Below are 144,179 nucleotides of genomic sequence, written 5' to 3'. Positions count from 1 at the left end.
TTCTTTACATAATTTAAAAATAGTTTTTAATTATAATGACTATATGTTGACTGTGGATAATTTGTTAAATATAGAAAGGAAAACCATGAAAAACTAAATGTCATTCTCACATGTCTTCAAGAATGTGCCTGGTATGTCAAGTTCCTCTAGATGGGAACCCTGTAGGCTCCTGGGTGGTGACAGGGATGAAGAAATACATCCTGAGTTGGGGAACATGGTATCTTGGGGTCATGATGCTTCTGACATCTTCTCAAGCAATCCCGTCCCCAGGTACACGACAGTCATCTTTTTCCGTGTGTTTTTGTGTTAATGCTTGTTTGATTTTAACCTGCTAAAATTTTTCGTTTTGTTTTTTGATACTGAGTCTCATGTAGTCCAGACTGGTTTTGAATTCCTGATCCCCCTGCCCATCTCCTGAGTGCCTAGTCTCTGTGGTGCCTGTGATCAAGTCACATGCTAGACAAGCACTCTATACCCTGAGCCCCGACTTCTAAACTTTGGACATTGTCCTCTTTCCTGTTCCATAAGCCTGTGGGTTGGCCTGTTTTGATTCCTGCTCATAGACTCTTACAGGATTTTCCAAATGGATAAAGGTTTGTGTGTTCAACTTGACATCTTTAACTAGGAGCTGCCCATAGACAGCTTGAAATATTTAAATCTTTTAATGACTACAATAATCATTGTTGCATAAAGTGGGCCATGATGTGTTTAATCTCATCTTACAGGTATGTTTCTGTCTATATTATTTATATTATTAAGGCAAAATACTAAAAACAGACTGTATCTAAAGATATGGACAATTTAAAGGCTCTCGGCAGGTACATCTACAAACTGGAAGGGTGTCCATTGTGTGTCCCAGGACTAGGGAGTGTCCTTCCCACTCCCTTTGAGTCTGCCCTGTCTCTCCATGCTCCACTTTCTGAGATTGCTACTCCTTGAGAAATGGGCTTCAATTCTGCTTGGCTTCTTCTCTTCTCTTTGGCTTTTGTTCTCCACACAGCTCCTCTGGGCCTCAGGGGATCATCTGCTTGCTCTCCCTGTACTCACATAACCAGTCACATCCTTTAGGGCTCTTTTCCAATCCTAACTCCAATTTTGCCTGAATTTCCATTTTGGATCTTCCCAGTAGGAACCTTCAGCAGAATTCTGGGTCTTTTATTGTTTTGTTTTTTTAATGTTTTAAATTCTATTTTTATGTACAGGTGTTTTGTCTGCATGTATGAATGGTTACCCTGTACATGTAGTACCCACAGAGGCCAAAGGATGGCATTGGATCCCTGGAACTGGAGTTACAGATGATTGTGACCCATCATGTGGATGCTGGGAATTGAGCCTGGATCCTCCCGAAGAGTAGCCAGTGCTCTTAGCCATGAAGCCATCCATCCCGTTACTCCAGCCTTTACTCTTCAGCCTAGTTAAAACTAACATCTTAAGCTGCATTATTTCCTCTGTTCACCTGTTTACTGGGTTGAATGAAGATTCGTGCCTTAGCCTTATTAAGTCTGTATTTTAGAACTTATGAGCCCACTGTTATGATTAAACCTGACTGCGATTTTGTTGGTCTGAGTGGGGAGAGAGCTTGACAAATTAAAAAAACTAGACAAGTGTTGGGTATTTTTTGCAGGTAAAATGCTCTTATGTGTGAAGAGACTGACTTTTTACTGTCTAAATGTATTTGCTTGAGTGTGTCTAGGGGACAGAGGAGAGGTCCTAAGGCAGAGCATGGTCCCATTTGACTGCCTTCTCACAAGTCCAGGGAAGAAACCCTATTGACTTTCTACCATATTCCTAATCACTAACCAAAAATAAAGGCCCAAGATTTCCCATGGGGTCCAGAGCCCCTTGGGTTCCTAATTCCACTTATTTTTCTGTGATAGATAATTACTCTTCATTGTTACCTCGGCAGGGTTAGCATCACCCAGGAAAAACACCTCTGGGAGGCCAATTCTAGAGAGATAACTAAGGGGGAAAGACCCATCCTAGCTATGGGTGATTCATCGCATAGACAGACTGAATGAGAGTGAGCTCATTTGTCTCTCTGCTCACTGACTTAGGAAGCAACGTGACCAACTACCTCACAGCTCCTGCTGCCCTGTCTTCCCTGCCGTGATGGACTGTATCACCTCTTAAACGATGAGTCAAATGGAACCCCTCCTTTTGTGGAATATTTGTTTACACTGTGTGAAGATGCGCCACTGTGATTGGCTTAATAAAGAGCTAAACAGTCAGTAGCTAGATAGGAAGAGACTAGGTGGGATTTCTAGGGAGAAAGAGAACTCTGAGAAGAAGAAAGATGAGATTAGCTAGTGAGTCGGAGAGGCAACAGGAAGTACAGGATGGAAGGAGGGTAATACCATGTGGCAGATGGTAGATTACTATAAATGAGTTAATTTAAGTTATAAGAGCTAGTTGAGAACTAGCCTAAGCTAAGGCCAAGTTTTCATAATTAAAAAGTGTCATTGTTTGAGGGCTGGTGTTCCTTCTCCTCCCCTTTTCTCCCCTTCCCTTCCCAAGTGGCTCTGTCAAATATTTGATACTGCAACAAGTAGAGTAATGAGCATTCTCTTCCGATAAAGAAGCATGCCCAGTGCTGCTTGCCCAGTGCCCGAGACTACCAAATGCTGCAGGAGTTTTAGTTTTTCATGGCGTTACAAAAGGCAGAGGATGGGAGTGACAGTCTCTCTGAGCTTTGCTCTATTCTTTGTTCTTGCTGGATCTTTTCTATGTCATCGTTTTGTGTTTTATCTTTGTCTGTTTCTATTATTCACTCTTTAATCTCCTTCCTTCCCTTTATTTTAGTGCCTCTCCTTGGTCTTTCTAACCTCTTTCCCTCTTCAACAGCTGAGATGTCACATTTCTCCCACATGTTAGACAGCTGTCCATTGCTGCTTGGTTCAATGTGTTCAACTGTTTTCTGTTCCCAATTTTAGAGATGACTAGGTTTTTTGTTTTAAATGTGATTTTTTTCCTTTAACGTAAAATTTACTTTTGTGTTATTTGTTTCATGGCTCAACCTTTATCCTCTGGGGTCAGTAACATCTGGTGGTAAAGTTTTTTCATGCACAGAAGCACTTGCGGCCAATTCTTCCAAAATACTATCAAGATTATGATTTTTTTCTACCTATTTCTTTCTTATTTTTATGTGTATGGACGTTTTCCTTGGACATAAGTCAATGCACCATGTACATGCTTGGTGCCCACAGAAACAGTTATGAGCCACCATGTGGGTGCTAGGAATTGAACCTGGGTCCTCTAGAAGAGTAATCAGTGCTCTTAACTGCTAAGCCATCTCCCCAGCCCTGTTTTTTTTTAAAGATTTATTTATTTATTACATATACACCAGATTGAATTGTAGATGGTTGTGAGCCACCATGTGGTTGCTGGGAATTGAACTCAAGACCTCTGGAAGAGCAGTCAGTGCTCTTAACCTCTGAGCCATCTCTCCAGCCCCCCAGCCCTGTTTTATACTCATTCCAATGCATCCATATACCTTCTTTCTTGGTCATTTAAGAAGTGTTATTAGTATTAGAAATAAGATAGATATCAAATATAGATGATGAACGGTGCCAGCCAGGATTCTTCTTAGAACTTACCAGCATTCACCTGATAGGAGCAGCGACTTTCTTAACCCTTGATTCTCCAGTGTTTGTTATCTGTGAGGAATGGTCTCACTAGGTAAGCCAAGCGAACTTCAAGCTGGGGGTAACTCCTTCCTTGGAGTGCTGGGATTTGCAGCTGTGTACCACACCGTACCCCGACACCCCACATTCCCCATCCCACACCCCCATGGCCCCACACCCTCATACCCCCACACCCCACACTCTGCTGGCTTGCTATATGGAACTGTCTTCCTGTGGCTGCTGAGCCAGAGTGGGGACTGAGTCTACACAGTTAAAACTCCCAGATCCGCCCAAGGCGAGTAGCAACTCTGATTTCTTTCACTTTCCTGGTGTTGGAGTGATTTTTTCCCTCTCTTTTCTAATCACAGACACTCATTTTTCTAGCTGAAAATAGAAAGTCTTATCAGATTGGAAAAACAGTCCTTTTTGCTGTAGGTTTTTTCCCCAAAGACAGGATGAATTTGGGCTTCGTCAGAAAGCCATCTGCTGTGTACGCACAGACCTATTCGGAGCCAGAAAAAGAAAATGAGGGAGGAGAAAACCCTGGCATCTCATCTTAACGCAAAGAGCTGTAGCCTGTCAAGTTCAACTCCTCAAAAGGAAGCTGACCACTGCCAGTGTGTGTACTGGGGGCCTAGTTTCAGGGAGTTCTTATTGAGCACAGCGACCTTACAGCCAATGACGAAAAGACTGACGGAAGGAAGGTGGGATTCCAAGCCAGTTTTCCACAGATACATATGGTTTATGGCTAGCCGCCTATTTCATCCAGACTACCTGCTTTTCTGGTTGTTATGGTGGAAATTCCAACCCAACACCCCTCTCCTATCTTTCTCCAAACCCTGCTGCATCTCAGAAAGCCAGCCAAATGATGACCTCTCCCCCAGAGGTGCTCAAGACCACTCCCACAGGGTATTTAAACTGCCTCTCAGAAAATAGACTCATGGTTTTCCAGTCTTTCTTTCCCATCTCTTCTCTGTGGGGCTGGAAGGCCATCCAGGAGCACTGTATCCACTAAACATAGGCTTTTTCTAATTCAGTTTGACTTGGTCTGATTTGGATTGCTGCATTGGCAGAGAAGCTTATCAGGGTATAGAAATAGCTCATAATTGACTGCTTGTCATTCCTGCTGTGTCAGACCTCATAAGTCTCAGGTCAGGACAATCTCAGAAAGACTATCATTAAGTACCCTTGCCCCCAAGGGAGCATTCACATTTGCTGCTACAGAAAGGCAGAGCAACACTCACGTTCACTGTTGTCAAGGGGCAGTGGGAACAGTCACATTTGCTACGATAGATGAAATGATGGAACACTTACATTTGCTCAAGACTGGGTGGTGGTTTGCAATGCCTTTAATCACAGCATTCAGGAGGCAGTGGCAAGTGGATACCTGTGAGTTCAAGGCCAGCCCGGTCTACAAAGCAAGTTCCAGAACAGCCAGAACTCTAACACAGAGAAACCCTGTCTTGAAAAAAAAAAATCAGTAAGTAAATACAATAAAAAGATACTTAATACTTTTTAAAAATCAATTTAATTTTCAAAATTTATTTATTTATTTACTTATTTTGCATTGGTGTTTTGCTGCCTGCATGTCCTTTTAAGGGTGTCAAATTGGAGTTACAGTGTGAGCTGCCATGTAGGTGCTGGGAATTGAAGTCAGTGCTCTTAACCACTGAGCCATCTCTCCAGCCCTCAACTTGATTTTTAAGCTCTACATTTTCATAAGTACAAAAGTAATGTAACCTGGTTATGAAACATTTAAGCAGTGCATTGTGCCTTTGAAAGTTTAAGACCTTTGTTACCTGGCTGCAGGAGTGGTTGTTATGACTTTTCACCATTTGCATACTCGGGACTTATGTAAATCTGTGCACTTGGCTGCACCTTGTCCTTTCCAAAGCATGACCCTCCCCTCTCATGTCCGATTGCTATTTAGTATCTGTCTTTCCTTCTAGACTGCCACATCTACAAGAAATTAGACCCCAGTCTTTTGAGAGCAAATAGGGAACGCTGTCATCTAAGCACAACTTCCTCTTAGAAACTGGGGGGAGTCATGACCTTGTTCCTAACTAGAATACCCCGTAGAGGAGCCTCCCCATTCCACCGTGAGAGAAGTCACATTCCATTTGACATTTTTAGTTAATGACTTACAGGGGAGAGATTATCATTCATTATTTTGGAGCACAGAGCAGTGTTCAGGGACTGACTTGTGAGGTCTCTGGTTGAGTGAATGATTCAGTCATGAAGGGTGGTTCTACTTGGCCGCCATGCTGACAGAGTGTGGGCCTCTCAGATCTTGGCTGGTTTCCACTGCCCTGGGCTCAGAGTCCTACAGTTTGTTCAGCTCTAGGAACTGCAGCAGACCAGAGGTTCCATAGTTTCCCTGTGGAAGTGAGGAGGCTCTGGACAAGCCTTGCTGTGGAGTAGCAAGGCTCCTCCTAGCTAGCTGTGTACAGAACATGTCCGTCCACACAATCAAGGCTGGGCAAGGATCCATGCAATTCCCATCCATCCAGAACTCTCAGGGGCACAACTGCCAGGGATGACCAGCCTCCCAGATGGCTTTCTTACGGTGTGATCTTTTTTATGTATTCATTATCCAGTCTTACATAAACTCAGCTCCTTCATTTCAGAGGAGACAGTTTTCTTCAGAGAGAAATCATGCCAATTCTTCAACAATATATCTCCACTTAAAGGACATTCGTCTTATTCCCTTCAGTTTTGATTTTCTTTTAAGCTAGTTTCAGAAGGTAATTCTGATGTAGAAAAGTGTAATTTGGTCTTTTGAACGCTCGTTGCTTTAATCATATAAAGGGAAACATTCTTTCTGTTTTTTTTCTTCCCTCCTCCTCTCCCCTCCTCTCTTCCCTCCACGCACCCTCCGGACTTCCTTCTCTTCTTGCTTTCCCTTCCCTGTCTCATACTTCTTTTTCTCCTTCTCTTTTTTCCTTCTTAGGTACAACATCTGATTCTTGTTTTGTGTGGCATGGTTGTGCACACAGTTATGTAATCCCCCTGCCTCTGCCTCCTGGCTGCTAGAATTTCAGGCCTGTACCACCACACTTAGCCAGCATTTGATTTCTTATTAATATTTATATTTTTATTTTACGTGTGTGAGTGTTTTGCCTCACACGTGGATGTGTACTACATGTATGTCTGTTGCCCATGAAGACAAGAGAGGGCATAGGAGCCCCTGGAACTGTAGTTACAGGTGGTGGTGAGCTGCCATCTGGGTATTGGGAACCAAACTCAAGTCCTCTGCAAGAGCAAAAGTGCTCTTGACCACTGAGCCATCTCTCTAGCCCCCAGCATTTGACTTTTAAATATGGTTTTAAATATATAAAAAAACTCTATTCATAAAAGATGCTAGTTCTACTTTCCCCTGAAAATTACTATACAAAACTAACCTATCAAATATTAAAATCTTCCAGCATTCCAGTCACCAAATCTATGACTGTACACAGACAGAGCATAGACAAGACTATAAAATCACACATAGTTCTAGGCACATAGAGGAGTATATGGGATTAAACACATTATAAAAGTAACATTTCAAATTAATAAAGAGATGGATTATTCAAGAAATGGTGGTGGTAACAATACTGGATGGTCATTTGAAAAACTAAGCCTGGATCCAAACCTTATTTTTATAGCAGGCTAAATCCCAGCAATATCGCCAAAGGTCACATATAAAATGTAATCATAAAAATAATAAAAATAAGTTATTTTTAATAATTTTGGGACAGAGAGACCTTTAACAGTAAAAACATAAAAAATCCAAACAGAATGTTTTAGTAGCTTTTGCTACATAAAAATGAAAAGAAATATACCATTTAACATTTTGAATGACAGAACAAATCCTCAATTTACCTAAACACATACATACTTATATATAATAAATTTAGTATCAATATACAGAAAGCTTTTACAAATCAAAAATATCAGCTTTCATGGGAAATAGAATCCTTCACTTCCCTCTCTTCATAATTTGATTTTCTTACAGTAGGGTTTGTTTGGGAGGGGAAAACCAGGGCCTGGGGACTTATCCATGCAATTTAAGTGTTTTTAATGCTAAACCTATTGTTAATTAAAAAGGTTATACATAAATGGATGTTTTTTAGGAGTTACATCTGAAGCCCAGAATACATTTCCATAATCATCTTATGATTCTAGTCTCTACTACAAATCATTTATAGGCTTCAATAATCCCTGCTGTAAGATAGCACTGACCCAGACAGACAAGATGCTTGAGAAATAGTGGAGAAAATCATGAAACACAAATATGGAATGGTAGCCTCTAAATGGAGAATTTGTTCTAGAAAACCTAATTTCAATATATATCTTTGGATTACATTTGTCTTTAAAAAGCACACACAAAAACCCTCCAAGGATAACAGTCCATTTAGCAAAAGCTCTTTCACCCTAAGATACTCATTTTTAATGCCAAGGTCTTTTTGTCTTAATACAGGTGTCGCCTTGCCACCTCTCTCCTTTCTCCTGACATCTAAGTTGTTCCATTAAATAAAATGCATGATTTAAATTTCAATTTTACTGAAGCTGTGGGTAGAATTAAAGGGATCATTCAGATGAGCGATTTCATTGAATGCCATTTCATATAAATTTACATAAAGGTTCAAAAAGAAACTGCACGGCCTCTAAAAATTCTTCTGAAGGAGAAGGGAGGAAAATGTATATTTATTGGGCACCTATGGGAGTCAAGCACTAGACTGGATTACTTTATGTCATCTCATTTAATCCTTGTGACCAGCAGGTGACATCAGCAGTCTCACAGGCACTTTCTAGGGGATAGAACAGCCCACAAAAGATGGTGTGATCAGCAGAGAGTCACACCCAGCTGACTGCAGGACACACTCTTGACCTTCCCTCGCCCCCACCATTCAAATGCTGCTATCCTTAAAGGGGAATTTACACAGCATCAGCATCCACGGGTCCTAGTAGCACTCTGCTAACATCTCAAACCACAGATGAGGCCTCTCCACGGCTGGGAAGTAACTGCCCACGCTTAGATGAACTGTGGGGGACCACACCATTACTGTTCCCAAGGCTTAGAGTCCAGGGTGGTCATCTTTTGCCTTGGCCAAGGCTGGAGTCCTGGCATGTTCTCCCTCCCCACCAGATACTGCTGGTGTCAAGAACACTGCTGGTTCATATTGCCACACTCGTGTCTGCACAAGTGACTTGACCTCTCAGTGCCCACATCTGACAGTGTCATAGATTTAATGTTCAAAACCATGAGAGTGCTTAGCACAGAGCCCAGTGTGACAAGTGCACCATTGCTCTGGCCACTGTGGCCCTAGCCTCATCACTGAGGTCCACTCAGAGTCACCCTTCCTGGATTTTCAGGTCATTATTACGCCACCAAACTGGTGTGCTGGGACACATTTTCCCACACCCCCACAGTGAGACCATGGCCATTTCCATTTTGGGCTTACCTGAATTCTAGGATGGCTCCAAGTTAGGCGCAGGCTTGATCTGGGGATAGAGCCAAGTCTTGCCTAGGATAACTACAACCCCAGCTGCTGTGCTAATGGAATCGACGTTAAATTAAATTTTTTCCTGCTGGCAGCCCATCTGTGGACTTCCGAGGGGAAACTGGACTGTGAGACCCGGAGGTGGTGGTGAGGAAGAGCATGCCTGGAATACAGGTGATCCTAAGGATCCTTTTTAGTATTAACTTTCCCTGCTGACAATCCTGCCAGAGACTTGTTCCAACAGAATAGCGGGAGCTGGCAAATGAAAGGGCATCTTCCCAAGGAGATGCAAGGCGCTGGATGGCTGCTTTTCCCTCTGCACTGAAATCCCAACACATTGTACTTGGACAACATGAGGTTGCTGGGGACACCTCAACCTGGGGTCTCTCTTGCCTCCTTTCTTCCTATCCATTTTCTTGACCTTCCTAAAAATTGTTGCCGACTGGATCCTTGTTGTCATCCTATGGCCGTGATCCCTCTTCAGGAAGTTCTTTGGGAGCTAGAGAGATGGTTCAGTGGTTAAGAGCAACTGTTGCTCTTGCAGAGCCTGGGTTCAGTTCCCATATGGTGGTTTACAACCATCTGTAATTCTAGTTCTAGGGGATCTGATGCCCTCTTCTGAACTCTAAGGACTCCTGACATCGTATACATATATACATGAATGCAAAGCACCCATATGCATAACATTAAATACATTTAAAAGAAAAAAAAGGAAGAAATGACTTTTTCCCATCTGTGTTTTGGGTGGGACATAGGATTCCTTAATGTCCTGTTTCTGGATACCTTATCACCATTTATGACTTGCCCAAATATCTCTCTCTCTCTCTCTCTCTCTCTCTCTCTCTCTCTCTCTCTCTTTCTCTCTCTCTCTCTCTCTCTCTCTCTCTCTCTCTCTCTCTCTCTCTCTCTCTCTCTCTCTCTCTCTCTCTCTCTCTCTCTCATCCTTCCCTAGTTCATTTAGGTGAACTGGGTCAGAGTGGAGGACAGTCCTCACACCAGTGCAGCAATGAACCCTCAAGTAACATGCCTTGCTCAGAAGGGTGTGATGTCCTGTGTGAAGGCCCAGGGTCATTCTGATGTTATGCATGCTGCTTTGCTGGCCAGGTCCTGGACTGGCTTTGGGGCTCCTGGGCTGCTGACCCAGCTGTCACTACACCAGGCTGGGATCCAGCCGCCAGCTTGTCTGTGGCTTCTCAAGGTCAAGGGAAGGCTCCATCTCTCAAGTCTGAAACACGGTCTCAGCAGAATTTGCGTTTGGCTAATTTGTCTTTTTTAGCATCCAAGGAGGGAAATCGGACTCATTGTTCTGCTCTTAATAAAATAAAGCGCAGTCTGCAGAAGCGCAAAGCTGGCGGTGTCGCTTGACCAAGCAGACCAGCTTTCTCTAAAATTGATTGATGGCTACACATAAAATGATGTAATTTTTATGTCTCTGGAAATCCCTCATTACACACTTTACCTCTCCTTGAAGGGTCTCAGTAATGAATGATTCTGGAACTCATTTTTATAGAAAAACCACCCCAAGGTGACAGAACCAGGCAGGGAGTTAGTGGGGGAGGTCATCACAACCATCTGAGCATCTGCTGTGTCCCAGAGCATGATACATAGCTGGTCACCTACTGTCTCTGCAACACTCTGGGTAAAGGGGGAGGATCCACACAAGAGTCAGCGATGGTGGGGAACTCATCCAGCATCAGAGCCAGGTTTGAGCTCATGCAGCACTGCCACAATCTTTCTTTCCCATGGAGGGATCCTCACCTTTCTACCTGAAATAACATGCATTTGGTCCTCTCACCTGGATCTGCCTGTGTGTCCCCGATCCCTGGTGCTTCCTGGCCTCATCAGAGTTTCTAAAATCCCCCAGTTCTTGGTTACCTTTGTTCCTTGGTGCTACAGTTCCCTTCTGGTCACCATCTCTGAACATCTTCACAGAGGTTTCTCTTTGTCTTTTCTTACAGAAGTCTGCTCCAGCCCAAAGCCTCATGTGAGAATGCTCTCTAAAGAGTCCAGAGCATCTGCTCATCAACACTTGGTTTTGCTCAGACACCTTAGAAATGGATTTGTGCTCATGGAGCTCTGCGAGTAACAGGCAATTTAAAAGAAGATGGAAAATGGAAGATGGATGGCCCATCCTTCTGTGAAGTCCTGAAGTTCCGTCTGGCACTCAGTTGCCAACAGCAAAGTCTGTCCTTTAAAAGGCAGCATCTGGTTCAGCAGTGAAGAGCATCTGTTCTTGCAGAAGACCCAGGTTCAATTCCCAGCACCCACATGGCAGCTCACAACCATTGTCTTGGTTACTTTTCTGTCACAGTGATGAAACACCATGACCCAAACAACTTGGGAAGGGAAAGGTTTATTTCACTCACTGTCCTAGTTAGGGTTTTTACTGCTGTGAAGAGACACCATGATCATGACAACTCTTACAAAGAAAACATTTGGTTGTGTGGCTTACTTGGCTCTCTTACAGTTAATAGAGGTTCAGTCCATTATCATCATGATGGGGACTGTGACAGCGTGCAGACAGATCCGTGGTGCTGGAGTAGTAGCTTAGAGTCCTACATCTTACAGGCAACAGAAAATGGTCTCAAAGTCACACTGAGGGAAGCTTAAACAAAAGAGACCTCAAAGCCCACCCCCCACAATGACACACTTCCTCCAACAAGGGTACACCTACTTCAACAAAGCCACACCTCCTAATAGTGCCACTCCCTATGGCGGCCATTTTCTTTCAAACCATCACACTCATAGTTCCATATAGCAGTTCATCATCAAAAGCAGTGAGGACAGGAACTAAATAAAGCAGGGCAGGAAACTGGATGCAGGGGCTAATGCAGAGGCCATGGAGTAGTGCGCACTGGCTTGTTCCCCATGGCTTGCTCAGCCTGCTCTTTATAGAACCCAGGACCAATTAATTAATTAAAGGCAGCATCTGGGTGGAGATACTAGACTTGGTTCAGTGACCTCTGGAGCACTCACCTGCTCCAGACCTGCCCTTGTATCCCTTTAAACGCCCTGGAGGGCAATGAGGAGTTTCCGCTTCCCACTTTGCCTCTGAGCTTTCTGCATGATGCTTGTTCCTTAGCTGCCCATTTGGCTGCTGTCTGAATATGATGGGCACCAAGGTGTAGGAGAGTGTCTGTGGGCCCATATAGGTCTCTTGACTTGGTCCTAGGGATGATGAACTGAGTCAGTGTGATGATGGTTATTCTAAGTTGTCAGCTTGACTATGTCTGAAATTAACTAAAACTCAAATAGCTAGGCACACCTGCGAGGGATTTTTTCTTAAATAAATCTTAAATAAAGACCCCACTTCTAATCCAGATCTAAAGTGTTAGTCCAGATCTCTTGAAGAGGGAGGATCCACCTTTAATGTGGACCACGCCTTCTGCTGACAGCCTGTATAAAGGACATAGAAGAAGGAAGCTTGCTTTCTCTTTGCCTGCTAGCTGTCCTTCTTGTTACCAAGGCCATTCCTTTGCTGGCATTAGAGCATACTTCTTCAGGATTCTGGCCTATACTGAAGGCCAACTGAGACATTCAGTCTCATGGACTAGATAACTACTGGATTCTTGGATATGTAAACAGTCATTTTTGAACTAGCTGGACCACAGCCTGTAAGCCATTCTAATAAATCATCCCATAGAGAGAGAAAGAGAGAGAGAGAGAGAGAGAGAGAGAGAGAGAGAGAGAGAGAGAGATTCTGTAAGTTCTGTTCCTCTAGAGATAGGGACATAGGATGACCTCACCATATGTCCCCCTATTTTTTGCTGCCTACAAGTGGGGTGCTACAAATAACACACACACACACAAACTAACATGTGAACAGCGTTGGAAGTAGGCCTGCTGAGTGGACGGATGTGCTCTATCTAAAAGTGATGTATTTAAGTGCAAGTTGGCAGGGAATGTATTTGTGATAATTAATCTTATTGTCAGTTCACTGGATTTAGGCTCTCCTAGAAGGCATGCCTCTGGCCAAGTGTATCTGTGAGGATGTTTCCAGAGAAAACTACAGATGGGGAGGTAAGACCTCCCGTGAGGTTGAATCCCCAGCACTGCAGAAGATGGATGTGAGTGAGTATGAAGGCCCAAGATGCTTCTGTATCTGCATTTCAGACCCATCCCACAGACTTTCTCACGCCTGTTAGATGCAGGTCCCGATACAGAGCTGGGAAGTCAGCTTTCCAGGAGCAGATCTGTTGTTCATCACCTGTATTAATTACTGTTTTAATTCTGTTGCTGTGACAACATGCCACAACTAAAGGCAACTTATGAAAGAGAAAGTTTATTTGGCTTACAGTTTCAGAGAGGAGGTGGAGGAGCAGAGCAACAAGTGGGAGGCATGGAGGAAGACAAAGGAGGCTGGGAGATGGCATACTCAACCACACGCATGGAGTAGAAAGAGTGAACTAGAAATAAGGAGCGGTTATACAATCTCAAAGCCTGCCCCTAGGCCTCACCACCTACACTTACCCACTCAACGCCACCAACTGGGAACCAACCATTGAAACACCCAGGGCTATGGGGAACATTCCCCATTGAACCACTATATCACTTCACCTCAGCCTAGATGCAGCCTGCATCTACACTGCACTCATTCCCCCATCTTCCAAGCCCCCTCTCAGTGGGTCTCAACTTTGTTCTGTATTAGCAAAGGGCATCTCTCTCCATGCTGAGACAGAAATGTGGTGCTGTGCCTCTCCAATCCGACTCTGTTTAGCGCACACTATCATCACAGCACTGGAAGCAGGGAGCGAAGCTTTCCAAGTCCATGTTACCCATCACTCTAGGTGCTTATCTTCTCTGTCATAGTGCCTGGCATCCAGAAACTCTACAAATGTTTGCTGAATGGAGGAAGGAATGCATTGTAATAAAGTGAACACAGGAAAAACGTGAATCCGCCAGACCTTGGGTTATTGTCAATAACCTCTCATCTCTCTCCTCCCTTCTCCCTCTTCTTCTCCCCTCCTCTTTCCTGTCTCCCTCCTCCTTCCTTCACTAAAACACTATCTATAGGTGGTTAATAATAGCTATTATATCATTTCAGCTATAATCTAGCAACACAAATCATATTAATATTCCTGCTCCCAAGTCATTGCGTCAGACTCCTGATAATCCATTCTGAACTCTGACTCAAACCTGAATTCCCTCTGTCCATGAAGCCTATCCGGCTCAGAACTCTGCCCACCTAAAGCCACCTTCCCCTACATAGCACCTATTCCCAACAAGGATTCGCTCATCCCAGGACCACCTGCTCCCCTCACGTGCAGAGACTAGCTCTAGCAGCTGACCTTAATTATTGACTTGATGGGATTTAGAGTCACCACGGAAACGTCTGGGCCTGTCTGGAGGAGTATATAGATTAAATTAAATGAGATGGGAAGGCCTATCCTAAATGTGGGCAGAGCCACTGTAACATATGGTTCTTTGTCTCAGCAGGGTCCCACGGCCCTTGAGAGCCCCAAATAAATACACAGACACTATATTAATTATGAAACTGTTGGCCAATATCTTGGGCTTCTTATTGGCTAGTTCTGTCTTAATTATTAACCAGTAACTACTAATCTATGTATTTTACCTGGTCTTATCTTACCAGAGAACACCTGACTCGTGTCCTCTCTTCCTGGGCTCACGTGTCCCGACTCCTCTCTGCCTACACTTCCCAGAACTCCCCTCTTCTGGTAGCCCCACCTGTCCTTCCTGCCTGACCACTCATTCATCAACCAATGAGACAAGCATATATACAGAAGGACATCCCCCATCATGCCACTGTATGGGCTGGAGTTCTGGACTGAGTAAAATGGAACAAGTGAGATGAACACAAGTGTTGCTCTCCCTCTGCCTGACAGTGGACCCAGTGTGATCAGCTGCCTCCCGTTTCCGCCACCATGATTTCCCCACTATGATGGAATATACCCTCAAACTGAACTAAAACAAATTCCTTCCTTTTAAAGTTGCTTTTATCAGATATTTTGTCATATCAACCAGAAAAATAACTAATTCAGAATATTGATACTGAGAAAGAGATTGTTGTTGTAATAAACCTGACCATGTGTTTCTTAGGTCTTTGAAAATGGCTTATGGCAGGAATGTATAAGAGCTTGGGACCTGGACTGTAAAGTCCCTAAAATACTGTAAGCAGAGCTTATCTAGAAAAAGCCTGGAAGAAAAGAATACTGAGAGAAGCACAGACAATGGAGACCTGGCTCATGCGGTTTCAGAGGGGAACCAGAACTCTGCCAAGACCTGGGCTAGAGGCCATTCCTGTGATGTTCTGGCAGGAACCTGGCTGCTTTCTCTCCATGTCCCAAGAATCTGAATGAGGTTGAATTTAAAGGTAGTGGATTAACTTATTTGGTAGGGAAATTTCAAAACAGATGTGTTTTGTACTGCAGGCTGTGCAGTACAGCTCTTACCCAGATCCACAGAGAACAAGAAAGAGGATGAGGAGAGGTGTGCGGGCAGCTGCACAGCTCAGACAGGGAGAGTGAAGATGACAAGCATCTCTCATTGTGAAAGTGACTAGTGTCACTCAAGAGAGACCTGTTCTCTGCAGTGGGACAATAAAAGTGACCAGAGGGGCAGGATTCCATCTATAAAAGGCTTCACCTCCTGAAAATGTAAATTCCTTTGAAAGGAGAAGCCTAAACCAAAAATGCCATGGAAGGGGTACCATGCTCGAAAAAAAAAAAAAAACTGGCTAAACCTTGCATTGGTGGTGCATACCTTTAATCTCAACACTCAGAAGGCAGAGGCAAGTAGATCTCTGAGTTCTACAGAGTGATTCCAGGACAGCCAGGGCTACATAGAGAAACCCTGTCTCAAAAAAAAATTAAAATAACTGGCTAGGATTGTCTTGCCTCAGGGTTAGCACACAGACTCTAGTTGCAGAACTTGGCAGCACTGTCCTTGTGGTGTTGGTACTATAGGCATGAAAGGTGAAAGACTGAAGAGGTCACAGAGTCTTGTTCCATAATTTAAGAGGGCTGTTGAAGCTGGGCAAGGAGGCCCCAAGCGGCTACTACACGAAGCTGTGAAAGTAAAGCTAAATTGCCATGGAGACTCAGGATGCTGGAGATGCCAAGATCATGGGACATCTGCTGAAGAGAGCAGCGGCATGAAAGAGCAGCTATGTTCACTGCAGCTAGAAGAGATGGAGGCATGGACCACTCAAGTCCTTTGCAGCCCAAATAGTTCTATCCATGTTCCCAGATGTCAGACATGGAGCTACAGGCTTGCTATTTGCCCTGCTGGGTTTCCATCTGACTTTGCTCCAGTCACTTCTTTCAGGTTGCCTGTCCTTCCCTCTTGGGATGGGGATATTTATTCTACACCACTGTAAACTGGAATAAATACAATGTGTCTTATTTTGTAAGAGCTCACAGTTACAAGAGTGCTGAAGTTTGAGAACAGGCACTTTGGTTTTGGACTTCTAAACAGTGTTGAACTTGTTAAGACTATGGGGACTTTTGAAGTTGGATTGGATGTATTTTACAGTATTAGATGGCCCTGAGTCTCAGGGCAGAAGGGTAGAAGATGATGGCTTAAAAGTGATATGTTTAGATGTCCAATTCACAGGGGTTAGGATAGTTCATCTTCATTATCAACTTGATGGGGTTTAGAAACAACGTGGAAATGAATCCAGGCATGTCTGGGAGGCTTGTCTAGATTAGGATACATGAGAAGGTGGAGTGTGCCATGGGCTGGGTCCCAGACTGATGAAAAGGGAGACAGTGAGCCGAGCACAGCAGTCATCTCTCTCTGCTCCCTGGCTGTGAATGCAGTGTCCTCTACCCTATGCAACTCTTCTGTTTGATGACTTACATCAAGTACTTCAGTACCAGCCACATTAAGATGCCCAACAAACGATAAGCATTGTTAATCTCAGGAGAAGCAAGAGGGTAGGCACAGGGATCACAGTTTAGGTCCTTCCCCTCTCTGACATTCCTTTTCAGAGTAGCCAGAATGTCAGAACACAGACAGAGGAGGGCTTCTCCTTACCATGTGACACACACTGCCCTCGGGCTACAGCCTGCATGTCAACACCGGCAATGAAGACTGCTTCGTATTCACATCACTGCAGAACTAGAGGCTGAACACGGCCTGGAAAGGCTCCCAGCTCCTGACCTGGATAAGCAGGTGACTGGTAGACACTGGAATAAGATATCTTCATCAATAATAAAGGGCATTTCACACAGGCAGGGAAGAAGACACACAGCCATTTTTTTTTCTCCAATCTGCTCTTGAGAGAGGACAGGAACGAACCTTTAAGAAGATGATATTTGACAGAAACACAAACAGAAACATTAAGGGAAGCATAATAGTCAGGCGCCTGTCCAAAGCCCCACACTGCGCCACAGCAGGAGAGAAACACAAGCTGCCAGGCTTGCAGAGCACAGGAGAGCCACGCCAAATATCTCATGCAAGTGGAAGCCAGGGACGCTGCAGATCGAGTATTCAGGGGTGGCTCTGTCATTACCTCTGAAAATTAAGTTAGAAAAGCTTCATTAAGACCTCTGAGTCAGAGTCGGCTCTCATTTTGCAAACCTAAACAAAAGCAAGCCTCGGAAGGGAAGGCTGTCTGCTCAGCAGACATGGAATCCCAGGCCCAAACCAAGCCCAGTGTGAACCGCTGTCCCCGATGGGGGGAGGGGATGTGCTCCAGCAGGTCCCCTCAGATCTGTGCAGTATTAGGGGAAAGGGACCGTCATGCTTCTGAGACTGGAGTGGTGTGCTAAAGAAACGGACTGAGCACCATAGCTCAGTGTGGAAATGGAACTAGGTTGATAATGACAAGTTGGCAGTTATAAAAACAAGTTACACAGCCCTGGGTCAAACTGCCTCATTCTTCTTGTCCCGCCAACCACCCTTTACGTCATAGTAACAGACACTTCAGATAATCAACTTTGTTTTTAAAGGATTTTTGATTGTACGCGTATGGGTGTTAACCCCGCATGTATATCTGTGCACCAAGAGTGTGTCTGGTGCCCAGGAGGCCAGAAGGCATTAGATCCCTGGAACTGGAGTCACCAACAGTTGTGAGCTGTTATGTGGGTGCTGGAAACTGGAGCTGGGCCCTCTGAGAGAGTGTTGTTAATACTCTTACCCTCTGAGTCATCTAGGCAGCCCCAAGTTAACTAACTTATTTTTAAAAACCAACAACAACCACAGGCTTGGGCTGGTAAGTGTGAGCACTGGAGTTCAGACACCCAGAACTCACATAAGTGCCAGGTCAGTGTGGCAACCTGTCAGTAATCCAGCCTCAGGAGATGGAGACAAGGAATCCTCAGAGCAAGCCAGCTGGCTCTTGGGACTAGAATTTGCTAGAGAAGAGCTATTGAGAATGATCCAGATAGTGATCCCAGGTTTCTACATGTACATATACCCACATGTGTCTACACACACACACACACACACACACACACACACACACACACACACACACACACGCACGCACGCACGCACGCACGCACGCACGCGCACCTACATGCATTTCATGAGCACACACACAAATGGAAAAAGAAAGCAAAAGAGTAGTGAGCAAAGGTTTGTTTTGGCTGACAGCTTTGGCGTTTCAGTCCAGATTTACTGGCCCAGGACTAGAGAGTGAAAAGCAGGGAAAGGAGGGGACTGGTCAGGCATTCCACTTTGAGACCACACCCTCCATGACCTGAAGACATGCTATTAGGCCCCATCTTATAAAAATGTCACCCTGCCAAAGAGGGCCCATTTTGGGGGATACTGAAGTGCCAAATCATAAACAATCCCTTTGAGCATAGTGCAGGATGCTTCTGCAGTCCAGGGAGTCCCAGAACCCCACAGAATGCTTGGCAAAAGTCTTTAGGGCAAAAAACAAAACATGGTGTCTGTGTTTGGTTTAGCACCTGGCGTGCTTGAGGCCCAGAGGGATGATTTCAATCATGAAGAGCACTTGCTGTTCTCTCAGAAGGCCCTGAGTTGGCTCCCAGCACCCACATGGCAATTCACAACCATTTGTAGCACCCATTCCAGGGGATCCCATGCTCTCCTCTGGCCTCCTTGGGCACCAGGCATACATTTGGTGCACATATACACATGCAGGCGAAATATCCATACATACAAATTTTTTGATAAAATGAAACACATACTCAGAAAGCAAAGAATAAAAAGCAGTGTTTAAAGCCCCAGAGCATAGACGGAAGGATTCAGGTGCTAAATGACTCCATTGTCTCGTTTGCTTTGAAGGGGAGAGGTCTTTACTTCTCATACTGTCCTTACTCAGTTACTCAGTTTTCTAAAACCAACCAGGTCTCTGGCCAAGTAGAAACACAATAGGCTGGGTATGAGAAAGGCTGTCTTTTAGAGATTTGGAAACCACTTTTGGGGGTCTCCCAGTCCAGATGACAGAAACCTGGGTCACAGCAGCAGCCACAAACACAGAAGAGGGTTCCAGAGACTTGAGACTCCTCTATTCCTCTCTCTCTCTCTCTCTCTCTCTCTCTCTCTCTCTCTCTCTCTCTCTCTCTCTCTCTCTCTCTCTCTCTCCCTCCCTCCCTCCCTCTCTCCCTCTAAACAGGGTCTTCCTAATTATCCTACCAAGTCCAGGCTGGTCTGAAATGCACCATCCTCCCACCTTAGCCCCCTGTGAGAGTTCAAGCATGGCCCACCACATCCCACCCTTTGAGCACCATGGTTAATCCATGGTTAATGAGAATTATCCCCCATAGGCTCAGTGTCTGGACACTTGACATCCGGGCCGGTGGTGCTGGTGTTGCTTAGGGCAGTGCCGCTGGTACTCACTGGAGGAAGTACCACATTGGAGGTGGGTTTTGAGAGTAAATGACCCTACTTCCAGTTCTCTCTCTCTCTCTCTCTCTCTCTCTCTCTCTCTCTCTCTCTCTCTCTCTCTCTCTCTCTCTCTCTCTGTGCTCAAATTTGAAGACAGAAGCTCTCAACTTCTTACCTACTGCTTGCTGCCATGCTTCCCTGCTCTGATGATGAACCTTTATCCCTCTGGAACAATAAACCAAAATAAACTCCTGTAAGTTGTTTTTAGTCATGGTGTTTTATCCCAGCAACAGGAAAGTAATTAATACAAGCTGCCTTTAGCTTCCATTTCTCAGTTGTTCACACTGACTTCATTTTCTTTGAACCATGGTTCCTTCCCCTAAGCCTCTGGGCTTGTGATGGTTAGCTCTAATTGTCAACTTGACAAGAATCACTTGGGAAAAGAGTCTCAGTGAAGGATTTCCTTCATGAGTTAATTGATGTAAAAAGACTCAGTGGTGCCCTCTGTGGGAGGCACCATCCCCTAGAAAGGAAGGGGTTCCTGACCTATATATCAGAAACTGAAACAAGCAAGAAGCTTGCATGAATGTGTTCTCTCTGCTGTGGGTGTGATGTGACTTGGCTCAAATTCCTATCTTGAGTTCCCCTCAGTGATTAATTGTAACCCGACACTGTAAGCAGAATAAACCTTTTCTCTCCTAATTGCTTTTAGTCAGGGCGTTTTCTTGCAACAGCAGAAGTGCAACTAGGACTGCACCACTGAAGATGACTGTAAGTAGCTTAGCCATCCCAGGACAGCTGCTCTCCAAGATGAAGAGCTCCTCTTTCCAGGAAACTATACCAGCCCCTGAAGCACACTTTGGTCTGTTTCCGTGTCATATGCCCAACTCTGCCAATCACTGTGGTAGAGGCTAATGAATCATTCTGATTGGGCAGATGAAGGACAGGTACCTCCCCTACGGTGGAGGGAGGTCAGCCCTACCTGAACCACCTGGAATGGGTTCTCCAAGGAAAAGTAGAGTTATTGCCAGGAGCAGGACAGCAAGCCTGTCAAGGAAACAGCAAATGGTTTCCTTTTGTGGGTAAGAGAACCCCACTTTGAAAGTGGCTAAACCGATGCTTGTTGGTAGCATAAATTCTAGATAATCAGAAAGAGGATGGATTTACTGACTAAGTTAGAATCCAATTTCCAGGAAGCAGGCTGAGCCCTTCATGACCACATTGAAAGCACTGGGAACAGAGCGCCGGCATGACTGGGCACTCCTTTTCCTCACATCACTCAAGAGCCAAAACAGCTTAACCAAGTAACCCCAGCCCCACTGAGAAGATTCCGCTCCGCTCTGGACCACAAGCACTGGCAAGAGGTCTCTCCTAGCCCTGAACCCCTCAGCTCCGTCTCTAGCTTGCAGGTCCAACGTCTGTGTTTACTTAACACACTCAGTGAAGCAAAAACAGTCCTTCAGTTCCAGCATAGCCCCAGACACCAAGGAGGGCTTTGACAAATGTTCACGGAGGCCCTTCCCCAGCAGGTGGAAGTAAATACCCACGGAAGAATATTAAGCAAATGCAGCCTGGCCTCCTTATCATCCATCCATCCTTCAGTTCAGGAGAGTGCTGTACAAAACCTTGATGGGCATTCCAGAAAACACAGATGTAATCAAAGACCCACCCCCGCGGCCATGCACAATTGTTTCCAACCCCAGTTAGTAACTGCTGAGTCCTTGACAACCGCTGTCCAAAAAACCAAAAAGGTGTTCCAAGCCAATGGGCAGACGGCTCATTTATCTGCCGAACAAGGCTGGAGGCAGCATTTGGAAGGGCTCAGCCTCACAGCGGCAAGGAGGAGCTCAGAGTTTTATCGGACACCTCCTCCTGTTTCGCCTCTGCCACTGCCAAGGGAAGCGGTCAACAAGGATGTGCCCCACTGGGTCCTAAATGCCCGTCACTGCAGCCCTGGGCAAATCAGGAAAAATATTTGTATCACTCCTGTTGTGCCCAAATCACAAGGATCCCCAAAGAGAGCAGGAAGACAGACCACCGAGGCAAATGCACAAGGTTTATTGATTGTTCTATCCTTCCATGGGAGGGACCGTCTAGCAAACTGACACAGCAGCCTCCAGAGAGGATGAAGTTCCCTGTCTACTGCTAGGTTTTAAAGACAAAAGTTACAAGATTACATCAGTAGGTCTGGTTTCTGATTGGTTGACATTTGGGGAACAGTCAAGAAATTTTTCAGTCTTGTTTTTGGCTTGTAATACCTGTGTACCCATTTTTCTCATAGGTTGGTGCTGGGAGGGAACATTCTGTGGTTTCTATGGCTTGCAGGTGGTCTATTGTACCAATATTTTTCAGAACTGAATTTCCTGGAGACTACAGGGGAGTTTCTTTTGCGGTCAAACAGTCCCCAGGATCCAAGTATCTAGGAGGCTAGTTGGGTATGGAGTTGCTTTGTGTTCGGTTTTGGCCCTAGGCCTATTGCATACAACATAGTCTCTAGGAGCTACGGCTGGGGGAAGGGTTGATCTGGAGTTCTGGCTCTTCAACTCCATTGTCAGTTAAAATGGCAAATCCTAAACCCCCACCACTCCAACCAAATTTTTATGTTGAGGTTCTAAACTCCAGGACTTCAGAATGTGAATGTATTTTAAAGTAGGGTCTTTAAAGAGGCAGTTAAGCTAAACAACAGGCAAAATGAGGTCATTAGGGTGGGCTGTCATCCAATGTAACTAGTTTCCTCATAAAAGATGATTAGCAGACAGGTGTTCACAGAAGGAAGCCCATGTACAGAGGGAAGGTGGTCATCCGAAAGCCAAGGAGAGGTTTTGGGGAAAACCCACCTTCCAAGGCAGTAAGGCCAGCTGTTTAAACCACCCAACTATGAGATTTTGTTACCCTAGGAAACTAACATAAAGGATTTCAATCTGCAAAGCTTTTTCTCATAACTTCACTTAATTTTTACGAAGTCACTTTGTTCATAAGAGCCTTGGACCCTCAGTTGCTGGTCCTGAATCCTGATGAATGCATCCGGTTCCTACTTGCAAAGGAAGTGCTCGGCACCATGGTGTCCATGTTCCTGCCCTCAAACAGGGGGACCCTGTAATCTGGGGAGAGGCTGCTGCAATCAGGCTTACCAGTGGGTAGGTACCAGGGATGCCATTTGCATCCTGAGCTTCCTCACTGTGACAAAATGCCTGAGGAAACCAACTTAGAAAGGAGGCAAGCTAGGGAGATAGCTCTGTCAATTAAACGTTTGTCCTTCAAGAATGAGGACCTAAATTCAGGGAGGTCCCCAACACCTACCTAAAAATCCAGGCATGCATGTGTAACCCCAGCACTAGGGAGACAGACACAGGTAGATCCCCAGCGCCCACCTAAAAATGCAGGCATGCCTGTGTAACCCAGCATCGGGGAGGCAGACACAGGCAGATCCCTGGAGCTTGCTGGTAAGTCACTTTAGCTGAATTGGCAGTGTCACTCGAGGATCAGATCGAGACCTAGTTAAAACAAAACAAAACAAAACAAAAACAAAGGTGGCCAGCCAGCACTTGGGAGGGAGAGGCAGGCAGATCTCTGAGTTCAAGGCCAGACTGATCCATAGAATGAAGTTCCAAGCCAACCAGGAATTTCCTACATATACATGTAGGATTATATATATACATACATGTGGAGAACAACTGAGGAAGACACCTGACGCTGACCTCTGGCCTCTACACACACACACACACACACACACACACACACACACACACACACACACACACACACTGGCATAGGCATGAACATGGGCACACAGCCACACATGGGGAGTTATTTTGATTCACTGTTTCAGATTGGCTGTTCTAGGGTGTGGGGATATGGGGTTCTGAGGCAAGGCAGAATATTGTGTCAGGGGCCTGTTGTAAGGGAGGTGATTACATCATGGCGGCCAGGAAGAAAAGGAGAGAGAGGAAGGGGCTGAGGGCCCAGTGTCTCACTTAAAGAAATATCCCCATGATCCTCCTCCCTTCCAGTAGGCTCCATCCTTCAGTTGCGCCATAGTTTGGGAACCAAGTCTTCAACCCATGGCCCTTTGGGGCATATTTAAACTCTAAGCCACAACCGTATTCAAGTGGCTCAGGATCATTCTGAAAGGTGGAGTCCTTGTTTCTCCCGTTCATGCTTCCAAATCCAATGAATGAAGAACTAGTGAGCAGCATTGCAGATACCAGGCCCACCCCTGCAGCCTACTCCAGGACCACTGGCTGCTTGTCTGCCTTTACCCTCACTGCAGGAACGCCAGGGAACGTTGGCCCTGAGTCACCACACACTCGCAGAGTCACCAGAGGACCAGGTTCACCGGAGGTTTGCTTTCAAAATAGTCGTATCTTTTCCTATGAACGCTGATTGAAAAGTTGATAGCATACTAAGGAGCCAGACTGGCAAATCCCAGTGGTCCAACTTCTTTTTCCCCTTCCAGGTGTGGGGGTGGGGCAGGGGTTGAAGGGCTGAAAGGGGGCAGGGTGGGAGCTCAAGATAGTAAGCAAGATTTTAAAGAGTCTTTCTAGATTTATTTTTGTTGTCTTTTCCATATGTGTGTATGGGAGGGTATGTGCATGTGAGTGCAGGTGCCCATAGAATCCAGAAGGGGTGTTGGGGCCTCTAGAAAAGCAGCAAGTGCTCTTAACCTCTGAACCATCTATCCAGCCCCTTAACATATTTTTTATTTAGATATATTTTATTTAGAATATATCAAGAAAGGAAAAAAATCACATCCATGATCATACCATCCCATTTCCTTAAAAACAAGAATTCCTTTCTGTTCTTATCTAGATATACATATAATTTTTACAGCTATATTCATGGCAAAAAAAAAAGAGATTTGATATTTAACATCCTACTAGAGAATTTTTCCAAGTCACTACATAATCATCATGATTACATGTTTTAATGGCAGCATAATATAACCAGAGCAACACAAGCAGTGCATGCATAGTTGTTCTCCTTCCCTAATTCATTTATGTTTTGTCCAATCTTTCACTTTAAGTGAAACCCCCTGCAGACTACAGAAAAGCAGCGTGGGCCTGATGTAGCTGGGAGCTTGGCACTGAACAGTAGCTCCACACACAGGTAGTTTGCCCAGGACTCACCCTCAGCTGGGAGAATAAATGGGCAGGTCATCCTGGTAGAAAGGCTGTGTTAGAAGGGTGTCCTGGAAGTCACAGGGTGAGGCCAGCCACCATCATCCATTTCCTCAGTCCCTCAGGTACCCCTGCCAGCAGCTCAGCTGGTGCCAAGGTAAGGAGCACTTAAGGTGAACGGAAGAGAGCCCCAATTTAGCCCCTGCAAAGATAAAGTTGGGGCGGGGGGAACCTTACCTCCTCTAAACTTTGCCACTTTCTTGAGCTTGGATACTCCAAAGCATGAAAACCCAGGATGCTCTGGGAACCGCGTGTTCCTCCCAGGGGCCAGGCAGAAGTGGTGTGCATCTTACTGGTTACAACTCTGGCTGACCCAATGCTGCCTCTTGCTGCTCTTCTATAACTTCTGACTGACGGACAGGCGGTTCCAGCCCCAAGGTAGATCACCCCATCATGTTGACAGCGCCAGCTGGGACTTCTGGCCCCACAGCCTCTCTCCTGGCTCACTTGGGAAGAATACCCTGATAATGAGGACTGCTGACAGCTTTGGGAAGTGACAACAAGTGGGAAGGCAGAGGATGTCACCATTGCTTTTAAGGTCAGCTGTTTTTGGAGCAAATTCAAAATACATGCATACTAATGCAGTCACCATGGCCAAGTTAATTTATTGCCTCCAGCTTACAGCTGCCCTGCCCCTTAGAATGAGTTGAATTTTGAGGTTTGAAGGTGGGGCAGAACCCAGTACAAAGTCTGCCATCACCCATGGTCAACGTCAAGGTCACTCGGGGCTCGCTCTCATTAGTAACAGAAGCAGCCAACAGTATTTATCGTTTAATATTATGCTAAGCAGTACCTGTGTCCTACACAAGATCGAAAACAATCCTCATGGCAACTCTGTGAAACAAAGGGCTGTGGCTAGTCCTACTCCAGAGATGGCAAAGCTCAAGGGCTGAAAAGCTGAGTAACTGATCCAAGTTACTACGAGCTAAGACCCAGGTTCAGGTTGGGTCTGGTGGCACAGGCCTATAATCCTCCAGAGGCTGGCAGAAGGATCATAGCCTGTCTGGGCTATGGAATGAGTTTAGGGGGAGCCTGGGCAACCTAGTGAGAGGCTATCTTAAAACTAAGAAGAGGTACTAACAAGATTGGCTCCGCTGGTAAAGTGCTTAGCACTAAGCCTGAATGCGTAAATTCAATCCCTGGGACCCACATGGTAGAAGGATAGAATCAACTCCCCCAAAGTTTTCTTCTCACCTCCACATGAATACCATGGCACATGCACACACAGAGGGATCTTACACACACACACATGCACTCACACTCAAACACACCCTCAGATTCAGGCAGGCTCACTTGTACTCACAAGCTCCCTTCAGGGGCACACCTCTGCCAGCCTTGCCACAACCATCGTAAAATAATAATAATGCCTGAGCCCTTGGGGAATGCCAGACATTGTACTAAGCGGTTTGCTTGCATTCCTCTAGCTCCTGAATGAGGAAATTGAGAATTAAAGAGGTTATGTAAGACCTGTGGCTAGTGAGCCCGCAGAGTCATTTCCTCCCCAGTCTGATTCCTCCTTCCTGCAGAATAATAGACCCCACTTTTAGCTGCACATGTGGCCTTCTAGAGTTAAGGCTGCCCTCCCAAACTCTAGAGGTCGGGATGTACTCATGTGACTGATTATCAGACGATGGATGTAAGCAAAGACAGACTCTGTGCACAGCCAGACTTCTTTTCTCCTCCCAGATGGTGGACACAGCCATGACAGTAGAGCTGGGCCCAGAAGTCAGCAAGAACCTAGATCTCCAGGGAATCCATGAAATAGAGATGTGATAACCACCTCTAGATTTTTCCATCAAAAGGAAACAAGCATTTACCTTGCTAAAGTCATTATTGTGTAAGGTGTGTGACATTTTTAGCTCAGCCCAATCCTCGTTGGCATACTGGTAGAGTTAAAGGCCAAAGTCAGCTGACCACCAAAACTTGGAGTAAAAAACTCCTAGTCAAGAGAATAGAATCCCTGGCCTGAGTGGAGACCTCATATTCCAGTTGGGCCTGTGTTGTTTTGAAAGACCCCTACCCAGGACCCCCCTAGGAAAAGAAAAGCAAGGCCAGGCCGTTGCCTAATGAAAGAAACCCAGACCAGGTGCCTCGCCCAGCTGGCAGGATGTCAAACAGGATCTGTGGTCACCAGAGCAGTCATGGGACCCGGATAATAATTGCTGAAGCGTGCCAGGGTCTTTTATGTGGCAATACCAGGACACCTAGTCCTTGGCAACTACCCTTGCCCCCAGTTGTGTCTATGATCACCATAGTAGTCATGGGACCCGGATAATAATTGCTGAAGCGTGCCAGGGTCTTTCATAAAGTAATACCAGGAAACTTAGTCCATGGGAACTACCCCTGCCCCCAAGATGAGCCAATGAAATGCCTGTTACTTATGTAACCATTAAAACTCTATAAATATTGTACTCCCTGCAAGCCCGGATGCTCTGCAGTAGCATCCGCAGGCGCCTGTGTACTCAATAAATCACCTCTTGCATTTGCAGCCAGTGGTCTGGTCCCGGTTCTTGGGCAGAGGGTTCGGTTCAGTGCCCGGCGCTTTGATGCCGAGGTCTTTCAGTTTACTTGGCCAAGGACTCATCCCTTGGAAGGCAGACTCACCTTAAGACATGCTAAAAGATGGGCAAAATAATTGGTTCTTCAATGAGATGCTGAATTATTCAGAAAAGCAGAATTCCTCTTTCTATCTCTTTTGTAACTGTACTTTGCTCAATACTTTGGGCTTTCCCCCCCAACATTCTAGGCTTCCTTACTCTGCCTCTAAAGCAGCAGTTCTCAACCTGTGGGTCAGGGATCACCTAAGACCATTGGATATTTACATTATGATTTGTAACAACAGCAAAATTACAGTTATGGAGAAGCAATGAAAATGATTTTATGGTTGGGGGTCACCACAACATGAGGAGCTGTATTAAAGGGTCATAGCATTAGGAAGGTTGAGAACCACTGCTCTAAAGCCTACTCCCTGATACAAGGCTTATCATGACCATGTGTCTGATCTCCATGCCAGGTTAAATGGAATGGCTTTTTCTCTTCTCTCCTCCATTATCTGTCTCTGGGTAGCTCCTGAGTTTCATAGGGTTTTTATTTTAAACTTTAATAAAATTGTCCTGGAGCTTCTGTTTGAGTCCATTCTTAAATTATTTTATATAATGAGACTCAACACTACAAAGGGGACTCGAGTTCCGCTGTATCAATGTTATTTCTACTATAAAACTATGCCTGGTTCAGTGGCTTGCCTGGTTATGACCAATGCTTTTCCACTCTCTTCTTTTGTTTGGTCAGTTGACAGTTATCAGGGCAAGCTCTATGGTGGGGACTGTACTAGTTACTCCACGTGCCACTGTGACAAAATGCCTGATGAGAATCAACTTAAGGAAAGAATGGTTCCTTTCTGCTCACAGTTTGAAGTTACTCTAGACAGTGTCCGGTTGTGAAAGGACATAAACTAAAGTTAGAATATGAATGTGATTTGATTGGTACTCTAGAAGAGCCAACAGTCCATTGGAAGGCACATAAATAAAAGGGCATGAATTGAGTCTTGTGACAGGGTTGCGAGCCTACTGCCTGCCATTGGGAACATGAAGGGGTGGGGGGTGACTTATTAGATGCTAACCAAGACTCTTAAATCAAAGCGATGTCAGGGAGCTGGGAGTGCCATGTTGTGAGGAGCAAGTGTGACATGTCTAGTTCTCAGTACTCACTGCTTTACTGCCCTGGTTGTCCAGATAGCAAGTGCACACACACCATTTAAACCACTATTCTCCAAGCCCCCATCTGGTCCAGAAATGCAGCATACTTTTCTTAATTAGCCTAGCATTTTAGATCCTAATCTCTCAATACTGGAGACACCCAGAGCCACACCCTTGGCAATCTAGAACTTTCTATGAAATAGATGCAATATAATGAAGAAAAATGTATGAGAGATGTCCAAGGCTAACCTCCTGACAAGGAAGTGGGCTAGATAAACACTTCCAGCATTGCTGGAGAAGTCATGAGTTCTCTCTGTAATAATTCTGCACTTGGAAATGGTGTTTCCAGTGTGACCTTTCTACCTGCTCATCCAACAGTGGAGCTACTGTCACTGTTAATAAAAGCCAGACGTGGCTCTCCCTGACTGCAGCCAATTACAATTACCTTGAGAGGGCAACAAGGGTAACTTGGCTGCTAATGAGGGCAGCTGACATCTTGGCATTGACCTACTTGCCTGATCATGAAGGAACAGAAAAACTTATCCTACCAAATGGTCTCTTTCCCTCACCCAGCACCTCCAATAACTTAACTATTCCATGAGGGCCAGCTTTGACCAAGGCAATGAGAGTCACTGGGCACAGGGGCCTCCCCCAGGTAGTGACACCCAGCAGCTCTGCCCTCATCAGCAAACACTCCTCATGGTTTAATCTTCATTGTCAAAGTGACTGGATTTGGAATCACCTAGGAGACACACCTCTTGGTGTGTCTGTGAGAGTGATTCCAGAGACTGAACTGAGAAGGAAAGACCCACAATGAATGTGAGCAACACCATCCCATGGACTGAGAGCCTGGACCGAATAAACCAGGGAAAGGGAGGAAATGACTGAGCATCAGCAGTCATGACTCTAGGCCTCTGACTGTGGACGTGATGTGACCAGCTGTCCCACATCCCCCTGCCATGCCTTCCTTCCAGGATAGACTATATCCCCCTGAGCTGTGAAGCAAATACACCTCTGCCCTTGTCAGGTATTTCATCATAGCACTGGAGAAGAAAGCGACTAATATACTCATTAAGTAACAACTATAAGCCAGGTGTGACATTAACGATAAGCAAGATACAAGGAGACGCAATGAAGCTAATTCCCGGCTTAATCTATGTATTTCTACATGGCCTTATCTTACCAGAGAACACCTGGCATGTCCTATCCTTCTAGTCTCTACATGGCATCACTACTGCCCACCTTTCCCAGAATTCTCCTCATCTCCTGTCCCCTCCTATCTTCCTGCTTCTACTGGCCAAACAGTGTTTTATTCATCTACCAATAAGAGAAATGTATACAGAAAGACATCCCCCATCGATGATCATGTAACTTGTAAAGTTTACAAAAACCTGCCAACTGCTCTTACTACTCAGTCAAAACTGATCTCTTTGTACTCAATCCTATCTCCTGTCATGCTGGATGGTTCTGAGGATGTTGCAGCCATTTTGGGAAGCCTCATTAAGTCAGATATAAATTAGACTTGGAGGTTCTGTGGGCCATGGTTGGGTGTTCTGCTGTCACTTTGAATATAGTCAGTCTTCATTGGCTGGCCCAGTGTGGAAATGGCTTCAAGAATAAGGCTGTCCAGCCGGGTGGTGGTGGCTGGTGGCGCACGCCTTTAATCCCAGCACTGGGGAGGCAGAAGCAGGCGGATCTCTGTGAGTTCGAGGCTGGGATAGTCCGACAGCCTCCAAAACAATACAGAGAAAACCTATCTTGTAAAAAAAAAAAAAAAAGAATAATGCTGTCCATGGTGCCAATCTATTCTGGCATTGCCATACTGAGGTGCAGGACCAAGACTCCGCCCTGTGGAACTCAACACCAGATGTGTGTGTAGTACAACAGAAGCACACCTTGAACAAAATAGCCCGTGGGACAATTTGTCCTGTCACCCACCATGTGAAGTGTAAGCAGAGGACCAGGTTCTCACCAGCACTCGTCATGGGCACAAGGATTAAGATGAGTAACACAACGAGACAACTATCTGCTATTCGTTTGTCTCTTTTTTGATAAAAAATGATGCCCAATAGGATTTATGAGAGTTCCTGTTTGTAGGGTACAAACTGCTGTAGTCCTAGGAACAGCAAGTGTACCTGGCTGTGAAGTCACGTGTGTTATGAACCCATCCGTCAATATAAATATCACTTTTATTATGCTGGAGGAAAGATTAATTATCTTTCCTTTTCCTCTACAGAAAACATCACATTGAATATGAAGAGGCGATGAAAGAGGACTCAGCCAAAAGATGTGAAGACGGTATCACAGCGGTGCACTCGGCAGTTAATTAATACAAAACTCTATTATTTCTCTTTGTGATATTTGTGACATTTTTCCACACTAAATAAAGGTTTGTTTTCAATTCTAATCTTGTGTTGGTAATTTTGCATTTTTTTAGGAGCCCTCTCCATGGTATAAGCTTTAAGTCCCACAAAACCCGAGTTCATCCCTGGATCATTCTGCCTTTATTTATTGCTTGTCATGTCTAATGGGAAAGCCTGCTGCTTCATCTCCCTCCACATTCATGATGTATACCCAACACATGTCAAGCTCTAAATCAGCAGTGGGAACACACGGAGAATGGAGAAGACCTCCCTTCCTATGAGGAGACTAAGAGATAGAGAGGATGTTGTGAGAGGAACCTTCTAGAGGAAATATTTCATCTGAGAACCCCAGAAGATGTAAGATTTATCTGGATGAAGAGTTAGAAGCAGCACAGGCCAACAGCGTAGGGTCCCGAGTTGGGACAGCTTGACACAATACTCTCAGTAAAAACTGAATGAAAACAAGTAAATAAATATGTGGCTTGGGTCAGGGTTGAGATGCTACAGGAGACAGATGACCACAGCAGACCCTTTCCATGGCAGCTTGCAATAGAGGAATGAGGAATGAAAAAGAATCAGAGTGGACTTGACAGAATTCCTGGTGTCCCAGTGGTGAATGAGCTCATGCAAAGGCCCTGGGCTCAGGGACAGATTAGAGAGTAGTTCTGTGCGGTAGGATCACAGTTTTGTAAAGGAGGAGTTTCTGAAGGAAAGTTGCAAATTAAAAAGGTGATTAATTGCAATACATCTGGCAAGAATGGGACTGGAAATAGCCGCACCTCGAAAGCCCAACAAGAAAGGAGGTCTGGGTTGGATGCTATGGTGAGGTGTTTTCAGGGAATGAAATGACTGCTCAGATCAGTGAGTTAAAAGACTGGATTTCTGTGGCTGACAGAACCTGGATGACGGAGAAGGCAGGCTGAGAACAGCTCCGCTCAGCTCCCCTCCCTGGTGAGAAATGCCCATCAAAGAGAGTGTGGCACTAGAAGAAGGGATAAGCCTGAGGGAGTCTGTGGGCCTGCTACAGACATGTAAGAGGTCACATGAAGTCACTCTCACAGAAGACCCTTGGTTTGCAATGAAGGGTTCTTTCTTTCTATACTGAGGTTGCTGTGTCCCAGGATGGTGTGCCTGTGTGTTCCCCATTTGCCCGTCCCCTCCTTGATTCCTGTCCATTGACTTCTCATTGGAATTTGCTAGTGAGGACCCACCAAAACCTGGACAGCAGGGGAGTAGGATCACATCCTCATTGCCTCCCCGTGAGGAGGCCCCAGGCTGGCCACACCTTAGATTCTTCAAGACAAGCCATTCACTCGATCTTCTCCACAAGACCTTTTCCTTCCCAGTTCAACATCTGCTTTCCATCTCCTCCAACTCAGGTCTGAGTGGCTACAACTTCCCTGAGCATCTCTAGAATCACCCATCACCCTTCTGGTTGAGATACTCTAATGAATGTGACATGTGGCTTTGTTTGGACCTTCACTGAGTCACACCAAACTGAGATGTCATGGAATAATGTCTCCTCCTTCAAACCAGGCATTCCTCCCAGGCTACAGCCAATGTGGCAAAGAATCCATCCACTGCCCAGCCTTCACCCTGCACCCACTGGCCAGACAGCACCACCCTGCACCTCTTCCCTGCTTCTGGCCCTGGGCTTGAGTTCAGCTTGAATTCTGAACCTGGGGGTGTCCCTGCCATTCATTCCATCCAGGATGTTCCTCAAGGTCCATTTTCTCCAACACAGGTGAGACCTGGGAAACTGGTCAAGTAACCTATGGCTGAGATCCCTGCCTCCCCAGAAGGAGCTAGAAACACCTGCCACATTGTTGTTCCTAGATTCACCATTCTCAAGGCCGCACTGCAGCCATCTGTATGTCATTTGGGTTAGATGTGAAAGGGTTGTTGTGGCATTTCTGTAAGTTCTTAATCCTCCACCTCAGAATGTAGACATCCAGGACAGAAACTTGCTCACAACTGTTTCCCAGGGCCAAGCCCAGTGCTCAGACTTTGTAGTTACCTAATAAGTATCTGTTGTCCAACAACAGACCAATGACTAGCCTCAGGTCATCTGATGACTGTCTTCCCCAAACAATGCACAGCCCCATGGAGCCAGGAGCCTTTGGTTTCCATAACTCTACCACCATCTCCAGCATTACCTGCCTCCAGCCTCTCCCATCTCCAGCATCTCCCATCTCCAGCCTCCCTTCTGAGAAGCATTCCTTTAGCATTGCAATTATTTATGGCAAGTATTTTAGACCAACTATTTCCTCTCCTACAGGCTTCAGAGGGCTTGCCCCATAAGCATCTATTTATAGGAACTGACTGTAAGAATTTACCTTTCAATTTAATATTAAACCTTAATTATATTTAAAAAGCAACTTCCTAAAGCCGGGTCACACCTGTAATCCCAGTCGCCAGAAGACTGGAGAGAGAAGACTGTCATGAGCCCCAGGCCACACTGGACTGCAGAGTGAGACACTGTTGAAAGAAAGGAAAAATTGCTTCCCAGACTTCCTGCCGTAAAACTGAGTGAGTGCCACAGTAGAATTTGACCCTCTTCCTCTTCCTAGGGCAGGTAACTGGTTTGTCCATTGGGCACCAGTTGTCCCCTATGAGAGTAATTCCTTGTATTGTATATGAACTTCACTAGTCATTTTTCTACAAGCCAAGATGGAGCTCTAAGAGACATGAGATGACCCATGACCCCACCATTGGTCTTTTCCCGACCTAGACTACTACTGGCCAGATATGGGACTAACCTCCTTGCTGAAATTTTACTATTCATTTTTATTTCCAGGCTCTAAATGCCATGAACAGCCTCCCACTTGGATAATTAACAAAGAGCTGAACCTCTCAAATCTCTCTAGGGGAGCTATTCCACCTCAGGCTAAGGAATGTCATGACCCAAGTGATTAAATGTCACTTAGAAGAATATTCCCTGAAACATCTGGCCTTACCCTATGCTGTCCTCCCCCAGTGATGTGCTGGTCCACTCTAGAAGCTCCCAGGCAACAGAGTCCAATGTAGCCTCAGGCTTCTTCCTGCTCTCAGTGATGCCTTGTTATTAGTACCACTCACGGTACATCGTGACTTGGCTGTATCACCACCTTCCATATTAACTACCTCTTGGGGTTTGTTACAGAACATTTCAAAATCTGAACGTGTGTGTCTCTCTGACAAATTATGAGCTCCCAGAGGGCAGAAACCGTGTTTTAGATTCTGTTGGCTTGGGTTGATTTTAGGTGACTCAGTAACTCAGGCAGAGGCCTCTAGAGAGCATACTGTGTGTGTGTGTGTGTGTGTGTGTGTGTGTGTGTGTGTGTGTGTATGTTTGTGTGTGTGTGTGTGTGTGTGTGTATACACACATGCATGTCCACAAAAGAACTGATGCTATGAGAGAGGAGATGTCATAGGTCCAAGGACCCCATTTAGAGGAGAAACTGCCTTTAGGCAGAATGATAGCAAGAATGTGGCTGAGTTCCAAAAATTGTCAAGTGGACAGGTCACCAGGACAGAGGAGACTGTTGTATCTGCCAGCCGGGAAGTTGATGGTGGCCTTTGGGACCCTCATAGTATAGTGTCACCAGTTGCCAGAAGACTGAAGAGAGAAGACTGCCGTGAATTCCAGGTCACACACTCTGGACCAGGCTACAAAGAATGATGGAGTGAGGAAACCAAGCAGAAGCAGCATTTTCAAGAAATCCAGGACTGAAGGGAGATGTGGCGCACGGGAGGCATTTCTGAGCATAACTTATCATATAAATGTGAAATGGGTGGACGTTTTACTAAACTGCTTCAGTATCATAAGAGAGAAGCTATGTTTGTGGGACAGGGTGGGAGGAGCCTCTGGGGGGGTTCTTTGAGTATGTGTGTTCCCTTCCTGTAGTACTGAGGCTTGAACCCTGAATCTTGGGCAGACTAGGCAAACACTGTAGCACTGAGCTACACCCCCGGCTTGGAAAGAACCTTCGCAAGGAAGCATCTGAAGATGGAGGTAAGCCAGGTCTGGGTAGAAAAAGATGGGCTCCTCAGTCCAGACAGAGACCACAGACTCAGGAAGGAGAAAGACGTTTCCTGTGAGTGGAGAATGATGGACAGAAAAAGAGACAACGACAAAAAGAGAGGCGATGGCTTGCTTCCCTGACAATTTAACCCAGTACTCAGAATGACCCTGGCCCCTCCCTCTTCTGGTGGCTTCTAAGCCTCTTACAAAACGAAGAAATTCCCACCACTGCATCAAAGACGTCTTCTCTTCCTTTAGTGTGTTACAGTGCTACCCGGGCCAAGACTTTTGAGGGCAGGCTCAGAAAGAAGCATTGCTGAGGGTCCAGAAAAGCAAAACACCTTTCAAAAGCAGAGAGGTCAGTAATAACAATTATTCCTTTTAGAAAGGGGTTTTCCCCAGTTAGCCCACAGCCTGAATACAAAGGTGGAATGAAAAGAAACAGGGAAAAGCAACTCTGAACTGTATGATCTGCACTCTTCCTTTTTATAACCCTGGCAAATGCTAGCAAGAGGCAAATCCCATTTACAAGGACAGCAGAAGCTCCATCTACTCCCTGACCTCTCCATGCATCATAAATGCTCCCATAGTCATAAATATCCCTGATGAGGAAGCAGAAGGCTCTTAATTGACTCCAAGTAATTTCATGGTGGAGGCTGTTGGGGGAGGCACACAGAATGAGAAAAGGACAGGGCGAGGGACCTCCCAGGAGGAAACCGGAGTCTCATCTTCTGTCTTTAATGATGCTGCATCTGTGTGTTGATTTGAACCATGAAAATAAAAACTAGCTCGTGATCCATTGTGAAGACCATGTTCTTTCTAGGTCACAGGCCAGTTCCCTTCTGGTTAAATCTTCTGACAGTGGCTGTTCTTTATGATATACCATTAGAAAATGAGTCACCATTGGCATTTATTAAAAAGAAATGTTAGGCTGGGTGGTGGTGGTGCATGCCTTAATCCCAGCATTTGGGAGACAGACACAGGCAGATCTCTATGAGTTTGAGGTCAGCCTGGTCTACAGAGTGAGTATGAGGACAGGCTCCAAGGTTAGAGAGAAACCCTGTCTCGAAAAATAAAGAGAGAGAGAGAAAAAGAGGGAGGGAGGGAGGAAGATGCTAGAATAATGGCTAAGCAAGGGGTGGTGTCTTCATGCAATAGAATACTATGTATCAATAAAAAACTGTGGGCTACTGACCATGGAATGTAGTATTGTGGGACCAGGTTTATGATCCCAGCACTTGGGAGGCTAAGGCAGATGCATCTGAAGTTTAAGGCTAGCCTGAGCTATACAGCAAAGTCTCCCATTAGCCTGAGCTATATAATGAAACGTCTCAGAAACAAAACAAAAATCACAAAACATGAAGGTAATGCCTATTACATGTACAAAACAGCATGATTATGCCGTGGTTTGTGAGCACTCGTGCGTGTGGTGAGATGTTATGTCTACACACACAAGTTAAAGAGCACAGTCTCATCGCTACAGATAAGCAGACAGGGTCAACGAAAGCTGAGGAGTTATTGTAAGCAAATCCCTGAGGTTCAGGAATGGATGGAATTTCACCTGTACCCACTCCACTATCAGGTCAGCTAAAAGACACTGGAAAGGAACCCACCCTGGGTTTTGGACCCTAGGGAATTTGGCTTGCCTGTCTAAAACATGTTGAAGGACATCCTGTTTAGATGCAGGGCGGAAACAGTCCAGGCTGTTCTAGTGAGATCCTTCCTATCTCAAAATGTTGCATTCTGTGGTTATAAGTGAGAAAAAGGGGAGAACTGATCACTCTAAGATTACCTGAACACTGTCTTGCACTTGATTCCCTTTATAGAACGTTCTATTTTTCTACATCCTGTGACAAAATGCCTAACAAAAGCAATTTAATGAAGGCAAGTTTATTTTGGCTCATGATTTGTGGGAATATTGCCTACAAAGATGGGGAAATACGGAAGCAAGAGCATGAGGCAGCTGTTGACTTTGTAGCTGTAGTGAGGAAACAGGAATGTCGGTGTGCGTGCTGTATTGGTAGACATGCTTCTCCTCTATTCCTTTTTATTCAGTTGAGGTTCTTATCCCATGAGCTGGTGTGACCCACAGTCAGGGTATGTTTTCCGTACTCCGTTAAACACCTCTAGAATCACCCTCACAGATATGCTTAGAGGTTATAGTGAGGAAAGACAGAGCCAAAACAAGACAGAAACCCAGTAGAGCAAGCGCCCAGTCTGTCAGCTCCAGATGCAGTGTGTGTCCTCACAATGGAACCGTCTGGACTCCAGCAGACTCAGACAGCCCGGCTTCTCCAGTGCTGCTGCCTTTAGCACACACAGCCTCTCTCTTGGGCTGGGTCCACTTTGCACCTTCAGTTTTCCTCAGAAGACGTGGCATGGCTCTAGCATCTCAGGCATTCTAGGATCATCATTGCAACTGATGTTTTACCCTCAAAGCTTTACTCACTGGCCTCTCAGAGCATGCCTAACCCTATTGTCTCACCTCAGTGACTTGCAGGACCTGATGAAATCCTCCATTAACCACCCCCTACTTCACCCCATGAAGCTCACATTTTTACATGCTTGTAAAATCAACAAAACATAGATAGTGCTGACAAGTTATTCTGCCAATTCAATATGGTCTGATCCGCTTCTACCACAGTTATAATGGCCTCTGTGTGCCTTGATTGCCTAACCTAGGGGAAAACTTCCTTGGGCAGCTGTTTGAGTAGAGAACTCCTTTGCTACAATCTCAGTTCAGTGTCTCTCCTTTCAAGTGAATTTGCATTTTCACAAGCTGGAGCTTTTGATGTGTGGGGTCTTGGCCTCAAGGCATATGTTCTATTCCTAGTGCAAAGTGAAAGATTTCTCCTTAATTGTGCTAATCACTTTAACAAGTACAGCTGCTTCCTCCACACCTTCCTCTGTAACTTTAAACACACCATGATCTTATCCTCACCAAACTGATCATCTTCCTAAGTTTCTCCTTCATTTGCTGCTCTTTCTCTTTGCAGATCTGGGTAAAAGCAGTGAACAGTAATCACAGCACAGCCTGGTACTATTGTGAAATGTCCTGTTTCAAAACAGTTATCTTTTGAAGTCTGTCTCTCTCAAATTTCTCATAACATGGGAAGTATATGGGCAGATTCTGTGCCAGATTAGATCATTAGTGACCTCTAGCAAGTTCCTGACAGAGTTCTTATTCCCCTCTGAAACCTCATGAACAAAGTCTTAATGTTTATATTTTTCTCCATTCTGATCCTTCCAACTCCCATCAGAATGGTCCATTAAGCTCCACTTACAACATCCTAGGGCTTCTCTAGTTCATACCTCAAATTATTCTTATTCTTGCCATAAACCAGTTTCAAAGACCTATGAACTACAGTCAGGTTTATCATAGCAACAACCCTACTTCTGGTACCAGTTTTCTATACGAGTTACTTTTTTTTTTAACTTTACAAGTTTAGCATTTAATATTGCCTGATTTTTCCTCTGTCTGCAAATACGAAAATGACACATGATAAATAGTAGAAACTTGCAGAGAAAAACACAAAAATAATATGCCACCACAACCACAATATAATCAGGTATTTCATAATCTGGTGGATTTTTTTGTACACATAGTTCAAACAGTTAAGATTATATGAGTTACTTTTAATGTTGCTATAACAAAATATCTGGTAGTAGTGACTTAGGAAAGGAAGGACGTGTTTTGGCTAATGGTTTGAGGGAATACAGCCCATCATAGAAAATAGGTATGGCATCAGCAGTATGAGACAGCTGGTCACATTGCATCTGTAGCCAGGAAGTAGAAACAGTTAAATCCTAGTGCAAGTGGCTTCCTTCTTTTTCCTTGTTCTGTCTCAGTCAATGGGATGGTGCTGCCCACCTTCAGGTAGGTCTTCCCTTCAGTTAAACCTCTCTGGGATGACCTAAAACACCCTAAAATGTGTGTTCCTAAGTGATCCTAAGTCTAATTAACAATGATCATCACAGTAATCTACGTAGGAAGAGAAAGAATGAATGCTGGTTGGGAAACCGTCTTAGAGGTGGAGTGAAGGAGGACCTGAGAAAGAGCAGGAGCCAGCTTCCTGCTGGGAATGCTCCGTAGATCTTCATGGGACTTTGGTTTGCGCAGGTGTTTACAGATGTTAAGACTCAGCAAATGTGTAGTTAAAATTCATATTTAGGCTGGGCACTTTAATCCCAGCACTTGGGAGGCAGAGGCAGGTGGATCTCTGTGAGTTTGAGGCCAGCCTGGTCTGCAGATTGAGTTCCAGGACAGCCTCCAAAACAATACAGAGAAACCCTCTCTCGAAAAACAAAACAGAATTCATATTTAGTGAAATTTAGTGTACTATTGCTGTAAAGAGACACCATGACCAAGCAACTCTTACAAAGGAAAGCATTTAATTGGGGTGGCTTACAGTTTTAGAGCCTTAATTCTTTATTACCCCGGTGGGAGCATAACGACAAGCAAGCATGCATGGTTCTGGAGAAGTAGGAGAAAGCTTTATACTCTGTGCTCAAGCAGTAAGCAGAGAAGGAGACACAGTGTGGGAACACCAGACCTTGAGCAGAGACCCACTTCCCCTTCTGCCTGGGAGTAGGCAGCTGTAAGACAATGTTTACTAAAAACAATACAATGCCTGGGGGCATTAAGTTCCTGGAAAAGGCCTGCCCACAGAAACCACCCTGACCTCGACCTTGTCCAGAGACTAACCGCCTCTTCTGCCACGCCCAGATCAGTTTCTGGGGTGAGAGCAGAACCAGCCAGGGTAGAGGAGAGAGCAGAAGCTTCTCTGGTGGGAGCCTTTCTTAGGAAGTTTTCTTGAACCTTTTTGGAGCCTGCTTAAAGTTTTCTTTACATCGTTGAACGAGTCTCTGTGTTGTCAATCCCCGACACCCTCCGCACGTTCTCGGACACAGGCCGTGCAGCAGACGCGACAACACAGTAGGGGTTTGGCTTCTGAAACCTCAAAGCCCACCCCCAGGGCACAGCTCCTCCAACATGGATACACCTACTCTGACAAGGACACCCTCCTAATCCTTCTCAAACAGTTCACCAATGGGGGAGTAAGCACACACATACATGAGCGTATTTGGGGCCATTCTCATTCAAACCACTACAACAGGTGTTGTTGATTCTAAATCTGCAGACAGAATAAATGAATACTGAAGCATGACCATCCACTTGCTGAAAGGGAAAACGCTCCAACATCTGCAATTTGCTTTGAAATGCATCACTAAAATAGGATAGACTCGTGGGTAGATAGAGAGATGAGTAGATGGACAAGCTAGAAAACATTAATAAAATGTTAGTGTCAGGGTCTGGGTGGCTCCTCACTATGCCAGTTTGTTTTTTCTTTTCTATGTCTTTCAAGTTTTTCATAGTAAAGTTCAAATGTGATTTAATTTTTAAATAGTGATTTACTGGTACCTGTGTATGGGGAATGCTAATCCCATTATCTTGATTTTTCAGGTCAGAAACTTGAATTCAGAGGCTAAGTGGCTTGCTCAGAGACAGGGTTATAGGCACTGGAGCTAGACCTGCTTCGTTCTCCTGCATGCTGACCCTTAGAACTTCACAGGCTTTGAATTCAGGGGGAGGAACACTCAATTTCACCCTTTTCCGCACATGCTCCTCTGAGGCAGCATCTGAAGAGGAAGGCTGAGTAACAGTTTCTTCCTTGCTAGTCCCCCTCAACCTTCCTTCTTAGCATTGACCTTAGATTGACCTCAAAGGGATGGGGGATGCATTTCTGATCTTCAGTCATGATCCATCAACAGCCCCATGAATATTAACTGAACACTATGTTTAGGGACTTTGAAGAAGTTTAAGACAGTATCTACATTCAAGAGGCTTACTAGAAAGGCTAACCTAGCCTGGAGAACTAGACTCTTAAGCCAAGTGTGATGGTACTTGCCTGGAATCACAGAATTCAGAGGGGTAGGCAAGAGGATATAGGACAGCCTGGCTACACTGTGAGTTTAGGTCAGTCTGGGCTGCATTAAAACAGGAGGGCAGAACAAAATCTAGACGCTGAACTTGACTTTGACATGAAATGTATGACCTTGAACAAGCTTGTTCAATCCCCTCATCTATACAGTGAGAACTTACCCCACAACCCTCTGTGACTTTGACCCATGGGTGCAGACAACATATGCTAATGGATACTGGTGAGCAACAGTGCCTTGGGTGAAAAGCTATCTCCTCAGAAGTAGAGTGTAAGAAGGGCCTCAAAGAATGTCTGTGGAGAGGAACAAATGACATTTTAAGTAGAGAAAGGAAAGCCTCAGGGTGTGGAGTGGGGACAGACTATGTGGTACAATATGGGAACAAATGTTGATAATGAACCAAAGAAATTATTTTACCCAAGTCTAGTTTAGTAAAGCAGTGAATTTATCAGTTACTTATGGGAACATGGGTGACTCAAGGCTTCATCACTGAAGAGCCCACCCAGCATGGGTGATGACTCGGCAAAGCTGCATCACAGCATCTCTTCTTCCCAGCAATTGTTTGCTGATCATATAACCTTGGAGAGGGTCCTTGGGGATCTTGTTAACTTCAGGAACTTCCTGAACCTTTTACGTTTCATGTACTTCCTGGTCTTGCATGTTTTACTTCCTGAATGTCATAAACCTCTTTTTTCCTTTCAAAGAGAAATGATTCCATTTTGGAGGAAATAGCTGCATAGAAAAATACAAATAGACAAGGCTTGGGGGTTCATGTAGGGACCAGGCTGAGATATAAATTTTGACCTTAACTTCTGAGACGGAGGATCCATCCCAGGGTACTGAAGCATAGTAATGTGTAGGGAGATGATATCTGAGAAAGATTAGTCAGGTTATTTAGAGCATGGGAAAGGAAAAACACTGACACAAATCACCCCACTGGCAACTTATCATCAAACTGTATAACAGACCTCTGACCCTCTGGATCCTTGGTCCTCAGCATGCCAGTGATCCTGTGATGCCCCTCAGGACAGAAGGAGGCCAGGCTCAGCCTACCCCCAGCCTAACTGCAACAACAAACTCACTTGGGAGTTGTAGATAAAACTTATTCTAAAGAACTCAACAGACCTCAACTGAACAGCATCAGTTAATGACAGAAATAGGCAGCCAGCACAAGAGAGATATCTCAGCTGGTGAAGGACATTGACACCATACCTGACAACCTCAGTTTGGCTCCCAGAACCTACATGTTAGAAGGAGAGAACCAACTCCTGTAACTTGTCCTGTGACCTCCACACACATGTCATGGCATGCACGCGCACATGCACACACACACAACAAATGGACAGATGCAGAAATAAGTCACAGACAAACATGTCAAGAGGACATTACTGGAGGTGATACCAAGCTAAACCTCTCAAGATCTACTGAGGTGACATTACATTTTTACCTGAGGTGGAGCTCTGACCAGAACTGAGAGCCTCAAAGAACTGGAAGAGCCATTGTGTCTGGAGCTGGAAAGTCACTGGGCTAGTCTGACTCCCTCCATCCTACCCTTCAACTACTAACCCTCAGCCCACCTCAGGCCCAGTGGGACTCTCTCCCCAGCTTGGTTCCTTCCACAAGAGCCTGTTCCTTTCCTCCCTTCTGCTTTGGAGGGTCTCCCCAACCCTTCACCCCTTTCTTCCTCACCTAAAACACATTTAAGAGCTTTTCACTCTGTAAAATCAGCCGAGGGCCAGAAAAACCAGATTAAGATATTTGAGAATATTATCTTGAATCTCTCAACTTCACAGGAGACAATAGGTGGTGTTGGTTTGCCAATAGTCCCATTATTCAGATCTGTGAAGGGTCCTCAAGGACCAACTTTAGTCAACCTATGATCTTAGGTGTTTCCTTATCCACTGTCCTTCATGGGAAAAGTGCCTTTTAGTAAGGACTTCCTCACAGCTCTGTCCCACATACTTGTGAGTGACCTCATGGTGTGTGCTCCAACTCTGTTGCATAAGAAATCGCCTAAAAGCTACAAGTTCCAGTCAATCATTTACCACCTCTTGTAAGTCTGTTATGATTCAAGGAGCTCTCAGCTGGGTAGTTTTGGTTCAGGGTCTCTCATTCAGTCACAATCATGTGTCACCTGGGTCTATAGCCATCAGAAGGGAAGAAGCCCCCACTTCTAACTTGACTCATTCACTTGATTGGCAAGTTGGTGGCTGGTTTCTGTCCAGGGACCTGGTTTCACTCTGTGTATGTCTCTCTGTGTTACTGTTTCAAATGACATTCACAGCCTAGGCACAAACATCACACACTGCCACTTCAACCTAAACTTATGGATCACAAAGATCCACTCCTTCTGTGTGAAAAGAAGAATGCAAAAGTCCCCTGGGTCACTGGAGGCTAGCTTGAAGCCTGTCTCCACAGACTATATATAGGGAGGATCAGAATCCAAGAAAAGGAAAGGTCGTCCTCACAAAACTCAGGAGGCAAACTAGCAAGAAGTGAGTGAGAAAGTCTCTGTCCTCCTGAAGCTCCTGAGGTGTGTGAGGAGTTTCACAGAAACGATCGCTCTTGGGATAAAACCCGATCTCCTTGGCTCTGCACCACCTACTTTTCTACTGGTCGGCTCCTTTCTCACTGAGCTCCAACCTCACTGGTCTCTGTAGGGAAAAGGGACCAGCCAAAGAAACACACCCTGAGCAGAGCCAAAGAAACACACTTTGGCCCTGCAACCACAACCAAAGAAATGTACCCTGACCCTGAAACCAGTGCCAAAGGAACACACTTTGTCCCTGGAATCAGTCAGTGGAAGAAATGCACCCTGGCCCTAAAATTGGAGTTAAAAGGCTAAAAAGGACCAGAGAAAGAAACACACTTTGGCCCTGAAACCAGAGTCAAATCTGACCCTAATCCTGTGTAGAAAACTAACCAATCCTCAAGCAGAGCTCTAGCCAATCTGAGTTCAGCACTAAAATCTGACCAATCCCCACCCTGGAAGCCCTATATAAACCCTGTGTCTGTTCAGCTTTTGGCTGTTGGTGTTACCCGGCTGGCCCCTGCTACTCTGGCAGAGGGCAGCCACTCTCCTCCCAATAAACCCCTTTGATGAGCTTTGGGTGAAGATCTTCTTTTGTGGAAGGTGGAGGAGCAGAGGCAAAGCAGAGGGAGCAGAGCTGTAACACTTTTGCCAGGGAAACCTTCCCTTGGCAGAGCAGAGTTGTTACACTCTGCTCTCCACTCTCCTGGAGCAGAGCTGAACTGTAGCATCTTCAGCCGAGAAACCTCCTGCGGAGCAAAACTGCTACACTAGGCAAACATCCCCAGCTGGAAGACTCTGTCCTGCCGGAAGGGAGCCAATACCCTGGGGAAGCCTTTCCCTGAGGCAGGGCTGTAAGCTTCTAAGCTTACTACAACCTATGATAGTCCTTGGCTCCCGAGCTCCACCTGAGCTGTGTAACGTTCAGTATTCTGTGACTCCCGAGTACCAGAATACCCATCCTATCCCTATCCGACCGAAATGCCAACAGCCTTTTCTACAGTCCTTTCATAGATCAAGCCCTACCTTCCCTGGGGGCTTGGCATTGGCTGTTCCCTAGAAAGCACCGCCCCCAGACGTCCTGCCACTCAGGTCACCAGGAAATTGCCACACGATACTTTCTTGAGTGCTCCTTATCTGCCTCCTGCTACCACGACATAAACGGTAGGGGAACTAAGGGGAACACAGACTTAAGTTTTCCACGTTGCTTCATCCCTCGTCTTAGAGCAGTGGGTGTTACCTAAGTCATGAGGGAATGAAGTACCTCCTTTCTAACCAAGTTGTACTGATTTTTCCCTCTTGAATGCTGTGACCTCAAGCCCCAGCCACACAACTTAGCCAGCTTGCCTTCCAAAAGTGGGTAAACTGCAAGCCCAGTTTCCAACCTAACTTTGCTGCCTGCCAGGTGAGCAAGCAGTACGCCTCTGCTCTACGGGTTCTCCTCCCTCCAACTCCTCAGCTAACGCAGGCCTGATTCCGGGACAGGTCTTCACTTTGGGTTCCCTTGGCTAGACTTCCAACGTCCGCCCCGCTCCAGGGAAGGTGCATTCCAGCCTCATTTTGCTGAGCATATGTTTCTGGCCTTCCCCGGGCTGAAATATGGAAATCAGTCATTCATTAACACTCCGGCTTTCCTGCCAGTAAGATGAAACAACATGATGTACCAGGACCCCCACACATATTTATTTTTAAAATATGTTTTTTAATTTGAAAGCACACGACCACTGCGTGTCTGCAGGCCACCTCACCTGCTGAGGAGTGTGATTAGCCAGGCCTTTTCTCACTGGGTGGCATGGCCAGCTAATGGACTCAAGCTCCCCATGTATGTTTATCTTCAGTTAATTAAAATTTTCCCAAATCTTCCTCACAGTCCTTGTTCACAGCAAGGCCAAGCCTTGGCTTGTGGCCCTGATCTGGGCTAGCAGGCTGCATGGGGGCGGCCATTCTATTAAATATTAATCTAAGAAGGCAATCGGGCCTGTGGGCTTCCACACCTGAAGCTCCCCCGCTGGCAAGTCCCAGATCCATGCCAGAGCTCAGCGCCTGTGGCAACTCTTCCTGCCAGGCCTTAGCCAGCATCAGACACAGTTTTCAGAACTGTTTGATGATAAATCTGAACGGAATTCTGAGTGCTCTGTCTTAAAAATTGGGGTGAATTACACCACAGGTCTGCCTTGGAATGGGATGTTAACCGAGGTGTGAAAGTGCACCTATAAATGACGAATGGACCAATTTGACAGCATTTATTTGGAAGTGCTGGGTTAGGCAAAGACTCACAAGTGCCTCACACATCAGATACCAGTTTTGAAACTGTCTCTGAGGAATGGGAGGTAGGGGCAGCGCTGACCCCTTGACGGGACTGTGGCAGTCACCCTCTCTCAGGTTCCCATTTGTCCCGTCAGCAGCTGTCAGCTCTGTCCCAGCTCCCAGGTCATTCCCGTGAGCATCTTGTGCTGGCAAATTTTGGAGACAGAAGAAACACTCTGCTATGGGTTTTATCACTCAGAAGGATCTGCCGCTGTACCTGTGCCAGCGACTGTATTTGGAAAGAGGATCTTTGCCAATATAATTAGGTATGAAAGGCGGGCTCCTGATCCAAGGACTAGTGTCTTTAGAAGCACAGATAACAGACACAGAGGCTTGCACATTGCCAGTGAGGAGGGCAGCAGAGATGGGAATGGTGTATCTACATGTCAAGCATCTCAGAGGAATGTCAACAGACACCTGCAGCTGGAACAAGGCAGAGACAGATCCTCACAGACCCCTGCTGACATCTGGATCCTTTAGCCTCCAGAACCAAGGAGAATAAACCTCTGCTGTTTTAGGGCATCCGTTTGTAGTGTTTACTGTGGCAACCCTAGGCATCAACAGGCCTTCACCGTCCTGGCATTTCCTCCTCTGCAGACTCTGCGGATGTCCAGTCACCCTGAGCCCTTCCTTTTCTGGGATGTCAAGGACAAGGAAACCAGTTTAAGACATGGGGATAAAGCTAAAGAGACCTCACCAATCTCAGCTCTTACCAGCGATTCTGGAAGCCTCACCATCCATGTTCTTACCCAAGCAGAGGTCAGTGGATATCAAAGAATCACTCTTGATAATGGGGGATGTCGCTCTGTCTCAGGGGTCATCGATCTAATTCAAGTCTCATGAGTTATCATCATAGACAGAGGGGACCAGACATTAGCATGAACTGGTACTGGCCCAAACCAAAACATGAGTTTTCATATTTTGGATTAATTCATTTTTCTTCTAAAAGATGAATGCTAGGAGGAGAGTATAACTCAATGGTAGTTTAATCAATTGAGTGTGCTTAAGGCACTAGGTTTTATCACAGTATGGAAAGAAGGAAGGGAGGAAGGAGGGAGGGAAGAAGTAAGGAATGAAGGAAGGAAAACAGTTGGGCTTAATCTACTTAATCCTTCTAGAGTTGGAGAAAAGCTGAGGAGAGAAAGAGACAGACAGGGACAGACACAGACTCAACAGCACTACCAGCCAACTGGATCTTTGGATGACATCAACGGACTACTTCACGACATCAGCCAACAACAGCAGAAGCCATACTCCTCCCACAAGCCCTGAAGAAGCAGTGGTAAGGTCTGTCATCTTTGCAGCTAGAGAGCAAACTTTTACACATTTAAAAGAATAGAAATCGTATGGCCTGTACTCTTGGGCTACAAGGAACAGAAACTAGAAATCAGAAGGACAGCTAGAAAACATGGCTGTACAATGAACAGCATATTTACAATAACATATGAGTCAGAGATAAAGTAGCATTAGGAATGTCCAAGTGTCTGAAATAAAACAAAATGTAACATCAAAATGGGCAGGATGCAGCAAAAGTGCTATGGAGGAAAAAAATACATACACAGTGCCGAATGTGTGTGTTGGCAACAAAGGAATAGTAAAATCTGTCATCTAAGCTGAGTTTAAGGTCAGCAGGAGAGCCTGGCCTTGGGAACATGCCTTTAATCCCAGCACTGGGAAGCCGAGGTCTCATCTACAAAGTGAGTCCCAGGCCATAAGAAGACCCTGTTTCAAAATAAATATATAAGCAAACAATGCAGTCAACAGGAGAAAAGAAATAATGTGTGCTCAGCGGTGCGTGCCTGCGGTCCTCGTTACCTAGAGTGAAAACAAGGACACGCCTGCTCCTAGAAGAAGGGCTTTATTGCAGACATGAGGGAAAGAGCAGCCAGAGGCGCTTGGAAGGGTCCAGACTGAGCAGGGCCAGCAGAAAGGACTGGGCCATGAGAGGAGGGTGGGGAAGAGAAGAGAGCGGGAGATAAAAGAAGACCAAGAGGGCAAAACGAACTAAGAAAGTCCGTGGCCAAAATAGCTGGGTTATATAGGAAAGAGAAGCTAGCGGAAGGGAAGGGAAGGGAAGCTGGGGGTGGGGGGTGCGGGTGCTGAGAGCATGCTGGGAGAGCCTACAGCCTGTGTCTGCTTTGATAAGTTAGTAGGCAGCTCAGTTAACCAGATGTCCTGGGTTCTTTGGGACCTAACACTTAGGAGGCAGAGGCTAGATGATCACCTGAACTCAGGAGTTTGAGGCCAGCCTGGGGTATCGCAACAAGACACCTGTATCTTAAAAAAAAAAAAAAAAAGGAATCAAAGAAACTATGAACAGGAAGTCAATAAAGATAGGCAGCAAAACTAGAAGCTGGTTCTTTGAAAAGATGAGTAAAACCTGTAACTCTTTAGCCAGACTACAAGAAAGAGGAGATATAGATTTCTGGTAGCAGAGATGAAAGGGGAGTTATTACTACAGCTTTTACGGACATTAAAAGAATAACAAAGGAATAGCACAAACCACTCTATGTCCATATATTTGACAGCCTAAATGAAGTGGGTCGATTCCTTGGGAGAGAGACTCTGCCAAAACTCGTGCCAGAAAAAAACTGACAAATGTGAACAGGCTTTTATGTGTGAATGAAGTCGAATCAATAATAAACTGAATGGATTATCTGGTGGATTTCTCCAAATGTTTAAGGAACCATCGATAACACTTCTCTATCGTCTATTTCAGAAGACAGGAGCAGGAGGAATGTTTCTTTACCCACCCTATGAAGCCAGCATGACCATATTACCAAAACCAGCATCTACAAGAAAAGAAAATGTCTACCGGGCGGTTCCTGTAAACATAGTCACAAAACTTCTCAACAAGGGGCTAGAGAGATGGATCAGCCAATAACAATGACAGTTGCCCTTGCAGAGGACCTGGGTCTGATTTTCAGTACTGGTACAGCGGTTCACAACTCTCTGTAACTCCAGCTCCAGGGCACCCAATGCCTTCTTTTAGCCTCTGTGAACACTGCATGCTTATGGTGCAGGTATACAGTGGGAGGAACACATAAAATAAGCAATAAAACAAATCAGCCAGGGGGCGTGTGTGTGTGTGTGTGTGTGTGTGTGTGTGTGTGTGTGTGTGTGTGTGTGCCACAGCACACGCGTGGAAGTCAGAAGACAACATGCAGAAGTTGATTCTTCCCTTCTGGGTGGGTTCCGGGAGGGTCACACTCAAGCCATTAGGCTTGGTAGCAAGAATCTTTGCCTTACGAGCCATCTTGTTGGCCCATGATAAGATATGTGGGCAGAGAGAGCATTTATTATAGTATAATGTAGTAATCGGCCCGTGTAATTATTAACTCCTTTTATCTCTTATCAAGTCTAGCTTATAAATTATATTTTATCATTACTATGTGGAATCAAGAGTAATATCATACATAGTTTTCAGGTATCCACTAGGCCCCTTAGAATATATCCTTTGACGACGATGGGACTACTCTTTCTTTTTCCATTTTCACATGTGAGTGCACATGTATGTGGGTGTGTGTATGTGGAGATACACGGTTGATGTCAGGAATCATCTTCTGTAACTCTTCCACCTTGTCAACTGAGGCAGGATCTCTCAGTCAAACCCAGAGCTCATGGATCTGAGTAGTCTTCTTAGGCAGCTTGCTTTGAGAATCCCATTGTCTCCTCTGAGGCTGGCATTCATTACAGGTGGGTCTCCATGCCCACCCAGCACTTACATAGATTCTAGGGATCTGAACTCGGGCCCTCATGAGCAAGCCCTTCACCACCAAGCCATCTCCCAAGTGCCCTGACAACCTTTCTTGAGAACCATGTTGGCCATGGACAAAGGAAGAACTCTCTATCAAGGCATCTCAAACCTTCCAGTCAAGACCCATTTTCACCCAAGAAATTTTCATGTGATTCTGAGTATGTTTGTATATTAAATACTAATCAATTACTAATAGTAAATTATAAAGTTATTTCAAGCAATTATTTGATAGTCATATATTTTTGATAGTCATATATATTTGATAGTCATATATATTTAAAACTAAATTAAATTTGCATACCAATGAGAGGATATGCATATTTATTTTTACATAAAGGATTAAATCTTGATCCAAATATTTGCTACTACATAAGAGAACATGAAGGTTCTCAGAGTTCATGGATATTTTAATTTCATAATCTATGCTGAGAATGTCACTTTGCATAAATATTATGCATACTGTTAAATGCCATGAAACAAAAATTTTAGAAATTGCTGGAAATTCTTTCCTAATCCTAAGCGCAAGACAACAGCTCAAACAGCATTTTTTCCAATGAAATGTCTACAATTGGATCCAAAGATATACTACTTTGATGCTTAATATGCTGGGCAACCGTGGCAGAGACATTTTGATATTTTGTTTTCTGTAGTTAAACCATTATTTTCTCTAATACCCTCAGCTAAAAACAGAACAGGGCAATCTCCCTCACCTCCAAGGGACTGCTGCAAGCAGAAATCACAAGTGCAGGGCAAACATCTGGCATGTCTGGCCCCTCCCCCTCCCTCCTCCAGTTTCTCCAGCGCTTCTTCCAGAAGACAGGGAAAGGAAAGGCAGATCCCCACCATCCACACTGTTTAAGCACCGGCTTTGACCTAATTCTACTTCAAAATACTACACTCTCCCTCCTACCTCCCACGGACGCCCACCCGGCTGCCGCGTAGAGAACACTGCGGAAACTTAGGCCAAATGGGAACCTGGGATGGCAAAGCCTTTGAGAAAACAGCTGTTTGTTTGTTCGTTTATTATCGTGTTTCTGCTCCTGACTTTGATTAGAAGAGCCTGTTGGGGAAAATAATGATCCTTTGCACTTTAGAGGCACCTGTGCCGGGCTCTTCCAACCTTCATCCCTCTTCAAAGCCGCTCTGGGGGAGGGGTGGAAATAGCATGCTTTAGCTAACTCTGTCAGACAGTTCTCCCTTCCTCCCTCACTGTGGCCTTTAGATGCAATCCTGGAACGGAAGGAGGCCTGTGGCAGCAAGGGGCAGAGAACGCTAGAGACATGGGGTCCTGGCTCCAGGAGCAGCGTCGACAGAGGCTCTGCCTGTCCCTCACCCCGCTGTGGGCCCTCCCCCTGCGGAGGCAGATGTCTTTGAGGCTGTCCAACATTGCTCCAACCTCCACCTTCAGGTCATTTCCCTTCTGAGGAAACTGCCCAGTGTGTGACTTCCCTTCTGCGGACCGGAAGTACTCAGATTGTCTCTCTTCCTGACTTGAGGATGGGGGGCGGGGGGCGGAAGGTTGGGGGAGAAGCCTGGAGTAGAAACCTAAGGCTTGCCCTAGTGACGCTTCCTCCCAGACTCTGGACTGTTCCAGAAAGCCAGCTGCGGCAGTGAGCAATTGGCGTTTCTCCCAGGATCATCGCCACCAGGACTCAGACCCCTTCCGGTGGAGTTTTGCCCTGACTTTCTCTTGCCCTCTTGCCTCTTGCCCTTCATTTCCTCCTGCAGAAGCCATGGGAAATAGAATCCATTTTCCCTAAAGCCAGTCTGAAAATAGTCTCTGTTCCCTGCTTCTTCATGCAAAAGTTGACTACAGGCCCTGAAGAGATGGCTCAGTGGTTGAGTATGGGCTGCTCTTGCAAGGGACCTGGGTTTGCTTCCTAGCACCTACATGGTGGCTCACGGCCACCTGTAACTACAGTTCTAGGGCATCTGCTGCCCTCTTTTGACCTGTAAGGAAGCCAGACATACATGTGGTATACATATATACACGTAGGCAAAATATCCATAAAAATAAGTCTAAAAACACAAGTAAAAAGAAATCTGACAACAAATGTTGGTGAGAATGTGGGGAAAGAGGAACTTTTATTTGCTGCTGATGGGAGTGCAAATTAAAACAGCCATTGTGGGCCGGGCGTTGGTGGCGCACGCCTTTAATCCCAGCACTCGGGAGGCAGAGGCAGGCGGATCTCTGTGAGTTCGAGGCCGGGCTGGACTGATAGCCTCCAAAACAATACAGAGAAAACCTGTCTCGTAAAAACTAAAAAAAAAAAAAAAAAAAAAAAAAAAAAAAGCCATTGTGGAAATCAGCTCAGAGTCTCCAAAAAAATAATAAAAATAGAATTACCATATAACCCACCTATATACCATTCCTAGGCCTTTACTCAAAGAACTCTATAGCCTACCTTAGAGATATTTGCATATCCATGTGTTTATTGGTACTGTATTTCTTACAGCAAGGAGACAGAATCAACCTAACTGTCCATCAACAGAAGAATGGATAATGGAAATATGGTGTATGTTATAAAGAAAATGAAATTTGCAGGAAATGAATGGATCTGCAAAGCATAATATTAAGCGGGTATGATATTAAACTCTGGAAGACATAAAAACACCACATTCTCCCTCATATATGAACTGCAGCCTATAATATATACATGAATATATGTAAATGGATATTGTGTGGGTATAATCTAAAATTTAGAAAATGGGGTAGTTTTAGATGATGAGGAAGGTCACAATGTAGGTGAACAACACGAGTCCTAAGAGAGGTATAAACTCATTGTTTTTTCCCTCAACTTTGTCATAGCTGAGTGTGAGTGTGTGTGTGTGTGTGTGTGAGAGAGAGAGAGAGAGAGAGAGAGAGAGAGAGAGAGAGAGAGAGAGAGAGGTGAATTCAACACTGTGTATGATGCAGCAAAAAACACTTCTGTGTTCCCAAAGAATACAGCCCCTGTTACTACTATGAGATATGATTGTGAGAGCTGGACTTGCTTTTAATTCAACTGATCATTAGTGCACTAATGATCACACTAATCACTGATATATTTGTCACATAGATCCACTTAGAAAAAATAATTTTTAGAAAATTATTGTTTTTTGGGGTGGAGGAATTTTATGGTTTACAGACAAAATTAAAGTTAAAAACAAAGTCAAGAGACTCTATGAAAGAAAATGAAGAGAGCATACACAGAAAAAAATGGAAGGTTTCTTATGTTCACAGGCTGGAAAGTGTCATCCTGTTAAACTAAAAGTGATCGGCAGATTCCATGTAACTTTCATCAAAATACCTGCAATGTTCCAAACAGAAACAGAAAAAAAAATGGATTGGGATGCAGCTCAATAGTACAGTACCTGCCTAGGATACATGAAACTGTAGATTTAGTCCCCAGTACTGGAGAGGAGTGTGTGTGTGTGTGTGTGTGTGTGTGTGTGTGTGTGTAAGAGAGAGAGAGAGAGAGAGAGAGAGAGAGAGAGAGAGAGAGAGAGAGAGAGAGAATTTATATGGAATCCCCAAATGCACAATTCCAAAGCAATCCTGTGCAGAAAGAGTAAAGCTGAAAGCATTGTAATTTCTGACTTCAAAACATACTGCAAAGCTATGGTAACTAAATGGCAAGGTAATGGCCCCAAAATAGATATAGTCCATTGGAATAGAGAACCAGGAATAAATCCACATATTCAGTCAACTGTAGCATACATTGGAAAATGGAAATTATTTTTATAATGTTTCTGGGTAAGCTAAACATTCATATGCAGAAGAAACTAGATTTCCATCTCTTGCTATGTACAAAAAAATCAACTCAAAATGGATCAGACTTAAATATTAAGACCAACACCACAAAATGAGTAGAGCAGGACATGGGAATACTTTAGGATTTGAGCAAAGAGTTTTGGCTATGGTCTGCCCAGATAGGCAAAAACTGACAAGTAGTAAAAGAACATTGATGCTGCCCATAAGGATGGGAGAGCATTTGCCAATTATTTTTCTAACAAGGTATTGACTTCTAGAATAGATACAAGGAATTAAAATAACTCAATGGAAAACAAAACCCATATCATAATCATGAATCAGTTTAAAAGCAAGCTGATCCTTAGATTTCTCCAAAGAAGGTATACAGATAGTCAACAACCACATGAAAAACAAAAAACGAAAAAACAAAACTATCATCAGTCACTAGGGAAGCACAATTCAAAAGCACACAGTGTGGGGTGGGATGGCTCGGGACGTTAAGAGCACTTGGGGCTCTGGCAGAGGGCCTGACCTGGGTTCAGTTTCCTGCAGCCACGTGGTAGAAGACCTCAACAGTCAGTAACTCTAGCCCTAGGGGATCTGACCCCCTCTCTGCCCTCTGTAGGCACCTACACACACACACACACACACACACACACACACACACACACACACACACACACACACGCACACACGCACACACACAATTAAAAATAAATACTTAAAAAAAACACACACATATAGTGAGACATCAAGTCAGCTCGTGTAGAATGGCGATTATTAAAAGACGAAGATGACAAATGCTGGTAACCCTGTAGAGGAAGGACAGCTTTGTGAACAGCAGGTGAGAGTGTGACCCAGCACAGCCACTGGAGAGCAGCAGCATGCAGGTGCCTGTGAAAACAAGAAACACAACCACAGTCTGACCCAGAGAGCTCCTACTGAGTATAAATCAGGATGAATTGAAATTAGCCTGCAAAGAGACTCTCGGGGTATATATACAGCAATGCTCATCACAGCCAATATGGGATCAGCCTAGGTGTCCACTGACACACAAATCTCTAAGAACATCTAGTAAACACACAATAGGATATTATTTGTCCATACAACACGGATACAATCATTTGCCTAACATGGGTGGAATCGGAAGTTTAGGTGACATAACTCAGGCAGAGAAAGGTGCCTGTGTGTTCTCACACATAGTAGCTGAACGAAGCAGAGATGCATCGGCCCGGGGCCTGGAGAGACTGGCTAGTGAGGGAGGGTGCAGCTGGAGCGCGAGAATCACTGCTAACTCCTATAGCATCACAGGGTAACTGTGGTTGACAAGTAGCTAGCGGGAAAGATTTCGAATGTTACCACACTGAGAAATGAGAAATGTCTGGAATGATGGATACCCCAGTCATCCTGATCTAGTCATAATACATCGTGCATAAACACTGAAAAATCACAGCTATGTTGTATCTCCTGAGTACATGCAACATGTTGATTAAAAATTGAATATAAGCTGGGCGGTGGTGGCACACGCCTTTAATCCCAGCACTCGGGAGGCAGAGGCAGGCAGATCTCTGTGAGTTCAAGGCCAGGCTGGACCGACAGCCTCCAAAACAATACAGAGAAACCCTGTCTCGTAAAAACCCAAAATAAATAAATAAATAATAAAAATAAAAATTGAATATAAGTAAGAAACTCTCGGAGGCCGGAGAGATGGCTCAGCGGTTAAGAGCACTGACTGTCCTTCCAGAGGTCCTGGGTTCAATTCCCAGCAACCACATGGTGGCTCACAACCACCTTGAGTGAGATCTGGTGCCTTCTGCTGGCATGCAGGCAGAAGACTGTATCCACATAAATAAATAAAATATTTAAAAGAAAGAAAGAAAGAAAGAAAGAAAGAAAGAAAGAAAGAAAGAAAGAAAGAAAGAAGCTGTCTGACCTCCCTTCTTTGGTTGTAAGTCCTAGGTCCCAAACCGCCATCCCAGAAAAGGTCCCCATATGTAGAAAAAGGAAGGCTGCACAGAGTGACCAGAAAGAATCTAACCACGCAGGCCCCATCTGGGGCGGGCAGTCCTCATTTATGACTGGCCACTATTAGATGCCGCCCTGAGTCTTTGAGTCTTCAGTCTGAGGACTCCCATGCCCATCAAGTGATGACCGCCTCATTAACTGTCTTCTCGTTAACCTGCCTGTTGTTACAGGTGCTGACGACGGCAATGAAGTGCCCAGCCCCTTAGTTTACTGCTTCTGGAAGCCTCCATGATGCTGCCAGGAGATGTCCTCTTTATTGACAGGCAGTTCATGTTGTTTGCACTCAAGAGCTCTAGTCGTATCAGGTGACTCAGCAGCTCGATTCCTAGGTACAGTCCCAAGAGCAATTACGACACAGGCCCATCTGAGTCAAGGACACCAGTGTTCAAGGCAGCATTTTTCATGATAATCAAAAATCAAAACAAAACCAGAGACAGCTTTTCCTAGCATGCTTCTCTGTCGCTGTCATAAAACACTGTTCCAAAGCAATCTGAGGGCCATTTGGCTTCCTCTGTCCACCTTCAAGGGAAGCCAAGGCTGGAAGCTGGAGGCAGGAACTGAAACAGAGACCATGGAGGATCGCTGCTTGCTGGCTATGGTTTGTTCTGCCTGCTTTCTTAAATAACCCAGGACCACCTGCCATGGAATGGTACCACCCATAGTGGGCTAGGCCCTCCCACATCAGTCATTAATCAAGAAGATGCCCTACAGATTTCCCTGCATGATAATCTGATAGAGGCAATTCCTCAATTGAGGGCCCCTCTTCCCAGGTAACTCTAGTTCATGACTAGTTTCACAAACTAGCCAGCTCACCTGTAAAATGGGAATCATAAGGCTACTACCCCCGGGATTACGAAATCAGTCCATGTGTGTAGAGAATGGTGACTATTCCAGAAACACTAGCTACTGTTCTGTTAAAGTGCGAATGAAGGAGGGGATTAGAAAGTCTGACCCTGGCTGGAGAGACGGCTCAGTGCTTTAGAACATTTGTTGCTCTCACAAAGCCATATAGTAGACCATGGTGTAGCACGACTTCTCTTTGGTCTTAATAATAAAAACTCAGAGTCAGCTATCAGGGGGTGAAAGCTGAAGGTTCAGAGAAGCAGAGCGGCCACTAGAGAGTTCTTATCTCTACCAATGCTCTGACGGAAGGGGCGATCCTGTCCTCAGACTGCAGCATCAGACTGATTGCTCGGACTGCTTCCATCTCTAAGAATTCTAAGACTGCCCTGAGCTTCTGTCTCCTCCCGCCTTATATTCCTCTCTCTACCCAGCCATTTCACTCCTGTCTCCACCTCCCTAGTGCTGGGATTAAAGGTGTGGTTACTCCAAATACTGGGATCACCTTGGTGTGAGTTCTGTTTCTCTTTTAGACAGATTCAATCATGGGATGAAAGCTATGTTCCACCACTGCCTGGCCTCTATGGCTAACTAGTGTGGCTGCTGAAATTAAAGGTGTGTACCACCACTGCCTGGCCTCTATGGCTAACTAGTGTGGCTAGCTCTGCACTCTGATCTTCAGACAAGCTCTATTTGTTCAGTCATAAACAAAGTATCACCACAGCGTGGTGTGGCAGAAGTGCTTGGTGCTCGGTGCTCATTGACTGCTATCATCACCTTTCCCTACACTCTCCTGTCCCCCCACCAGGTCTTCCCAGTGGGGCGATAGACAAAGTTTCCATGCCTCTTGCCACCACATACTTCTCAACCTAGACCCAAGCATAGAGCTAGGCATTGGCTTGTGGTGTGTCTGAGGAGCCGTAAACATGAGATTCTGACCCGAGCTCTGCTCCGGAGACCTTTGTCAGTGTGACCTTAACTAAGACCGTGTTCCTCTCCTGTCCTCGGTTTGTTCACTTGTGAAGTAAAGATATGAGTTAAAAGGGTGCCTGTATTTGGCCCTGCCCTTCTGAACGCTTCGAGACATCACGAAATGTGGGTTCCCCGCTCAAACCCAGTTCTCTGGAACAGAGGCTAGCATCAGCATCTTATTGAGCTCCTTGCAGGCTTGTGTGCGTGTGACAGACAGTGTGTGTTTGGTGCAGGGAACCAAACTCTACACTCATGGACATTTAGCTGCCATTCATCCACTGAGTCCTGTAATACAGGTTTGAAAGCCACTGACCAGAAATGCTCCAAGGCCTCCTTCAGTATTCAGATTCCTAAGAAAATTAATGATGTTCTCATCTAGTGGAGAGCAGTTTTGAGTGGCCTGCCTTGTGGTCCAGGGAGGATGGCCACTTGCTGGTGAAGGGCCCGCTGGTGTCCTGGGTAGCTCTTCTAAGCTTAATCATCCCCAGCATGGGAAGAAGCCTGACTCACTATGTTATCAAACACCTCAGCTCAGCAATTCGCTCTCTCTCTGCCACTCTAGTGCTAAAGGCTGTGGGGAAGCTGGCCTCAAAGCTCTTGAAGACACCGGCAAATAGCTCTTGACTGTGAGTCTTTTCTATTCCTATTGTATCTCCCCTAAGTGATGCTGTTAATATCTCTTATGTTTATTTACTTTGACATTTTTAACATGTTTCCGAGTAACTTAGACTGACCCCGAGCTCCCTACTTAGCCAAGGATGACCCTGAACTTCTGATCCTCCTGCCTCTACCTCCCTAGTGCTGGAATTACAAGCACGTGCCACCATGCATGGGCTTAAGCATTGCTAGGGGTGAACCTAGGACTTCACACATGCTAGGAAGCATCTTACTCACTGAGCTGCATCTGAAGCCCTGTTAATACCTCCTAGTTGAACCATACAACAGTTCCTTACGCCTTGTGATTGTTTGAAAGAAAATGGCCTCCAAAGGGAGTGGCACTATTAGAAGGTGTAGTCTTGTCGAAGGATGTGTGTCACTACGGAGGTGGGCTTTGAGGTCACATATATGCTCAAACTATGCCCAGTGTCTCAGATCACTTCCTGTTGCCTGCAAGCCAAGATTTAGGGCACTTGGCCACTTCTCCAGCACCATGTCTGTCTGCAAGCCACCATGTCACACCATAATGACAATGGACTAAACCTCGGAAAATGTAAGCCACTCCAATTAAATGTTTTTCTTTTATGGGCGCTACCATGGTCATGGTGTCTCTTCACAGCAATACAAATTCTAAGACACTCCTCTTCGAGCCTCCAGTTTCTCCTGCTTTTAGCCTCTCCTTTGAAATCCCCACAGTGATTTTCCTAAGCCAGCCTTCATTTCACCCCTCTGCCCAAGAGTTCTCTGTCTCCCAATCAAAGCCAGATTCCCCCGGTCATTCAAGGCCTTTCAAATCCTCAAGACATGACTCTTCTGTACCGCCTTCAGGTAAATCATCACTTGGAGTGGTGTGAATAAAGGATATTGTATAGTATGAAGATGTAACCGTGACTTTTATTGTACTGTTAATAGCTTCAAATAAATAATAAATGATCCACTTTGTGCTCAGGAAGCTGTGTTGAATTCTTTTCACAGGATCCCCTAGGCTGACAGAATCCCCCACCACTGCCTGATTCTCAAGGCAAAACGTTTATGGAAATGCCAGGGGTGCCGAGTGATGCACAGAACTCTGGAGGGAAACTCTCCCTGCCCCTCCTGCTTGCCAATGGCCTCTCTCTCTAGGGTCTGCCCAGGTCTTAACCCCCAGCCCAGAGCAAGCATCCCACCTTGCCATCTCCACCTGAGTGTTTTCAGTATGGACAGACAAGTCTACAGGGACCCGGAACATGAATGTTCTTCTACCCTGCCAGCTTCCTCCATAGCCTACCTTCCTGCTGCTCAATGCCCATTGTGAGCTAATTAAATGAGCATACTTGACCAGTCAACCATCTTTATTTTCCCAGCTTCCAAATAAACAGCTTCCTCCCCTCATTAGCAACCGGATCAGGGACACACCCACCACTCCTGGGCCTTCCCCGTTCTGCACCTGTGACAGATGCATTGTCAGAGCACTTGTCCTTGAGTGTCAGGTGACAGGCACACTCAGAATCCTCCTCAACACAGTTTCCCAGGAAGGTTATATCCGTCAGTCAGAGTGCACAGGTGCCTAAGACATTCCTTCCTGCTTAGCATCCGCGGCCCAGCTGGTTAATAGCTGATGTGTTTACCAGGAAAGCTCCAAAAGCTTTAATTTCATCCCCTAGGGGACCCTAAACTAGAGTAGCATCCAGTTACATTCTGTCTACTCTGAGCTTCTCTGGCTGGACAATCTGGGCTATGGGTGGACTCTTTAGAAGTCTTATTTGGTATGGGAATTGGAATGAGACAGCTACAGTCAGAAAACTTTCTATTAAGAACGAACCTGGAAGCTGGGCGTTGGTGGAGCATGCCTTTAATCCCAGCACTAGAGAGGCAGAGGCAGGTGGATCTATGTGAGTTCGAGGCCAGCCTGGTCTACAGAGCAAGTTCCAGGACTACCTCCAAAACGATACAGAGAAACCCTGTCTCGAAAAAAAGCAAAAAACAAAACAAAACAAAAGAACGAACCTGGAGTCGGGGCAGTGGTGGCATGTCGCGTCTGCTGCGCGGCCTGTGTCCGAGAACGTGCGGAGGGTGTCGGGGATTGACAACACAGAGACTTGTTCAACGGTGTAAAGAAAACTTTAAGCAGGCCCCAAAAAAGGTTCAAGAAAACTTCCTAAGAAAGGCTCCCTCCAGAGAAGCTTCTGCTCTCTCCTCTCCCTGGCTGGTTCCGCTCTGACACCAAAAACTGATCTGGGCGTGGCAGAAGAGGCGGTTAGTCTTTGGACAAGGTCGAGGTCAGGGTGGTTTCTGTGGGCAGGCCTTTTCCAGGAACTTATTGCCCCCGGGCATTGTATTGTTTTTAGTAAACATGTTTTTAGTAAACATTGTCTTATAGCTGCCTACTCCCAGGCAGAAGGGGAAGTGGGTCTCTGCTCAAGGTCTGGTGTTCCCACAGTGGCACACACCTTTAATCCCAGCACTTGGGAGGCAGAGGCAGAGGCAGATTGATCTCTGTTAGTTCAAGGCCAGCCTGGTTTACAGAGTTCCAGGAGAGCAAGAGCTATGTGAAGAAACCCTGTCTCAAGAAATCAGAAAGAAAAAAAAAAAAACTACCCTGGATGGGGCAGGAAGATGGCTTAATGGTTAAGAGCACTGGCTGCTCTTCCAGAGGACCTGGGTTCAATTCCCAGCAACCACATGGCAGCTCACACTTGTCTGTAACTCCCATTCCAGAGGATCTGACACTCTCACACAGACGTACATCCAGGCAAAACACCAATGTACATAGCATAAAAATAAATCACAAAAAGGAAAAAAGAACCACCCAGGAGGGCTGAAAAGTGTGGCTCAGTTGAGAGTGCTTCCTAACATGCACAAAATCCTGAGTTCGATCCTCAACCACATAAACCAAGTGTGGTAGCATACCTGCATCCCAGCACCGGGAGGAGACCATGCAAGATCATTTCAAAGCTATCTTCAGTTACATTGCAAGTTCCCCACCAGCCTGAGCTACATAAGACCCTGGGGAGGAGGGGGTTGACATTCTGAAGACTATTGACCCCAGTCCTACTTTTCTCCGACTCGCCTATGCATATGCCCAATGAGCTGGCTGGTCTTGAGCCATAAAGAAAGGTATCCAAGAGGCTACGAAACCAATGACAAACCCCCCCCAGAGAACATGACTCCTGGGCAGGCAGCAACTGGAGACACCTTCAGTGTCCCAGAGCAGTGGCAAGGGTTTCAACCTGGCCTGAGAGATGGAAAAACAATTTATCCAGCAGATAGCAGGCAGCTATGGTTTCTTCTCTCCTACACACCCCCCTTTCTGTTTCAAGCTGATCACATTTCCTTGGTGACTTCCAGGCTTAGTCAGAAGACTTAAGGGATAGCTTACATCATACAGAATCTTGTCCAGATAAACTATTCTGGACTAATTAGTGTTATCATCTGTAAGGTCCCTTCCTTCCTGTTGTTCATGAGTATGTACTGATCAACTGCCATGCACTATATGGTGAGCTCAAGTATAGAAAGAGCCTTTGAACTCTGACTAGAGCCCTTTGAGATGAAGATGTCGGTTCCTTTATCAAAAAACAACAGTGCATTTCGCTGGGCAGTGGTGCACATGCCTTTAATCCCAGAACTCGGGAGGCAAAGGCAGGTGGATCTCTGCGAGTTAGAGGCCAGCCTGGTCTTCAAAGAGAGTTCCAGGACAGTCTCCAAACCTACATAGAAACCCTGTCTTGAACCCCCCCCCAAAAAAACAAGTGCATTTCAAGCTGTTTCCTCTCCTCTTTAGAGCACCAGAAAGTTACAACTGGGTCAGGAGGTGGTGTATGCCTTTAATCCCAGCAGAGGAAGGTGGAGCTCCATGTGTTCAAGGCCAGCCTGGTCTGGAACAAATTCCAGGACAGACAGAGTACACAGAGAAATCCTGTCTCAAAAAAGAAGAAAAGAAAAAAGGAAGAAAAGAGAGAAAGGAAGGAAGGAAAGAAGGAAGGAAGGAAGGAAGGAAGGAAGGAAGGAAGGAAGGAAGGAAGGAAGGAAAGCTATAACTGAATAGGAAAAAGGTGAGAGCCTGGCAGATGATCTGATGAGACCCACCCCCACCCTACCCCAGGGTGAACCAAACCTGTTCTCGAGTACAGGATACCTACAGAGACAGCTGATGCATGGGCTGGGGACCTCAGTGTAAAGCACTCTATGCTTAAGCATACACATGTGTGTGCTCACCAGCACACACACATACATTTTTCTGCGTATTAGATCCTATAATGTTTGTGCCACTTTTAGTTAATACTCTTGTCATATTAGCACTCAAAAACATAAGAATAAGTACAAAGATGCTAAATTATGACACTCCAGACTAGTCAGGCAGCAAGTACAAGGTAGGGCTGGGACTGGGACCTAGTCTCCCTGAAGTCCCAAACCTCCTGAAACACGCACATTCAAACAAAAACCAAAGAGCTGTTGCATTAGGAAAGACAATAGCCTGGTAGACGGGTCCTCAATGAAGACAAGAGACTTTTGATAAATAGAGGGCCTGTCCACCCCATACTTTAAACAAGTCCTCAAAAATTCTACTCATTCAGTCTCATCGGTATTGTCACGTGTTCCCTTAGAGACAGGTGCCCCGGTGCCTAACCCAGAGAAGTTTCATGGTGTCTGTCAGGCACTGAGACAAGTCTGCACGGGTTCCTTTATGTTCCTACACACTGTACTTCTGCCTGCAAAGCCATGAGTTGTAATTAGTGCCTAACGGAGCCTTGCTACTGGTCCCCGGTATCTGAGGCCCTGACTTCTGGAATATAGTACACTGACCAGGCAATTCTCCTCCACCCAGCTTTTCAAATGTAAATATTTCTTCATGCTGTAAATAGTTTCGCGCACTCCTCGGTGCCAAGCTCTGAAACCACCACGTTGAATTCAATATTTGCCCACGCACCTCAGTATTTGCGAGTGGTGACAGGCATGGGAAGGGACCTTCTTTAGAGTGCAGGAACTGAGAGATGGCCCCAATCTGTCCCTCTACCCCGGGAGTGGAAGCTGCAAATGAGATCACACCGGGAAATCGATTTGTAAATGGCATAAGGTGAGAATGGGGTGTGGAGAGATGGGGAGGGGAGGAGGGAGAAGGAGCAGAGGTGGGGCGAGGGAAAGCCAAGGGGAAGGGCTGCAGCCTTGGACGGCTGTGCTTCAAGGCCTGGCCTGGCCTGGCCGAGCTGAGAGCTCAGCCATCGGCTGCGAGCCCAGAGCATGGCCTCCAGCCTCCGAGGACAAAGCCCGAGCTCTGGCCTCACCCTCCCAACAGGCCAAGCCCGAGCTCTGGCCTCACCCTCCCAACAGGCCAAGCTGTTCTGGGCTTCGTCCTGGCGGCAGCCTAGAACTTTCGGAGTCCTGCACCGCCCCGGACAGATTTAGAGTTGCAGCCAGAGCTATGACAAAGGCCAGGCCTTTTTCCTCCATTGTGCAACCCGAGCAGCCAGATTTTCCGTTGAATGCCTTACGTAAGGGCATCCCTGAGCAATGGTGGCCTGGGAAGCGCCATCAGCCGCCATTCTCTGTGCTGAAGCGCCACCTGGAGGACAGTTCTCGCCCAAACCGTTGTGTATTAGAACTTGGTAAAATCAGCCTCCACACAGGGAAACAGGAAACAAGAGGTACCTTGGGGGGGTTGGGGGCAAAATATGGCACCTTTTGAAAGGACTCCAACAATTTGTCCACCTGCCGTCCTGCTATTTGATGATGGGATGGATGTTCAGGAGTTTAATGACGCGGCTTCTCAATGGGACCGGATTTCTCCATGGCTTGGAACCACAGCGATCACTTCCTCTCAGGAATTCTAAAATCTGCATCTGAGGAGCACTTGTGCTGAGAACTGCAGTTTGCCCTGCATCTCAGACTCCAGCATCTTCGTCCACCTACTGCAAAATTCAGACTTGACTAACTTGGGCCTGGGGTGCTTTGTGGGAAGAGAACTTGGGGGGCTTCGTGGCTTTCTCAGTCAGTTGCCTGCCACTGGGAATATTTGTTGACAATTAGCTGGATGGACCTACAAAGGCACAAAGAATTAAGGTGTTTAAAATGAGCTTCAAGTTATTTTTAGCCTGAAGAATTTCTCAGCTAGATGGACCCAGGGAACAGGGAGTATTCAATATAAAGAAAAACAGACAAGGCCCAAACTGAGAAAGAGGGTTTTGTTTTTAAAGCAAGCAAGGAAGGGGGGAGGGAGGGAAGGAGGGAGGGAGCTTTCTTCTTCAGATTTTTCTACTTATTCCTTTGGCAAGTCAGAAGTTTAGCTTCCTGCAAGGTCAGAAGACCCTGAGTATCTCCAGCAAATCCTTATCAGAAAAGGAAAATGCTGGCAGTATCAGAACTCTCTTGTCTAGTCATATTATAGAGTCGTGATAACAAAAGCAGCATGGTACTGACTCAAAAGCAGGCCTGTTGAACAACAGGATCGAATAAAGGACCAAGAAATAAGGACACAAAATTGTACTAGCTAATTTTTGACAGAGGTGTCAAAAAACACATAGCAGAGGAAAGATAGCCTATCTATCAACCGGTGCTGAGAAAATGGTTTCCACAAGCGGAGGAATGACTAACCCGGTCTCTCATCCTGCACAGAAATCAACCCAAAGATCTGGCCTGAAAGTTGGGAGGTACTAGGGGAAAGCATCCAAGATGCAGGCCTAGGCAAGAACTTCTTGAACAGAGTCCCACTGTACAGCAAATAGTGCCAATGATTGACAAGTGGAATTTATAGGAAATGAGGAAGTTTCTGTTTGGCCAAGGAGACAAGCACCAGAGCCCTGAGAATAGTAATACAATCTTCCCCAGCACAAATTAAATACCAGAAAAGAAATCATCCAGCCAAAACCAAGCTAATGAACTGAAGAGACAGTTCTCAAAGAAGGCAATGCAAATAGCCCATACATACGCAAATAAATGTTCAGTCCCTTACCATGGGAGAAATGTCAGCCAGACTGGCTATCACCATAAGAAACAAGTGACAGTCCTGACAAGATGTGGAGAAAGAGGAGTCCATGCACACTTCTAGGAAACCTGCCACTATAGACGTTAGTTGGAGGATCCTACAAAAGCTGAAACTAGGGCAGGAGGGATGGCTCCGCAGTTAAGGGCACTGGCTGTTCTTCAGAAGATGTGGGTTCAGTTCCCAGCACCAACATGGTGGCTCACAAACATCTATAACTCCAATTTCAGGGATCCATCACCCTCTTTTGACCTCCATAGATGCCAGGCATGGACGTGGTAGTACATACATACATACATACATACATACATACATACATACATACATACGGATATTAAAATAATTTTAATTAAAAAAACTGAAACTAGAGCTATACTTGACTCAACTATACCAATGAGTATACACCAGAAGGACTCTAAGTCAATAACACATTATAGAAATAACTTGCCCATCCATGTTTACTGTTATACTATTCACAATATCCAAGAAATAGAACTAAACTAGATGTTCATCAATAGATTAATAAACAAAGAAAATGTAGTCATAGACAGTCTTATACCCAGAAAGAAAGAAAGAAAGAAAGAAAGAAAGGAAGGAAGGAAGGAAGGAAGGAAGGGATGGAGGAAGGGAGGAAGGGAGGGAGGGAGGAAAATGGGCTACTGGGATAACAGTAGCATGACTAATGTGGGGTAACTTGTTGGAGTCTGAATATGATATTTTTGCATGTAGGCCTCAGCTCAGTTCCAGGAGCTCGAATATCCTATTGTCTTTTAGGTGTCAGCTGGTTACCTCTGGATGGCCTGGCCACAGTAGAGAATGGTTTCTAGTTTGTGTAACAATAGACCTAGGACCCAAACCCATCATGAGGGCTGGTGGGACATGCCTGGGGACTAGTGGGATGTGTCTGAAGACATGCCATTACGGAAAGTCTGAGGGCCATCTCTAGGGTTAAAGGAAGTGTTTCCTAGTCAGCCCTATATACATAATAATAGATGTCTTCTGCCAGGACCCTGGCTTTTGGAAAGCCATTTAAGAGGATGCTTGAATAAAACCATGGTCTCCAGTATTAACTGAGAGCTCTCCTGAAATGACAAGATGCCTCTGTCTTGTCCTTAATGCCACTGGGTAGCTAGGACTTCCCTGATCCACACTCTCCCACTCAAGGTCAGGCCCGGGGCTGTTTGACTGGTTCCAAACACAGTCCTAAAGACATCAGTCCAGAATAGATGGCTCTTTCAGCCTAGGACTGATACTGACTGGACCCCAGCAGTAACTGACCACTTATAGATTGGATTTGGACATGCTCTACAAGAGGGAATTTAAAGCTAGTCAAAAGCCCATAGCTGAGGAGGTCACAGAGCACTAGGAGGAAAATTACTTAAATGTTATGTCCTTGGATTTCTTTCTAACAATTTATACTTTCTTATTTTTATTAATTAATTAATTAATGTTTCATTGAATTATTTGTGGGCAGGGGTACACACATGCTACAACATGTGCATTAGAGTGAGAGAACAACTTGTGGGAATAAGTTCTCTCCTACCATGTGGGACCTGGAGATTGAACTCAAGTCATCAGGCTTGGCAGCAAGCGCCTTTACCTGCTGAGCCATCCTATCAGCCCAGTATTTATGTTTATATTCATATAGTGCTAGTGTCAGCCCTGGTCAGAGAAGCCTCATTTTGTTGTGGACAATGGTTACTGCAGAGATGCTTAGCCAGTGAAAGTGCTGAGGAAACTGCTGAGTGATTGGCTCTAAATGAGACTCAGGGAACATCATGGAAGAGGAGGCAGAAAGAACATACGAGCTAGAAGATGGGGAGGGTGCTATGGACAGCTTCCTTCCAGCTTTGACCTAGCTGCTGTACTCACGCGTGCATTCACAGCTGTTGGTAACTGCTGTTACCCACTTAATACCAGCACAACAGTGAGCATTGTCCACATTCTGTCACAGGTTAGGGAGGGGTTCCTGAGGCCCCACCCCTCCCTGGGGAGCTATTGGTAGTTAATGGTTGCTGGAGGAAAGAGAGGCCTTTTCCTCAGTGGTGTTGTCACTAGGAAGTTGCCCGTGCCCCAGTAAGCACTCCCACCCATGCTCATACAAGCAGCCTCAATTAAACTCAATGGGCCACCCACTTCCACAAAAAAAATTATGGTATTAAAAAAAGGTGGTTTAGTTGGGAAGGGGTCCAGCAGGAGGAGAAGAGACGGTAATGAGGAGTAATGGAATAATAAAAATTCACTAATATTCATTAATAATCATCATTCATATGTACAAATTGTCAAAATTTACAAGTTAAAAATACATACATATGCAAAATGGAATCTTATGCAGATACAAAGAAATATGAAATCATAAATGATGGTTACAAAAAATGGATGTAAGTAGATAAACTAGCAAAATAAGAGTGTTTCAGAAATATATATACTTAGTGTTGTCTCCCATATATGCAACCTCATCTTAAGTTACATATGTATATGCATGTCTCTGCATGTATTTCTAGGTTACAAGCCAGAAAGAGGACCCTGAGAGGGGATGAAGAGATCCTAAGGGAACTGGGAACTAGAGAGGGTCACAGAATACATACAGTAGAAAATTTGAAGGGGGACTGGAGTTGAGAACAATTGAAGACAAAATGTAATGTCTGAAAATGCCACGATGAAACCCAATACTTCGTATGCTGACCTAAGTTTTTTAATTAAAAAGAAACTTAGCTTTCTGCTACTTAGCTTGTTGGATTCTCAAGCACAACTTGAGAACAATACATGAAATAGGCAAGCTCTGGTTGTCAGAGCATCAGTGTGCGGTGCCCTGGATGTCCACAAAGATCACCACATCTTCACATGCAGCAGCAGCTGTCCCTCTGCAGACCAACAATTCCAACAGGCACTCCCTTGAAGGCCTTGGGGAAAATGAGAGTCACATTTGAACTTATTCAAAGATACAGATGTTACCCCAGAAAAAAGCATGCAGCCCACTAGTTGGTCAAAGAACACGAAGAAAGGAACGTTTTCATTTATCCATGCTTCTAAATAAATTAGACTTACAAAAGCTGAGCTGGGTATGGGGACTTATGACTGTAAGCCCAGCTGAGGCAGGAAAATTGTTAGTTCAAGGCCAGTCTGGGCTACATAATGAGTCTGAATCTGATAGCCTGACTGCCTAGTGAGATCACGGCTCAAAAAATAAATAAATAAGATGCCAATGTTATTTCTCATGGTGCTCGCAGTAACCTTGTAGAATGAGGATCATCATTACTGCCCTGCAGAGAAGAAAACAGAAGTTAAAAGAAATCTAGTCAATTGCCTGTAATACAAGTAGCCATAATGTGAACTCAAACATTCTGTCTCCATAACATTTGTGATCTTCCAAGATGTCACCTCCCATTCCGGCGTGAAACCAGAATGCTAAGTACTGAGGATAATATTCTGAGATGCAATTCAGTTTGCCGCAGAGTGCTGTGGGAGTTCATATGCAGTAATGGAGACTGCATTATATGGGGGAATGTCTGGGCCAAAGAAGATCCCGTCAGGAATGAGGCCCACTGATGGTCTGACCACACATTACACTTTGTAGAGGGCTCAGAATGTCTCAATCCTTTGTTTCCCCCATCCTCATCAGCAACTGAGCACTCCGTTCTCTTTTAAAAAAATTCTGTGCATGCATTTGGAATTATTGTTCTTTAATAGAGTCTTCTCTGGGAGTTAAGAACTACTGGAAAACAACAAAAATCCATTGGAGGCAGTCTGTGGAACGGCTCCCAGTGCTTGTGAAGGTCTATAGGACTCCAGAGCTGAAAGGGCTTCCAAGGGCATATCAGTTTGCACACACAAGTCCTCAGCATCAAGGGTGCCATCCAGACTCCACCATCAATGACTTATCGAGATCACTCTACTATGTGAATGTGTGCAGAGCCAGTCAGAATCTCAGTCAATGCACTTTTCATTTTTTTTTTCAGTTTTTTGTCTCCAAGCCAAATTCACCTAGGAACCCAAATCTCCAGAGACAGCCCTAGAAAGCAGCCGTCTCCCCTTCTCTCCCCAAAGTCATTTCAGACAGGGAAGGAAGGAGGATGCACTCCGTTTTGAAAGCCCGTAATGTATGGATTGCTATGCTGAGTGCCATGCTTCATTTGTTACCTGCATCAACTGATGTAATCCACTCTAATAAGGCATACTTATTTGCAATCTGCAAATCAGAAGGGTGGGGTCCACAAAACTAAGGGACTGGCTTAAGCTTCTGAGACTGGTGCTAGTAGGACTGGAGCCAGCTGCTTGCTTTTGAAAGTCCTGTAGTAAATGCAGGGCCCAGCTGACCAAGAGAGACCTCTGTATATAGGCAGCTGTCTCTGCAGGAGTGGGTAGCCTCTGCCTAGCCATGGGACCCCCACCATGGATGGCAAATTGGGGATTTTAGAATTGAAGGGAAAAGGGAGCATAAGGAAGGACACCCTGGGGTTTGTAAAGAAAGAAAACAAGTTGGGGGGGGTTGGTTGGTTTTTTTCAAGACAGGGTTTCTTTGTGTAGCCCTGACTGTCCTAGAACTAGCTCTGTAGACCACGCTAGCCTCAGACTCACAGAGATCCACCTGCCTCTGTCTTCCAAGTGCTGGGATTAAAGACATGAGTCACCATCACCTGGCAAGCCTGTGTTCTTTTTTTGTTTTGCTTTTTGAGACAGGGTTTCTCTCTGGCTTTGGAGTCTGTCCTGGAACTAACTCTTATAGACCAGGCTGGTCTCGAACTCACAGATTACCTGCCTGCCTCTGCCTCCAGAGTGCTGGGATTAAATACGTGCACCACCACCGCCTGGCTTCAAGCCCGCATTCTCAACCAGAGCTCTGGCAAAAACCATACCTTGCCTTCAGGAGCTCTGAAAATCTATGCTGATCTTAAATTCTTCTACCACTCTTATTTGTCATTTCACTAGCAAGTCTTGCATTATGTACAACTCGGACACAAGACAGGACTTTAAAGAAAGTGATGAACCAGTCATAACTCTTTTCTGGACTGGGGAAAGCATTGACCAGAGGCAGCTGAGAGGCCTCCCTAAATTAAAGCTGCCCAAGGATAGAACCCTGGAAACATGCACAGTTGCAGGCATGCGGTCCTTTGCAAACTTCTCCTGTCCTCCCTGGGTACTGATGTCTCTTGTGCTCCGGGCAACAGGTAACGTCGGGAAACAGCACACTTCGCAGATGAGACAGATGACTAAGGGCTAGGAGAGGTGTGAGAGAGGGCGGGTGCTGATGGCAGAGGCCCATGAGGCAGCATGCCTGCTAACATGATTCATGGCTTTCCCCACAGACCTCCAATTTATTATGATTTTGTGTTTCTCCAAAAGTCAAAAGTTCTCAGCATCACATGCTTGAGTTTTCACCTTGAAAGTCCCATTTTCAGTAAGATCAGCTTGTGTAGTCCCTGAGCCATCCCCTCCCCCAAGTGACATGTAAAAGAACAAGGCCGCCTGGGTGGCAGCAATTCCTGTTGGAAGAGAAATGTATTTCTTCTCTGACCTGCTGTTTCTGGCATGGGATACATACTCCTATGCTTGTCTCTGGGGCTTGTTCCAAAGTATAAACAACTCAGGGTACTGTCTGCACCGCCAACACCAGTCACGTGCCCATTGTTTTCAAGACCAAGTGACCCCTGGCTTTGATGGAACATTTAGAGAAGAAATAAATTTAAAGTACTCAGGTCTTGGAGCTGGAGTGATGGTTCAGTGCTTCAGAGCATACTGCTCTTGCAGAGGACCTGAGTTCAATTCCCAGCACCTGCACCAGGTGGCTCATGACTGTTGTCACTACAGCTCCAGAGGGATCGTATCTTCGACTTCTAATCTCAGGTATGCATATGCTGACACACAAACATGCAGACAACTAAAAAGAATAAAAATAAATCTTTACAACACAGTGTTGCATATGCCCTGCTGTTATCCTATGTATGGGATTGAGTCTGGTTTCTCCTTGGAAAAGAACAAAAATAGGAGCTTAAAAGTACTCATTGAACTGGGCATGGTAGAGCACACATATAATCTCAGCACTCAGGAAGGCAGCACTCAGGGAGGCAGAGTCGGGCAGATTTGAGTTCTAGGCCAGCCTAGCAAGTTCCAGGCTAACCAGAGCTACATGGTCTTTGTCTAGATAGATAGATAGATAGATAGATAGATAGATAGATAGATAGATAGATAGATAGTTGGATGATAGACAGATAGATGATAAATAGTAAATAAGCACTTACTCTTGAATGCTCCAAACACCTCTTGTTTTTGCTCCTAGACACACTCATCTATGTGGAAGAGTCATCTCCTGCTTTCTGGCAAGCCTGCACCTCTGAGATTCCTGGAGTGGGTCAGACTAGCACATTAGCCAATTTGCTATTCTGCTTGATCTCCAGTTTCTCCTCAGGAAATCTAAACATGTTAAGTCTCAATGCTGCATTTCAACATACAAAGAACTGGAGAAGGCTGGAAGAGATGATGGCTCGGCTGACAAGCACTTGCTGGTGAGGACCTGAGTTTGAATTCCCAGAACCCACTAAAACTGGATGCAATACCTCTGTCGTCCCAGTGATCCTACAGGGAGACGGGCAGTGGAGACAGAACTCCTAACTCAGCCTATACAACAGAAACGAAGACACCCCACCTCAAACAAGGAGGAAGGTGAGGACGGACACCCAAGGGCGTCCTCTGACTGCCACGTGTGCACCACAGCACACATGCCCCCATTCATTCTCTCTACCACCCTCTCTCCTACAAATACACTAGGTCGGGAGAGGAATAAATTAAAAACAAACCAAAAACTGGCAGCTTGTTGTGGTGGTGCATGCTTTTAATCTCAGCACTCAGGAGGCAGAAGCAGGTGGATTTCTGTATTTGATGTCAGCCTGGTCTATATAGTGAGCTCCAGGACATCCAGGGCTACATAATAGAGACCCTGTTTGAAAACAAAACAAAACTGGATATGGTGCCATTCCAGTGCCTACTCTAGAGGTGGAGCAAGATGATCACATACTCTGTGTTGAGTAGTGGGTTTGAAGCTAACCTAGACTACATGAGACCCCATCAAAAATCAAAGACAAACAAAATAACAACAAAACACCCTCTGATCGGGGTCAGAGAACAGTCTCTTTCAGTAGAAAGGCAGTTTTGGGACATGTGACCTTAGGCAAATTACATACTCGGGACTGAACTCTTTACTTGCAAAAGAGGAATTTGACCAGTCTGGCTGGGCTGTTGTAAGAGTATCTGCTGAGGCTGCCGTGCCGTTCTATAGATTGGGTAAAGAATCAATGTAGAGCCGGGCGGTGGTGGCGCACGCCTTTAATCCCAGCACTTGGGAGGCAGAGGCAGGCAGATCTCTGTGAGTTCGAGGCCGGGCTGGACCGATAGCCTCCAAAACAATACGGAGAAACCCCCCCTGTCTCGTAAAAACCAAAAAAAAAAAAAAAAAATCAATGTAGATCAGGCTGGAGAGGTGACTCGGGTTAAAGGCAGGTAGTACTATTTCAGAGGCCCTAAGTTCAGTTCCCAGCACCCGTATCAGGTGGTGTCCATTGCCAAGAAACCCAACACCCTATTCTGACATATGTCTTTTTACAGTTAAGGAACCGAGAAGTGGGGAGGCCTGACTTCTTCTAAAGATTTTGGCTTGACAGTGCCTTCTCAGTTCACACATGGACGATTGATTGTCTGGGTTCCTGTGTCTGATATTTTTTTCTTCGTTCCTAGGACTCCCATCAGAACAGGTTAGGTCCTTCTCTTAAAAGACATCATTTACCTTAATCATATCCTTCAAGGGTTATCTTCAAATATGAGTGTCATCTGAGGTCCTGGGGAATATGACATCAGCATTTCTATTTGTCAGGGACACAACCAAAAGACACAACAAAGGCTTCTGAAAGGCTTGCACTTCCCTTTTGACATAATAGCTTGCTCTTTGAGATCCTAGATGCAATTCCTGGCTCTCCTGCTTGCTTGTTACATGAATTTGGACAAGTACTTGACCTGTCCCATCATCTGTATTGTTCTGTTTTTTTGAGACAGGGTCTATAGAGCCCAGGCTGGCTTCAGACTCAACAGCACTCTGGCATGTGCCTCCCAAGGGCTGGGATTACAGGTGTGTGACCTCAAGCTCTATCATATGCAAAATGGCCACAAGAATTTCTTCCTCAAAAAAAAAAATATGAGAAATGCTAAGGGTAGGAGTGCTTAACAGTATCTGGAAGTGGTAGGAATAATGTGTTTGCTATTAGTTTTAAAACATCTTCCGGTCAAGTGGTGGCCTTTAATCCTAGCACTTAGTAGGCAGAGGTGGCCGATCTCTGTGAGTTGAGACAAGCCTGAGTACCAATGGAGTTCCAGGACAGCCAGGGATGTTACACAACAAACTGTATCTCAAAAGCAAAAAAAACAAACACCAAACCAAACAAAAACCTGCTTCCCAGCAGTAATTGTAATTCTTCATGTTTGCCTTGACAGACTGACAGTCTGGGCACTAAATGGACACTGAAAAAGAAATCTGAAACTTCTTTTATTTATTGTATACATAGGTGTTTTGTCTGCATGTATGTCTGCACACCGGAAGTGGGCATCAGATTCCATCGGATTAGTTATAGACAGTTGTGAGCTGCCATGTGGGTGCTCAGGACCTCTGGAAGAGCATCAGTTAGTGCTCTTAACCACTGAGCCATCTCTCCAAACCCTGAAATTTCCTTAAGGATTTGTTTATTTGTGATGGAGAAATGGCTCAGCAGTTAAGAATACTTGATCTTCTACATAGTGCTAGTTTAAAACCCAGCACCCATATGTCAGGTAACTCACAGCTTTGGGAGAATCCAATGCCCTCTTCTGGTCCCTGCTGACACTGGCACACACGTTAATGCACACCACATGTATGCAGGTACCAACCGACATCAGATCCCCTGGAACTGGAGTTACAAGTTACTCAAGCTGCCGGATAAGGGTGCTAGGAACACCAAGTGCTCCTAATCACTTAGTCATAACCTCTCCAGCTCCAAATCTGAGATGTCAAGAAACACTGGCTGACCAATGCAGCAGAGGTGGCAAATTCAACAGCTCCAACAGTCTCATTTCAGCCACTACCACAAGCCATGTGAGTGACAGCCACATTGCCATTCCATCTCCTTACAAACTGACCCATGCATTTTCTTTTCCTTTAAGCTACCTTACAGCAGTTTCCCTGCTAACAAGCCACAGGCTTCCCATTCCAGAGAATGTTAGCTAGAAACACAGCAGGCCTGTAAAGCAATCTGCACTCAGCAGATGAGGAGCTGCTCATCAAAGTCCTGTCAGTGGCTGCTTCACAAGGCAGTTTCCTTAACTACCCAACACAGACTAAAGCTGTCTGTCGCATCTGTACCCCAGACTGTCGGTGTGGCAGGTGTACACAATGAGATTGATGTGACGAATCACAGTCTTCAAAGAGCTGACCTGGCCCAGTGTGACCAAGCCCGAGGTGGTGGAGCAACGAAGTCACAAAATACTGACATTCCTCAAATACCATGTTAACCAAAGACTTGACCAAACTAAAAATCTGAGATGGCTCTCAGATTCTCTCTTGCAGAGAACTCTTTCATAACTTTCGAACCCATTTGTCTCCCAGCACTTAGCATCAGAGAACCTCTAGAGAGACAAGACGAGAGTATACAGTGCCTGTCCTGCACAGTTCAGTTCCAGGGTACTGCCAGCACCAGGCACACAAAGTAGGCCTTGGTGAGAGCAAAAGAAAAACCATCTCCCCATTTTATCTTGTTTAACTATTCGAAAACTCCCCTCAAAAGGGCCCAAACATAACACATACTCATTCCTATACTTTTAGACAAGACAACAGAATCATGTTTTAGCTTTATTGACATTACAGCAGACAGGACAAACACATGCTCTATAAAACATACAATCTTATGTGAGAAAATATAATCAGTACCGTGAAACAGCTACACTGAACAGCATGGCGCATATCTCTTTAGAGGTGCCTTACACCAGGGCTGCTCAGCCCCACATCCTCTAATGGGAAAAGAGAATAGAGGACAGCAGGGAGTAAAGTCACTTGGTGGGTGAAGGGGCCATCTGCAGAGCCAGACACACTTCAAGGACACGTGGCCACCAGAAGATCAGCTTCTCTTTGAAAACAGTTACAGCCATCACAAGATCACTTCACATTCAACAACAGGCAAGGTAAGCTGCTTGCTCTTCTCCTTCACTCCACTGCTTGACGATTACCAGAACTGCAAAGAAACAACATGCAACCAAGAGGGAGTGGGTCCAAATCACAACTTAAAGCACACTGGCTGTGGCAATGCTTGCCTGGGTTTGATTCCTAGGACGCCACACATCAACCATCTCACCAAGCCTACAGGTGATTCTTGGGTTTTTAGATGTTCCAAGTGCAGTTCCTAATATATCCCTAATTCAGAAACTTGGTACTTCTGTCAATGAACTAATGTCCAAAAAGAACAAAAGAAAATGAAAATCTAGGCTAAGTCCTGTACACTTAGACCATGTTCCAAACAAAAAGTTTAAAGCAGAAAGGGAGGTGTCAACACACCTTCATACTGGACTGGCTGAGAACACCTAACAGAAAAACTCAGCCCAGTCAACATGGTTCCACCATTTTTATAACCATCTATTCCATTAGTCTGCAGCAAGACAACGTTTCCGCTGATTTGCAGCTCCAAGGTAGAGCACTTGCCTGGTATGCAGGAGGCTACAAGTTCAATCCCCAGGATCACCAAAGGAAAAAGGCCCAAACATGGAGTATGTCCCACATAAAAAGAGAACAAAGAACAAACGGCCAGGCGTGGTAGCACATGCCTTTAATCCCAGCACTCGGGAGGCAGAGGAAGGCGGATCTCTGTGAGTTCAAGGCCAGTTCTGGTCTCAAATCGAGTTCCAGGACAGCCTCCAAAACAATACAGAAAAACCCTGTCTCAAAAAACCAAAAAAAAAAAAAAAAAAAAAAAAAAAAAGGGGGAGAGAGAGAACAAACATGGGGTCATGGGATCTGAGCTCAGTGAGACATTCACAGAGCAGTAGGATCAATGCCCAGCACTGGGGATTCAATGCCAGCCACACTTACCTGTTGCTACTCCTTACCCTTGTAGCACATCAGTGGATATCCAATAATGAGAAAACGCCATCTTCACACACTTGGGTAAACATAAAACTGAACACTACAATACCAACTCCATGCCAGCTGTGCTCCATAGGCAAGAATAAATATTAATCAAGCCAGACATACCTATATTCCCCACATTTGGGAGGGTGAGGCAGGAGATTGAGAGTTCAAGGCAGTAGGGGCTAAAAAATTAATAATAATAATATTTTCTAAAAATCCACAGGCTTAAATTTTTTGTTAGAGTAATGGCACTTATGTCAGAAGTGTAGGTTTTTCTTTTTTTTTTCAGAAAAATAATGCCACCATTTCATACTTTAATTATGAACACAAACCACATTTCTTTGTTAACCAAAGTCCCAAATGGTTTAGTTTTAGAAAAAGAATTCTGAAGTGCACTAAACCAAACACACAGATCAAAGGACAAACTCTCAAGCTAATGCTAACACTGCACATATTATAGTGACCTTGACTATGTTCCACTCCACCTAAGAACTCTCTTTAACATGGCTAGCAATTAGTGTCTCCCCCCTAAGCAGACCATTTTCATTACGAGTAGTATGATTATAAGACTACTCCTCTACACCTCCCTGGAGATGGTATCTGTCATTTCCTACAAGATGTAAATAAAGATTTCTAACATGTCCTCTTTTCACAGGACAGCTGACAGTGCTGAAACTGCTTGATGCAGGCTAATGGTCCTTAACAAGCCCTTAGTGGGCACTGTACAGCCTACTAAGAGTTCAAGGAAAAGGCTACTTCTTATAGGTAGTTGTAAAATCAGCCCAAAGGGGCACAAACCAATTCAGAGAGCTTATGTAGTCCCACTGAAATGAAGTGGGAACTGGCTGGGGGATGGACTACTTTTCTCAGCATTTCAGTCTGCCTTGCTCTGCAATGTCTCTAACTAACTTAGTCCTAGATGGACCCTGTCTAGCATGGAGGAAGTGCTATGAGATGCCAGTTCTAACACTACTGGATGGTAGAGACTGCTTGGTCAAACATGTTCAAGTTTTTTCAGGAATTCCTTTCTCTGGGGTAAGAATCTGCTGTTAATATGACCACAGGCATGCTCTTCTCATCTGAAATGGATTCCTAATCCGTTATTTAAGCAAGCCAGGGACATGTGGGAGGGCAGGTCCAACACTTCACCAGACCAGACTGACACCCCCAGCAGAAAGGCCACTGCTGGAGGACTGGGTCAGGACCTGCTTCCTACTCTGACTGAGAGAGAGAGAGGGAGAGAGAGAGAGAGCACTACAGCCTGACCACAGGAGAAGTGGCATGGCCAGCACAAATGAGCTGCAGCACACCTCCACTCTGAGCCCATGCAGCAGCTCTGCTGCTCCAGAGGACGAAAGGCAACTTTTCAATCAGACAGGAGTCTTTGCTTACTAACACTATTGAAAAGCAGGGGTTTTCCCTCCCCTGAGCATTTCTTTGGCCATTAGTTCTGTACTGGGAAAATAAATACAGCTTAAGTCAGAGCAAGCAGCATCACTCCTGATCTAGCTAGCAGTTCAAAAAGCAGCTCTTCAGTGAAGTGGCACAATCCTCTTTGGTCCTGGAAGGAACTGGAGAGTGGCTCAGGACAGCTAGTAAACAGCCTCTTTCCATCAGTAAGAGTCAGATACACAGCTAGCAAGAGCAGCGCCAGGAGGGAGGCCGGCTCTTAGTTCCTTGTCAGACACTATAAAACTGGAACACATGTCGGGCGGTGGTGGCGCACACCTTTAATCCCAGCACTCGGGAAGCAGAGGCAGGCAGATCTCTGTGAGTTCGAGGCTAGTCTGGTCTACAGAGCGAGTTCCAGGACAGCCTCCAAAACAGTACAGAGAAACCCTGTCTCAAAAAACAAAAAACAAACAAACAAAAAAACTGGAACATAGCCCAAAAGTAAGAAAGCATATAGTCCAAAAGGATGAGAAAACTACAATATTTTAAAGGTTCAAAGTGGAAATGAAGAAAACATGACAATTTAAATAGAAAAAAAAGTTTAAAAGTCTAACAGTGCTGCTATCTGAGGAAGAAAAGTTTAGGATTAAAACAAGCATGGAAAAAACATCAGAAATTCATTTTAACATTCTGACAAAAAGCTAAGCAACCGAGTTTGGAATTGTAGAAATATACAGTTACTTATGAATAGACACCTTTAAAAGTCAAGAGCCATCTAGCAGGAAGCTGGTATTACACTCAAAGACAGACTGAAAGCACATGACATTTCATTAGTGTTAACATTCTTTGCTTACATAAAGCTTTTTGCTATCAGAAATTCAAGAAAGCTTTTTGGCTTAAACAGTAACTGGTATAAAGGACTACTCTAAATCTACAGAGTACAGGAACTTCCGTGGGACCTACTCCCAAGAGTACACTTCCCTTCTTCATTGCTACATTTGTGAAGGAGATTAAAAACAAAGTAAACATAAAAAAGAACAATCTTTGGTTTCCTTGTCATCAAAGTTCTTTGCTGAAGGAACACAGTCCCTAAAGAAGTCACCTTCTATGCTCACAGGGCTGTGACAAGGCTGCTGGGCTCTGGAAGAACAAGACATTTATGCTAGAACAAGATTATCACCTGGCACTTATAATCAGATGGGAAGAGATTAGATGCATGGACTTTCAGGCATGAAGCAAGCAGTTAATTACACCAAGATCGAGTTTGTGAGCACACACTCACTAAGTACCCTGCCTCTCTACACAAGCTTCAGAACAAATAGACTTAGAACTTTAAACTGAGTTCATAGACCTCACTAAACTAAGTTATGCAAAATCTGTGATCTTGAGAAGCTGATGTCCATACAGTAACCAGACAGACATTATATATAATTTGGGCATATCAAAAATATTTACATTGTAGCCAACACACAAGGTCAATGAGTAGAAAAATTATTTATAAATGCACATATATTTACAATGAACACCCCTGGTTATAGGGACAAAACAAATATACAACACATACACACAAAACCCACAAGAATACAAAAGCCTTTGTTCTGGTACCAGTCAGAAAAACTTGGGTTCTAGCTGAAGACCTTGAATATCAAAGCTCAGCCTCCATTCTGTACTCAACACCACAGGAGAATCCCAGTCAGACTTAGGAGAGCTCGGACAGTATCTCTGCTCCTTGCCTGGAAGGCAAAGTCGAATGTCAAAGTAGTGATGGTTTCTCATCAGCATCTAGGGCAACCCAGCAGGCTAAGCAGCAATGACACTCTTCGTGATAAGCAGTGCACACTTGGGCACATCCCTGTGGGGCCATCTGCAAGGACATTTGACCGTATCCTCTTCTGCCAGGTTGTGTATTATCAACGTGGTACACATTTCTGCAGTACATTTCTGTCAGCCACTACCTTTTCTTCGCCAGGTGTTAAGCCCAAACAAACATCAGGGCTGCTTTGGTGTGGTCAGATATAATTCAAAGCAAAGAGCAATGCAAATGCTGACTTTGGGGGTTCTTCTCAACTCTGAGGTAGCAAATTAACTAACTTGAGTCTCTGCTCAGATTTCTTCCTGGACCGGCTTCATGTGCCCTCACTACCATCTTGAATGTTCCTAGTCCTACTAAAATCAAAAGTGTGGTCACGTAACCTGTGGCAGGACACAGGTGAAGAGCAGTTTGGATCTCTCTCTGCCAGGCCCTCATGTTGCTGAAGCTGTGGTGACTCAAGGACAGGCTGCTGGGAAAAGGAAAGTAGGCCTCCTTCCCTGTTCATGTTCCATAGAGGCCGCTGAAATATTTCTGGGAATGAGAGACAAGAAATATCATTAATGACAACAGAAATGTCAACATTAATCTCCTAAAGCCTGATATCTTATTTTTAAAATTGTATGGGTGTTTTGCCTGCATGTATGTCTATGCATCACATGTGTGTCTGGTGCTCAAAGAGGCCAGAAAAGGGACTTAGATCTCCTGGAACTGAAGTTACAGATGGTTGTGAGCTGTTGTGCTGGGAATTAAACCCAGGTTCTCTGCAAGTACAACAAATGTTCTTTATCTCTAAGCCATCTCTGCAGTCCCAGACTTCCTTTTAACTCAATCACCAAAAAGAAGTAATGATGCCCAGCATCCTTGATAAGGACACTGAGATCACAATGCCAACATTAAAAACAAGATAAAAACTGGAACCATGCACTACCAAACCTTTATATTCAACAGAACTAACAAGCTAGTTTCTGAAATCATGCTGCTGTTTTTCACCTGTTATTTTAGTAGCTTTACTGCTTTGAGAATTGCGTTGGCTAGCTTCATGTCAACTTGACACAGGATGAAATCACTGGAGGAAATCTCAATTAAGAAAATACCTCTGGCCGGGCATTAGTGGCTCGCACCTTTAATCCCAGCACTTGGGAGGCAGAGGCAGGTGGATCTCTGTGAGTTCGAGGCCAGCCTGGTCTACAAGAGCTAGTTCCAGGACAGCCTCCAAAGCCACAGAGAAACCCTGTCTCGAAAAACCAAAAAAAAAAAAAAAAAAAAAAAAAAAAAGAAAAAGAAAATACCTCTATACCAGGCATTAGTGGTGCATGCCTTTAATCCCAGCACTCGGTAGGCAGAGGCAGGCGGATCTCTATGAGTTTGAGGCCAGCCTGGTCTACAGAGCAAGTTCCAGGACAGCCTCCAAAACAATACAGAGAAACCCTGTCTCAAAAAACAAAAAAACAAAAAGAAAGAAATAAAGAAAATACCTTTGCCAGGTAGTGGTAGTACATATCTTTAATCCCAGAACTCCAGAGGCAGAGGCAGACAAATCTTTGTGAGTTCAATGCCAGACTGGTCCAATTCCAGGACAGCCAGAGCTACACAAAGAGAAACCCTTTCTTGAAAAACCAAAATTAAAAAAGAAAACACCTCCATAAGATGGAGCTATGGACAAGCCTGTAAGGCATTTTCTTAACTAGTGATTGATTGGGGGGGGGCTCAGCCCATTTTAGGTGATGCCATCCCTTAAGTGATGGTCATGGGTTTCATAAAAAAAGCAGGCTGTGGGACTAGAGAGATGACTCAGCGGTTAAGAGCACCAGTTGCTTTTCAGAGGACCCAGGCTTCAATTCTGAGCACACACATGGCAGTTCACAATTGTCTAACTCCAGATCCAGGGGATCTGACAACTTCACATCATGTACATAAAATAAAGTTAAATAAAATTTTTTAAAGCAGGCTGGCTAATGTCTAGGATGGGAACACAACCGCATGCCTAACAAGTTCTAAGGTAATGATAATGGATCCTAGCACACACTGTGTAAAATTAATTAGGATACCCTAGGCAAAGAATGGACAACCTAAGGCAGTCTCTCACTTGCTAATCTCTGTACTTAACACCAGATTCAAATAAAGACTTCTCAAGGTTAAAAGAGGTATTGTACTTCAGTTCTTTCTGAAGTAAATGTAAGAGAATTCCTTAAATGACAGTGCTCTTTTCTGACCTAAACCTCTTGGGGAATCTTTACAACTGGTCTCTCGGTTGGGCGTTACTGGCGCACACCTTTAATCCCAGCACTCAGGAGAGAGGCAGGCGGATCTCTGTGAGTTCAAGCCAGCCTGGTCTACAGGGCAAGTTCCAGGACAGCCTCCAAAACAATACAGAGAAACCCTGTCTCAAAAAACAAAACAAAACAAAAAAACAAAAACAAAAAAACAAAAAAAGAAAGAAAGAAAGAAGTGGTCTCTTACAGAACACATCTTCAGTCTCATGTTACATCATTTATTGCTGCCAGAACAGTCCCTGGAAGCAACACTATACCTTCCTCTGTGACCCTGCAATTTTTGCCCCGTGCCCCATTCCCCATGTTCTTCCTCTGAGAGAAAGTGACAGCCGATTGGTCCAGAAAAAGTTTTATTTTGTTGACATGGGTAATGTGATGCCCAGATTGCTTGCCCGACAGAAGAGCAACCAAAAAAAAAAAAAAAAACAAAAGAACATTTTAGGCTTCTCATGCCATATATATGTTCAGCACCTCAAATTTCCATTATTTAACCATGGCAATTATTCCAATGCACTAATTTGTTTGTTTGTTTGTTTCCTGTGAAATAAGTGTGCTACCAATACAACAGAAGGGCAGATCAGATGAAACTAAAATCAAAACCTCAAAGAGAAACAAAAGTTCCCATTACCGTTGCTCATCTGTGAGAAGGGAAGCTTCTCATTCATCCTCTCATGGTTTGTGGGAAAGGCAGAGAGTTCTCTCTCTGTTGATGGTATCAGACTCTCCAGAGTAGCAGCATCTTGGGGAGGATGCGACAAAAATGTCTCTTTGGGCATCTGAACCATAAGGCTGGATAGGGTCTGGTCTAAAACATCCTCCTCAGCAATATAGGTGTATGGACAGTATTCTCGGGTCCTTGAGTAGATGTTGGCATTGTCATAACAATCCGAACAGATCACCCGGGTACCAGTGCCACCTAATAACAAAATGGGAAAGAACCCGAATGCTTTTCTGTTAAGACACAGTTTTGTCATAATCAACTTTCTTTAACAGTTATAGCATTTACTGCACACTTACTTTATAAACCAGGTTGAAATTTCAAGGTCTCTATTCAAATTATCTCACTTTTTTTCCTCACAACATCCCTACGGAGCAGATATAATTCTCATCCTCATTTTATAGAGTTATGACAGAAGGAAAAGCTAAAATGCAAACCTAGGCACTCTGGCTTCAGAGCCCATGCTCTTGAATTCTAATGTTAAATCTCTACCTAGCCTGGAGAGTCTAAACTCCAACCACGGGATCCAAGACAGGCCTGGACCTCCAGCTATGAGATACACCTTGGCTTGAGCAAACTAAAACAAATGAGGTGTTACTTTTATGAGTCAAGAAGCTAAGCAACAGTATCTGCTCACATTACCCCTAGTAAATCCACCCTGCTGTCTTGTCTCTTTCTACAGAAGTGAAGGTGTGAGGAGGGAAGGCAAAAGGAGGTTCTCCTCACTTTACTAGGGACATTTTGTAGCCCTCTGAATTTCTCCACTGTAGGCTGAAAATCATTTTTCCCTTAAACTTTACTAAGTATCTACCTGTCAACAGGAGAACCAAATGTCCTTTGGATGTTATCTGAAGGATGCTCATCTCTATCTAAAAGGGTAGAAACACTTAAAAAGTTTCTAGAAATCCTCTTCTTGTAATGACAGTTATCCAGGAGCCTCAGCTGTGTCCTTCAATCCCTGTTTAAGGGTAATGTGTTTCTTTTGTAAGATGGCCTTCTTCTCTGGTTAAGACTTTATAGTCAATTTTCATTCCATTTTGCATGAAGTTAAATGTTCTACGTGCTTTATCTTAAAATACTGCTTCAGGCTCATGGAAAAACTATACCCTGAACAATAAATCCACCACTAGAACAGGCTGAAATTGTAACTATGAACAGCAAAGTGCCTACCGTCGGTGCCTTTGTGTATGTATCCATTGGCAGGAGGCATAAGTTGCTGATGACTGCCTGCCTCAGAGTTGCTGTAGCCTTCCTGTGGTTCAGACAGTGTTCCTTGGGAAGACAAATAGCTGGGAATGTCTGCAGGCAAATTAAGTTCCTCTGTAAAGAGACATCTGTAACTCTCAAACTCAGGCGGTTAAAGTCAACACTCAGAAGGCAATTTTTTAAGTGTTCCACTTTGACACTGGCCTTGAGAACGGTATGGACTTGGGACCCCAACAGCTCTTTATCCTTCCCTTACTACACTTCCCTAACATTCTTCTCAAGAGTCTCACTTTACAAGTGTGGCTTGGCTTGCAGGTGCAGTACAGTGGCAAAGTGTTTGTCTAACATGTACAGGCTATGGGTTCACTCCCAGAACTACCAGCAGTGGGCTGGGGGTGAGGGGTTACCAAAAGAAAAAAATAAACTAAAGATTAAAATCTTATCTATAGCTACACTTTCACAACCTCTCTACTTGGATCTCCTTTCTTGCAGATCTTGAGGTGAGTGGGGTAAAAGACCTACCCACTCACAAGGGTTCAACTCTCCCCTAAAACAAATTATGGTAGAAATGAACCTTAGGCTCTAAAGAAAGAAAGCAAAAACAAAACAAAACATAACTCAGCTAGGCATGCTTCACCACACCTGTAATCCCAGTACACTGGAGGTGGAGGCAAAGGACCACTGCAAATTCAAGGCCAGTTCGTGAGTTCCAGGCCAGCCAGGGCCATACACTGAAATCCTCTCAAAAGAAAAGAATTAACTGGGTTTGATGGCACATGCCTTTAATCCCAGCACTCTGGAGGCAGAGGATGGCAGATCTCAGAGTTTAAGGCAAGTCTGGATTAGAGAACAGTGCTGATATCCAGGAGTACACAAAGATACAAACAAACAAGAACAAGAAAATATACCTGTAATATAATTCTAAGAGCTAAATTTAGGGGGACGTATATATAGTACATAGGAATTTTTAAAACTATTTCCCCAAAGAGGTTGTTATCTCAAGAAAGCTGGGTATTTTATCAGAAAAACTTCTTTATATCTCCTATCAAGTAATGAATCACAGTACTCCAGCTTTTTTATTTTTTACTACATCCTACATTCCTAAGACTATGCCATGTGTCATCTGGGTACCACTTACCTGTATTTGTGATACTGTAGTCTTCATTCTTCCTTCTCATGTGGTAAATAACAATGACCCAGATCAAAGAAGTGCCCACGACACAGCAGACCACAACAATGATGACAATTCCAACTGTGGTCCAACCATCATCCTCATGTCCAATGCTATTCTGAGAAGAGTCACAATTGGGGGATGAAATGACATTTAAGTAAATATGTCCCCGTTCTGTCCCAAGAGTGTTAGACATAATGCAGGTATATTTTCCAGCATCTTCTAGCCCAGCATCTACAATGATGAGAAGCTGATTGGCTGCAGCAAAGAAGTGTCGTTCTGTTACTAAGAGTGGTCCATCATCTTTGGTCCAATTGAGGCGAGGAGCAGGACTCCCTCCAGCTATGCACTGCAATACTGCTGTTTCACCGCGGGTGACGGTCTTGTCCTCAAGAGGTCTAATGAATGAGGGTGTCTCTAATAGAAGGTTAAAAATACTAAGTTAGGAAAATGACACCCTAAATCCTACGGAACTATGATCATAAAGAGTATGGTGAAATGTGAAGTTTCATGAAGATTTAACAGTTAATGTTTCAGACACACAAAAGCCTCAAAAAAGGAAAAAAAAATCTAAATATGAACTTGTAGTGATGCATGGCTGTGAACCCATCTACTCTACTCAGGGAAGTCAGAGCAAAAAGATCATACATTTACAACCATCTCAGCAACTTAACAATACCTATCTCAAAAAGAAATTAACCAGGGCTGGGACACTGGCTCAGTACACCACTGGCCTGACACGCACAAGCCAGAGCTACTAGCCATTAGTGCTAGGGATTGCTGCTGTTCCGAGGTAGGTTCTCAACTATATAAGCTGACCTAGAACTCTTGATCCTTCTGCCTTAGCCTCCAAGTTAACACACTTTTTTTTAAAGGTTTCTGACAATCAGGTCAGAGTGGTTCACTTGAATACATAGTGAGTTCTCTAGAGTTATAGAGGAAGGAGGAGAAGACAAACCCATAAAACTCTAGTATCTAAGAAAATAGAGACCTGAACTGCATAATTTGCCTTGGATTCAAGTTACATAAAAACATGTTTTAGTCAAGTGTTAGTAGCACACTCCATTAATCCCAGCACTTAGGGGGTAGTAGGAGGCAGATCTCTATGAGTTCTGGACCAGCCTGGTCTACAGAGTATGTTCCAGAACAGCCAAGGCTACAAAAAGAAACTCTGTCTCAAAAAACAAAAACAAACATATAAAAATAGCAAAAGAAAAAAAAAAAAGAGAGAGAAAAGAACAAAAAAGTTAAAAAAAAAATCACACCAAAACCTCCAAATCGTTTTTCTTGCTCTCAGAGGCTCCAGTAAGGCAGCAGTCTTAACAAAGTAAGCATACCTAATACAGTGAGTGAGGCATTTGCTGAGAGGCCCCCTGCTATATTCTGTGCCATGCAGCTGTAGATTCCCATGTCTTCTATCTTCACATTGGCAATGAAGAAGACGTCATCCTCTGGCATGACATGCATTCGTCTTTCTCGGGCTGCAGGAAAGTCAGTGCCACCATCTTTCTGCCAAGAAATTTGAGGTGCAGGGTGCCCCTCTGCAGCACATTCTAATCTGGCCATGGCACCAGTGCGAATAGTTAGATCCATTGGAGTCTTCAGAAAAGACGGCATCTCTATTCAAACAAATTACAGAAAAAATATACAGTAGGAAACCATGCAGAAGTACACAAATCTAATAGCCTAACAGGCAAAATTCTGATATAAAACAATGCTCCGTTTCTGAGAAAACATTCTCTGGACCAACAATGAAGCCAGCTTCTGAAAGCATGTCTCACCAGTACTTCAGCATGTGAATGGAGCACAGTAGCACAGTACTTCTAAAGCACACGCCATGACTATCTGACCATGCTATGGGGAGAACGATATCAGAGAGCCAAAATCTTTCCTGAAAGCCAGTTTAGAACTTGATGTTTAACAGTACTCTTTCATTTAGAAAGTTAAATGAGGCTCCCTAACCTAACATTGAATTATGCTTTTAAAAACCTCATTTATGAAACACGGGAGTGGGGTATGGAGCTAGAGAGTTGGCTCAGTAGCTAAGAGCAGTTATTGCTCTTGCAGGACTCAGGTTCAATTCCTAGGCTCACATGGCAGCTCACAACTGTCTGTTACTTCAGTCTCAGGGGATTCAATGCTCTATTCAGGCCTTCATGGCCACCAGGCATGCATGCGGTACAAACATACATGAAGGCAAGCCACTCACACACAAAATAATAAAATATTTTTAAAAGCTAGAAACTACAAAAGAAATAGAAGCAGGGCACAAGTACACCTTTTGGTTGCTCACAGCCTAAAACACTATAGCTACTCAATCTCATAGACAATAAACCAAGCTGCTTTGGAAAACTTTTTAAAAACCACTAGGAGAGTTAAGCATCTCCTGGGGCAAAGAATGTAGGACAGTGTAACAGACACAGATATTGGGGTTCAAGCTTCAAGCTGAAGATCAGAAAAGCAAAGCAGCCAGCCACTAGCTCTTACCTCTACCTCAGACTGAAGGGGTGACTGTGTCCCTCTGATTGCATCTCCAAACTGCATTGCTCTTCACCAAGCCTCAGACTGCAATCCCACACTGCTATGCTCTCCTCAATGCGGCTGAAGATTAATTCTCTCATGAGAACCCTTGCTTTTTCCTTTTATACATCTCAAATCCTGGGATTAAAGGCGTGGGATCCCAAGTGCTGAACTGTTTCTCTTTAGGACTAGACCAATTTCATGTATCTCAGTGTGCCCTTGAACTAACAGAGATCCATCTGACTGTCTTCTGAGTCCTGGGATTAAAGATGTATGTCACCACCACCTAGCTCTATGGCTAGCTAGTTTGGCTGTTGGGATCAAAAGTGTATATCATCACTGTCTGACCTCTATGGCTTGTGGCTAGCTTTGCATTCTGAACCCTCAGGTAGCTTTATTTAATCATAAATAATATATCACCACAGGACAATAAGTATGTGGGTAATCCAATAGTCCACCCCTTCCATATGCCACACTCAAGAGAAAATAACACTAAGAGCTCCCTCCAAATATGAGGCATGACCGAATTTTCTTGGTCAAGTGACTTATAATTTAGATGTAGAAAGTTTTTCAAAGTACTTTTGCCTATCAGGATGGAGATAGGCATGGTGTATATTCTAGAAATACATAAATAAGTTAAAAAAGTAAGTATTTCAAAAGTCAAGTAATACAATTCCTTACCATTCACAGTCAGTTTGGCTTTCTGTGAATAATTAGAGCCAAAGTGATTAGTAACAATACACTGGTATTTCCCTTCATCTGTAAAGTTCACACTGAAGAGGTGCAAGACACTAGTATATTCCAGAACTTCTCCAGCCTGCTGGCGATAACGAACGAAGTTCTCAACATCCACATCATACAGGATTTCACTGTCCTTGCGCCATACAGTGGACATGGGTGAATCACTGCTGCTCACTGCAGTGCACGTCAGAGTCACGTTAACACCTCTTAAAGCAACTGTGCTTTCAGGATGTGTCCTTATCTGAGGCTTCAGAAAATCATCTAAAGGGAAGAAATGCAATAGCAGCCAAGTCAGTTACTTATTTTTACTTCAGATTCAATTTTAAAACAAATCCTGTAAAACTATAAGCTTCATTCACATAGGTTAAAATCAAAGGAGACAATAAAGAGCCTAATCCCTTTTTTTCTTTGTTTTGCTTTTAATAACTTATTTTTATTTTACTTGCATTAGTGTTTTGTCTGCATATATGTCTGTATGAAAGTGTCAGATATTGGAGTTAGAGTCAGTTGTTAGCTGCCATGTAAGTGAATTCCTCAGGAAGAGCAGTCAGTTCTCTTAACTGCTGAGCCATCTCTCCAACCCCATCTAATCCCTGGTTTAAAGGTGAGGAAAATGAATTCCAGTTAAACAGTTGTGCTCAAAGACATTAGTCAGTGAGAGAAGGTGGACTGGATGTCAGCACCAGTACTCTTTCTATCATCCTCAAGACTCTCAGGTGCTTAGCATGTATTTCCTAAGCATTATCAATGGGTGGGGTTAGTGGAGGGAAACCTTACATAAGAATTTCAAGGTACATACCATGTATATACACACACATAATGATATGTATGTCACATATATAATGATGCATATACAAATGCTTATAATAACCATTATCCTTTCTGTATAATACAGAAAATGAGAATATAAACTTACTCTGTTTTTCATGGAGACTACTAATAAATATATGACTTGAGATTACTTTGTACATAACTTTAACATTAAAATAGTTAAGAATTCAAACAGGATAAATGCAGAAGTGAAAACTGGTTTAGGACTGGCAAGTGCACCATGGACTCATAAATAACAACATTATGGATTCAGAGAGGCTGTTATAGAAACCCTGAACTAAGTAACGTTCCACTGTGCCTTCAAGGGTATAGCCGGAGTCCTATAAAACATATAGTATGAGGCAGAGTGGTGGCATACACCATTCATCTCAGCACTTAGGAAGCACAGGCAGGCGGGTTCCAGACCAACCTCGTCCAGTCTGTATAGTGAACTTGAGAGCAGTCAGGGCTACACAGTGAGATCCTTTCTCAAAAACATATAGTATATCTTAAATTTAAAACTAAGTAAAAGTCAAAGGGGAATGTGTGACAGCATAAACAGTATTCAAGTCACTGTAAAGAAGATTTAATTATAAAAGAAGACCGTCCAAGTTGTGGAGGAAAAATATAGATTTATTCTTGAAATGTTATATTCAGGACAACCTATGACTATCTCTCCTGTCTCAAAGATATGCTGCCACTTTGAGACCTAAGAAGTTGCATAAAGGGACTTGAGAGCAGTTAAGAGCACCCAGGTTCAGTTCCCAGCACATTGGAGCTAACAACCTTCTGCAACCCCAGTTCCGGAGGACCTGACACCCACTTATGGCCTCCTGGGCACCGCACACACATAGTGCACAAACATGTACCTATACACATAAAATAAATATAGATTAATCTTGAAAAGAAAGAAAAAAATGCATCTGGGCCAGTGAAATGGCTCAGTGGGGTAAAAGAGTTTGCCATCAAGTCTAATGACATAAGCTTGCTCCCTGAACACCCCCAAGTGGAAAGAGAGAACTATCTTGTTCTTTTACTAAGAAACTACACCTAAAAACTGACATTGGTAATTACAAACCCATACTGTTATACACTTAGAATTATAACATTGCTGATAGCCATATAAACTAATGCCTTTTCAAAAGTTTTCTTAGTGGTTCTTTTCAAAATCTACTAAAAGTCTTCACATTGAAAAAAAAACTTACTGAAGTCTTACTGTAGCCTAAAATTAATAATTTCCCTCAAATTAAAGCCAACATCCACACTGCCACTTAAAGCCAATGAGAAGGCAGCACTGAGAGGGCCCTTGAGTTAATACAAACAAGAACAGTTAAGAAACACAACTGTTTATGAAACACTAAGTCAAGAACACAAAATGTATCCTGTATTTGCAAAAGTAATCAATGAGATATGGTTTGAAGAACACCACCACAAGGTCATAAGATGAGCTGTCAAAAGTCATTTGGGGCCGGGCGGTAGTGGCGCACACCTTTAATCCCAGCACTCTGGAGGCCGAGGCAGGCGGATCTCTGTGAGTTCAAGACCAGCCTGGTCTACAAGAGCTAGTTCCAGGACAGCCTCCAAAGTCACAGAGAAATCCTGTTTCAAAAACCAAAATTTTAAAAAAAAAAGCACGATTTGGAGTGGGTTTTTGTTTGTTTGTTTGGTTGGTTTGGTTCATTCTCTTTATTCTGTTGTTACAACAGTTAACAGAAGTTGTAAAATTTTAAAACAGAAATACGAACCACAGACAAAATCTTTCAGATCCACATTCAGGATGCTTTGCCCTGCTAACCATTCAGGATGTGCACAGCTTACATTCACAGAGTGATGAAAGTTGTTATCCACCAACCACTGAAGTAGCCACTTCAAATGACAATCGCAGAGCAAACTGCTTGTGTTCAGAACTCTGCAGAAAGAAAGCAAGAAAGAGAGCCTTTCATTTTAGCTTTACTCTGATTTCTTCAATATAACTTTGCTACACATTTATGCATTTGCTTGTCAAAAAAGTTCATCTAATTGTAAGAAAACATATTTAGACAGCCTTACTAATATGACAGTGTTATGAAAAACATCAAAAAAGACTGAAGGACAAGAGAACCATTTTAGATTAAAGACAAGTAAAGAGACATTAAAATGAAACGAAATGCATATATGTATGCATGTTTGCTTGCTCTGAGAGAGTTACTAAACTACCCAGGCTGGACTCAAACTTGCAATCTGAGCTATATATCATAACACGTACCGACACATGATTCTAGTTTGGGGGTGGGAGTTCTAAAGAGGGAGGGATATGCATGTGTATATATTGTATGTGTATATATACATGTGAGTGTTTGTTTGTTTGAGACAGGGACTCCTACACTCCAGGTTAGCGTTTAGCTCACCGTGTAGTCGAGGATGACCTTGAACTTCTAGTCCTTGTGCTTCTACCTCCCAAATACTGGGGTTATGGGTGGGGTGCAACACCACATCTGGTTTAACAAGTTGCTGGGGACTAAACTCAGAGTCTCTCGGGCATGCTAGGGAAAGACTTTACCAACTAAGCTCCATCTCCAGCCAGGGTGATAGTTCTGATATTGGGAAAATTTGAAGATGAGCAATCTACTAGAGACTGTAATTTTGTAAATGTTAATTTCATTGAGTATGAAAATGATACTGTAGCTATGTAAAAAATGTCCTTTTTGGGGAACACTCCTCCACTGCTGGTGGGAGTGCCAAATAGTACAGCCACTATGGAAATCAGTATGGAGATTCCTCAGGAAAATCAGAATCAGTCTACCACAAGACCCAGCAATTCCACTCTTAGGCATATACCCAAAAGATGCACATTCACACAGCAAGGATGTCTGTTCTACTATGTTCATAGCAGCATTATATGTAATAGCTAGATCTTGGAAGCAACCTAGATGCCCCACAACTGAAGAGTGGATAGAGAAAATGTGGTACATTTACACAATGGAGTACTACTCAGCGGAGAAAAACAATGGAATTTTGAAATTTGCAGGCAAATGGATGGCACTAGAGGAAACCATCCTGAGTGAGGTAACCCAGACACAAAAAGACAAACATGGTATGTACTCACTCATATATGGATTTTAGAATGGATCAGGGGAGTGCCAGCCTACAATCCCATTGCCAGTGATTCTGGGAAACAAGGAGGTTCCCAAGAGAGATGCATGATACCCCAGAGAAGTGGAATGAGGCAAGATCTCCTGAACAGATTGGGAACATCGGGGGAGGAGAGAGGGAACCAAGAAAAAGAGAGGGGGAGAAGAAGGCATGGGGGAGCAGGAAGGTTGAATCGAGGTAAGAATAGAGGAGAGCAGGATGAGAGATACCATAATAGATCGAGTCATTATAGGCTTGAGCAGAGAGCTGACACTAGTGAGATCTCCAGAGATCTCCAAGGATAACACCAACTGGCAAACTAAACAATAGTGGAGAGACTACACTAATAGCCCCTCCTTGATGATAGGGTTGATGACTACCCTATATGCCATCCTAGAACCTTCATCCAGGGACTGATGGAAGCAGAGACAGATACCCACAGCTAAACACTGAACTGAACTCCGGGAACCCAGTGACAGAGATGGAGGAGTGATGAGCAATGGGGTCAAAACCATGATGATGAAACCCACAAAGACAGCTGACCAGATAAGGGGGAGTTCTTGAATCCCAGACTGATGTCTGAGAGGCCAACAGGGGACTGATCCAGACTCCATGAATGTAGTCAAAGTGAGGATGCCAAAGAAATCACTGGGGCCTTGGGTAGTAGATCAGTGTTTATCATGGTTTATGAATGAGCTTTGGGAGCCCATTCCAAATGGAGGAATGCTCTCTCAGCCTGGACACATGGGGAAGGCCTAGGTTCTGCCCAGGATGAAATGACAGACTTTAGAGATCCCCCACAAGGAGGGCCTCAGCCTCCCTGGGGACTGATGTGGGGATTGGATGGGGGGCTGGGGAGCTGGTGGAGTGGCAAGGGAGGAGGGGTGGGAGAGGAAGCTGGGACTGACATGTGAAACATTCATGTTTCTAATTTAAATAAAAACATATTGAGAAAAAAAGGTCCTTTTTTTAAGGAAATACATGCCAAGCTATTCAGGAGTCTATCATGATGTCTATACTTTTTTATTTTGATGTGTATGTATATGTACCATGTGTGTGGACCTAGTGCCTGAGGAGGTTTGAAGAGGGTTATCAGATCCCCTGAAACTGGAGAAACAGGTGGGTGTGCGCTATCATGTGGGTGCTGAGAACCAAACCAACAAGTGCTCTTAACCACTGAGCCAACTCTCAGCCCCTCGATGTCTCTCTACAACTTTTAAATGGTCTGAAATCAATAAAAGACTTTTACATGCACAATGTATACACAAAAACTATGTATGTGTAGAGAATGCAATGGTGAGAGTGAGCCGGGTAAGTCTGTCAGAAGGTTAATAACTGGTACATCCAGGTGAAAAGTAAGTGGATAGTCATGTGCCATCATTATATTCCTGAACCCTAGGCAAAGGCTAATCACACTGAAGAGCTCTATTGTGGGAAGTATATTGCTATTTCCAAATTATTTCATCAAGACTGAAAGTACTTCAGCCCTCTGGCAATGTATACTTTGACTTAGAGTAAGAGCCACTTTAAAAAAAATATAGTCTATAAAACAGATCCTTTTGAAGAATCAGTGTTTTTCTCTTCATGATCTCTTGGCAGAGAAAGCAAACAATTTGGGGAGCACTACACCTTATTCTTTGTGTATGGCTGAAATATTCTATCCTTAACTTGGTGGACTTAGTGGGAAGTGGAGATCATGCCACAGTGTATATGTAGAGGTTCTCTCCTTCCACTGATCTGGGAATCCAACTCGGATCACCTGCCTGGGAGCCTAGAAAGTGCTTTCATCTCACAAACCACCTCCTACCCAACCCTTAAAATATTTTTAAGTCTGCACTTACTAAAACTTCTATGCTTCCTGGCATTCTTCTTCATGCTTTACATAAATATCTTGAGGCTCATGAGAGCATTACATATAAATTAAAAGATTTTTCATTAGTATCTTATTATGTAGTATTCATGCAGTTTGGGGAAATTGTGTGTGTGTGTGTGTGTGTGTGTGTGTGTGTGTGTGTGTGTGTATTATTAGGCTCTTGTAGGCAGAGTCAGTATGTGAGGGGTAGAAAGCAAAAGAAACAGAAGTGAAAGAAACCACTATGAAGCCAGGCATGGTGACACATGCCTTTAATCTCAGCACTTGGGAGGCAGAGGCAGGTGGATCTCTTTGAGTTCAAGGTCAGACTGTTCTACAAATCGAGTTCCAAAACTACAGACAAACCCTATCTCAAAAAACAACAACAAAACAAACAAATATTGTATGTGGGCAGTACTATGCTACTGAAATGTTATGAATGTAATATTCAGCAGGTCAAGGTGGCCTTGAACTGAGGTAGTCCTCTTGCCTCAGCCTCTCAGTTGCTAAGATTATAGGCCTAAGTCACCACCCTTGCCTGCTAGAGGTTTTGTTTTCTTTTTTAAAGGAACAGAGAGGTAATATAACCATTATAATCTCAAAAACATATGTGTGCTGTGTGTGTGTGTGTGTGTGTGTGTGTGTGTGTGTGTGTGTGTGTGTGGCTGTGTATACATAAAATCTGAGTAAACATTTATGGTCCTATTTTTTTAGAAACAGAAACCAAGACTTTGAAAACATAGTGTGGTGCCTAATGTAGGTAGCAGGTTAGGATCTGAAGGTGAAGGTGTCCCAGCTTTGTATAGATACCCTAATCCCACAGCAGCTCTCCTTAGTACTGAGCAGTCTGAAAATCGACTGCCCATGTCCTTGCTGTCATTAACCAGACTTAAAAAGAAAACCTCAGGAAATTCTGTAAGAGCAAGAAGTATAAGCCTCTGGACCTGTAACCCAACACTAGAGCCATGCACCATCAAGCACAAAGAGAAACTGAAGACCAAGAAACAAATTAGCAAACAACAACAACAAAGATATCACTAGGTGGTTTGAGCACTTAATATATTTAATGGGGGGGCATTCCTATGAAAATAAAAACAAGGTTTAGTGGCTAAAACAAACTTTAAACTCAAGTTTCTAAGTCCAGAAAAGGTTACCATGGTGGCCACACCTTTAATTCCAGCACATGAGAGGCTGAGGCAGGAGGATCTCTTTGAGTTCAAGACCAGTCTGGTCTACAGAAAATGTTCCAGGACAACCAGGGCTACACAGAGAAACCCTGTCTCAAAAAACCAAAACAAAAGTTACAAAGATTCTTAGACACTGATCTCAAAGCATCTTCAGAGTTAGGATGAATCTTGGCAACTGTCAGATTTCCCCAGTTTCCACCCAGCAACATACAGGAAGGTAGGCTATACAAAACTGATTATGATTACGGAAAGTCACCAGTTACAACTAAAAACTTTGGCAGAAGGCTGTTTTATTATGTACCAAGTCATGATGACGGAGAATAAATGGAAACATCATCTCAGAAAGCTGGAGAGAGCAAACTAGAGGACCAAGAACTCAATAAGGACCGACAAAAATGTGTACTTCAGAAACCACAAAGGGCACACTATAACTTTCCATGAAACAATTCTCTTTCCACAACCACTCCTTCCCCTTTATTGTTGTTTAAAAATTAAGTCGGGTCTCATAAGCTTGGCTCATTATTTACAGTGCAGTGAGAATAGTGCTTAGCCACAGAGGTCTTTTAAAATTTGCTTTGATGGAACTTCTCAAAGCCTCTCAGTAGGCTAGGAAGTCAAGCCAGGAACTGGCCACCAGACATAATCGCCAGTATTTACCTTAGGGAATCCTCTCCTAGAGACTCCCAAGATACTCTGGGACAGCCAGAGCACGACTTATAAGGAAAATCCTATAAGCTTTTTTGTAGAAGCTTTATAAACATTGATGCCTTAAGGTCAACCTGAGTTCCTTAAAACTCTCTGGTCATACCTGACTTTATATGTCATTCAAACGACATTCCAATCAAATCCTCCAACTGAGTACTGTTAAAGGGGAATATATTCCAATTCACTTTAAATAAGAATTATATTGCCAAGAAAATAATGATGTTCATTAAGTTTCTGAATTCTGGAGAGCTCAGATAGAGAAAAGGTAATCATATCCACATACACCCCCAAGATATAGTTTGCTAACTTGTTCCAAGTCATAGAAAGCTTAAGAAAAAAAATGAGTTCCTTAAATCTGGAAAGAGAACATTAAAGAACCAGCAACTTTACTGGTTCAGTCGTCATCATCGTCATCATCATCATCATCATCACCATCACCACCACCACCACTATTAATGAGGCATGGTCTTACTAAGGAGCCCTGACCAGCCTAGAAGTCACTCTCTAGACCAGGCTGGCCTGGAAATCACAGAAATCCAACTGCCTCCGCCTCCTGAGTGCTGGGATTAAAGACATATAATACTAAACTCAAGCCCCATAATTAATTTTTTAGGTGTTTTATTTTTTATGTGTTTGGGTTTTTTGTCTACATATGTCTATGTACCAAATGCATGTCTGGCACCCTCAGAGGTCAAAAAGGGCATGCAATCCCCTAGGACTAGAGTTACAGACAGTTGTGAACTGCCATATAGGTGCTAGAAATTGAAGGAGGGTCCTCTGGAAGAGCAGTCAATGCTCTTAGCCATTGAGTCATATCTCCAGCCCCCATAATTAATTCTTGCTTTATCTTTGGATAATGATTTCATAATTCCTTCATCAGAATTCTGTAAGTTCTGAATGCAGCGAGCGGTATAATTATCAGTGTGGTTATCATAAATTATCTGAAACCTGCACTTGTCTAATCTTCTCATGAACCTTTGTCATCACAGATAATTATATTTTACTCTAATGTGTTCCTGAAAGTTTTTGCAAACAATATAATACAAAAGTGCTTCAGTTTCAAAGAGGTTCATGGGAAGACGTGGGTAAGGGTACGTATATTAAGCAGTTATTTCTGTGGCAAACAAAATATCAAAATTATGACTGCTAACACTACAGCAGATAGCATGAACTATGAACAAATTTCTAAGACCTTGAAAAAATTTCCAAAGTATTTATTTTAACCTACAGAATGTTTAGTAGCATTTAATTGACATTTTCCAGATAACATACCAAATAAACTTAATTAGTTTAATGCTTCTTTTTTTATAAGAAAGGAGATAAACTCTTAAAAGATTTTTCAGATAGAGTCAGGTATTATAGCATACTCCTGCAGTCTCAGCTACTTGGGAAAGAGGCAAAAGGTCCACTTGAACCCAGGAATTCAGTAAAACACTAACATAAACTCACTTGTTTATTTACTTTTTTTGAGACAGGGTCTCTTTGTAGCCCTGGCAAGCCTGAAACTCACAATGTAGACTAGGCTGGCCTTACACTCACTGAGATTCTCCCATCTGCCTCCTAAAGGTTGCTGTTTTGATTTAAAAGCTGTTGTTTTCTATACTTTACATTTTTATCCAAATGGCTGCTGTAAAACAAAGAGGTAAAGATACCTATTTACAAATACAGTATATTTCCCTCATCCACAGCTTGCTTCCTGCAGTTTCAATCACCTGAGGTTAATAATAAAAATATTACATGGAAAAGCACAAATGTAAACAACTCCTAAGTTGCAAATTGTGTGCCATTTTGATTAATGTGATAAAATCTCAAGCTATCCCACTCAGGACATAAACTATTCCTTTCTCTAGTACATTCACACTGTATATGCTGTTCACCCATTGACGATTTAATGGCCATCTTGATTATCAGATTAAGTGTTATAGTGTTACAGTGCCTTGGGTTCAAATAATTCTAATTTGCTAAAAGTCCCAACCCACAAGTAATGAAAAGGCAGCAACAGCACACAAGACATGGACGGACAAGGGAACTCTATTATTCTGCAGCAATAGCCTTATAGTACATATATGGCTTGGTACTGTATGGTGTCAGTACAGGGAACATAGTCCTGAAGGATAGGGTGAAACATATAACGTGTGAAGGAAACTGTCAAGCTTAGGCCCCTCTGAGGACTTACACACTGTTAATGGCTGTTGGGAGATGGAGAAACATTTTCTTTAGTACTGTAGCCACAGGTAAGATGCCCATGCTTCCAAACAGCCGTAATGAAACTTATTGGGTCACAAAAATAGACATAAAAATAAAAGTGGGGTTACTTGGTAAGAGGATTAATGGAAGTGGTGGAGAATAAAAGGTTAAAGGAGTTAGGAAATGACCAAATTATATCACACATGTGTATGAAAATGCCATAATGAAACCTATGTATAACCAATATATGCCAATAAGCCAATAAAATATTATCTTTTTACAATCAAAAAATTTATTTTGGCATGACATATAATCTTAGAGAGGTTACAGGGAAACCTAGGAGCTATCTGGGTATCACCAAAGTCCATCCAAGTACAGATAAAATAGTACTTCCATTCAGTATTTTTCAGATTCACACAGCTATTTGGGAGTCTGGAGTCCCCGATGGAGGACAGGTGGCCCGAAGTGAAACAGCTAAAGTGGGACATGGTATGACAGAGGTGGATGGACAAATGAAGAAGGGAGATTTTCAGAAAGATACATCAAAAGACTCAAGGGAACTAGTGGTTAAGAGGAAAAACAGAAATGGCAATGGGAAGGTAGTAATCTTAAGAGGAACCAGTAACAATGAAGTTCCACTAATTAAGGAAGAAGATAATTAAGGGGACAAAGTTAGCAGGACATGTTACTGCCAGGGATTCCAGTGAGGATAGAAAAATTCCCGTAGGAGAAACAGAATTCAATCAAGAAAACAGAAGGATTCTACAAAGAATATCTTTACCTGGGAGTCAGGAAACAATCACCCAGGAAGACCTCCAGCACAGCAGGTATCTCCTGAAGAATGGAGCACTTGGTCCCAGCTTTAGAGACTGCACTTGGAATCTCCACAATCAGAATCTCTCCTTACCAGCGCCAATGGACATTTGTCCAGAGCAATATTCACCAGCCTAACTCACCACTAGATCCCTGATCAATCAGTCAGGAATAAAGACAAAGATTTCAAAAGTGTACATTTGGGAGTCCTGGGTGAGAGGTCCGGGGATCTAATGAAGACTCTGATCCTATCCATGCCACACCATTAACTGTTAAAGAAAAAGTTACTCAATAAACTTGTTAAAGTATCATGAGGCAGAGTGTATTCAAGACCATCTCAGAGGCACAGAGATCACCTCAGTGGGATTTCACAACGAGGAAAGAAGCTGGGCTCAACTCCAATTACAGCCAACGGCAATTGGGAATTTTTAACCAAAGAGAAAGAGGGTGGGCATCAGCGGGTGGCACATTACTAAGCAGCAACCTCAAAACTGAGGAGGATTCTGGTTAAAACAGCCTAGAAAGATTCTTGCTTAAAGGCAGGCCAGAGTAGCCAGACATCACCTGGGGAATGGTACAGGAAGAAAAACACAATCAGTTGTCTAGGGTATCTAGGGTTACCAGGTATGAACATGGGAAAACCCACACCCAGCACTTAGGAGGCAGAGGCAGACAGATCTCTTGGGAGCTCAAAGGCAGCCTGGTCTACATAGTGAGATCCTGTACCCTCCCTGCCCAAAAAGTACACAGAAAGGCCTAGAAGAGTCAGGAGTGTGAAGTTTCTTCACACTTGCCCCTTGCTCACCACCTCCCTAATGGATCTCTATATTGAAACTAAACTGCCTGCTATCCAAAGCATATGTTAAAACAGTTCTCATAATAGTTAAAATTTCTTGCTGATCCTCAGACTATACTGGAAGAAAAAAGATAAACTGAATCCTTACAAGTTAGCTAAGCCTAGAAATAAATCCAATTATCTTATAAGATCTCTTCAATTTTTTTATAACATAGCAAAAAAAATAATTAATGATCATCTTCCAAAGAGTTTTGAGGCAGGGTCTTATGTAGCCCAGGCTGACCTCACACTTGATATAGGTAGTTGAGGATGACTTTAAACTTCTGATCCTCCTGCCTCCATATCTTGAATACTGGGATTATAGGCATGTATCACCACATCTGGTTAATATAATTCAAGGGAATAACTCCAGTGTTACATACATGCTGGGCAAGTATTTTAACAACTAGTCACATCCATAGTTCACATTTTCATAGTATTTTGTTTTTTGTTGTTGATATTAGTCATTTGATTTTTTACTATGTTCCTGGCTCAGTGCTCAGCAGTCTCTCAAAATCCCCCCAAATTTTCCTAATTTTGGGGTGGGGAGTGGAGGAAGAGACCATAGCAAATTCCTCTTGTTTTACAAACCCAACATGATACAGAACTGTCTGGCCTCAATTCACTTGAACTTTCCTGCCTAGACAGTTTCACTCAATATTCACATGGTGTGTCACCTTCATTTCATGAAAATCCTTCTTCAAAGCTGGGCATGGTTGCACACACCTTTAATCCCAGCACTCGGGAAGAAGAGGCAAGAGGATCCCTTGGGGCAGCCAGTCTCCTGGATTCTTCCCTCCTAATAAACCCCTTAGATGAGCTTTGGGTGAAGACCTTCTTTTGCGGCGGAGCAGGGACGACCCTGGCCAGGGCAGAGTGAGCAGGGCTTTAACACTTCTGCCTGGAAAACCTTCCCTGGCAGAGCGGAGTTGTTACACTACGCTATCCACTCTCCCAGGAGCACAGCTGAACTGTAGCAACTTCGCCAGGGAAACCTCCTGCAGGAGCAAAATTGCTAGAATGGGCAAACATCCCCAGCTTGAAGACACTCTCCTGCCGGAGCAGAGCCGATACACTGAGGAAGCCTTTCCCTGAAGTAGGGCTGTAAGCTGCTACGTTTACTGAGCCCTGTGGTAGTCCTTGGCTCCCGAGCTCCAGGATACCTTTCCATCTGAGCTGTGAAACACTCAGTATTCTGTGGCTCCCGAGTGCCAGGGTACCTGTTCCACCTGATCAGTCTGAATGCTTACAGTCTCTACATAATTCTACCTATCCTGTAATTCACTACGTAGACCAGACTGGTGTGGAACTCATAAGGATCTGCCTGCCTCTGCCTCCTCAGTGCTGGGATTAAAGGCCTTTGCTATCATGCCTGGCTACATGCCATGAACTTATATGGAAGTCAGAGGACAACTTGAAGGAGTCAGATCTTCTATCATGTGGGTTCTGGTACCAAAGTCACGATTGTGAGGCCTAAAGGCAGGCACCATTATTCATTGAACTATGTCACTGTCCTAAAACTATGACTTCTATAAACTACTACAAAAGTCACAATAATATCAAATTGTGTAAAAATTCCTACAAGCTTTCTCTTCATTTTTATCACTGTCTTGTCATGAACTGATTCTACTGAATGCCTCTAGCCACAGCATTTAAAATACTGATTTTCCAACACCACAGTTTAAATTAATAATGATTCCTAGCTAACTCCCTTCGCTTAGAAAATGCTCTAAACTAATAAAACCAATTTTAGGGGCTGGAGAGATGATGACTTGACAGTTAAGAATTCTTATTGCCCTTACAGAGGACCGAACTTGTTGCCCAGCACCCCCAAGGCATACCACAACCACCTGTACCTCCAGTTCCAGGGGCTCTGATGCATTCTTCTGACCTCCATGAAATCATGCATCCATGCGGTGCACTTACATACACTCAGACACATACACATAAGTTTGTTTTGTTTGTCTGTTTTTCGAGATAAAGTTTCTCTGTATTGCTTTGGAGGTTGTCCTGGAATTCACTGTGTAGACCAGGCTGGTCTCAAACTCACAAAGATCTGCCTACCTCTGCCTCCCAAGTGCTGGGATTAAAGGCGTTAGCCACTACACCCAAATGCACATAAATTTCTTTTAAAAGGCAATTTTTAAAAAATATATAGAAGGTGCTGGAGAAATAGCTCAGTGGTTAAAAGCACCACTCTTTCAGGACCTGGGTTTAGTTCCCAGCCCTCACATGGCTGTTCACAACTGTCTGTAACATCAATTCCAGAGTATATGACACCCTCTTCTGGACTCCACAGGCACCAGACAGTACACAGACATAAACGTAGGCAAAACACCAAAATTTAATTTAAAAATTTTATGTGAAAAAAGTATAAAACACTATCTTTTTCTATTGTACCATTTAAAGTTTTTGACCACTTTAGTAGTTTACACACATTGAAATTATTAACACAAAATCCTAGATCAATTTCACAAAGTAAAAGAACAAAATCAACTGTTACCCCTTAACGGAATCCCAGGGTAAGAACTAGAGACAAATTTCTGAGAGTCCAGAAAGTAAAGTACACTCTCAGCCCAGGAGTGGTGCTAAGGATCCCACGGGTGAGCACAGGCAGCACACAGATGGTACACACTCTTGACTGTTCAGTGCTGGGTATCTCTAAATGACACCACTACTGAAACAACTCAATGTTAACACTTCTGTGTCTCTTGCTTAAATCACAGGCCTCTGAAAACATCTGAATTACCTTCTTTTCTTTACAGATAATGAGCGGCTGGAGAGATGGCTCAGTGATTAAGAACACCGTCTGCAGCTGGGCAGTAGTGGCACACTCTTTAATCCCAGCACTTGGGAGGCAGAGGCAGGCGGATCTTTATGATTTTGAAGCCAGCCTGGTCTACCGAGCTAGTTTCAGGACACACAAGGCTACACAGAGAAACCCTGTCTCAAAAAGAGAACACTGTCTGCTCTTCCCAAAGACCCAGGTTCAATTCCTAGCATCCACATGATGGTTCACAATCATCTGTAACTCCAGTTCCAGAGGACCTGATGACCTTCCTTGGCCCTCTATCTGCACCAGGCATACAGATGGTGTACTTTACATATAATAATCACTAACAATTAAAAGAGAAAAAATACTTACAGTTCCTTTAAGTGAGTCTGAGAAAAGGCATTTTCTTGGATTGACATTATAGCATTGTTGTTCAAATCTCTGAAATCAAAAGAAATGCAACCTCAGTAACCATTTCTACAGTGAGCTACATAAATGCTTAAATGCCCATGAACACCTCTCATTAACAACAAAAGTTGCTTTGTGAGGCAGTCTCAGTATGCAACCCTATCTGGCTTTAAACTTGCTATATTGACCAGGCTGGCCTCAAACTCACAAAGATTTGCCTGTCTCTGCCTCCTGAGGACTGGGATTAAAGGAAAGCACCACCACACCCAGCACAGAGATTATACAGAGTAACTACATATGAAATACTTACAAATACTCAAGGGATTCAAGACCAATGAATGCTTTCTGTGTAATTGACTTAATTTGATTTCCTTGCAAGATTCTGAAATAAAATTAAATTCATTAGCATTTATCTATAAAAGGTATACTTAAGTAAAAATTAAGAGTATAATACTACTAACACATTTTTAAATTATTATTTTTTAATTGTATGTGTGTGTGTGTGTGTGTACATACTAATCACAATGGTGCATGAAGAAGGGACAACTTGCAGGAATACATTATGCCCTTCCATGATGTGGGTCCTGAGGTCATCTCACTCAGAGGAAAGCACCTTTTACTACTGGACCATCCTCCTCCATTACCCCTTCTTCCTTTCCCTACTTTTTTTTTTTAAGACTTATTTACTATATTTACAGTGTTCTAGCTGCATGCCAGAAGAGGGCTCCAGATCTCATTACAGATAGATGGTTTGTGAGCCATCATGTGGTCGCTGGGAATTGAACTCAGAACCTCTGGAAGAACAGCCAGTGCTCTTAACCACTGAACCATCTCTTCAGACCTTAAATTGTTTTTAATTATGTGTCTGTGTGTAGCTAGTGGGGGAGAGGTATATTCATATGAGTGCTGTGCCTGTGGAAGTCAGAAGAGGACATGAGACCCCTTGAAGTGAAGTTACAGGTGGTTATAAGCCACCTACTATGGGTGCTGAGAACGAAACTCAGGTCCTCTGAAAGAACAGAAAGCATTCTTAACCTCTGAGCCATCTCTTTAGCCCCTTTAATGTCTTTACTGAGACACAACTGAGAGAAAAAATATACACACTGAATTGTAGCTTAATAAAAGCAAACATGTTTAAGAAAATTATGAACTTACTAATTAAGGCAAAGTATAACACAAAAGCTTCTGTTGAGGTTACAGAGCTCCTCTGAATGCCTCTTAACAGTCATCCTAACCACTAAATACTGGTAATTCGCCATTGCCACATGAGGCTAGATTCCCCATTTCTCTCCTTAATAAAAAGATGGTCAGATTAAAGACATTCAGACAAGTATAAATCTTCAGAGAAATTCTTCTCATAGGAGATGTAAAATGTTTCATGTGAGAGTATTTTCTCATATTATTATTTCCCATATATTTCACATAATTAAACATGCTATCAGCTCAACTATATTTTCTCAAAATATTTCTCTTACTTGAATGGAAAATTATTCTGTAACTTATTTAAATTCTACAGGACTGAGAACGTAAACTTGTAGTCCAATGGAAATCACTATGGAGGTTCCTCCAAAAACTGAAAATAGGACTACCATAAGGCCCAGCTAAGCTACTGATAAGCTACTGGTAAGCTACTGGCAAACACATACCCGAATGACTCTAAGTCAATATGCCACAGCCTAGGTATCCACTGAAATATGGATGGATAAAGAAAAGGTAGCACATACATACAACAGAACTTTTATGTAGCCCTAAATAAAAATAAAGTTATGGAATTTGTACAGAAATGGACACCACCAAGCATTTTCTCTCATATGCAGAACCTAGATTTAGAATTACATATATGTGTGTGATGTATGTGTCTGTAGGTCATGAAATGAGAAAAGGGATCATGAGAGGAGAAGAAGAGATCTTAAGGGAGGTGGAAAATAGGGAATGGTGCGTAAGTCATAAGAAAGCAGAAGGAACTTCCAGGATGTAAAAAGGACCAACCCAAGCAGGGAGGAGGTGGGAAGAGGACAGTAGGGGAGAGGAATGAATGACAACAAAGAACAATGAAACATGTATGGTCATGCAGTGATGAAACTGCTAACCCTAAAACTAATTAAGAAATAAATTTCCATAAATACTTTGTAAGTAAAAAGTACCCCAATAACACACTATTTGACAAACAAAGCTCCCTCCTTTAGTAGATGGTAGGAAAGCTCAGAATTTCTGGCCATATAAAATAAACATTATCCAATAACAATTACAACTGCTCCTTGAAAAGACATCTATTAGATAAGCACAAACATCACAGATACATACAATTTAGTGAGACTTTTGAGTCCAGCAAAGGCTTCACTAGCATCTTCTATGGCCCACGAAATTTCATTGTTTCTCAAATCTCTGAAAGAGTCAGGAAGAAGAAGTTGTCAGCCAATATGACCACCATACCACTAGGCAGCATCCTGGTATAGCAGCACAAAAGGACATGCTCACTTTGATTCTTATTTTAACTACTGTTTATGGTGAAGACTCAATCCTGCTTTTTAAAGGAATATTTGTGATAAACACAGACAAATTAATAAATTAAGCAGTTTCGGTGGCACATGCCTTTAGTCCCAGCACTCAGGAAGCAGAGCCAGGAGATCTCTGTGAGTTCAAGGCAGCCTGGTTTACATAGTGAGTTCCAGGACAGCCAGAACTTCACAGAGAAACCCTGTCTCAAAAATAAATAAATAAAAACAAATAAGTGGATAGATAGATAGATAGACAGACAGACAGACAGATAGATGAGCCAAGCAACCAACCTGCTAAGATTACTAATCTTCCTAGTAAACCACATCTAATTGTACTAGCCTATTAAAAATTGTAGAGATGGGGCCTACAAAAAGGAGGCTTTCAAGATAAAGAAAATAGGTAAAGTTTACAAATAAACTTTTAGACTCATGGGATTTCTGGGTGTTTTTTTTTCAAGCCTTCCTCTGGGCCCTTAAACTTAAAATAGTTCAAAGAGTAATACCAACACAGAATTTCACAGCTCAAGAGCAATCTAATATTCCCTTAGGAAGCAAAAATGGCATGCACACTGTGCAAAATGGTTACTTGAAAAGTATGCTCTTTTAAAACTCACTATTCCATTTTCAGAAGAAGTACAATTGTATATACATCATGTACTGATAAAGTATCAGTTATATTAAAAATATTTCATAACTCTAGCTTCCTAAAGTCATCTTATCCTAAATAAGACACATGCTTTCTGATTTATAAAACTATATATAATAGTATGGATGCCAAGAGAGACTGATTTTTTTTTTATGTTACTCTATACTTGATTCCTTTTTTAAAAAAAGATTTATTTATTATGTATACAGTGTTCTGTCTGCATGCATGTCTGCAGGCCAGACAAGGGCATCAGATCTCATTATAGACGGTTGTGAGCCACCATATGGGTGCTGGGATTTGGACCTGGGTCCTCTGGAAGAGCAGCCAGTGCTCTTAACCGCTGAGCCATCTCTCCAGCCCAAGAGATAGCTTCTTGCTTAGCCTTCTTCAAGTAAAATGCTAACACAGCTCGTTTTATGTTATTATCAATTCTTCAGGACATTCCCCCTCCTCCACAGTAGAAAATAATAGAAATTATTTACCCAAAAAGGCATGGTGGCTCATGCCTATAATCCTAGGACTCAAGAAACTAAGACAGAAAGATGGAAAATTCAAAGCCAGCCTAGGTAACACAGTAGGACCTTATCTCAAGAGATCAAAGAAGAGGAAAGGAGAGGGAGAGGAAGAGAGGAGGGAAGCAAAGAAAAGAGAAAGGGAGGGGGAGGGGAGGGGAGGGGAGGGGAGGGGAGGGGAGAGCTCACTGGGTTAAGAGCACTAGCTGTTCTTTCTTAGAGGTCCTGAGTTCAATTCCCAGCAACCATGATGTGGTCGATCATACCATCTATAGTGGGATCTGATGAATAAAATAACTTTTAGGGAGAAGGGATAGAACCCATGAAATGTAAAAGTAGGAAGGAGAAAACAAACAAAATAGAAAAGTTTACAGGGGAAAGAAAGCAGGGGAGTAGGAAAAGAGGAGGAAAGAAAGTCAGTTAAAGCTATGGACATGGAAAAACCTCTACTCCTAAGAAAACCTGATACTTGATAAACTAATTAAAAATAAAATTAAAAAAGATAAGTTTTAGTGGACGTACCACGCATGAGAGATTAAAGCTGCTACCAGAAGGCATATGCTGTTAAATGAGAACCCCAGGGCCAGGGTGGGCTACCTCTCCACAAATTGTTAGACAGAAAGGCCCCCAAAGGCCCTCAAAACAGTACAGGCAATTGCTCCTGTTGTTGGTTGCCCACCAGAACTATATGGTAAGACACAACTGCTGAAGGCACCACATAGTTTGGTCTCAGAACAAAGAACTCAAACTAGACTAGGCTGAAAGCTTCCTTCCTACTGACTAGCCTCATAGTACTGGGGAAACATTGTTACCAACAGTCTTACTCAGCTGTGGACCCTGTATGCAACACAATGGACTTGCAAGACAAGATACACCAACTGGTATTAATATCAACCAGTCTGTTACCCAACCACTTTGTGACTGGATTTGAGGCCTGCTCCAGAAACATGGTCAAAAGTCCATAGCTGCCCTAGTAAAGAAGCAACTGCTGTTATTTTCCCAATGAGCATGATGTGCCCAACATCTGACTTCTACATAATCGATTATGACTATGGATTAATGCTGCTGACAGCTTTGATCAGAGATGCTTCTTTGTGGAGTGGGCCAGCAATTAACTGAAGAGAATCATTACTGGTCAAAGAGAACAAGAGTATTTAATACTCAGTCACAGTAGCTGGAGAGATGTCTCACTGGCTCTTAACCTGAGTTAAGGTCCTGAGTTCAATTCCCAGCAACCACATAGTGGCTTATAACCATCTAGAATGAGATCTGGTACCCTCTTCTGGCGTACAGGCATACATGCAGGCAGAACACTATACATAATAAATAAATCTTTAAAAGAAGAAAAACCTCAGCCATAAATGGGAGAACACACACACACACACACACACACACACACACACACAAAGAGGGAATATCATGGAAGAGGACATGGAAAGAATACAAGGGCAGGAAGAAAGGGCAGAAGGGTAGAATGTTGTGGAGCCCTGTCTTCCAGGTATGACATAGTATAATAATCTTAAACTCCCAGAAGCTGTGATTACCTATATAAGATGAGGCCCATTCCCTGATAGGAAACCAATTGTCAGAGGGCTATTGCTGTCCCATACTTCACCCTACCCCAACTCTTGGCCTCATGAGCAGGTCCTGGCTTTTCCTCATCCTCTTCTACAATGCCTGGCAGACAAGTGTTATGTTAAAAAACACAAACCTCTTGAGGCTTGTCCTGTACTTTGGAATTACAGATGTTACTAGTGCAATAAAGTGAAGGCTGTCTTCCCGTAAGAAAATAAATTTCATAAAGAAAAAAAAAAAGATAAGGTCCACCAACATCCTGGAATACAGGAAGAAGGGACTCACAAGGCCCCACACCTCACTGAGAATTTACAAATAGTTTTAACAGTTAATGGGGAAAGGAAGAGACACTTACTTCAATCTCATGGTACCTGAGCCAGATTCCTATAAGCAATCTCCTTTTTTTTTTTTTTTTTTTTTTTTTTTTGGTTTTTCGAGACAGGGTTTCTCTGTATTGTTTTGGAGGCTGTCCTGGAACTCGCTCTGTAGACCAGGCTGGCCTCGAACTCACAGAGATCCACCTGCCTCTGCCTCCCAAGTGCCAGGATTAAAGGCATGCAACACCAACACCCGGCTCCTAAAAACAATCTTAATAAAATTCATCATCAGTGCTGCTATTGATTATTGGCCTTATGTATGGCAGGAGAGTACTCCACTGAACACAGTAACAGCAGAAGCACTACATGTACAAGCACTTACACACACACACACACACACACACACACACACACACACACACACACCATTTAGCCAGGCATAATAGTACATGTCTATAATCACTGCACCTGGAAAGCAGAGCTAAGAGTTCAAATCCAACCAAAGCTACACATTGAGCCTTTGTCTCCAAAAACCAAAAAGATAAAAGAGGTTAGTTTCTTTGGGGCAAAGCATGAATATGTAGCTCAGTGGTAAAGTACTAGCCTAGTGTGCTCAAGTTTTAATCCACAGTACTGCCCACAAAGACCCAAAAAATCTCAAACTACTACCAGTGAACAGACTGCTACCACTATACATGTGCCTCCTTCCAGACAAAGTCAGGAGTTCTGGTACACTATCCATTAGGAGAACAAGCTGATGAATGCATTCTAACACTGCCAACTGACATGGAGAGGCTTTGCTGTTATGAGATTATCTCAGACTAAGGTATATACTGCTGTAAGATTTATTTATGGGATAGAGAACAAAAGAAGCACAAAATACTAGCATATATCCATTTTTTGCTTAGTATCATTCTAAAACAGATTTTAAAAAACAAAGCAAAACAAAACAAAAAAAACAGAAAACTTACAGTGTCTGAAGATTGGAAAGAAACTTAAATACACCATCAGCAATATGAGTGACTCTATTGTCCCCTAAATTCAATCTCTCCAGTAAACTCAAACCCACAAAGGCAGATTCATCAAGGCGGGTCAGCTGGTTATAGGACAAATCCCTAAAAAAAAAAAAAAAGAAAAAGAAACATTGAAAGTCAAAAATTATTGTATTTAGCCCAACCTACAAATTTCACACCACTGACATGCTAAGTTTAATGTTTCTAACAAAGCCTGAGGAAATAGGGATGCTAGATCTCACAACTACCATGAGCTTAATTTACTCCAATCTGCTCTAGTCTCACACCCTCCCATGAAATACCACTCAATACTTACAGTTCAGATAGTCTCTGGCAGAACTCCCATGCATCAGGGCTGATTCTTTCAATAGCATTCTGACTCATATACAGTTGCTGTAACATTCGCAAGCCATACAGCCACCCCTTGTTCACTCCTGTAAGATTATTATGTTCCAGTTCTCTGTACAATTATAGAGAGAGGGAGTAACTCAAAACAAGGCATTCAACACCAAGATCTTAAATCTCCATTAAATGTTTTAACAGGCAGACACTAGCTGAACTCTAGTGACCCAAGAAACTTAAGATCTAGCCCTAAAAGGATTAAGAATCTATAAAACCAACATACCAAGTGGAACAGAATTCCTGGTTCAGATAAATTCTGGTAATTTTGAGTCAAAGCAATATAATTTATTTTATATTGAAAAGTTTAAGAATGATAACAAAAATACCAGTTAACTAAAAAAACAGGAAAAAAAACAAAACCTTAAAAGTCCGTATGAAAGCAAGGCATGTAGCATGTGTACGGCCCTGGGTTTAATCTTGGATGGGAGGAGGAGAAAGGGAGAAGAAAGATGTTTGCATTTTACCTCATATCAGAAAAACCAAATATCTCAGTTAACTAAGCAACTACTCTAGTTATTTAGCATTAAAAGCCCAGAATGCGTCCTACCAACTCTCCCCATCCCAGTACTTACAATTCTTCCATATTATTCAACCCAAAAAATGCTCCATCTTTGAGTTTGCTAATCCCATTCCGTTGCATTTTCAATGAGCGTAAGGAATCAAGCCCTTGGAAGGTAAGACCTTCTACAATTTTAATCCTGTTTCTTTTTAGTTCCCTTTAACAAAAAAATTTTACAGTTAGAAAATTGACTGAGTTACTCTAACAATAATTTAAAAAAGAAAAACTTCTGTAAAGGAAAACTTGTCTCTTATAATCCATCAATTTTGTTACTCACAAGAATTGGAGATGAGGCAGCTTGAAGACTTTAGGTGGAATCATGCTAATTCGGTTCCGGTTTAATTTTACCACTAATAAAGAACCTGATAAGTTGTCAAAGCAACCAGCCTCCAAGGTGGTTATCCTATTATTACTCAAATTCCTAAAATGACAAGGTAGCAGTAAAAGAAAACAGTGATAATTAACCAAAGTCTGTAACTCTGGCTCCAATTTCATCACTTAACTATACACATTTTGACATATCATTTAACTGCTATCTCCCAGTCCCCCCAAATCAGGCTTTTTTTTTTCATGTCAGACAAAAGTCATATGCCTAGGTTGCAACAAAGTCATGAGAGGCACATATCATGCAAAGGCATGAATACCCAATCATCATGCCTATAAACCCAAAAAAGAATCTTATATTTTGTGTGTGTGCATGTGTATGTGTTATCCAGGTGAGTACATTGTATGTATGTGGGTGTAAGAAGCCAGAGCAGGATGGGGGAAGAGAGAGCTACCTCTATCATTCTCTGACGTATTACCTCGAGACAGGGTCTCTCTCTCACGGAACCAGGAGGTCATCATTTTGCCGAGGCTGGGATCTGCCTCTCACTGCCCTCAATGCTGGAATTACAGGCACACATAGCCTTGCCCCCATTTTCACATGGGTATCTGGGATTTAAACTCAGGTCGTTGTGCTTGCAGAGCCAAGCACTTGTACCCACTAAGCAATCTCCTCAGCTCTTTAACTGCTATTTTAGCTCACAAATCATCTCATTGCTTTCTCCCTTCATCTGTAAAATTAACTATGTTAGGGCTGGAGATACAGCTCAGTGATGAAATGCATATGGCAAGGGGAAGGTGAGACATGGTGGTGCACACCCTTAACTCCAGCACTTGGAAGATAGAGGCAGATGGCTCTCTTTGAGTTTGAGGCCATCCTGGTCTACCAGGTACGTTCCAGGCCAGCCAGGAATACCTAGAGAAACCCTGTCTCAACACAAACAGGGAGGGGGGAGGAGGGGGAGGTACTGGCTCCACTTCATTTAGGATGTTGAAAGTAGTAGGCATGAATATGCTTTAGAAACTAGCAGTTATGCTATCATCATCATTACATAGGGCAAGCTACTGTTTAACAAATAGTAACAAATCATTCCTATTTACTTTTTACAAAATTGCTGGTTAGGACTGGAGGTGTGGCTCACGGGACATCAACTGCCAAGCACAACAAGATTGCCAATACCAAAATGAAAAACTCAATCTTGGGCTGACAGGATGGCCTAGGAAATACTAGCCAAACAAGCCTAACAACCTGAAAGCCATCTCTAAAACACACTGAGCACTAGTGATACATGTCTTTAATCCCAGCACTAGGGAGGTAAAGGCAGGCAGATCTCTGAGTTCAAGACCAGCCCGGTCCACAGCAGGGACTACCCTGTCTCAAAAAAAAAAACGAGAGAGAGAAAAAGAGAGAGACAGAGACAGAGAGACAGACAGAGACAGTGAGACAGAGACACACATAGACAGAGAGACAGAAAGAGAGAGAGACAGAGAGAGAGAGAAGAAAAAAACAATTCAAAAAGTTGTCCTCTGACCTCCACACTGTCACTGTAGGATATGTATATTACATCACCCCATGCATAATAACAAATAAATCAATGTTAAAAACTCGGACTTCACTCTTAATGTCTATTTTTTTTTCTGGCAAGAGAGTACTTTCTTTTTGGGTAAAGTAGAAGAATAAATAACTCCAAAATCCCCAAACTAAGCTTGTTTTACACATGGATATCAAAATTAAATGAACAACAGACATTTGAGGGAATGCGGTTAACCAATGAATGACAGAAATGTACTTTAAAATAAACCCAGAAAGCAGGAAGTACACCAGTTACTGCCCAGCCCACTGTTCCCTTGCAGTTCACTCAATAAACTATTCTTCCAATCAATTCAGTAAATCTAGGTCTCTATTTTACTTACAGGTATTTCAGCGACATTTGAGGAAATGAAGATGTCTTGATTTCTGATATTATATTGGAACTGAGGTCTAAATTCTCGAGAGCAGAGTAAAGCTGCAAGACTTCTGCATTTATTTCTGGTATTAAATTATGGACTCTATAAAACAAGGATTATACTGAAGTCATTGCCACAAGGATACTAAATAATTAGGATAAACATTTGGGTACTTGAAAGACAAACAACAACAGGTACTACTACGGTGAAAGCAGAATGATAGATAGCAGGTGCTGGTTCTCCAAAACAGGGGTTTCTACACACACACACACACACACACACACACACGCACGCACGCACGCACGCACGCACGCACGCACGCACACACACAATTCATAATTAAATACAAGATCTGAAATCTTACTTACAATGAAAGGAGAGTAATATTAGGTGTTGGTTCTCCAAAATATGGGATCTCTGTTAGCTCATTGTAATTCATTTTCCTAAGTAAAAGAGAAAACAATTTTGAAAGTTTAGTGGTGGAAATTACCTCCTGAATTCTGGTTTTTGGCTTATATGCTAGTGTGCCCAAATTTGAAAAGACCTATGACACAGAATAAGTTAGACTAATATAAAACTGTGGTTTCTGAAAAGTTAGAATTTTTTTATAAGATTATTATTTCTAATTTTGTGAAAAGAGGTTTGTACACATTAAATGCAGTGGCATCGGTCCCCTGAAGCTTGAGTTATAGGCAGCAGTAAGTCACCCAAATGGGAACCAAACTCAGGTCCTCAACAACAGCAGTACGTGTACTTAACCACTGAGCCATCTCTAGCTCTGAGAAATGAGAATTTTTTTTTGTTGTTTTTTTTACGAGACAGGGTTTCTCTGTATTGTTTTGGAGGCTATCGAACTCACAGAGATCCGCCTGCCTCTGCCTCCCGAGTGCTGGGATTAAAGGTGTGCACCACCAACGCCCGGCGAGAAACGAGAAATTTTAATGTGTTACTTCATAGTGATCTACCATTAGCATCAGTATTAAATGCTAGATGTGGTTTTAGCATACCTGTAATCCCATTACTTGATAAGAACAGGAAGGAGAATCTAAGTTCAAACACAGCCTGGACTATATGGAAAGATCCTGTCTCAAAAAGCAAATAGCAACAACGAAAGTCTGTATTACAAAGGCTTATATTAGATGTAATGACACATGCCAACAACCTCAGACCTTAGAAGACGGATGTAGGAAGATGCACAACTCCAAGACCAGCCTAAGCTACACAGAGAGATTCCATCTTTTTAGAAAGGGTTGAGGGGCTGAAGAGATGGCTCCATTATTAATAGCACTGTGGGCTCTTCCAAGATCCAGGTTTGCACACCTTTAATCCCAGCACTCAGCAGGTGTGTTTGAGGTCAGCCTGGTCTACAGACTGAGATCCAGAACAGTCTCTAACACAATACAGAGAAACCCTGTCTCAAAAAAAAAAATCCAGGTTTGAATCCCAACACCCATACAGCAGCTCACAACTGTCTTGAACTCCAGTTCCAGGGTATCCTAAACTAAGACCAGTGCTATTTCCTGGGTCACAAGATCTCCACTGTGCCCCTGGGCAAATCTTGGTGACACCAGGTCCTTGAGCCGCATGGCTGGACAGGCTCCAAGGCTTAATGCTGCTAGGGGTCGCAGCTTCTGCTGGAAATATTTGCTATTCATCCCTGCTGCTTCCAACAGAAGAGGGGAAAGGCTGCCTGATCCAAGCGGGGGCTTCAAGTGCTGCTCCTAAAGACACTATTCCCAGCCCTCTGGCAGGAGAAACGTCCACTCCCTCCCACCTACATCCCTGAAGAAACGCGCCCACCCTCATACCCCAGTGAGCCCCAGCCATTCCCAACACACACACACACACACACACACACACACACACACACAAACATACACACCAAAAATACTCAAATTCAGAGTCAAGTTATTTCAAAGACTTTAATATTGAATAAATAAATAAATAAATAACTTACACTTCTTGTAATGTTTGTGATTCCAAGCTGATGTTCCAAATAGACAACCGGTTATGACTCAAATCCCTGAAAGAGGACAGATACACTTAGCTTAGTGGTGGAAGCTGGACCTTAGACAAAAATAAAAGAGGGCTAGGTAGATACATCAGTGGTAGAGGGACCAAGACCTAGGCACTTCCTAGTGTGCCCAAGGAAGGGAGGAAGTACAAAACTAAAATAGGAATACTGAAGTCCTATTATAGACCCTGACAAAAAATAAACAAGCAAATAAATAAAATTAAACTACAAAAGAACAGAAAGTTTCCCAGTCTCAAAAAGCAAGCAAACAAAACTGATCACATCCTTGAGTGAATTTGTTCTTCCTAAAAGGTGTTTCTCATTCAAATTATGCTGACAATAGTGGCAGTTTTGGCTTAATATTTATTAAGTGGCAGATAGTCTTTTGTGTACTAAATTAGCACATAACTACAAGGCAAATATATTTACAATCCTCACTTTGCTGATATATAAAACAAGCATATAAACTAATAGATTATCAATCCAAAGTCACACAACTAAAAGTAGAGAAGCTATTTATTCAAATTCTAATCCATCTCTAGTTTACTAGAGTAGAAATTTCACTCATGTTCATCATGATTTTAAACTTTTAAACAGATTTTTTAAAATTTACCTGGATGATTCCTATCGTCTTTACAATGTTAAAGTGGAATCTAGTCCACACAAGCTGTTTGACCAAGAAACCTACTGTATTTTACATTATGGCTAGTAAGAGGGACACACTGGAGAAATACTACAGATCAATTTATCTCACTGTGCTGCCACAGGCAGTTGGCAAGTGCATGTAGGTTTGAATGATGTTTCTATCATAGCACAACAACTTGTTCTCAGATTCATGCCTGCTCATCTGTAGTTCTTAGCTACTTTCATTTAAGAGCTTAATTTACACTGAGACAAAACTAAGCATTTTTTTTAATTGATGGTACTGACATAGATCATTTCTTGAATGATTTATTTCATTCTGTATGCACTGGTGTTTTGCCTGCACATATGTCTGTGTGATGGTGTCTGATTCCCTGAAACTAGAGTTAGAAAGTTGTGAACTGCCAAATGGGTGCTGGGAATTGAACACGAGTCTTCTGGAAGAACAGCCAGTACTCTTAACTGCTGAGACATCTCTCCAGCCCCACAGAACTATCTTTTGAAGCATTTTATTTAAAATAAATTATTGGGGTTGTGCAGTTGTGGTGCACATCTTTAAAGCCAGCACTCAGGTGGGGAAGTCAGGCAGATCTCTGAGTTCAAGGCCAACCTGGTCTTCAGAGAAAATTCCAAGACAGCCAAGGCTATACAGGGAAACCCTGTCTCCAAAAACCAAAAGAAAAAAGAAATTATTTGATCAAGAACTGTCTGTATTAACGATGAGTGACATCCATGGATAACTCTTAGGGAAGAGTGCAATCAAGAATTAGACTCAGGAGATAAAATGCTTGTCATACAAGCAGAAAGGCCAGGGTTTGAATCCCCAATACCCACACAAATGCCATGTGGACCTGGAAGGCCACCTACAATTCCAGCACTTAGAAGGCAAAAACAGGATCCCAAGAGCAACCTGGCTAGATAGATTAATAGGTTCAATGATCTCTGGGTTCAGTTGAGGGACCCCTGCACAAAGGAGCACTCCCAACACCAACCTTGAGCTCCTCACGTATGTCACATATAACAATAAATTAACTACCAGGAATATTTAGGATTTGGCAAGTCATCACCAGCACTGCTATGATTAAAATGAAAGTCCCAACTAGACCCTTCAACTATCCCCAAAATGTACTTAGCAATCAGTAACCTTTCCTATATTTTCTAATACTACAAATATGAATATTAATGGAAAACAGATGTGTAAACATCTCAATGAAGGCTTTATCACTCCGAGTTGTAGATTCCTAACCCACTAATGCTACAGGGAAGCAGCTGCCATAAGCAATGAATTATTAAAGTGCTTAATATCACCCAGAGCCTGAGGTGCCATCACTGTGGCTATGCAATGCTCTCAGGGCATAAATTATTTACAGAATGCTCACAGGAGTCACAAATTCTGCAAGTGAACTACAAAGAATCCCTGCAGTCACAAAGATACAGGAATTTTCTACTGCTCAGTCAGGTATATTCACTTATTCGTCAATGATCTTTGTTTTCAACAGCATTAGTTGGGTGGTGATGGCACACACCTTTAATCCCAGCACTCAGGAGCAGAGGCAGGAGGATCTCTGTGAGTTTGAGGCCAGCCTGGTTAGGTTCTGGGGCTGGTGAGACAACTCAGTGGGTAAAGGCACTTGCTGCACAAGCCTGACAACCTAAGTTGATCCCTGGAATCCAAGGTAGAGGAGAGAACAGACTCCACAAACTTGTTCTCTGACCTCCACACTCACGTACCACACAGACACACATCAGATCCACACACATGCACAAAAACTTCATTTTAATTTAAATAACAAATAGTGAAGATCTAATTACAAAGCCACATATCAACTGAGTTTCTCATCACTAAAATAACCCATGATTCTGATAGCACATCTAGATTTTGCTTGTTTTTTATTATTTTATGGGAGGACTTTAAATTAGCTCAACAGCTGAGCCATCTCTCCAGATCTCCCCACCTTATCTTTTAAGATATGGTTTCTAAGTGACCCTGAAGCTCACCATTTCAACTAGACTGTCTAGCTGTCAAGCTACTGGGACCCACCTGTCTCTTCCCAACACTGATGTTACATGAGTGCTAGGGATTTTAACTCAGGTCACTTTGCTTTCACAGTAAGCACTCTTACCCACTAAGCCCATCTCCTCATCTTTCAGTGATAATATCATTAACCCAACATCAGGTTTCACAGCGCCCCAAAGAAAGACTCCTATGCTCAGGATTACCTATATTGTTCCCAATGAACTTGCCATGATTTAAATTAAATGAGCTAGCTGTAATAGTATTTTGAAACAATTATTATTACAGTCCACTTTATGCTGTTGAACTCTTCATTGCTTAACTGTAAAACTGTTCACTAGCTATCCTGGCAACTATTTTACAAATAACATAACAGTCATCCCCACCCCCCTTTTTGAAAGCAGGAGTAAAGAACACACATTCCTTTAAAAACAGTACAGGTTATATAAACTATTCCATTATTCTAGGGATTGTCCTAAATATAAACTTAGTAATTTGATTGAGGTAAAATTATTTAAATTGCCTTGATTTTTTTAAATTTGTATCAACTGAACAACCTAACATTTTTCATGACTAGAGTAACAAAGAATAAGTTGAGACATCTACTTTGGCACACTAAAGAAAATATAAGAACACATTCAAAGCCCTTCTTTAAAACATTTTTGCTAAACTCTTAATATGATTTTAATCTGTGGGTTAAATGCTGGTTTTTCATTAGGCTGGAACAACCTTTAAAGAATAAAGCAGGACTGGGAAGATGGCTCAGCAGTTAAAGTACTTGGCAAGGTTAAAGACTGGAGTTCAGAGCCCCAGAACCCAAATAAATATTGGCTGGGTATGGTGGCTCGCCTGTAATTCCAGTCCCCAGCCCCCAGCCCCAGCAAGATAGCTAGCACAACCAGATCTTTGGTTTGACATCGAGTTTCAGGACAGCCTCCAAACAATACAGAGAAACCCTGTCTCCAAAAAAACCAAATAAATAAATAAATAAAACAAATCAAGAACAAAACATAAATTTTTAGAACTCTTAAGACTGGGCTAGATAGACAGATGGTTCACAGTTAAAGACACACAGTGCTTTTCAGGAACCGAGTTCAATTCCTAGCACCTATGTCAGGCAGCTCATGATGCCCTATAACTCCAGCTTCATGGAGAGCCGATGCCTCCAAACTCCAAGCACTTGTATTTAGACAGACAGACAGACAGACACACACACACACACACACACACAAATTAAAAGTAAAAATATATCTTTAAAAATGCTATTTACTAAGAATTTGGTTACTCCCTTGTTGATTATGCAGGTTGTATGGTTGTATACTGGAACTATAAAGTGGTTTATTATTATTTTAATTTATTTTGTGTGTGTGGTATTTTGCCTACATGTATGTCTATATATTATGTGCAAGCCTGAGATCTACAAACAAAACAGAAGAGGCATCAGATCCCCTAACACTAGATGGTTATGAGCTGCCACTTGAATGGTGGCAATTGAACCCTACCCTGCAAAAGCAGCCATCAATTTTAACTGCTGAGCCTTTGTTCCAGCCCCCTACTAAGTATTTTTAATAAAACACACTTGGGACAGTGATCAGTACTTAAGCGAGTCTCCAAAGCATAAAGGAATTCTGAAAACTAAGCAAAACACAGACCTTCTAAACTGGCATTTGAGAAGCAATGACAACTTGTGCTGCAGACAGAGCTTAGTGAACTTGCCTAGCAGGCTCAAGGCCCTAGCACTCTAAAACTATTTTGGCTAAATGGTTCTCCACTAACACTGGTATTAGTTTAACTAGGAAAGATTTAAAAAATACAGGTTGAGCATTCCCAACCAGAAAATCCAAAATGTTCCAAAGTCCTAAACTTTTGAGCAGTAACATAATGACAAAGAATACCACAAGTCAAAAATTACATACTAGTGTCCAATGTAATGGTTCTAAGTATGATCCTAGCACTCAGGAGGCAAAAGTGGGAGACTCTTCATGAGTTTGAGGATGGTAAGAACTACTTAGCAAGGCACTGTCTCAAACAACAAAAAAGCTGTTTCCTGGTCCACCTAGCTGTGAGCAAGACACTGTGTACTCCTGCCATGGAGCCTTCCTCTCCATAACAGACTGCATCTCTCAGAACATTAGTCAAAACAAATTCTTCCTCCCAAGTTGATACATGTCAGGTAATTGGTCACAGCAAGAAGAAAAATAATATAAAAAAAATCCAAGACAGGCAGTAGTGGTACACGCCTATGATCACAGCACTAGGGAGGCAGAGGCAGGCCAGCCAGGTCTACAGAGTGATTTCCAGGATATCCAGGGCTACAGAAAGATACCCTGTCTCAAAAACAAACAAAAAAGAAGTGGAGCTATCCATGTAATATATTGTTTTTATGGGCCTTAGAACTGGTTTGCAAGAGGAAAGAATAGTTTTGAGCTACAGGTTAGAGAAGCTCTAGAATGTTAAGAGGCAGAGATTAGTGAGCCACACATTAACTACCTGCGTTTTGAAATTTTTGGTAAGGATGAATTCAAAATAACTGACTATGTTTGATGGAAGAAATTTCAAGACAGCATACATTTAGACTGTGGCAAGGTTACTATTCAGTATGCTTAGTAACGTTTATATTAAGATTCCAAGTCAGAAAGTGGAAAAGATATGGAAAATGAGCAGTCGAGTTGGAAAAAGAACATGACCTGCTTAAAGTAGTCAGTATGGACAAATCAGCTACATTTGTTGAGACTGGCACCATTAAGGAAAAAACCGCACACTTCCCACAGGGACTACAGGAAACATGTCTTGAGTAGAAGACACTATCCATCAAAGGCTCCAACTTGTAAAATGTAAATTCATTTGCAAACAGAATACCTGAACTTAGAATATAGTCACACGCCGGGCGTTGGTGGCGCATGCCTTTAATCCCAGCACTCGGGAGGCAGAGGCAGGCGGATCTCTGTGAGTTCGAGACCAGCCTGGACTACCAAGCAAGTTCCAGGACAGCCTCCAAAGCCACAGAGAAACCCTGTCTCGAGAAAAAAAAAAAACAAACAAACAAACACACAAAAAAAGAATACAATCACACAATAACCCCCATAGCTGTGGTCCAAAAGGGTTAAGTAGCTGGGCATCTCCAACATAGTATTTATTGGCTACAGAATGCAAGCGTGGGAAATCTTGGAGGCTTGAGCCAAAATTCCAGAAAGTCAGGCCAGGAAAACTAAAGCAGAATCAAATACAATGGAGAACCTAGGACAATGGCAATGCTAGAAATGTGTTAAGTTCAACAAGGAAAACTGAAGGCACCAAGCGAAGCAGGCCAATGGAAATTACACATGTCCCTACTGCAATATATCTGGAAAGATAGTGCTACCAAACCCAGTGGAGGGCTGAAGGTGCTGTCAGAGCCCCAAACACCAGACATGGAATTGCAGGGTCTAGTGTTTGCTCTGCCAAGTTTCAATCTTCCTTTGGTCTCATCTTTTTTGTAATGCATCCATTTATTCTTTAGGAATATGTTTATTCCATTATACATTAGAAGTAGGAACCTGTCACACACAAAAAAAATTACCCAGAGACTGATATTGGGGTTCAAACTTCAAGCTGACTATCAGAAAAGCAAAGCAGCTGGCCACTAGCTTCTTACCTTTACCTCAGGCTGATCCCATCTCCACAAGCTCTCACCAAGCCTCAGACTGTAACCTCTCTTCAGCATGGCTGGAGAATGAATGCCTCAAACTAACTACTTGCTCCTGTCTTTTATACCCGTCTAATGCTGGAATTAAAGGTGTGTATCACCATTGCCTGATCTCTATAGCTTGAGGCTGACTTTGCTTTTCTGAGTCCTCAGTCAAGCTTTAATAAATCATAAATAACACTACAGGAACCTTGCCTTTTTATTTTAAAAGAGGCTCCCAATTAAGACTTCCTTGGTCTTAGATGAATAAAGTGAGAGTATTTGCCACCAAGCTCGAGGGCAAAAGTCTGATCCCCTGGGACCCATATGGTAGAAAGAGATCCTACTTCCACAAGTTATCCTCTGACCTCCACACATGGTCATATATACAAACAATAAATAAAATGCAATAAAATATTTTTAAAAAGAAATTACAATTTCACCTGGTCCTCTAATCTATGTATGTGGGTGTGTGCTTAATTAAATGAAACACGATACCGAGTTCTGTGCCTAGAGAATCCAATTTTGAAAAAACAAGTATTTTAGAGAATTTCTAAGACAGAGAATCATAAACCATACCTAATAAATTTAAAAACAAAACAGAGTTGTACTTGAGGTGTTGCTCTCTAATACAGCAGCTGCCTAACATCCCTAAGAACATAGATTTGGGCTGGAGAGACGGCTCAGTGGTTAAAAGCACTAGCTGCTCTTCCAGAAGTCTTTGAGTTCAATTCCCAGCAACCACATGGTGGCTCACAACTACCCAGGAGATCTGGTGCCCTCTTCTGGCCTGCAGGCATACATACAAGCAGGCAGAACACTATATACATAGCAAATAAACAAGTCTTAAAAAAAGAAAGAAATCTAGATTCAACACCCAGCACTGGAAAAAATAATAATAAACAGGATTAACAAATTTTTTAATTTATTTTTCAGTTTAAATTTAGATAAGAAACAAGGTTGCTTCACAAGTTAGTTCCAGGTCCCTCTCCCTTTCCCTCCCCTCCTCCTGTGCCCTCCCCTCAACCCCCCCCATTACCCCCTCATTTCCCCAGGGAGGGTAAGGCCCTCCATGGGGGTGTCCATAGTCTGTCATTTCATATAGGGCAGGGCCTAGACCCTTCCCCAAGAGTTCAGGGTGAGAGTGCACCTCACATTGTTGGATGGGAGTCCAAAGTCCATGTGTATACTCGGGATGGGTACTGATCTGCTGCCCAAGGCTCAATAGATTCCCTAGGCCTCCTCACTGACACTCACATTCAGGGGGTCTTGATCAGTCCCATGCTGGATTCCCAGGCTGATGCCTGGGATTCAAGAGTTAACCTTTGTCAGGTCAGCTGTTTCTGGGGGTTAAACCAGCCCAGTCTTAATCCCTTTGGTCATCAGTCCTCCCTCTCTGTTACTGGCTTTCTTGAGTTCAGCTCAGTACTTAACCGAGGGAGTCTGCAGGATTAACAAATTTTGTATGCAATTATTTTCATGAATACCTTAAGTTTGAACATTTGAGTTTAAAACACTGAATTTATACCTAAACATACCTGTTATACAGCTAACAGCAATTGCTGATGCTTCCGTCTGGGCTTAAAACAATACAATCCTATCCTTGAACCTTATGAGTTTTTGTGATAATGGAAGACCCAATTATATTTTTTAGTAATTTATTTATTCCTATTTTCTGTGCATTGGTGTTTGGTCTGCATGTATGTCTGTGTGAGGGTGTCAGATCCCCTGGAACAGAAGTTATAGACAGTTGTGTGTTGTTGGTGTATGTCTGTGTGAGGTGTCGGATCCCCTGGAACAGAAGTTATAGACAGTTGTGTGTTGTTGGTGTATGTCTGTGTGAGGTGTCGGATCCCCTGGAACAGAAGTTATAGACAGTTGTGTGTTGTTGGTGTATGTCTGTGTGAGGGTGTCGGATCCCCTGGAACAGAAGTTATAGACAGTTGTGTGTTGCTGGAGTTTTCTTGTCCCACCAGGCTCCACCACCCTTCTCAGCCCCAAACAAAATACATAGATGCTGTGTTAATTATAAAATGTCAGCCCATGGCTAGGGCTTCTTATTGGCTAGCTCTGTCTCACTTACTAACCCATAACTACTAATCTATGTATCTCTACATGGCCCTATCTTACCAGAGAATGCCTGGTGTGTGTTGTCTTCCTGATCTCTACATAGTGTCCCCTCATGGCACCTCTCTGCCTACCTTTCCCAGAATTCCCCTCGTCTCCTAGTCCCACCTATCTTCCTGCCTCTATTGGCCAAACAGTGTTTTATTCATCAACCAATAAGAGAAACATATATATAGAAGGCCATCCCCCCCCCATCAGTTGTGAGCTGCCATGTGGGTGCTGAGAATTGAACCCAGGTCCTCTGCAAGAGCAGCTGCCAGTGCTCTTAACCACTGAGCCATTTCTCCAGCTCTTCTATAAGAGAATCTTTCTCCAAAACATTTCACGTCAACTGAAAATGTCAACTTTATTACAAGACATTTGAATTTTCTGAATGCAAGTTGGGAACAGTGGTGAGCACTAAGTAAACTGAGGCAGGAGGATAGACAGTTGAAGGTCATCCTAAGCTGCCTGGAAATACCTCCTCTCAAAACACACACACACACACACACACACACACACACACACACGAAACAAACAAACAAAAAACCTAAACAAGCAGCTTGGCAAGCCTCAATGAAGGATCTCCAAAAGTAGGGCATATTTACTTCAATTACAGTTACATTAAGTCATCTGTGTTTAAACAGATTCAGTATATCATAATCAGGTAGCTGTCTCAACAGCTTCTTTGAAAAAGACACCTGCTGTATGAGGCAGATGCTATGATACATTTAATTCACACTACACTACATGATAATAAGAATCTTAAATTTTGAGTCAATAAAAGCAGAATTAGGTCAGGCAGTAATGGCACACACCTTTAGTCCCAGCACTCAGGAGGCAGAGGCAGGCAGATCTTTGTGAATTCCAGACCAGGCTGGTCTACAACAGCTAGTTCTAGGACAGTCTCCAAAAGCCACAAGAAACCCTGTCTGGAAAAATAAACAAACAAGACACCCCCCCAAAAAACACCCAGCTGAATTAGCTACATTTGTCACCACCATAAAACGACAGAAGCTATGTTACTATATTCCAATTCTATGTTAACTGTAGCAGTTGCTAGTTTTCTCAATGAATATACAAGCTAGCTTCTTTCCTGTCTATGCTAACCTATAAATACATACTGGAAATATATACTAACCTCTGCAATACAGATGTTCTATCTGTATTCTATCTCCAATGAGAACCCAACCATTCTTCACATTTTAATTACACCCTAAAGTATTTTCAGTGATAACTCTTTTTCAGAGGTAACTCTAGAAGACAATAAGCATGACGCTCAGTTAGTGGCAGAAACATAACTGTATGTTGGTGGCTAGGAAGTCCCATAATTACAGTATTTAATACCTACTGTTGAATTTAATACCTACTGACTCAGACCAATGAGCTCTCCAGGTGCCACTAGCTAACACAAGTTTGTCAGGATTCAGAGCTAGAGACTCCTGAATCCATTCAACCACTGTATTAGACTTTCATACATAAACAAAGAGATCTAATGTGAAGGTTCTTTGCCTCAAATCAATGTAGTGAAAACAAAGTATGATTTGGGAAGAAAAAATTATTTCCCTTCTTTAAATTGACTGCCAAAGAATACGGCTCTTACAGAAATATTCGCGGTCAGCAATGACCTTCCTTATGCATGACGAGGTTTTTCAACTCTGTCAAGTAGTCAAACTGAAACATACAAATGATGGGAAATCTGGGACAAAACACAGCTCCTGTGTTTTTGGGGTGAGATCGTGTTTGCATCACGTGCCCAAGGACCAGTCAAGCTGGAACACAAAAATGATGCAGCCCAAAGAGGGCTTCGCACTTGGACCCAGCCCACAGCTATCCAGAGTATCCGCCGTGCTCAGGAGCCGTGAGTCCAACGTTAAACATCAAAGACTCCCTGGAGTCCCACTCTTCCCACGAGTCCCGGGAAACCTAACACTCCAAGTTCACAGTCTCCGCAGGGCAGTCCCCTTCTGCACTCGGGCTGGCGACCGCGCCCTCGGGCCCTCTACTCACAGGCTGGAGGTGTCGGGGGGCAGCGGGCCTGACAGTGCCCTCCAGCTGGGCGCGGGCAGCTTCCTTCGACTGCAGTCCAGCAGAGGAAGGCGGCAGGCACAGGGCGCCGGGCACAGGCCGGCCCGGGCGGCGGGCAGCAGCAGCAGCGCCTGCGCAAGCACGAGCAGCCGCGCGAAGGGTCCCGACCCACAGCCCAGGCGCCGCTGCTCCCAGACGCCGCGGGGCGCGGCCGCCATCTTCCCGCGGCCGGGACCCGCTCGAGGACAGCGGCTGGCTCGGAGAGGCGGCCGAGGAGAGATGCCGGGAGGCCGGGCCGCCACCCGGAGCCCCGGCCGTCACCTGTGCCCTCTCAAGGCAAGCGAGAGGCGACAATGACGCGACCGCGGGGGAGGGGGCGGCGGTCGGGGGCATACAGCTGAAGCCCTTGACAGACACCGCTCGTCCGCCCCGCCCCGCGACGCAACGTCCTCACGCTCAGAAACCAGCCAATCGGAACCTCAGGACGCTATTGCGGCGGAAATGGAGTCCAGAGGGGGCGAGGTCTGAGATAGCCCCGCCCTCTTGAAGGTGTGCATTAAAGCGGCTCTTCCTCCTGTTCCGCGCTTCCTCTGCAGTTCCGCCGTTATTTCTCCACTTGGGGGCGCGCTGGATCCTTAAAACAGAACGGCGTTCGCTCTACTGCGCTTGATCTGCTGTAGTAGTGGAAAGGGAGCTGATCTGTAGGCTGCAGGAGAAGGGAATGGCAGAAGGGCTGCCTTCCAAGCCGCAGCCACAAATGAGTGCGGGATCCAAGCCTAGCTTCGGCCACATCGACCCCCGGAGCGCAACCAGGGCGGCCTCTGCGGCACGTACGCTGCCTCTGTGGGGACTTCTTGGTCCTAGTAGCAGAGGCGCTATTAGTCGTCTGTACACCTCCAGCTTCCATTGTAGCCTGGAGTTCAGTAAATGTCTCTAAGGAAAATGCTTTCCCCGGTTTGGGAAATGTTCATCTTCAGAAAAATCAAGTGGGGCAAATAGATAAAGGGTTGGGTTTTTTGTTTGTTTGCTTTTTGTTTTGTTTGGGTTTTTTGTTTTTGTTTTTTTGAGGGGAAAGAGGGTCTGGTTTGTGTTGGTTCTTTTTGAGCAATCAACAAAGTGACGGCGGGAAGGAAATTATTCTGAAGCAAAAGCTGTGACGACTGGCTGGAAACAGTGGAGTCTAGCTACCTTATGCTCTCTCAGCCGTGTGTACCTACACAGTGAATAAGACTGAAAATATTAGCAATGGCTCACTGACGTGGAGTGAGTTTATAATGAGCATGAAAGCTTACAGAAACTATTTATAAGCATTAAAGCAAAATGTGAAGCCAGAAATATGAGGCAGATATTGGACTTCATCAAAATGTGAAACTTTGGGGACAGAAGAGATGGCTTGATGGTTAAAAGCACACACTGTGCTTGCAGAGGAGCACGGCGCAGTTCCCAGAACAGACACTGGACAGCCTGAAACCCAGCTCTCGGGACGCCAGTGCTCTCTTCTGTCCTTTGAGGTCTTCTAGAAAAGGAACAAGAACTACGCCATCTCTCCCATCCTTGATTTTTTTTTTCAACGCGTATGAGTGTTTTTGCCAGCATGAATGTCTGTGAGCCACATGACGAAGTGCCTGAGGAGGGAAGAGGGCATGGGATCCCCTGAGACTAGAGTCACAGAAGGTCATGAGCTAAGTGTAGGTGCTGGAGATCAAACCTGGGTCTTCTGCAAGAGGGCCCAGTGCTCTTAACTATGGGCCGTCTCTCCACACCCTCAACCATGATATTATTTTTGTTAACGTAGCGGTCTCGCTATGAGGTCTAAAGTGGCCTTGAGCTCGGGACCATCCAGCCTCAGCCTCCAGAGTGCTTGAGTTACAGGCATACACCATCATGCCTGGCAAATTTATTTTTAATATACTCACATTTCTTATTCTTTTATGATTAACAAATTTTATACATCTAAAATCCTCTATTTATACTCCAAAGTGAAAAAATATTCTCTGATAATTCTCTTCCAAAATATAGCTGTGTATATGATTTTTTTGGTCTGGAATTTATTTAAAATTTACTTGAGAGGCAGAAGCAGGCAGATCTTTGTGAGTTCCAGGCCAGCCTGATCTATAGAGTGAGTTCTAGGACAGCCAGGGTTGCACAAAAAAAGAAACCCCCCAAAAATCTCTAATTTGTTTATTTTTATGTATATGGATATTTTGCCTGCATGTGTGTCTGTGAACCATGTGCATGCAGTACCCACAGAGGCCAGAAGAGGGCATCAAATCCCCAAGACTTGGAGTCACAGACCATTCATTCACTCAATGTAAACAACCTTGTGGATGCTGGCAGTTGAACCCGGATCGCCTGGAAGAGCACCTAGTGCACTTAACCAACCACCAATACCTGTGTGTGCATGCTATGCAGTGGTGGGTGCGTATGCCATGATTGATCCCAGTATTCAAGAGGCAGAGGCAGACAGGTCCCTGTTAGTTTATGGCCAGCCTGGTTTACATAGTGAGTTCCAAGCCTGCCAAGGCTATAAAGGAAGAAAGAAACAGTTGGGCAGTGGTGGCACACACCTTTAATCCCAGCACTTGGGAGGCAGAGGCAAGCGGATCTCTTGAGTTCTAGGCCAGCCCAATCTACATAGTGAGTTCCAAGACAGCCAGGACCACACAGAGAAACCCTGTCTCACCTTCCTCCACACCCACACCCAAATAAAATAAGATAACTAAAACAAAAACAACTTTTTGTTTCTCTTATGTGACAATCCAGTGAGCTCAGCTTCATTCAGTGAAAAATCTGTCCTTTTGATCACTGTTCCAAAGTTCTCTGTCATAAATCAAATATCTAATTAAACATCTGATAGGCATCAAAAGTCAATTTAGCTTTCCCTGGAGTGGCACTATATACAGTAGCCTTCAAATATATCTTGATAGCTGGCCCAGCAAGTTCATTTACATTTTTTTCACCACAACCTGTTATCTTTGCTGTTATTTTTACTTTGCAATGCCAATTCATATTGTGGTTTTATTAGGATTGTACTAAATCTATAAATCAACCCACAAGAACATGATGTCTTTATAGAAATGAACCTTTCAGTCTAAGAGCATAATACAGCTCTCCCTGTCCAGGGTTTTTTTTTTTATTATTTCATTTATTAGCTGGGTGGTGGTGGCGCATACCTTTGAACCCTGCACTCACGAGGCAGAGGCAGGAGGTTCTCTGAATTAAAAGCCAGCCTGGTCTATACAGTAAGTTCCAGCCAGGACTACACAAAGAAACCCTGTCTCGAAAAACCAACCAACCAAACAAACCAAACCATTTTTTGTGTGTTGGAAGCATTCATGCGGCAATCAGAGGACTGCTTTCAGGATCCAGGAACTGATTCTTTTCTGTCACCATGTAGATACTGGTGTTTTCAGAGTGAATCCAGGCCAATCAGGGCTGCACAATTAGACCCTGCCTAAAAATAATAAATAATGAAAGTAAAACAAGTGAGCCTTGTAACACACACCTATAACCCCAGCATTTGGGAGGTAGAAGCAAGAGTATTAGAAATCCAAGGCCAGCCTTGACTACCAGTTTCAGGCCAATCTGAACTTGAGAGCCTCGCTCAAAAGAAAAAAAAAGGTTAGGCTCAATGGTAGGCACTTATAATCCCTTTACTCAGGAAGCCTCATCAGTAGATTGCTGTAGGTTGGAGGCTAGCGTCAACCAGAGAGTAAGTTCCAGGTTAGCCTGAGGTATAAACACATATGGATAACTTATCTCAATAAACCAAAAACAAAAGAAAATTTAAAAATGAAACAAAACTTGGTCCTGGTGGCTCAGCTCCAGCTGGTGTAACCCCAATAGTCAGGATTGAGACAGGAGAATCACAAGTTCAAAGCCAACATGAACTACAGAGTGAGTTTTAAGACCAACCTGAGCAACTTAATGAGGTCCTGTCTCAAAATAAAAAATAAAGGACTGGGAATGTAGCTCAGTGCTAAGGTGCTTGCCTATTGTGTACAAGTTCCTAGGTTCAGTCACCAGTACTGTAAAAGGAAAAGAGCAAAGGATTTACTAACAAGACTCACAACTCTTAGTAGGAAAACGAGGAAGAAGTCTGTGCAAACACAGAATAGGGGGTGTAGAATTAAAGTCCCACACACAGGAAATGTATGGCCAAAGATCACACAAAGCAACTGACCAGTCATCAACTTGCTAGGGGCTGGTGTGTAGCTCAGCAGTAGAGCAGCTGCCATCAAACTTGCTAGGGGCTGGTGTGTAGCTCAGCAGTAGAGCAGCTGCCATCAAACTTGCTAGGGGCTGGTGTGTAGCTCAGCAGTAGAGCAGCTGCCATCAAACTTGCTAGGGGCTGGTGTGTAGCTCAGCAGTAGAGCAGCTGCCTATCATATGCCAGGTCCTGGTGAGTATGTATGCACTTGCATGTACACACTAGATTGCTTGTTAGTCATAAAAAAAAAACCTAGAACAAAATTAGACTCTACTCACACTGAAAACAAAAATCTGGTAAAGATCTAAATGAGAAAAACAACTTTTAGAAGAAATTTTTAAAGACTTTCCTTGTGTGTAGATACAGAAGGTGTGACAGAGACTACTTTCTGTCCCTAAGAGCCACACTCCACTCTTCCACAATAAGTACCCTGGAGCTCGGCACATTTCCCAGCCTCCTCTGGTTCATTTTTGGTTCTGGTTTTTGGGTTTGTTCTGGTTTTGATTTTGGTTCTTTGAGACACAGTCCTTCCATGTAGGCCAGCTGTCCTGGAGCTTACTGTGTATACCAGGCTGACCTTGAACTCAGAGATCCAACTATCTCTGCTGCCCCAGTGCTGAATTAAAGGCATGCACCACCAAGCCTATCTATCTAGTTGTTTTTTTTGTTTGGTTGGTTTTTTTTCCGAGACAGGGATTCTCTGTATTGTTTTGGAGCCTGTCCTGGAACTCGCTCTGTAGACCAGGCTAGCCTCAAACTCACTGAGATCCACCTGGAATTAAAGCTTGCGCCACCAACACCAGGCCTGTCTATCTAGTTTTTTTTTTTTTAAGACTTATTACATATACTGTGTTTTGCCTACATACCAGAAGAGGGCACCAGATTGAATTGTAGATGGTTGTGAGCCACCATGTGGTTGCTGGAATTGAACTCAGGATCTCTGAAAGAGCAGTCAGTATTCTTAACCTGTGAATCATCTCTCCAGCCCCGTCTGTCTAGTTTTAAAGCCTTAAAATAAAAAAGAAAAGAAAAGAAAAAATTTAATGGCACACACTTCTAATCCTAGCACTAAGGAGTCAGAGGCAAGTAGATCTCTGTGAGTTTGAGGCCAGCCTAGTCTACATGGTGAGTTCCAGGATAGCCAGGGCTACATGAAGAAACTCTGCGTCAAAAATAAATAATATTGTAAAAAGGAAAAAAGAAAAAGAAAAAAGTGATTAGAATAAGGGAGTACAGCATTCCTATTTCTTGGGCTAGAAATGGGGCTCAGTTGGTAGAATGCTTGCCAGGTATACAACTCCTGGGCTTGATGTCCAACACATCATAAAACCTGAGTGACCACATAGAGGTATAATTCCAGTATAGGAGTGGTAGAGGCGTGAGGACCAAAAATTCAAGGTCATTCTCAGATACACAGTGAGTGGGAACCCCGTCTCCTGAGCTACATGAGACCCTATCTCAAAACAAACAAACAAAAGAGAGTTCCTGATGCTCGTTGTCCATATTAGGAATTGCTAAACTTTGATAATTTGTCAGGTTTTGCCATAAGAATCCTTTATTTTATTTATTTATTTATTTTTGCTTTGCTTTGTTTTCATCTGTTTGTTGTCCTCTGTAGACCTGGCTGTCCTCAAAGTCACAAAACTCCACCTGCCTGACTCCTTAGCGCTGCAGATAAAGGCTTGTGCCACCACCACCCAGTAAGATTTTTTTTTTAATGTGTTTGTGCCGTATGCATGCTGGTGCCACACTGGACAGAAGAGGGAGCCAGATTCCCTGGATCTGGAGTTACTGATTGTGAGCCACTGGGTGTAGGTGCTGAGAACCGAACCTGGGTCAACTGCAAGAGCATAAAGAGCATCAAATCCAAAAAGAGCTCTTCACCACTAAGCCACCTCTGCAGCCCTGAGTTTACTGAATTGTAATTTGCATTTCTCTAATTGTCTTCAAAGCCAGGCATTTGTCATACGTTTATTCCATTGTTCAAAGTGTTAGTCAAAGCTGGGGGTGAAGCTCAGTGTAGGAGTGATTACATAGCATGGACAAGGCCTGGGTGTTTTCATATCTTGTAACATATTTTAATTTTTTTTAAAGACAAGGACTCATGAAGCCCAGGCTGGGATTAAATCCACCATGTAGCTGAGGCTGTCTTTGAAGTTCTGATCATCTTTCTTCCATCTCTCAAGTGTTGGCACTATAGGTATACGCCACCATCCCTGGTGGTAGTAATATTTTTATCTGCCTGTCTATCTATCTACCTATCTACCCACCTACCTACCTATAGTCTCACACTATAGCCCAACTATCTATATTTATTGTCTGTCTGTCTGTCTGTGAAGGACACTGCAGCCCAGTATCTGTGTATCTGAGACAAGGTCTCACTCTAGAGTTTATGGCCTTGAACTCACTATGTGGGCTAGGCTGGCTCTAAATTCACAGCAATGCACTTGCCTCAGACTCCTGCATGCTGGGATTGCAGGTGTGAGCTGCCACACCCATCTATTTTTCCCTTTGATATAGTCAGATGTTATCAAGCAAAAACACCCCCAAGAGTGTCAGTCAGCTTTTCATTTGGATAGGGAATATCTGAGAGTTAAGTTATAAAAAGGGTTTATGTTGGCTTCTAGTTCTTGAGGTTTCAGAAGTTTATGTTGGCCCGATGGCATTGGCGTGCTACAGAAGGAGGGCAAGGTAGAGGGGTGCTTATCTCATGGCCAGGAAGCAAAAGAAAAAATAAGGAAGACATTCCTGGGGTTCCCTGTCCCCTTCCATGCTGTGACCCCAAGGAACCGAAGACCTCCCACCTGGTCCCACCTCCCGATGGCTTCCACTGTCTCGCATCAGGGCCTAATTAGACAGCATGCTTTTCCAACTGAACCACTGAGGGAGTCTGTGGTTGCCGTACCAATCAATTCTATTTATCCTTTCTCCATCAATTTGGGGACATTAAAAGTTTGATGGTTGCTGGGTAGTGGTGGCGCATGCCTTTAATCCCAGCACTTGGGAGGTAGAGGCAGGCAGTTAGGTCTCTGAGAGTTCAAGGCCAGCCTGGTCTACAGAACAAGTTCCAGGACAGTCAGGGCTATACAACTGTCTCTGAGTGAGAATGAGGGTGGGGGGTGTTAAGTTTGTTTATTTGTTTAGACATGGTATCACTATGCTTAATCACATTGGGGAGTCCCTTCAAAAGATCTAGAAAAACTGATGGTACACACTACCAATGATCCAACAGCTCCATTCCTACATGTAAATCCTAGAGAAAGTCCTGTACATTGCTAGGAAGGATAGGATACATGAATGTTAACTGAAGCATGATTTTCCATAGTTGAAACTTAGCAGCCACCCCGTATCCACCAATTAAAAAACAGAGATGCATTAGCACAAGGATAGAAAAAGCAAACTGCCAACAGAACAGCCAAAACAACAAAGTTGAAAGTATATAAAAACGAAGGTAGTAGCAGTAGTAAAAGCAGAGACAAAAATGGCAAACATCAGGATGAAGATGTCTAGGGAGCTGGGGATAGGAAGTGTTTGCCTGGGGTTTGGGAAGCCCTGGGTTCCATCTCCAGCACCTCATAACCCAGGCATGGAGGTGCCTGTCTATGATCTCCGCATCTGGGAAGCAAAGGCAGCAGGATCTGGCATCCAAGGTCATCTTTGGCCACATATCAAGTCAGAGGCTAGCATGGACTGAATGAGAGAGACCCTGCCTCAGCAACACAAAAATGGGGAAGGGGATGGAAGAGATGAGAGAGACGGACCGCGCAGGGTGGGAGTGCATTGCAAATGTTTCCAAGTTATCCTTAAACGCAAAGCAAATAGGTACTGGGCGGTGGTGGCACACACCTTTAGTCCCAGCTTTGGGAGGCAGAGATAAGTGGATGTCAGTGAGTTCAAGACCTGCCTGGCCTCAAAGCTATAGACAGCTTGGTGTGGTGTTGCATGCCTATAACCCCAGAACTTGGTAGAAAAAAAGAAAGAAAAGAAAAACTATATAGACTATCAGAGTTTCTGATTCAGTACATTCAGAATATGACTTGAGAATGTGTGTTTCTAAGGTACTAGGTGATGTTAAAGTGGAACCAAATTTTGCAGAAGTCAGAGTGGCACATCCCTGCAATCCTAGCATTCTTGAGACTGAGACAGGAGGATTTGTTCATAGGCCAGCCTGGGATACATTGAAAGATGTTGCCTAAAAAAGGAAAGAAAAGGTGGCCTGTGGCCCTGGTCTCGCAGAGATGCTTCAGAGCCTCATGAAGAATGTCCGGGTCCCCATGAAACCCTACTATATCCAGGTTTACCAGGAAATTTGGGTCGGAATGGGTTTAATGACCTTCATCCTTTATAAAATCAGGAGTGCTGATAAAAGAAGTAAAGCTTTGAAAGGCTCCAGTCCTGCTCCTGCCCATGGCCATCATTAACCAACCGCTCCCTGAGTCTACTCAAGATGAATCCTGACGGCTAAACTTAAAGCAAGCTGTGTTAATGTGGCATTAATAAATGTATCTGAGCACCAAAGGGGAAAAAAAAGGAAAGAAAAGAAAAGGCAAACCAGATCTAGCATATCTCTGAGTTTGAAGTCAGCCTGATCTACATAGCAAATTCCAGGACAGCTAGGCCTATATACAGAGAAACCCTGTCTCAAAAACTAAAATGAAAAAAAAAAAGAAAGTAAAGGAAAAAGGCAAGACTGTCCTTTGAGATCTGAGAGTCTCATAAACACCACGTGTGTTTTGTAGCCAAGAAGAAGAGGCCAAACATGGAAGAAAGCACTGGCGTTCTTCCTCCATTCTTCTTGGGCTGGGGCCAGCGCTGAAGCTCATAACTCTAGGTGGTGAATAAGAGTGTTGACAGCGTGGCAGGTAGGAACCAGGTGTCAACACAATGAGTATGATATCAACTCCTTTTCCCTAAATGCATATCCAGAGAGCATGATGTAGCTGGAGGGAAGCTAACCAAGCCATGTTCCTCGATTCCCCTCGTCCTTGGCATAAACTCTGGTTGCATGCTTTGAGGGGTAGGAAGAGGGTTGAAGATATTGACTTTCATCCTGTAAGTACCCATCAAGTCAGCCGGACTCTGGGCTGCTTGAGCCTCTGAGTACATCTGAAGCCAGTCCCATTTGGGGATTTTCAGCTTGGTGGGCCACTCTCCAGACCTTCTCCTTTACTCTTTTGGTTTGGTTGGGTTTGGTTTTGGTTTTTTGAGACAGAGTTTCTCTGTATTGTTTTGGAGCCTGTCCTGGCACTCACTCTATAGACCAGGCTGGCCTCAAACTCACAGAGATCCACCTGCCTCTGCCTCTTGAGTGCTGGGATTAAAGGTGTGTACTCTTTTCAAGGTGGGGAGAGAACCAAGCTTCCTGGATGTGATGACGGTTAATGGACTCTTGGGAACCTCTGAGTTTGGTTCTTCTCAGCAATCAGCAGGGGCATTCATGCGTTCCTGGGCTCTCCAAGCTTCACCATGTTCACCAGCCTTCCAGGCTGGAAATAGACCTACAAACCTTAGCTGACAGAACACCGAGGGAACTTGTGTGCGTGACTGCATAAATGTGTGTGTGAATGCCCAGGGGAAGCTGAAGGCCAGAACATGGAAAAAAGCCAGAAGCCTAAGGCTGGTCATTAGCTCCAAGCCAGAGCCTTCCTGTCCCTGAGTGGGCCCCAGTGTTCTGCCAAATTGACAGGCGTTCACTGTATAATGAAGTCCTCGATGATTATCCTGATGGTGTCCCCAGAGATCTGGGCCCTGGGAGGTTCATCTACCGCCAACCCTGCTTCCTTGGGTCCACTCCCTATGGAAATGAGAATGTCCCTGTGGCTCCCCCAACCATTTCACTTCCCCAGCATAATGCCTATCCCCAAGGGACCCCAATCCTGGGGCCTGCTATGACAGCAATGATTTATTAATTGGATTAATGAGAGGCCTAGGCAGGAAGAGCAAGAGAAGCTGGCAGACAGAGGAGGAGGCAGGGAAGCTGGGAAGATCTTAGCACACAGAAGAACTAAAGAGGGCAGGGTGAACAACAGCTCCCACTCTCAGTATTTGGGGGAGGGGAGAGGGGGGACTTAGAAGATAGTTTAACAAACTCATATTCCTTTTTTACTTTTAAATTGTATTTATAATTATTTGTATGCATGATGAAGAGGGCATGGTATTTCTGTGGAGGTCAGGGGACAACTGTATTGAGTCAGTTTTTCTTCCATGTTTAGGTTGGTTCTGGGAATTGAACCCAGGTTGTCAAGATTGAGCAGCAAATGCTTGACCCATGAGTTAGCCATATCCCTGGCCTTTTTAAAAAGACAAAGTCGTAGGTAGCCCAAGTTAACTTTGAAATCCTTATGTAGTCAAGGATGACCTTGGTTTCCTAATCTCCCTGCCTTCACCACTAAGTGCTGAGATGGTAGGCTACCATGCCTGACCAAAACTCACATTCTTTATTAGAAGCCCGCTCACTGCACCACGGTAACCAGCCAGCTCCACCCACTAACTGCCAAAGATTCCAGGCTCTATCCTGTTTTATATCATCTTAGATAATCTTTGCAAGGTTCAGACAATACTCATCATAATGAGAAAATCGAGAAGCGCAAAGTCACAGGAGAGTAAATATCAGAGACCTGAGTTGCACAGTCTGACTTTGGGGTCCAGACTTCTCGTTGTTGTCTTGTTTTGCTTTGTTTGAGACAGGTCTCATAACGTAGTCCAGGCTGGCCTCAAACTGGCTTAGTAGGTGAGAATAATCGAACGGATCCTCCTCCTGCCTCTATGTACCGAGTGCTGGGATTGCAAGGGTATAACTGCTTGTCCCATCCTTTAGGAGTCCAAGCTCATGGCCATTGTAAGAGACATGACAGGAAATGAGGATCAATCCACAAACAAGAGCATTTCCTGACCATGTCTCTTCTGTGTAGACCAGGCTGGCCTCGAGAACTCAGAGACCCACCTACCTCTGCCTTCTGAGTTCTGGGATTAAAGGTATGAGCCTCAGCTACCTGATAGCACTAAGCCTTCATAAGCAGCATCTCTAAGCTTATGAGGCAAAGTCGTTTACCCTCCTCCCCCCTTTTGCAGATGAAGAAACTTGCAGGTGACGTCATTTCCCTAAAGTCCCATCACGACTAAGGAGTGTCTGAGCAGAGACTGGCTAGCTGTATGTCATCCATTGCAGCTCTGGCCTTATTCCATTGCCCTTTTTCAGGAATCCACCTGTGTCCTGAGTGTTTACACTCAAATTCACAGGCTTCTTCCACAGGTGGATGGTGAGCCTTCCTATTTGTCCACAGAAAGCTCCAGAGTGGCATGAGGATCAAGATCATCAGAATTTAGCTGACATAGCTGGAACCTGAGCCCAGTGAGAGGCAGGCAGCCAGGGAGCAGCCCGTGACATGCACAGACAAGGGTCCTTCAGAGAGTCCCGAGTCCAGCTTCCTGCCAGATCCAAGAACAAGCCTAGGGGTGGTGATAGAATGACAGTTGCCTCAAAGTTTTGAAGTTTAATTTTTCTTCTTTCTTCTCTTTTTGTTTTTCTTCTGTCAGTGAGGCCAGTGGGATATTGCGAGTCCTTCCTGTTTATCTGAAGCAGCAGTTCCAGCTGACCAGCCACTGGGAACCTGCTGCTTAGGCAGCTGATATGGACTGCAGAACAGCACGTGGAAAGTAGGACAGATGGTCAACATCCTCCAGGGACTGAGCATGGCCTTGCAGAGAGGAGCCAAGGGTTAAGGACGAAGACACGGGAGCAGAGTTCATGCATGCCTACCTAGCTCTTCCCTGACCTGAGCATATTTCACTTTTTAAAAAAAGAGAGTGAGAGAGAGTTTGTTTGCTTATTTATTGATTGATTTATGTGTGTGAGTGCCTGAGTGTAAGTAAATGTAACACATGAGTGTAGTGCCTGCCAAGGACAAAAGAGGGTGTTGGATCCCTAGAACTGGAATTACATGAGCTGCCATGTGAGAGCTGGGAACTAAACCCGGCTTCTCTGCAAGAGCAGTCAGTGCTCTTAACCACAGAGCCATCTCTCCAGCTCTTCCTATTTCACTTTTGAGAGTAATAGTAATAAGGGACTGCAGAAACTTTTAAACCACACAGGAAAATATAAACAATGAAGCCTTCAGGGATGGAGAAGTGGCTCAGCTGGTAGGATGTCTAGCATGAACAAAGTCCTTAGTCCAAGGCCCAGAATCACATAAACAGGGTAGGGGAGATAGCACACACTTAACAATCCTAAGCCTGGTGGTGGCAGCAGCGGTGGCGCACGACTTTCACTCCAGCATTTGGGAGACAGAGGCAAGAAGATCTTTGTGAGTTCAAGGACAGGCTGGTCTACAGAGTGAGTTCCAGAACAGCCAGCGCTACACAGAGAAACCCTGTCTTAAAAAACAAAACAAATCAAAACAAAAATCTAGTACTCAGGAGGTAATGTGGGGACAAGAGAATCAAAAGCTCGAGGACCATAATCTTCATCAGAGAGATTTCATCCAGCAACTGATGGGAGCAGGTGCAGAGACTCACAGCCAAACCTTAGACAGAGCCTGGGGAATCCCTCGGAAGAGAGCGAGGGTGGATTGTAGGAGCCACAGAGGTCGAGGACGCCACAAGAACACAGCCCACAGAATCAACTAAGCAGGGCTCATAGGAGCTCACAGAGACTGACAAGACAATGAGGGAGACTGAGTAGATCTGAGCTAGGTCCTCAGCATATACATTATGGTTGTGTAGTTTGCTGTTCTTGCGGGACTCCTAACAGTGGGAGTGGGGAGTGTCTTTGACTCTTTCTCCTGTTCTTGGGACCCTTTTCCTTCTACCAGGTTGCCTAGACCAACCCTGATATGAGGGGAGGTGCCCAGCCTTATTGTGACTTGTTTTGCTACGTTCCGTTGATATCCCCGGGAAACAGAGGTGTGGGTCTGGGGAAGAGGGAGGAGTAAAGGAAGGGGAAACTGTTGTCAGGATGTAATATATGAGACAACAACAACAATAATAATAATAATTTTTGAATTTCAAAGTCATTCTGTACTATACAGTGAGAAAAGGTCAACCTGAGCTATCTTGTCTCCAGAAAAAAAGAGGAGGAGGAGGAGGAGAAGAAGAAGAAGAAGAAGAAGAAGAAGAAGAAGAAGAAGAAGAAGAAGAAGAAGAAGAAGAAGAAGAAGAAGAAGAAGGAGGAGGAGGAGGAGGAGGAGGAGGAGGAGGAGGAGGAGGAGGAGGAGGAGGAGGAGGAAGAGGAAGTCAAGCAGACACTCTCCTAGGATAGACTCTGATAACCATCATTGTCTTCCAGATACATTTTCTGTGAAAATATCTGTATACATAAGGGTGCTTTTATTGTTTGATACAAAATGAAAATCATAGGTAGTAATTCAGTTTTATTTTGTTTTGTTTTGTTTTTGTCAAGTCACACTCATGGCATATATAAATTGTCATTTATGGGGCTATAGATACAGTTCAATGATGGTACACTTCCCTAGCTTCTGTGAAGCTCTGGGTCTCACCCTCAGCATACATACACGTGTGCACGACGGTACACACACACACACACACACACACCTGTATACTATTTTCTTGCATTTTAGCCAACAGTATATTTTGTAGTTTACAAGAAAATACATGCTACCTTCCATTTCCTTCTGCCCTTTGACCTTTCTCCTGATTTTTATTCAACTTAATCTCTGACCCATGTTCATTACACAGAGTTCAGAAGTGCGTGAGCAGATGAGAAGCAGGGGAGAGGAGTTTAGGGCTCATCAACAGGGATATACAGAAGCTGGGCATTGCATCATGCAGCTTTATGGCAGTTCATATAGACAGCTCATTAGCTGGAAAAGACAGATGCACAGGCAAGACTAGCCAGGCGTGGGAACTCATCCTATCCTCAGGTAGTCCTGCAGTTAGACAGCATCCATTGTCTCCTCATCCATTGCAGATGACTGAAAGATTGAACAAACGTTGTAGAAGTTTACACTGCTAGTCCAAAGTTAATCTCAGGGCTAGCAAAGCAAGTGGTGGTGGAACCATTGCCTAGTTTGCACGAGGCCCTAGATTCAATGCTCGGTACTTAAAAAAAAAAGCCAAACTCAAATTCAGTGCCCTCTCCCCTCCATCACATGTACAACTTTTATGGATGTATAAAGCAAAAGTATATATGTACTAGTATAAACTCTAAGTGCACGGTTTATAATTTGTTAACACATATTTAGATCACTCCCCATTTTATACAAGGAGATAATATTCTAAGTATAATCTGAGTATGTGCAATACCCGTGTATATAAAATGTGAAGATAGTACATAAAGCACTAGGAGGTGGTTTAAAAATAAAACCCCACCTAAATGTGACTTGGCAGGCCCTGACAAATACAGAGGTGTGTCAGTGACTAAACATGGTTGGGCAAGGTTAAATTATAAATGAAATCGCTTATAATCATGACTCTGGAAAGATGTTTAGCAAGGCTCCATCCAGGAAGCTTTGGAGTAGGATATATGTAAATTTAGGTTCTCTCTCTCTTCCTAATCTATCTGCCCTCTGACTCAGCAACTGAATTCTCAAGCAACATAAAAGTGCATATTTGCACACTAGAATCTCTAGTGACATTTTTCATGAGAATCAAAGCAGGGTCTCTCCCACAAGGGCTCTGCCATTGGACTGCACTGCTTAACCTTGCAGATGACCAAAGAGAGAGGAATGTGACAGTCCTGCCTTTCCAGTATTTTACTCTTCATTTGAAGACTTGCACAGTAACCCTTCATTTGAGGGACACCCAGAAGGGCTACCCTGGTCTCGTAAACTGAGTCCATCTTCATATGCCTCTGACTGCTGTGTCCTTTCTTCATGCTTTCGGCTTTCCCTCAAATCTGATGGCCTTTCAGGGTTCATTTCTCCACGCCTACTAGGCACATCATTCCTTGCTGCCACTTCCCGTCCATGAAGCAGATGAGTCTAGGCATCAAGGTACAGCTTGGTGAGACTTTCTCCAATTGCACACCTTCACTGCAGCGCTTATCATATCGTAGGCAATGTGTCTCTGCCAGTGCCACCCATGCCATGAGAGCTGGAGAATGGGGCCCCCTTTTCATTCCAGAACCCCAGAGAGTTGTTCCATGGTAACTCAGCTGATGCAGGAAGAGCCTGCTTTAATATCTTGGCTCTAGAATAAGAGATGTAACTTAGTTGTAGAGCATTGGCCTAGCATGTGCAAAGACGTGGCGCATGCCTTTAATCCCAGCACTTGGGAGGCAGAAGCTGGAAGATCTCTGTGAATTTAAGGTCAGCCTGATCTACAGAGTGAGTTCAAGACTAGCCCCATAGCTACTGAGAAGCCCTGTCTCAAAAAAAAATCAGTAAGATGACTCAGTGGGTATGGTGCTTGCTACCAAACCTAGGACTTGAGTTTCATTCCTGGGACCCAGACTGTAGGAGAGAACAGACTCCCAAAAGCTGTCCCATGCCCCTTCCCCACACACACTATAAATAAACAAATGGATAAATGAATGAATGAATGAATGAATGAGTAAATTAAATAATGAATAAAATCCAGGGGGATGGCTCCATGGTTAAGAACACTTATTCTGCAAGCAAGAGGCCTGAATTTGAATTCTACACATTTGTGTAAAGAGCCAAATGAACAACAAACATTTTTTAAAAGATGATTACTTATTTATGTTTATGTGCATGGGTGTTTGGCCTGCATGCATGTCTGTGCACTACAGGTGTGCCTGGTACCTACAGAGACTGGAAGAGGGCATCAGATTCCCTGGGAGTGGAATTACAGATGTTTGTGAGCAACCATATGGGTGCTGGGAATCAAACCTAAGATCCTCTGAAAAAGCAGCCGGTGCTCTCAACCTCAGAGCCGTCAATCAAGCCCTGTGACCAGATTTCTTAATGTAATGACGTCTATTTTAATTCCAGAAAGACAGAAGGCTACTCTGAGAGTATTACTGGCTTCCAAAGACTTTGACCCCAGGGCAATAGGAAAATAAGGGAACCTTTGAAGTTTGCAGCTCAGTCTTTGCAGCTCTCAGTAATTAGGACACCTATGAACATTCCATTCTACAACAGCCTTTTCTGTTCTCCATGTAACCCACTTAGAAAGTTTTCCCAAACCCATAGACGCTTAAGCTCAATGACAACCTTTTCTTGCCTTTGTGAACAGGGTTATGGCTTCTTTCAATATTTTAATTTTTTCATAAAAAATGTTAAGCCAATGTTCAGTTAATACCAGCACTTGAAGGTTGAGCCAGGAAGAACAAAAGTTCAGGTCAGCCTGGGCCACATAGCAAGACCCTGTCTCTAAATAAATAAATAAATAAATAAATAAATAAATAAGGACTGAGGGATAGTATAGCAGTTAAGAGTACCTGATTTTTTGGGGGGAGGGGTTGTTGTTGTTTGGTTCTTGCTTGTTTTAAGACATGATTTCTCTGTGTAGCCCTGGCTGTCCTGGAACTCACTCTACAGACTCTATAGATCCACCTGCTTCTGCCTCCCAAGGGCTGGGATTACTTGCTGCTTTTGCAGAGGACCTAAGTTTAGGTCCCAGAACCCATGTCTAGTGGCTAACAGCTACCTATAGCTACAAAGTGTCCAGCACCCTTTTCTGGCCTCCTTGGGCACCCACACACATGTGCACATATACATACACAGATACAGACACATACACATAAATAAATAATAAAACAACTATTTCAAAACAAATAAAAACTAATAACAGTATTATATGGTATATATAGTTTAAATGGCAGAAAAGAGGGATTCTGTCATCCCATCTACAGTCCTAATTTCAGAAGTAGTTACCTATATTCCTTTTCTTCAAATTTCAACTTCATTAAAGTTTCATTGACATACTATTTAAAGAGCTGGGTTTTGATATATACATGTGTGTGCACCTCTGACACTATAACCTTAACCAAGTGAAAAATGAACCACCCCTCCCTCACTCCTAAATTTTCCCATGCTGCTCTGCAATCCATCCATCCCTCCTTCACCCTCCTGTGCTATCTGTGGTCAAGCACCAATCTATTTTCTGTTAGTAAGGATTCATTTATATAGCCTTGGAATTTTATAGAGATGAAATAGCTCATAACATGAACTTTTTTCCTGGCTTCTTTCATACAATCTGTTGCTATGTGAATTAAAAATTTATTTTTTGTTTCTGAAGTCTGATGTGCCTCAATTTGTCTATCTGTGCATTGCTGATATACATTTAAGTTTTTCAAAGCTCTTGTCTATGACACAGAAAACCATGCTGGAGGTTCATGGCCAGGTCTTTGTACCCAGGGATAAGTCAGTTGCAGTAGGATAGCTATGAAGACAGTATCAGCATCTATGACTAACCTGAGGAGGCCATGTGGGTGGAGTGACAGAAGTAACATGTAGGCTATTTATTTTCCAATGTGTATGTAGCTAACATTTGTATGAAATCTTAAACATCTAATTATCCAAATATTTACATAGAGGAAGAGCTTTGATTGCAGGCTTAGATATCAATAGCACACCAATATTTTTCCAAGCAATTAGAAAAAAAATATTTTATTTATTTTAGTGCATTTGTATGCTCAAGCTAGTGTGTATGTATTCTTGTGGAGGGATAAGAAGCCAACCTTAGTTGTCATTCTTTAGGAGCAGTTTACCTTGGTGATTTTGTTTTGTTTTTTGTTTTTCTTTGTTCTTTGTTTTGGTTTGTTCTTTCATTTGTTTTGACAGAGGGTGTCACTATGTAGCCATAACTTGATATGTAAACCAGGCTGACCTCAAACACACAAAGATCCACTTCCTTCTGTCTCCCAAACACTTGATTAAAACATATATCACCATGCCCAGCTTGTTTTTGTTGTTTTTAACTGACTGATTGATTTTGGTTTTAAGATTTATTTAAGTATTTGTATAGGTCTCTAAATGTGTTTTCTCTCTGTGTGTGTGTGTGTGTGTGTGTGTGTGTGTGTGTGTGTGTGTAGTACTCACTACTGCCAGAGGAGGGCATTAGAGTTCCTTGAAACTAGAGTTTACAGACACTTGTGAGCCTCCTGTTCAGTGCTGAGAACTGAACCCTGGACCTCTGGAAAAGCCTCGAATGCTCTTAACTTCTGAGCCATCTCTTCAGCCCATTACCTTCCTTGTTTCTGAAGACAGGATCTCCCATTGAGAGCTGAGGGTTGACAATTTGGCTAAAATGGCTGATTAGGGAGTTCCAGGGATTATCTGACTCCTGCACCTACCACCAGGATTTACAGGCTTACACTGCTACACCCAGCTGTTTTAGATGGTGCAAGGAATACTTTACTGACTGAACCATCTCTTCATCCCCCATTCCATTTCAGGGGTGATCAAAAACCTTTCCTAATGCAGAGGAGACAAAGACAGTTTTGCCCTAATCGTGCCCTCAAAACCTACATTCTCCACATGAAACTTTAAAAATATTTGAAAATAGCCACAGCACTTCTGTGTCTCTAAGTTAAACAGACCCAAGGCCTTTAACAATTTGTATTAAGGTGAAGCTTAATTTACGACTTCATTAGCCATATCTCTTTCTTTCTCTCTTTCTTTCTTTAAGATTTATTTATCACATATACAGTGTTCTGCCTACATGCCAGAAGAGGGCACCAGATTGAATTGTAGATGGTTGTGAGCCACCATGTGGTTGCTGGGAATTGAATTCAGGACCCCTGGAAGAGCAGTCAGTGCTCCTAACCTCTGAGCCATCTCTCCAGCCCCATTAGCCATGTCTTATTTCTTCTGAAAGCCCATGTACACAGTGACTCAGCATATGGGTGGAAAAGTCATACCGACTTGTGTTTAAATTCTGATATAGCTGCATGATATGGAGTAAAGACTTATTAAGCTTATTTTTTTAATTTGTGAAACAATAATGGCACCATTAAAACATGTTCCAGGCCGGGCGTTGATGGCACTTGCCTTTAATCCCAGCCCTCGGGAGGCAGAGGCAGGCGGATCTCTGTGAGTTCGAGGCCAGCCTGGTCTACAGAGGGAGTTTCAGGACAGCCTACAAAACAAAACAGAGAAACCCTGTCTCGAAAAAAACAAAAAAAAATGCATATGCATAGGCAAGTATAGAGGGAACTCACATGCTATGACCCAGCCTCTGTATTTGGGTCAGAGGACAATCTGTGGGAGCTGGTTCTATCCTTCTACCCTGTGGAGCCCAAAGATTGAACTCAGGTCATGAGCTATGCAACAAGAACTTTGCAACTCAATAAGCCCTCTCACTGGCCCTGTTT

General features: G+C 43.6%; 2 protein-coding genes, 2 long non-coding RNA genes and 1 other non-coding gene across 8 annotated transcripts; 2 read left to right on the top strand and 3 right to left on the bottom strand.

Annotated features, from left to right (window-relative positions):
* The first annotated feature begins 62,711 nt into the window (after nt 1-62,711).
* Nucleotides 62,712-71,630, top strand: LOC121142365. The gene is made up of 2 exons (XR_005879365.1): nt 62,712-62,922; nt 71,102-71,630. It is a non-coding gene; the product is annotated as an uncharacterized LOC121142365 (long non-coding RNA).
* LOC121142366 lies at nt 65,151-69,389 on the bottom strand. The gene is made up of 2 exons (XR_005879366.1): nt 67,873-69,389; nt 65,151-67,727 (listed from the first exon to the last, which is right to left on the bottom strand). It is a non-coding gene; the product is annotated as an uncharacterized LOC121142366 (long non-coding RNA).
* Nucleotides 71,631-78,825: 7,195 nt separating the features above from the next.
* Lrig2 (leucine rich repeats and immunoglobulin like domains 2) lies at nt 78,826-125,123 on the bottom strand. Of its 4 annotated transcripts, XM_040752116.1 has the most exons (19): nt 124,717-124,828; nt 123,848-123,962; nt 114,224-114,289; nt 112,635-112,709; nt 112,234-112,368; nt 110,273-110,416; nt 110,009-110,152; nt 109,351-109,494; nt 108,993-109,136; nt 104,778-104,858; nt 102,784-102,855; nt 102,438-102,506; nt 90,348-90,511; nt 87,733-88,053; nt 85,869-86,150; nt 84,499-84,948; nt 83,325-83,474; nt 82,065-82,352; nt 78,826-79,694 (listed from the first exon to the last, which is right to left on the bottom strand). In XM_040752116.1, the coding sequence occupies exons 4-19, from the start codon at nt 112,703-112,705 to the stop codon at nt 79,477-79,479; spliced, it is 2,877 nt and encodes a 958-aa protein (XP_040608050.1). In that variant the 5' UTR covers nt 112,706-112,709; nt 114,224-114,289; nt 123,848-123,962; nt 124,717-124,828; the 3' UTR covers nt 78,826-79,476. The 4 variants fall into 4 exon arrangements, with proteins under 4 accessions (XP_040608050.1, XP_040608046.1, XP_040608048.1 ...); XM_040752112.1 differs by lacking the exon at nt 123,848-123,962 and having other exon boundaries at nt 124,717-125,123; XM_040752114.1 differs by lacking the exon at nt 123,848-123,962 and having other exon boundaries at nt 83,325-83,453; nt 124,717-125,123.
* On the bottom strand, nt 110,567-110,671 carry LOC121142520. The gene has a single exon (XR_005879562.1). It is a non-coding gene; the product is annotated as a small nucleolar RNA U13 (small nucleolar RNA).
* Nucleotides 125,124-133,182: 8,059 nt separating the features above from the next.
* LOC101836818 (ATP synthase subunit ATP5MPL, mitochondrial-like) lies at nt 133,183-133,423 on the top strand. Its single transcript, XM_005076559.4, has one exon. It carries the CDS (start codon nt 133,183-133,185, stop codon nt 133,363-133,365), a length of 183 nt encoding a protein of 60 aa, XP_005076616.1. The 3' UTR covers nt 133,366-133,423.
* The last annotated feature ends 10,756 nt before the right edge of the window (nt 133,424-144,179 follow it).

The sequence above is a fragment of the Mesocricetus auratus genome, unplaced genomic scaffold, assembly GCF_017639785.1.
Source record: "Mesocricetus auratus isolate SY011 unplaced genomic scaffold, BCM_Maur_2.0 Super-Scaffold_100009, whole genome shotgun sequence".
NCBI classification, from domain to species: Eukaryota; Metazoa; Chordata; class Mammalia; order Rodentia; family Cricetidae; genus Mesocricetus; species Mesocricetus auratus.
The sequence above is the reverse complement of the archived record's forward strand: the minus strand, read 5'-3'. Positions and strand labels throughout refer to the sequence as shown.

Bases quoted from the DNA above. Each gene is read 5' to 3' on its own strand.
- LOC101836818 (XM_005076559.4), top strand. From the start codon at position 133,183: ATGCTTCAGAGCCTCATGAAGAATGTCCGGGTCCCCATGAAACCCTAC.
- Lrig2 (XM_040752112.1), bottom strand. From the start codon at position 124,952: ATGGCGGCCGCGCCCCGCGGCGTCTGGGAGCAGCGGCGCCTGGGCTGT. The intron at 102,856-104,777 runs GTATGTATCTGT...ATTTTATTTCAG, and splicing joins CTCAAAAGTCTCACTAAATT to AATCTTGCAAGGAAATCAAA. The intron at 82,353-83,324 runs GTAGGCACTTTG...TTTTGTTATTAG, and splicing joins CATACACAAAGGCACCGACG to GTGGCACTGGTACCCGGGTG.